Genomic DNA, 144,179 nt, shown 5'->3' on the forward strand with positions numbered 1-144,179 from the left:
GATGTTGGTTGGAACCCAAGCTGGAAGAGTAGAAATCGAACAGACTTGATGGTTGTAATTCTTCCTTCTACTTACTAAAGTTGTTTACACCTTTTCCCATATTCTTATCTTTATGTATGATGATTATATGTGTAAATGCTTTCGATACGGTTTTCTTACAGTAGATAGATCTCTTGCTTTGATTGGTTTTTGTACTCTATTTATGATTGCAGGTACTTGTCGATCGGATTAAGTTCGAGAAGGAGTGATAGGAGCCATAAAAATGAGACAAAGGGAAAGCAAAAGATAACAAGTAGGTCCCTTGTCTTATTTATCTTCTATAGAAAAAGGTTAAGTGCTTTAAATTTTTTGTTCTAGGTGTAGCTACCCACCTAGGGAAATTGTATTTATCTGTAGATGCAAAATTCCACATAACAAGATGGGAGTAGGGAAATTTTGGGAGATGGATAGGGGTTTTAAGGATCCTTAGGAATTTAAATGAAGGGAAATTAATGAGGGATATGAGCTAGGAAATTAAACACAGTCCTAGCTAGGGAAACTACCCAATTTGATAGATTAGGGCTAGGGTTTGTAGGGAGTTGAATTGGAATGAAGCGAAATGGTTTGTTAGTGAATGGGGATGATGAGTTGCATGAAAATAGAGGTATATGGATAGTGATTTTAGGGTTTCAAAGCTCCAAATGATCATTTGCAAGCTCAAAACATGAAACTCATAGAAAACTCTAGAGGACCAAAGTCACAATCATTTTGTTTTTTAAAAGAAAGAGGGGATGCAAAGGAGTGTACTTACCTATTATGAAGCTTAGAGGATTAAAAAAATGGATTTAGAGGCTTGAAAACTCGAATTTGAGTGATTTTTTGTAATTTTTGGAGACCTTGTCCCATGCTCAGCATAGTTCATCAGTGTGCATCACCACCTCTAGAAACGCAACGCCTTGTCTATAAGCGCATTGGCAAGCAAAATTTTCAAATTTGGTTGAAAAAACCCGTGTTTTCTCACCTAAGGAGGAATTAACTCGATGATAAGGTAAGATAAGAATGTAAATGGAATGTGTATGAATCTCTTTGGGCTTTTATAGACATAACATAATACTCTTTTGATCAATAATGGGCCCCACATGTCTTTTTTAAATATGACTTTCATTCCTTTGACCTTGACAGCCTTGGGAATTTGTAACTTGGACTTTGTTTCTTCTTTTGAACAATGTACCTTCTTTTTGGAACTTTTAAACTGTAGCTATGAAGTACTTGTTACATATAGAAACATGAAATTACATTTGAAATCAGAATTTATTGAAAATACTTGCTTATCACAACTCATCCCATGCCGGATTATGCATGAAATGAAAGTGTTGGTGACCTTGAAAGCCTAATGAACTAATGGAGACACTGAACTGAATGAAATCATGATGGTGATGACTGACATGATGATGATAGTCTCTTAATGATGATACACTTAGCTGAGTGATGAAATTGACCGGCATGTGAAATTCTTGAGAGAGTAGAAATAACCCTAGACTGTTATAGACATTTTTGTGCCTTACAACATGAAGCATGAAATGTCCATAATCTAAGGGATCCAAAGTCCCTAAACATGTTGTTCCTACCCCTAGAGGAACAAGGTCAGCAAACCACAGCACTAAATATCAGTTCTCCACCTGAAAACACTCAAAAACAAGCAAATTCTGGATCATGTCAACTGCTCCACTGAGCATCTGCGCTGAATGTCAAGTGCTCCACTCTGTACCTGCGTTGAATGTCAACTCCAACAAAGGCTACCTGCGCTGAGCGATATTTGACATGTGGAAGTCTCATTCCTCAATGTGTCAGTGCCCAGGAAGCTTCCAAAGTGACACTTGGATCAAGGAATTCGCCTAGTGATGAGTAAGAGGTTCTTAATCTCCAAGTGGAAGCAAGGATCTCCAAGTGGACTCAAGGACTGAAGAATAACTGAAGTGGGAGAGGACACTAGTCAGCTCTCAAGCTGACTCATCCTTTCTCCAAAACTCCTATATATAGAGCTCTCTCATGAGGTCTAAGAGGGCTGGAATATTGTGAATGTAAGGAAGTGCTGTTGGTTTGAGTTTAGAGCTATTGGGTGATTGCTTTGAAGGAGGTGAAGAGGAGATTTCTTTCTGCTGGGAGGTGTTGCTGGATTGGGCCTCTTATGGTTGTAACACTTCCTGAATTTTACTTCTTCCATTAATAAAGCATTTGAGGTTCTTCTATATGCATGTGTCTCAATGGTGTATTGTTATACTTGTGTATTTGATTTATTCTAATCCTTGAATCAATTATGAATATATGCTTCTTGTAGTTTCCCTCTCTTGCCCTTTTGCAGGATCTTTGTGTAGCTGGGCCAGTGAAAGAGCAAGGAACTGGGAGCAAGCAGCAAGGAGAGAAGATTGGATCAATCATTAGCGAAAGACATCGGTTAGTGGATCCCTTTCTCCCCTATTTTACTTTCATAAAGAAGAAATCTTAGATAGCTTTGCTTCGGTTGTTGCTGAGGTACTATCACCCTTAGAGTGGGATAGGGTCATTCCGTATTGGATACTTTTCCCTACAACAAATTGGCGACTCCGCTGGGGATCGTATCTTGTTGGTTGCTTGTGTTTTTTGCTATTCATTTCCTAAACACAGGGAGTACCGAATCGAACTGCATTTGGATCTTTCAAATGCAAAGTAGAGGGCAGCTACTCTAGCTCAGTTTCTGGGCATGTTTATGATTTGAAGAGCTGATCCACAAGGACTCTGAACAGCTCTTAGTGATAGCTTTTCATCCTCCTAATTACCCTTTAGTGTGTACTTGATTGATAGCTTCTGATTTGGCCAAAAACTGTGAATTTTTGAGCAATCTGTGACCCGGAAACCAAGAGAAACGCAAGTTTCTCTCTTCAGTGCAGGCACTGTGAAGGCAGTCTGCATTTCAGCGCAGTTCCCGAAGGGGCTACCTGCGTTGAATGTCAAACTGACAGTGTACTACCTGCGCTGAACCAGTCTTGCCTTGTGCTACTGGGGTTCCCTGCTGTTTCTTGCCCTGTTTTCATCCTTGTTTTTGCAGCCTGTTATCAGTCAATGTACCTATCTGAAACCAACTTTCCTTGCCACTATTCCGCCTCGGTTGTATAAAGAAACTGTGATTGTTCTTTGTGTATTTCTTACATCATTTACAGTTTCCCATAACGAAAAGCGAACTAGTCTTGCTGTGGCCTCTTAGATCTAGACCTGTGATAAGTGTCGTATTGATCTTAAGAGTTAGTTTGTTTGCTGTTCATAGCTGATTGAGCTTTTGCTTTCGTCATATGGTTTGAATTTATGTATTTCTAGTGTTGAAACAAGTAAATCTTAAGGTGTCTTTTGATTTTGGACAAGCTTGTTTGCTTTCACTTGAAATTGAATTCAAAATTATACAGCAGCTTTCTTTTTGTAATACATCAACATTAAGAAAGAGAAAAGAAATACCTGCATTGTGCATGTGCATTTTGACAGTTTTCATGTTGATTTAGGAGAAAGTGCATTAGTGTGTGCTCTATGATCTATGTGAAAAGATGATGTCTTTCTTTTCCCTCAGTAGTTAAGATTTTCAAAGTTGAAAGATTGAAAAGTTTTCTTATCATCTTAGACTGCATTTAGGAAGTTGTATTATACATCTCGTGGTGATCCATAAAGGCAAACTGCTAAACCAGATCAACTTAAAATGAATTGAATTTACATAACAACGCTTTGAAACATAACGCAAACACATAGAGGTCTAAGCTAGAGACGTGTTCCGGCGTCGTTAAACGTGATATCTTAGCGTTGAGTGGTTGGGTGATTCCTCCACGGTGAAGCGATAAGTATCAATATGGACTTGTGCTCCCACGTACCGTCGCGTATATATTGGGAGACCCCTATAGGAAAAAAGCCTTTATCCTTAGGAATCCGTGTCGGCCGCCCTACTAATCGCGATGCAGTGAACACAGCATTCACGAAGATCGACCACCCGTACCATAAAACGTATTCTGTGGTTTCGCGAAAGGTTTGGCACACCCTCTGCCTAGATCTCCAGAGCAGTTTCTTTTGGCCTTTTTCAAACTCTATAACTGAAAAAGTCCATCCGAGCATTTGTCACTTCGGGCTCGTTAAAACATCGAAGGAGACTAGAGTCATCTTTAGCTTTTTCTCGACTCTTAAAAAGTGAAAAAGCAATTTGTGTCTAAAGCGTCGTTATAAAATTTATTTTAAACGGAACATAATCACCTCCTATTCCTGCGTTGATCTATAGGTTGAGAACATGGAACGCCCCAACCAAGGGATTCCCCATGATGGAAATCCTAGTCCTTTCTCCTCTTGGGGAGAAGTTGGTGCACCCCATATGGCCACATTGTCGCTTCCAGGACTGACAATTGGCCTGCCAATTTGGCTATTCTCAACCAATGTAGTTCAGAACACCATGGTTCCTGAACAGTCGAGTCAATAGTTAGATCAGTCTAGAGCTGCCCACCAGCCTTCTACTTCCTATAACTCTTCCTCCAATCCCTCGTCTTCGCAAGGTAGAGCCGGCAAAAGCCAAGCTCCCATGGAGAAGAAGGAGAAAAAGAAGAGAGAGAAGAAGAAGAAGGAGCCTAAGGCGACTGGGGGCAAGCAAAAGACATCTGACAAAAATCCACACACAGCACAGACCGGGCCTAAATCGCCATGTGTCATATGTAGAGGAGACCACTTCCATAGAGATTGTCCCTGTATTCCCCGGATACTAAGGGACTGGTCCCCTCGTTTGCACAATTCGGGAGCATCAACCTCTGATAGCCATGTTGAATGCTTACCGTCAACCAGCGAAAGTGAAGGTTCAAGACAAAGAGGGTGAGTAAGATTCCCCTGCAGACTGTGTGAAGGCGATCACGCCATCCACCGTTGTCCCTTCTTAGACGAAGCGAAGATAGTTTTGGAAGATCGTTCGGTTTCACCGTTAAGACTTCCTCCTGGATACAAAAAACTCGTGCCAAGTCCTTCGTTGGTTGAAAATACAGCTGGCCCGCTCAAGTGGTCGACTGAAGCGTCAGTCACTGAAAATGAACCTACTGAATCCAGACCGGACGAAAGTCCAAAGGTCGAAACGGCAGTTGACCCGGTTCTCCCTTCAGAAGTTTCATCTTCAAATGACACCGTCACTGAAGACTCATCTTCAAATGACACCCTCACTGAAGAGAATAAGGATGACACCATCCAGATTCTTTTCATCAACACAGACTCTGATGAGCATCAGGGCAATGCGCCCATTCCTTTATCGCAGGAAGGAACATCGTCAGGGTCATATCCGGCCGTATATTCGGTTCCACCACCAAGCAACCTGGTTGTATCCTTTGATTGGAATCAACTGGGCAGACCCCGGTTGCCAGCCAATATACCATTCAAAATCATAGTCCAAATCTACAGAATGGTAATGGCTGGCACTATCATTGATGAAGGGGCATCTGTGAGTATCCTTTCCTCTATTGCTTGGAAAGCACTGGGTTCCCCGGCGCTTTTGCCTGAGATAAGAAATCTCTCAGGTTTTGATAAAGGAACCAGTCGACCATTAGGGATCCTCCCCAATGTGCCTGTTACATTGAAAGGGAAGACCGTTCAAATGAACGTGATGGTCGTTCAAGGACCCTTGGATTATAACCTACTCCTTGGACGAGACTATATATATTGCATGGGAGCAATAGTCTCCTCACTCTTTAGAGTAATGTGTTTTCCACACGAAGAAAGAATAGTCAAACTCGTAGACCAACTTTCATTTCCGGGATCACGCATCACAAATAGTCAAATACCGACCCTGAATGGTCTATTCAATCAAGAAATGTCTCCACCCCCAGTCCTTCTTCCCGATGAGTGCGAGTGATTCGGAAAAATAGGACTGGAACCCAGGGGGCATGCATCCTGGTCTGCTTTAGGCAGAGAAAACCTCGGGAATAAGGTAGAATTTCCGCGGGAGAATATGACTAGTCCGTACCCCGTCTGAAGAGGAGAGAGGGTTGTTCTAGATTCTTTTGTCAAGGTTATGTGAGTGGAATAATCTTCTTTTCATTCACCATTGTCTATTTAGGTAGACGTCGTCGAAGAAATGTTTTCGTTTGAAGAAGTTAACAAAACAATCTTTGGGTAACCAGAAAGAGGTAAGCCTCACCCGTTAAAACAAATGTTTTAGCGGATAAGTAGGGGCAACCTTGAAATTGTACTTTATACCTGGGGGCATGCAATCTTTTGGAGTGCAAGTAAGGGACGACTATTTATTTTTTTAAATTTTTAGGTCCTCCCTTTAAACCTGTAGGTCTAACCCTTTAAACTCGTAGGATTAGCCGTTTCCGAACTTGCATAAAGAAAGGATATGGAGCATAGCTTCATGAGATAAAGCTCCATAAAAAATAGCTATCTCACAGGAGACATTCTTATCTTATGACTGGTATATCGAGCAGTTTTAGCACATAGTTCATGCTCGTTAAAAAATAAACGCAAGATCCGAGCAGTTTTAGCACATAGTTCATGCTCGTTAAAAAATAAACATAAGATTGTGAGCAGGCTTTCCCTTAGAGTTCAAGCTCATCCAGAAAAAATGAACCGGTAAATAACCATTGTGATCGTAAATTCATCAGCCATAAAAAGCCTTGGTCGTGTTTGCACCTGTCACCTCCACCGTCATTTGGCCGATCGTTCACCTCCATATGATTGTTTACCCATTTTGAGGAACAGCTGCGAAGAGTGATTTCACCTAGCCATCCTCGTGACACTGCCGTGATTGGAAAATTCCAACCTGTACCTGGAATCAGTTGCTATCCCTGTTCATCACTCGTTCCTCAAAAGACGAGTCTTCTTTGAGCTCTTTTCATCTGACTCGTAAAATATGAAAAGTTCGCCGAGTTTTGGCCTTCCAGCTCTTTAAACGACCGGAAGAGCTATCCCTCCTCTAGATTTTAATCTTTTTGGACCTGAGGGATTATTGCACAAAAAGATTGAGCGCTTGTTTTGTTCGGCTCGTTAAAAGTACCGAAAACTCATCCCTTCTGTATTGTTTTATACTTTTTCAGACTTAAGGGATTAGATGACGAAAAAGGAATTTTGGAGTTAACTTTTTGTACCTTTTCAGACTCTCTAAAAAATAAAAGGACCGAGTTTTCCTTGTCGTTAGACTCGTTAAAATGATTAAATAGCGACAAACTTGTCTTTAGACGAGAACGAGTTTCCCTATCGCTAGGCTCGTTAAAACATAGCGATGGGCTTGCCCGAAGGGCAGGTTATAGAACAAGCATATGTTATCCTCCTTAAGCTTGACAAAAATAAAGAGGTACTGGTCAGAAATGACTGGGGAAAAATTGGGAGAACCTCAAAGCTTTAATGGTAGCAAGTCGCTCTTGAACATGACACTTTTCCTCTGTACCACATCGGGTTGGGTTGTTTCATTCACCGGTCTCATCACCATGGTCTTCGCCAAACCATCCACATTTGGGGTAATGCTACCGATCCATCGCATCAGCGTCGTTATATGTTCAAGAGATGTCGTTCAGAAAGAGTCAACCGTGTCCCATCCACTACCATACATTATCCTTCATCCATTCATGACCGCCACCCTGAATCATATGTCACAGATTGTTTTCACCTCCACTAAAATCATTAGCTCCGTTCCGTGTCACTAATGTGGGATTCATTAAGGCCCTCCTTTGACGGATCGCTTCTTGTCGACTTCAGTTCATTATCCAAGAAGTTGATCTAGGAACAACCCCTTCAGTACTTTGAAGCTTGCATGCCTCAATGGCAAGTTTCTCACTTCCGGCGACAGGTATACATCAATGACCTTCGACCAGAAGATTTTGCGTGATGTTCGACGCCAAGTCCTTTATTCACATCACGTGAATTGTACTGCAGTACCTTGAGGGTCATTATCATTATCGGTGATTCCTCTCGCGCTTGTTAACGGTTTACATCATTGACCGGTAATCAAGCGATGTCTTTCCATGTTCGACTTCAGTGCAGTTCTCACATGGATCGACTTGTACTTAGAGTGAAGATCGAACGAGTTTGAAGACCCCGGATCTAGTTTCATCCATCCGGGCTGCGATATATATTCAGGAGATATAAAGACATTTGTCGTGTACATCATTGCAGTAGATGATCATCCTACTCAAAGGATGATAATTTCAGCAGAGAATTATCAGTCTACCATCAGACGATCGTCTGTTCTATGTACCAAAATGAATTTATAAAGCTGAGCATGGGAATGCCCGCCTCAGTTAGATCATGAAAGCAGAATGAAAAATAATGTATTGTATTGTATCTTATTACAGGTCACCTCTCAGCGATTGAATGAACTTCGGATCCTCCTGATAAAGCATTTCACCCGATAAACGACCTCATACTTTAGGGGGCAACTGTTATAGACATTTTTGTGCCTTACAACATGAAGCATGAAATGTCCATAATCTAAGGGATCCAAAGTCCCTAAACATGTTGTTCCTACCCCTAGAGGAACAAGGTCAGCAAACCACAGCACTAAATATCAGTTCTCCACCTGAAAACACTCAAAAACAAGCAAATTCTGGATCATGTCAACTGCTCCACTGAGCATCTGCGCTGAATGTCAAGTGCTCCACTCTGTACCTGCGTTGAATGTCAACTCCAACAAAGGCTACCTGCGCTGAGCGAGATTTGACAAGTGGAAGTCTCATTCCTCAATGTGTCAGTGCCCAGGAAGCTTCCAAAGTGACACTTGGATCAAGGAATTCGCCTAGTGATGAGTAAGAGGTTCTTAATCTCCAAGTGGAAGCAAGGATCTCCAAGTGGACTCAAGGACTGAAGAATAACTGAAGTGGGAGAGGACACTAGTTAGCTCTCAAGCTGACTCATCCTTTCTCCAAAACTCCTATATATAGAGCTCTCTCATGAGGTCTAAGAGGGCTGGAATATTGTGAATGTAAGGAAGTGCTGTTGGTTTGAGTTTAGAGCTATTGGGTGATTGCTTTGAAGGAGGTGAAGAGGAGATTTCTTTCTGCTGGGAGGTGTTGCTGGATTGGGCCTCTTATGGTTGTAACACTTCCTGAACTTTACTTCTTCCATTAATAAAGCATTTGAGGTTCTTCTATATGCATGTGTCTCAATGGTGTATTGTTATACTTGTGTATTTGATTTATTCTAATCCTTGAATCAATTATGAATGTATGCTTCTTGTAGTTTCCCTCTCTTGCCCTTTTGCAGGATCTTTGTGTAGCTGGGCCAGTGAAAGAGCAAGGAGCTGGGAGCAAGCAGCAAGGAGAGAAGATTGGATCAATCATTAGCGAAAGACATCGGTTAGTGGATCCCTTTCTCCCCTATTTTACTTTCATAAAGAAGAAATCTTAGATAGCTTTGCTTCGGTTGTTGCTGAGGTACTATCACCCTTAGAGTGGGATAGGGTCATTCCGTATTGGATACTTTTCCCTACAACATAGACACACTAACCAATGACCAAATTTTATTTTGAAAACCTAGTGACATGAAAAAATTTGACTTTGAGACCCCTAACAAACTTGGTAAAAGCATATTTGATCACTAGTGATAGGCAGAACTAACTGACACTAACATGTAATACCTGAAAAATGAGGATGAATTTAACTTTCAATTGACAACTTATTGTTTAAAAACGTAACAAGAAAGTATCAATTTGATTTTGCCTTGATAAAATTGAGAAAATGCAAATTTCCACATCCACAAACAACTTGGATGTAGTTAACTTGTGTGACATGGCTTGTGTCACTCAGTAAATTCGAGTTAGAGGTATTGGATTTCAGTTAAGCATGTTTGATTGCTAATTTGTAGCAATCAAGGTTAGTTATTTCAAGTTGTTTTCAGTTAAACTGGTTTTAACAGTTGGAGGAACTAGTGGAAGGTTAGTTGTGTAGTGGGACAACAGTCTATCACATTGATAATCCATTTAATTGTTCAAACAACCCAAAAAATCTAGTGCATCTAGATAATTTGAGTTCCTCAGTTGTGGTGGAGATTCCAAGGGAGTGTAACATTAGTTGTAGACTATTCTGGAGTGTACATGTGTTGCATGCAGCCAGATAATTGACCTTGGGAATTGCACAGTCAATTGGAGGAAAATTCCTAAATAATAGGGGCCTAATTCCTCAGGAATTGAGTAAGGAAATAAGGGCTCAAGCTGAGGCAAAATTTGACTAAGTTTCGGTTAGAGCTTCTCATTGAGCAGAGAGGTAGGTTATTCACTTGCAGGTTGAGCTCATACAAAGCTAGCAATTGTAATACATCTCTAGTCATCTGATTAATGCAAACATGAATAAGGGGTTTTTAGCAACTACTTTCCCCAGAAAAATATTGTGCATATGTGTTATTTCTTATTGCATGTGTGCGATTTGTGTTCTAAATTGTGAATTGAATTTTGTAGATCAATAGAGTAGCATTGTGTCTCTTGATTTTAGATCAAAATTCTTGAGAAATTGTAATTCTACACCATAATTATACATGGTATTAGAGCTGGATTCACATTAGAACAAAAACTTCGAAGTTGTTTCTTAGGAGGTTCAAATTTGTAGCTTCAGTGTAGCAGGATTCCTCCAAGATCAAGAAAATGACCTTCAACGGGTTGAGATTAGAGTATGCCTTGGAAGGAAACTCTAATTTCATTGCATGGAAGGATCATGTGGAGGCGGTGCTTGATGACAATGGATTTCTAGAATATATGAAGAAAATCCTTGCAAAACCATAAACATCTGATGCACAGATTATAGCCCAATGGAAGAAATATGTGGCCAAGGTGAGGAGAATAATCTTGGAGGGAGTGTGAGACCACATTGTCTTAAATATCCATGGAAAAGAAACTCCGTTCACAATGTGGAAGGCACTAGTATAGATGTTTGAGAATAACAATGATCATACAAAAATGGCCCTCAAAGACAAACTTTGAAAAATTAAAATGGAGAAGAATGATAATATTTTGCAATATCTCACAAAATTTACACGATATTGGGATGAGCTTGGAGGGGTTAGTGTGACTGCTACAGAAGAGCACCTAGTGAGCCTAGCTCTTATAGGCCTTCCTAAAAGTTGGCATAGCTACCAGGGCTTAGTGAATGGAAGGGAAAATTTATTGGAAAGGTTGTGGTATGACTTGGTACAAGAAGAGTATAGGAGAAACAATCGACATGGAACATCATCCAAAGTAGAGAATGAAGAAAATTTTGCATTGGTTGGAAAGGTAAATAAGGGAAAAGGGAAGAAGTCTCAAACCAAACTAGAATATAACCAAGGGGACAAGAAGAAAGACTTGTCTAAAATAAAATGCTTCAATTGTCATGAATTTGGAAACTATCCTATGAAGTGTCCACTTAAAAAGGATAACAAGAAGAACTCAAGAGGAGCAATAGGTGAAGCCTTGGCTTCACAGTTCGAGCATGAATCACCCTTATCACATACATGGCTAGCACGGTGATAGGGATTGGGTAGTACTTGGACTCCAGTGCCTCATTCCACATGATAGGATATAGAGAGTTTTTTATTGACATGGAGGAGAAAGATATCCATATGCATATTGAGCTTGGGGATGACAGAAGGTATAGTGTGACCAAGATTGGTACAATAACATTTAAGAGGGATTTGGGATCTCCTATTTTCCTCAAAGATGTCATTCTTTTTCGAGGCCTAAAGAGTAATCTCATCTCTATTGCAGTTTTGGAAGATTGTGGTTATGATGTGATATTCAACAAATGGAAAACATTCCCAAGACACATAGCCACTGTACAAGTGAAACAAATCCAGGTTTGTGTGAAGAACCTGTATAAAATTGATGTGGAAGATTGTGTGACATTGAGTAGTAAGGCAGAGAAAGTGTAGAGCCGTGATGTCAGTGAACTTTGACACATGAGATTGGGTCATTTGCATCATGGTGCCCTAAAAATTATGGAGAAAATAACCAATGGTCTCCCTAAAGGATCACTTGAGCAGTAAGATGTCTGCAAAGGTTGTACCTCGGGGAAGTATGTAAAATCCACATTCCATGATGGAGACAGAAAAGCACATGAAGTCTTGGAAAGAGTCCATTATGATGTATGTGGACCTTTCTATACAACCTCCACTGCCAGACATAAGTACTATGTTATATTTGTTAATGATTTCTCAAGGAAGTTTTGGATCTTATTCATGTGGAAGAAGGATGAGACATTCTCAAAGTTTGTGGAGTTCAAGGCGATATTTGAGAAAGAGACTAGTAAGAAGGTGAAGGCTCTTAGGACTGAAAATGGAGGTGAGCTTGTTTCGAATGACTTCAAGGATTTCTATGTGAAATAAGGCATTCGAAGAGGGCTAACAACACTCCACAACCCATAGAAGAATGGGGTAGCTGAGAGAAAGAACCAGAGCATTGTTGAAGTTGCAAGAGCTATGCTACATGACCAAGGCCTACCACTACATTTGTGGGCAGAGGCACGTAACACAATAATATACTTGCAGAATTAGAGTCTTCATTGGATTCTTGGTATGATTACACTAGAGGAGGATTTCTTAAGGAGAAATTCAAATGTGTCTCAGTTCAGAATTTTTGGAGCCTCTGTTTACTACCATTTCTCCAAAATTTCAAGGAAGAAGCTTGAGCCAACAACAAAGTTGGGATTTTTTTTGGGTTACATCAAAACCACACATAATTACCATGCGTACTTACCTTCCCTCAGAATGAAAATTATGTGAAGGGATGTAAAGTTTGATGAGGAGAAAGAAATGCAGTGCTCTCTTGAGAGGGAGCTTAAGATCCCACCGGAATAAGAGCTTTTAGTTCCAAAGGAGGATCATGAAGAGGAAACTCAAGGATTTGTGGAGCAATCACAAATGGAGGATCATAGAGGAGGTAGAGTGGAGATATTTGATCAAGCAAAACCATCTAGAGAAGGAAGAAAAAGAACCAGGGAAGCTGATAGATTGGTGCAGGATGCGAGGGAGAACGTGGGAGCTCCTTCAATTTTTCACAAGGAAAGGAGGTCACCTGAGAGGTACACTAGCTACATGGTTCTAGTGACTGAGCTTGTAGAGATTGAGCCATCCTCTTTCAAGGAAACAATAGAGAAACATTTTTGGGTCGTTGGAAAAATACAAATTCATCATGAAGAACAATGTTTAGGAAGTGGTCCCAAGACCAAGAGATAAATAAATTGTGGGTTTGAGATGGATCTTCAAGGTTAATCATGCAACAAATGAAAGAATAGAGAACTATAAAGCCAGATTTGTGGCCAAAGGATTCTCTCAAGTTGAGGGAATTGATTGTGAGGAAACCTTTGCTCCTATAGCAAGGTATTCATCCATTAGATCAATTCTTGCACTAGCTGCACAAATGGGGTGGAGGATCCACTAGATGGATGTAAAAACAACATTCCTCAATTGGGTTATTGAGGAGGAGGTGTACATCGAGCAAGAAAAAGGTTTTGAGATATTTTATTGGGAGCTAATGTGTGATGACTCAAGTGAGCATTGCCCAGTTTCAAACAAGCACTTCATGCTTGGTACATCAAGATCGATAGTTATCTATCTAGTTCATCAACTCCTACAAGGAGGACCTTGCAAGGGAATTTTAAATGAAGGACATGGGTCTCATGCACTACTTCCTTGGGTTGGAAGTATGGCAAGGTGATGGGGAATTATTTCTATCTCAAGGAAGGTATGCCAATGAGATACTGTAGTTATTCTGGATGGAGAGTTGTAAGCCCATGGAGACACCTCTAGCAATTATCTAGAGTAAGGAGACTGCCACTTCAAGTGAAGAGGTGGATGCTACCATTTATCGGCAGTTAGTTGGTTCACTGATGTATCTTGTGAACACATGACGAGATATGTGCTATGCAGTCAACCAACTGAGCCAAGATATGGTTAGGATGACCAAATTGTATTGGAAGGCAACGAAGCATGTTTTTTGGTACCTCAGACGCACTACCCTATATGGATTATGGTACATACAAATAGAGAGAGTGAAGCTGTGCAACTTCACATATGCAGATTGGGAAGGGAGTCCATCCATCTGAAAGTGAAAATTAGGTGGAATTTTCGGTGTTGGGTCCACAACAGTTTCTTGGTATAGAAACAAGCAAAGATATGTGGCCCTCAACTTGGTAGAGGTAGAATACATGGCTGCAAGTCAAGCAACATGTGAGACAATTTGGATGAGAAATATATTTGTGGGACTATCTAGTCAGATGATGGATCCAAAGGTGATCTATTGTGATAATCAAAGTTGCATTAATCTCTCTAAGAATATGGCATTTCATGATCAATCCAAGCATATAAATATTCAATATCATCATTTATGGCTTTGTGTGTAGAGGCAGATAATGTTGCTACATTACATTCTAATGAAGGAACAAGATGCTGACATTTTGACAAAGGCCTTGTCAAGAGGGAATTTCAAGTTCCATAGGTGTAGGATAGGGTGATTGATAATCCCATTCTTTCTGAGAGGGAGTGATGAAAAATGTAGCAAGAAAGTATCAATTTGATTTTGCCTTGATCAAAATGAGAAAATTCGAATTACTGCATCAACAGACAACTTGTATGCAATTAACTTGTGTGACATGGCCTGTGTCACTCATTTTACTCAATAAATTCGAGTTAGATGGCTTGGAGTTCATTTAAGCATGTGTGATTGATAATTTGTAGCAATTAAGGTCAGTTATTTCAAGTTGTTTTTAGTTAAACTAGTTGTAATAGTGGAGGAACTAGTGGATGACAATTGTGTAGTGGGACAACAGTCTAACTCAGTAATCATCCAGTTAACCAATCAAGCAACCCAAAATAGCTAGTGCATATAGAGAATTCGATTTCCCCAGTTGTGGTGGATATTCCAAGGTAATGTAACATTATGTGTATACTATTCTGGAGTGTACAAGTGTTTCATGCAACAAGATGATCAACCTTGGGAAATGTGCAGTCAATTGGAGCAAAATTTCTAGATAATAGGGCCTAATTCCTTAGGAATTGAGCAAGGAAATAGGGGCTCAATCTAAGGCAAATTTTGACTAAGTTTGGTTTGGAGCTTCTCATTGAACATAGCAATAGGTTATTGACTTGCAGGTTGAGCTCAAATTGAGCTACCAATTGTAATACATCTCTATTCATTTGATTAATGCAAGCAAACATAAGGGGTTTTTAACAGTTGTTTTCCCTTGGAAAAATATTGTTCATGTGTGTTATTTCTTATTGGATGTGTGTGATTGATGTTATAAAATGTGAATTGAATTTTTTTGATCAGTAGAGTAGGATTGTGTCTCTTGATTTTATATCAAACTTCTTAAGCAGATGAAAATTTACAACATAATTTTACAACTAGTAGAATGATGAATAATAACCTAATATCAAAACAATAAAACAATATTCCTTAAGATAAACCAACTAGCTAACATCATCTTAAAACATACAAGTAAGAAGAAACTAGAAACCAGTTGCAAATTGGTTCATGATCAGTTTCTAGCATAACATGGATTAAGGAAAGCATACCCAAAGAAAATGTATGTCATAGCCATGAATTAGTTCATCAACATAAATCCAACATGAAATAACACATGCAAACTTAATTGGAGTATCAGTTAGCTGGTACAACCAACAAAGGAATTCATGGGAATATATGCCAAAATGAAGAAATCCTCATTGATAATGCTACCAATTCAATACACGTGCCACAATCCCATCAAAAGCCAATAGTGGTATGTGAGCATTTCATATCATCCCCAAGGCTAAACCCAAGTCTCACCACATCTTGCCCTACTATCTTCCATGATCTAAGTGCCTCTAGCTCCTTAAGAAGAAAACAACTATCTAATGCTATCCCTAGCTCATGTGCTAAATTCCACTTAGAAATGATGCGTGAGGGTATATTTATAGAAGTGAGGTGACCTTTGACATACCCTAACCTTTCAGATGCCCTCATGACTCATCAAATCCCCAATGACTCTTTCACTCTTAATGACTTTTATAATCATATGATATTAATATTTGATATTTTATGACAAGATAATATTCAAAATAATACAAGAGGAAATGCCACAAGCTTTGTGGTGGCAACTTGTAGGAGGGATGTTGCACTTTGCAAGACCCTTTGATTCTTTACCCATATCCCAAGGTATGCTTGGTTTTGTTTATAATATCCAATCATTATTGTTGATAAATATCACACATTCTTGCAATAACTAACACATTAGTTACGATACTTGAAGCAACCCGCTTAGCCAATTATTTATAACAAACATGGAAACCAAAAATATATAATTTTGTTGTCTTCCAGTGCTTCCAAATATCAACATTGTGTAAGCCCACATGCTCAATGAAATGAGATTTCCTTATTGTAATAATATCAAATAGAAACATATATCACTGGAATCCTACCTGAGAGTACTCTTTGATCTGAGTTTTTCTTTTGAAATGAGAGTTTTCAATTTTATTTTCCTAAAGGAGGATGCACTACTAGCCAAAGGAATATGTTCCCAAAAATAAACTTGAGTATGGGATTGAAAGCCTGAAATATTTTTCAACCCTATTCATGATACCTTTAATCCTTATTATTTATCATTCAGGAAGCATGCACTTTTGTTTCCTCATGCAAGTCCTTTTCATTGAATTCCATTGTGTGGAAATGGGCTATTTGAGGTGTAGAGCCCATGATAGCTACCCCATACATTTCATAACAAGTTTTGCAAGATATTCTACAAGTCTTACATTTTCTAAGTCTTGAATAGTCACTAAGCCTGGTTCCATTGTTCTCTATTTTGTCAGGCTTATAGTTGTCCTTAAAGCAGGAACATATTACACTATGTGGTCCACATTGGGAAACATATGTCTATCAATGCCATTTGGTAGTTTTCTCATAACTCAATAATGATGACTCATTAGTATCAACAAGAACAATTAAAATTCTCGTTCTGAGAAGTTCTTGAAGATATGATCTAAGTATATCATAACAAGCTTGGAGTGTAGGAGGTACAATATATTCTTTAATATCTGCTCTATTAATAAATGCAATATCATTAGTTGTTTTTATATTTGTTGTTAGAATGATGATATTGGAGTAGAATTTTAGTCTATACAACCAAGTTAACAAATAATTAACAACCCTTATAGAATTAGAAGGCTCGGAGCCAGATAATGTTGTTTATCTTGCAAAATCCAGACTTTCGATCTCATCAATGAAAAATAGTAACCAAATTATTCTCTTCTTCCATCATTTCATGAATTTTCTAGAAAACCTTTGTCACTAGTTTAACACACTCAGAAAACCATTAATCTTAGCCAATTTTGACGGATAATATCTTGTATTTAGTCGAATTGAAAGTTTATGTGCTAATGATTTCCACAAAGAGGTATTCTCTATACTAGGAGGACCATGCAAGAGAATGACATGGTTCCATGATATTAAACATGGATTTACCCTTTTCTATGAGAAAAGAAAAGCACTTTCATAATATGTGAACATCTATTGTTTTACACTAGAGTCATAAATTAAGCTTCCACATAGCCCTTGAAATTATTCTGCAGGAAGAAGGCATTCTTGGAAACTAGAAATTGCTTCTTCGCCTTCTATTTTCTCACCAAGTCCCTCTTCTCTAAGATGATAAACATACATTATGTGTAATCTTCCAAAAAAAAAGTATTTCTTTGTTGACCATCCTTCCAATTGTGTCACATATATGAATGTTGTAGACATTCTCCAAAAGAAAAGGTTCATATTTTCTAGTTACTTGGTGATTTTAGAAGATCTAAAATGGCAAGGAAATAAAGGAGCCTCTTTCATGACACACATATGCCCAATTTCTCTATTAAAAACAACATATATAGTTCTGAATACACCCTTACCAAGAATATTTTATTTTTTCCATCGACATGGGGCTTCACTCTTTATAAAACTGAAAAGAATAGTTATTAAAATCACTACAATCAATAGTGCTAAAGATGTTGGAAGCTCTAACAGGTCAATCTCCAATATGCATGATTTGAGTCTTTCAAAACAAATTCTAAGAATCCTATTATGGATTACGACTTTTCCACCAAAGTTTTCCACCAACCAATTTGGAGGCATAACACATTAATAAACATGATATTCCCCTCATGATTTGAATGAGCCTAATTTCATCTCTGACCTATTAATGTGCACTAATATTTTTCTTTGAAACAAGTTATGGCAAAGATGTGGAGATCTATCATTGGGTTCCATTTTTCCTTTTGGTCAAAGCACTATTTTTCACATCCAAAGGCAGCTGCTGCACACACTCAATAAAATTAAAGAACCTTCAATATTATGATCTTCAATTGCAATGCAAACACCATTGGTGAAACCCATCATTCTTAGGTTAATCCTTATTTAAATTCATTTGATCTTACATTATAACACATAATTTCCTTTGGTTGCCCAAACCATAGCTAATGAAAATGAAAGAGCTAGATACTTATTTATATATATGTGTTCTCCACTATTGGTGTGATGACGAAGGAGCATGTCCAAATTCAAACCCAAATGCACTGTAAGTCACATTTTCAGGATCTATTCTCACTAGAGATTGTAAGTGTGATTTGTGACATGAAGACCAAAAATATCCCATGCTAATTGAAAATTTAAACCCTAGTCAAATCATAGGTTCAAGTTATAGTCTAAGTCACAATTTGAAGTTCTAGTGTTAATGAAAGATGAGAGTGCAATTTGTGACTTGTTAAGGGGAGATGCAACTCTGGTTGCAAATTAGATTCCCAAATTCACTAAAGACAATAGTTACGACCTGTGAATTAAAAACAAAATCCTATATCCAGTCAAATTTATGAATCACAACAACATTGGAGCATGTAAATGAAGTTTGTGACTTAAGGAAAGGATGAGGCTCAATGAAATTTCCAATGGCATATCTAGAACACAATAAATTAGAGTGCAAATTATATGCATAATTTGTGGTTTAGGGAAAATCTCTTCACAAATGGCAAGTCGACTCAAAGGTATGGCACTCAAATCCTATGTTCACATTCACCTTATATAATGACCAATATGAATCAAGGCCAAATATGATTTCACCATATATATATATATATATATATATATATATATATATATATCAATCAAGAGCGATTCTATAATTTAATATAGTAAACCATTGAAATTCAACCCATGGACATACACTGTTTCTAGAAAATGAACAATTTCATGTAATAAAGTCATATGAATTTGCTCAATAAACTTATGCGATTCCTCAATGCATAGTCGAGATATGAAATGGAACTTTAGCCAATGGATTATGGATTAAATTTAGGATAGAAACTATGGAAAAATATATAATGAGTGAGGGTTTGGGGAAATAAATGTTAGGTCTGATAATTGAGTAAGGGTTCAGGTGGTTTATGCAAAGGATATAATGAAGAGAGAGTGTGTATGTCAAGGCTCGACATAGAGAGGATTAAGTGGAGGTGGCTTTTAGGATATAAATGTTCATGAAGAGGGTAGATCAAACTATAATATACCCAACAAGTAAGACAAAATGTAATGATGGTGTGTGATGGGGTTGCAGTGAAAAAATGTGACTTGGATTTGTCACATGCGATGGAGGTAGTCTTAGTCTCAAATCACAATTTTAGATGGCAATTACAAGTCAATATGAACTAGAAATGTGATTTGTTACTAAAGAGGATAAGCTTCTCAGAGTAAATTGTAAATCAAACTTACATAAGCTTTGAAGACTAGCACTACAAGTTGTGATTACGACTTGTGAAAAAGGCAGGAAAACACAAGTTTTAAATTTTTAATGCTTGACTTGCTACAATGTGATGGAACCATAGTTAGGTCAAAGGAGAGGTTAAATCTTAGGAAATCATAGGAAAAGGAGTCTGAGGAATATTTTGAGTGGAGGGGAGTCCAAACTCATTATCACTTGTGAACTCAAGTATGAATGAAGCCAAATTGATCCTTACAACAATATACTGACATTGAACCACATATGGTTTATGATGCATCTTATATACCTATCAACCTAATAGAACCTGCTTCCCAATAAGAGTTATTTCTAATGTTAACAAGCCTCGTATTCTAATTGTAGCCTTGTTCAAAACCCTAGACATACAAAAGGCAAACATAAGTATAGCTCTAGCACCTTCTTTAAAAAACTAATTCCATTAACCTATATAAAGACAAATGGAGAGGCAGTATTGTAACATCCTTTGTAAGATGAATGAATGAAAAATGTCATAAAATATAATGTCAAGGATGAAGCAAGACATGAAATCTTAGTCCACTAGCCTCATGAACATATTAAGCACTTGTGCAATTGTAGCCTTGATGATAACTAAGTTATTAAAGATTTCTTGACTATTTCAAACCACATGGATACTCATTAAGAGCTTGAAAAGCATAGGGGGGCCAAAAATTTAGATATATAAACTAATTTTTTTGGGTGTTGTTGTAGTGGCTACAACATAGCCATATAGTTGGATGTTTCTTATGTTGGAAATAATACTGAAAGGGGGGGGGGGTGTGGGGGTGAATCAGTATTAGTCAAGTCAATAACCTTTTTCTTTTCATACTCAAATTTATATATGCTGCTTCAATGAAGGTATCCTGCGTGTACATGTAACTATGTTTAAGGAAACAAGCATATATCCATCAAACTAATGACTCAGTTAATTCATCATATGTTGATCTTTAATCTGTGCATCAATACTTTATTAAACATTAAACAATAACCATGTGCAGTTAATAATAGAATGATCCATCACACATAACCAACACGCATGAACACCAAGATTTAAGGTGGAAACCCAATGTGGGTGAAAACCACCTGCTGTTGTCATCTATGTCTTCTTTTAATAAGAAAATTTGTTTACAACATTGTACTGGTGCAGACTCACATTAGTACACAAGCTTCTACCTGTAGAAGGTTACTACCTTCTCTCGTTCTCTAGCTTCTACTGGAAAGGAGATACAACCCCCTAGCTCTTGTACTAGCTGATATGCTTACTAGTACGTAGGCGCCGACCTACAAAAGGCTACAACCTTCTCTCTTCCTCTAGGGACCACGTTTCATAAATTTTCAGACTGGATGCTCCTCGTACACAAAAATACACATGAAGGCCTCATTTCATCTAATTTTCATACTGGACCCATTATCAACATTGAAGCTCAAAATCAATCACCATTGTACTACAACCATCAAATACATCTGCATTAACCAATTATTGAAACTCAATCATAAAACTCTGAATCACCCATAACTGAATCACTGAAATCCCATTGCCACTGAAGCAAATCACAATCAATCAATCTGAACATTCAATATACTATCATCAAACTACAATCACCAAAACACAGAGCAGAACCCAAAATTCTGCAACAACAGTTAGATCCACCTGTAACTTCAAATATCATATTACATAATGTATACACTACTTAGATGTGTTAAACTAGCATGTATACGTGCTTTTATCAAAGCCAACCAACGTATATTTCTGTAAATATTGATTCATAATTTAGCAGCTATTCCAGACTTATGTCATACCCATATCATAACACTTACAGAACAACACATGCGTCAGTATTCAGATATAGACTATACATGATCAAACCATATAATGATAATTCATGTCTAGCCTTAAGATCCTGATCCATCATTAGATCTTATCCCTCATCAACCACTAAGGTTCATCCTTGGTTCAGATCAAACAAAGCACCATAAGTCAATAACCTGCATACTGGATCTCACACTTCATCAGATATTCAATTCTTGTTCACTAGGCCTAATGATCTTCTCCTCCTTATATATATTTTAGGCCTTTCTCAATTACAATGGACCAAAACCACTTAGGACCAATACCTTCGACCAAATACCTAGGGTCAATACCTCCGACCATATACCATGGACCAATACCATGGATCAAAATACCATGGACCAAATACCTTGGACCAAAAACTTAGTTTTCCAAGATATATGTGCTTTTCCTTCTGTGAAAGTGCGTGTGTACGTTATACGTTCCTTTTGTTCTGTTAACTTGTGTGTATATGTAGCTTGGTCAAGGTGAACCTGCGTATACCTCTCTTTCTTCATTCTTTGTAGTCTAAATTGTAATTCTTTGTTGTTGTCATGTTGTACTGTGATCTTTCATTTGAGCGAGCTACCTTCTGAACTGATTCCTTAAAACTACCCTGCATTTCATCACATCTGTAAACACAACTGTCATGCATTCTGTCACATCTGATATCTCTTTTGCAGATTCATGTGGTTACCATATACAATTGAGTTGTTCTGCTACAAGTGGGTTTCCATCAAGTACAACACAGGCATCATAATGCCAACATCTTATTCTTATTGATTCTAGTGTAGTGCATGGTTGGTTAACAAGTGGACTTAGGTGGAAGAACATATCAACTAGTGCCATTGTTTGAATTTCTAGTTGCTCAAAATGCAATACATATGTCTTCCCTACAACTTTTATATAGTTCCAATGATTCAAAATGGGTTGTTATATTATTTTTCATTTATCTTCATACTTTTTAGGAGGGAAATTTGGAGAAATTGGCATGTACGGTCCCTTTTACTAGAAAATTGTAGTTTGGAGATTTTGGGTTAGGAACCTTCTAGAGATACTTTTAAGGATCACACAACACTTTTTTGGGTCAAAATTTTATAAGCATAGCTCATAAATCTTGATGTTGTTCTACAAACTAAGACATTTCCAATGATGTGAAATTTGCCTCAATTGAATCTTGTTATCCAAAGTTATGCATCCCATGAATTAATCAAGCTTGTCGTGCACCATGATATCGAGTGCATGCCATGTTAGGCCCCATTACTCATGTGTTGGGATAATACATGTGGACTTTCAAGAATATTATAGAAGGTTAAAACCATAACACTAGTTTAGTGTTTGGGCATGCAAAAACAATAATCCTAGATGGTTATCATCATATGTTAAATATAGAGCCACTAGGAAGAGAGGGCATTCCATGTTTTAGTATTGAACTTGTTCCTTAGTTTAAAAAAACATATAGAATTGGAATTTGAGAGCCTAATAGAGAAGGAGGAAAATTTTGTAGCAACCATTCAGACCACGTTGTCAAAGAAAACTCCAGAGTGAGTGTTCCTTTCCTCTTATTTGGATTTCATAATTGAAGAAAAGAGAGCAGAGCATTAACCTCACCTTCTAGCTTGGTTTTCTCCTATTTTGGGTTTTCTAGGATATATGTTGTGTTCCTTTATGTAAATGGTGTGTTCATTTTCTTATTATTTCATTTTCATATTTAGTTAATAAATTTGAGTAGTAAGCCTATTATAATAAATCTAAGATCAATGTAAATAAACTTTTTGTTGTAGCGACTGCAACACCCTCCAAAATTTTGGCCTGCATCCAATTTCAGAGCCTCCCTTGGATTTTTACTTGATGTTTGCAAGCACTTAGGCTCACCCCATGAGCTCGTTTTGAGTCTTTGTGCCCTCCTTGATTGAATGTTCAACAACCATCTTTTTTCATGTTGGTCACAACTTCATGCTTGTAGCTACGTTTTGGTCATGCACAAGGCTCCACTTTGTGTGTACAAGTTGTATTCGCTAGGTAAACATTCGTCACACTCACACACGAAGTTGTATGTACTGTCACACAAGCATCATCAACATCGTTCAATGGTCTATCACAAGTGTCATGCTTGTTACTCATACCGTTAGTTATTCATGTTGAGTATATGTTGTCTTGATGGTTTGAGGCATCTTGTCATCAAGTCATGTTGAGTGTGTGCTCACAAGGTCACGTATGCACAAATTTACTTTCTCACACACTTAGTCATTTTTCTGAATTTTTGACGATCGGATCACCCTCTAATAGCCAGACCTCCACCTAGAATCGACTCGACCGAATGTCACCCAAAACAACGCAGAAGTGTCCAATAATCCATTTCAATCTACACTACCTGCAAGTTAATCAACTAATCTTGAACACTTGTAATGCATGTTGCTTTAACCTGTGTTAAACAATTGAACTCTTTCAATTGATCTAATACATATATATTGATGAAAATATGTTGTATAAGTTGTTAATGTTGTCCTACCCACATGGGTTGCCTCACCAGACACCAGAAAGAACCTTTCCCATAAACTTGTTATATGATCATCACACTTGCACGTACTGCCCCGCTGGGTGTTGTACATGCTATCTCCTCTTGTGTGTTGAGACTGTAGCATCCATGTGGACTACTCCTTTGGAAGTTGTGCATGTCCTGTTGTGTTTTGTGTATCTGATAGAGTTAGGATTGCTTCTGTTTCAACTAGAGACTCACCTCCACCCTCTCCCTCTACGGTGAAAGAACCTTGACACAAGTAACACTGGCAGTCAGGAGGCACACGAACCTCGAAGACAAAGAAGACCACTCTCATGTGCTGACAAGTAAGAGCTAAGGCAAAAATTTAAGATAATGGCAATTGGGCCATCATACCGAATGGGACTCCTACACCAAATGGTGTGAGGTCTAGTTTGGACTTCATACTAGGGAGATCCCCTAAATGTTGGTGGGTCCAGCACCATCAAAATTTCTAGCGCTAGAAGGAGGGCTGCAAGTTGTTTATGGCTGAATGTCCTCTCACACCCACTCATCAACCATCTAATCAAGGTAGTAACTAGCACTCCCTCTCACTTATGTGTGACTCTGAAGTTCGTTACTCCTCACCCACCAAACGTGAACAGGAAATTTCGTATCAACACCTTCGCTTCATCTGTCCTATCACCTATCAGTTTGCGAAAGCAATCAGACTGATCCTAGGAATACAACATCTTCCACATGTATCAAGATAGCCCAAAACCACTCCCACAAGGGTTGTTGTATCATTGGTGGAAGAAGTAGTTCTTGCCACACTTGAAGGTCTAGCAGAAGTGATTAAGAATGTAGAGGAACCTCCGGTCTTCCAACAGGGAGAATGAGACACCCTCGTGATCTTGGTCTCAGACTCTGGTACAGGAGGCAGAGGGGAAGGCAGTGGAGGAGGAAGAGGCAGAGAAGAACCATTAGACTTAGAGATGGAACCGTCATATTTTGAAGAAGAGGAAGAGGATGAAGAAGAAGAAGACATGGCTAACCAAAATCTAGAATGGTTGACCCAGGGACCATTGGCTCTCTCGGGTGCTTTGCATAATATGCTGAAGCAGTCGGAGATAATGATTAAAAAGTTCGACCCTGACAGTAGAGTGAAGGCAGAAGATCACTTGGACAACTTCTACCTACAACTACAGACCCTTGACATATGATACGATGAAGCTGCATGTAGACTGTTCCCATGTACCTTGGATGGTTGCAAAACAACATGGTATCATATTCTTCTCGTAAACTCCATACATAACTAGGGTATGTTCAAACATATGTTTCTGGAAAAGTTTGCTGACGACAAAACCCCAGCCATGTTACTCAAAGACTTGAGAAGCCTGATGATGGAGGGGAAATAAAAAGTAAAAAATTTCAATCAGAGGTTTCTGCACATATTGAATAAGTTTGCAGCGGACATGAAACCTCATGACTCCATCATTGTTGACTACTACACATACGCACTGCCGACCAACATTGCATAGTTCGTCAAATGAGCTGCGAAACGAACACTGTTAGAAAATTGCGAAGAGGCAACTATTGTTGAAAAGGACCTACACACGATTGGAGTCATCAAGGATGATGAACCAACGAAGGACTCCAGAGATGTGAGCAAGAGGTCCTAGGCTGCAATGAGCAAGGGTAAGGATAAGGAAACAAGTGATATTGACACCCTTACTCATTTAGTCAAAAAAATGACAACAGAAGTGTCTGAGATCAAACAACGAACAATTGACACATCTGTGAGTAGTCGACCATCGAGACAAAGAAAAGGAAGCATGTCATCAGGTAACAACCACTTCCCAACTAAAACTGCACAAAGTTTAGTGTTCATGCTCGAACAGTGCATGAACAACAAATTTTGTTCATTTCATGAAGATGATCACTCGGAAGGGTCTTGTTCGGACTGGAAGCGAGTTGCAGGCTCAGTGTGCAACCGCGCACTCAACGTAACAAGAAGTGCTCAGGGACAACTGAGAGATACAGACAATGACGAAGATGTTGCACTTCATGAGGCATCAAGCTCTGGGCATGTGGTGAACATGTATCATTGCTTGCAAGCAGTGCAAAAGACAAACACTGAGAAGCAGCACCAAAATCAAAATGATCGTTAAAATCTCATAAGTAAGGGGGCTCCCACTACACTTGGGGAACTGAAACAAAATCTCTAACTACTAAGGAAGGTTGATCCACCAATCGTCCAAAAGTAGAAAACACAAAGCAATCTAGAGAAGACATCGGCGGATAAGAGTATGTCCATGAGTAGTAAACTACATAAAACTCTACCAAACAACACAAATATCATTGTTACCCCACACATCTTCGTGAGTCTATCCCCTCTCGATTAAAACATTATGGAAGTCATGAAGAAACTCGCAAAAACATCAGTTTGTTCGAGTTGGCTAAGATCTAGAATCAGTGATACACCCTGCTACGTGCACTAGGGCATACATCAATGGATAACGCAACCTCTACAAGAAAGGGAGCAAGAAAACCTCCAGGATCACTTTCAACTATGATAAGCACACTTCGGATGGAAGAAGCAAACTCTATTTGCCCTCCATTCCTGCTTTCATTTGAGATCTTTAACTGTAATGTTCACAACTGTTTGGTTGATTTGAGAATGGTAGCCAATGTCATGCTACTCTCCATTGCCAAAAGGATAAATGCAAAATGGAGAAAGACATCCACGCATATCATCCAACTTGATCAGACATCCATACCAACAATTGGTGAACTTCAGGAAGTGATCATTTGACTCTCTCATGACGGCCAAGTTCACCAGTGTATAAACATTGTTGTTGTGGACATACCAAAAGCGTATGTCTTACTACTTAGTAGAGACTGGTCCAACAAGCTAAATGGATACTTTTATATAGACTTCTCGCACATGTGGCTTCTGTATAAGGGAAAAACAATCAAATCCGGGTGTTATCCGAGAGATACATCAGGCATAATGTCACTCACATCAATGGCGAGAATGAATCGTTGGCCTTCGCAGAGCTCATGTTCAACAACTGCCTCTTGGGAACAATGATGGCATGTTATCCTGCATGACCAACTCCAACCCCACCAGACATGCAGTTGAGTCTCCTTCCTTGCCCAATTGATGGAAATGAAACTTGTATAGTACATTGTAACATTAGTAGCAGTAGTGCAAGCACGCCAAACGGTCCATGTGATGACGAGTTGTGGACCATGTAATTTGATAGATCAAAGACACAGGATGGCTCAGGAGCTAGGTGCATCTTGATTAACCCATAAAATAGGAAAAATTTGATTTCACGCCACTTGGAGTTCGAGTGCACAAACAAAATTGCTGAATACAAAGCACTCATGTTGGGCTTGTAAAAAGCCATGAGCCTCAACGTGGTCATGCTCAAAGTGGTAGGTGATTCAAATATAGTGGCACAACATGTATGTAACACCATTCACTATTTATCACCTCATCTCAAAAGTTACCAGCAAGAGGTTATGGCAATTGATCTCTAACTTCCAAGCATTTAATATCATTGTTGTACCAAGAACGCATAATGCAGCTGGCAATTCTTTGGAAAACATAGCTTCTAGAATGTCATTGATTAGGGATAGATTTACTGTTAAAACTTTGTATAGACCATCTATCCCAAATAACATATCTAATTTACACATGTTTGATGATGATCAACAGATACTGCATTTCATGGCCAACGCTAATATATTAAAGGATGCAGTGATAGGAAAAGATGATCACGAGTGATCTTTGCAAGCTGGGGCAGAGATTGAGAAAGGGCACCTTATCCCCAAAGGTGCGGTATCTTTGGAAAAAATATATGAATTGCAAGAATACTTCCAAGGGACAAGGAACAACAAAACTAACAACTCTACCATTTTGCATGAACTAATTAACTTTGGGATAGAACAAGATCTTAAGTTCATCAATCTCGATACGTGTTTCACACAGCACGAGCAGCAAGACTTTTTCCACTTGTTTAAACAATACCATGATGTGTTCGTGTGGACATATGATGATATGAAAAATTATGACACGTGAATAATCCAAAACATCATTCCGATCAAGGAAGGGGTCAAGTGATATCAGTAGAAGCTGAGGAAAGTACATCCGTCACTTGAACCCCTCATACAGAAAGATCTCACCAAGTTGTTGGATGCATGGATCATATACAAAGTTCGTCATTCTACATGGGTTTCAAACCTTGTTTCTATATGTAAGAAGTCTGGGGAAATCCACATGTGTGTTGATTTCTGGAACTTGAACCATGCCTTGGACAAAGACAACTACCCCATGCCATCTATGGAGCACATTTTTCAAACAACATCTAGGGCATAGATGTTTTCCTTACTTGACGGATTTTTAGGATATATTCAGGTTCTGGTAGTGGAACCTCATAGAATCAAAACTACCTTTTGTACCAAGTGGGGTACGTTTGCATACAGATGAATGCCATTTGGGCTCGTGAATGCAGGCACAACCTTTCAGTACACCATGTACATTGCCTTCCACAAACTCATCATATAGAGCATAGTGGTGTACCTCGATGATGTGACTATGTTTTCAGGAAAACGAGAAGACCACATATGCCATCTAAAGAAAATTTTTGAGGGATGTCGGAAATATGGGATTTCCTTGAATCCCAAAAATAGCATATTTGCAGTGTCTAAGGGGAACCTCCTTGGGCACATCATTGCCAAAAGTGGGATCAAGGTTTATTTCGATTGAGTCCAAACTATTACATAGATCCCTCACCCAGCCAACAAGAAAGAAATGTAGTCCTTCTTGGCAAAGATAAACTTCCTTCGGAATTTCTTCTCGGATTATGCGTAGATAGTAAAACCAATCCAAGATGTGATCAAGATGGATGTAGTCTACAACTGGGGCAAGAGGGAAAAGTATGCATTCATCCGTATCAAGAAGCCTGTTGTAGAAGCACCTGCACTCTACAGCCCAGATTTCAACAAAGGATTCCTGCTATACACCTTCACCTTTGACAACTCGCTCGCTGCAGTACTCACTCAGAAGGATGAACTGAACGACGAACATCCCATCTCCTTCATGAGCGCAAGCATGTAGGGACCCAAACTCAACTGCCCCACCATCGACAAACAAGAATATGTAATATGCAAGGTGATGAAATACTTCATACCCTACTTGCTAAAGAACCATTGCATAGTGTATGTGCCTCACCCAGCAGTATACTCACTGCTCGTACAATAAGAGTTGGGTGAATGATGTGCGAACTGGATGACTGGCTTGCAAGAGTATTATCTTGTTATCAAGTAAAATTCACATTGTCAAGGGTCATGGTCTCTACAAAATCGAAACTAAGGCAGTACACACACAGGAGGAAGAAGCTGAGCTCGTCGGTTAGGAGCAGGAAATTGAAATGTGTTATGTAGTGCAAGAACTACCCACTGCAAGAAGAAACTCTTGGTACGAATATGTGCACCAATAACTTGAGCATGGCACAATAACCTCTCACTTTTCCATGAGATATAATAGGGCACTGCGCCTCAAATCTTTAGCCTATCAATTGGTGCACATAGTGGTTTATAGAAAGCACAGTAACAAAATATTTCTCAGGTGCCTAGAGGCACATGAATCAAAGAAGGTTTTGTAATATTTACATGATGGACCCATTAGGGGTCATTTTACAGGAAATACCACTACATACAAAGTTATGCAAGCTCGAATATGTTACCCAGAATATGTTGGCTTTTAATAGAGGAACCAATCAACCATTAGGGATCTTCCCTTAGTTGCCTTTTACTTTGGGAGGAAAAGTTGTTTATCTCAATGTGATGGTAGTCCTAGACCCTTGAGATTATAGTTTACTTCTTGGGCGCAACTATGTTTATGACATGGGAGCTATTCTTTCAACACTCTTTCGAGTGATGTGTTTCTTGCATGAAGGCATAATTGTCACTGTTGACCAACCTTCATTTCCTAGTCCAAATATGGTTTCCAGTTAACCATCTCCCCTAAATGGTCCTTTTGTCCCAATGGTATCTTCCCCACCACGGGTCAATTATGTGGCAACCCATTCCATGCCTACATCAACTGATGATCAATTCTGTGATGTTGTACATTATGTATTAGGGACATTGGAACCAGATCTTGGATTCCTTGTTATGGATCCCTTCCAGAGCATTGTTCTCCCATCTGATGAGAACCTCTTGGAAGTCATGACATCTTATGGATCGTGATCAAGGATATGAGGATAGTTCCTAGTCTTGTGTAAACCTCTTTAAAAAATGAAACAAAGAATATGAGGATAATTCTTTGTCTTGTGTCAACCTCGTTAAAAAATGAAATAAGGAATATGAGGATAGTTATTTTACTGTGTCAACCTCATTAAAAAATGAAACAAATAATATGAGGATAATTCTTTGTCTTGTGTCAAGCTCGTTAAAAATGAAACAAAGAATATGAGGATATTTCCTGGTCTTGTGACAACCTCGTTAAAAAATTTAACAAAGGGTATGAGCATAGTTCCTTGTCTTGTGTTAATCTCGTTAAAAAATGAAACAAGGCCCCCTGGAGCAAAGTTCCAATTCGAGTCTTTGATTAGATCTCGTAAAATCCCAATCGAGTCTTTCTTATGATCTCATAAATGAACATTCATTCCATCCACCTCATAGCCACGAGTAGTCTACTTAGGTGAATGCAATGAAGCTTGGGGGGCATGCACCTAGAATCGAGTCATCATGCTGGGGGCATGTAAACCAATCTCAAGCATAATTTCTCATTTCAAGCTTGTGTAAAAATGAAATTGAATCGAAGCATAGTTTTTTGTTTCAAGCTTGTGTAAACATGAAACTGAATCCAAGCATAGTTCCCTATGGTTCAAACTTATGTAAAATGAACCCATCTCCATTTTTAACCCTCATGATTTCCATTCTATCAGCCTCTTTTGTTAGATGAGCCTTGGTTTTTCTCCTTCCATTGTCACTATCTACTTGGCTGATCATAAGCTTTCACTTGATTGTTTTACCCTTTTGAGGAACAGTTGCAATGAGTGGTCTTATTAGCCAACCTATTCACATAAATCAACATGTTTTGAGAAGTTCCAACATCACCGGAACCAGTTTCTATCCTAGACACCACTCGTTCTTCTAAATGGAGTCCTCTTTAAGCTCTTTTCAGACTCTCAAAATATGAAAATATTGCCAAGCACTTGTCCTTTTTAGCTCGTTAACAGATTGAAAATGACATCTACTCAGTATAAGTTTAACCCTTTTGAAGACTAAGATAGATTATTTACGAAAAAGGAATACGTTGATCGAACATGGTCAATAGGTTCTCTCTTATACTGTTTTATGCTCTTTCGGACTTGAGAGGCAAATATATGAAAAAGAACTTGTGGAGTTTTATTTTTGTCCCTTTTCAAACTCTCTAAACATGAAAAGGACTGAGTTATCATTGTCATTAGACTCGTTCAAACATCAAATAGTGACAAACTTGTCCATCATGACAAGACTGAGTTTCACCTTTGCTAGACTCATTAAAACATCACATAGCGATGGATTCACTCGAAGGGTGGAATTATACAACAAGCATATGTTATCCTCCTCAAGATTGATAAAATTAAAGAGGTACTGATCAGCAATGACCAGGGAAAATGGGTAAAGGGGTAAACCACTTTATGGCAGTAGGTCACTCTTGGACATGATACTTTCACTTCATCACTGTGACTATTTGGGTTGGGTTACCTTCTTGATGGTCATCATACCTTGGTCTATCATACCATCCATTACTTTGGTTTTGGGTCAATGCTGCCAATCCATTCAGTGTCGCCGACATGTTCAAGAGAAGTCACTCAATTTAAATTCATCCTTTGAAATACTCGTAAACCTTCATTTTCATGACCACCATTCCTGAACCGTGTGTCATCAGTTACATTACGTCTCCAAAATCGTTACACTTATTTCTTGTAGTTGATGTGGGATACATCAAGGCCCTCCTGCGATGAGTCACTTCTTGTCGACATCAACACATTATCCAAGAAGTTGACTTAAAAACACCCTTCCAGTACCTTGAGGCTTGCATACATCAATGGCAAGTTTCTCACTTCCAGCAATAGGTTGACATCACCGGCCTTCAACTAAAAGTGTTGTATGGTGTTCGACATCAAAACATCCATTCACACCATGCATAATGAACTACAGTACCTTGAGGATCATTATCATTATCAGTGATTTCTCTCGCATCTATTAATGCCTTACAGCAGTGGTTGGTAATCAAACGGTGTCTTCCCATGTTCAACTTTAGATCACATATTCACATGGTTAGACTCATACTTGATCAAATGATTGAACAAGATAGAAGACCCCGGATCTAGTTTCATCCATCCGGGTTGCGATTTCAGGAAATGTACCAAACCATCCATACAATGGCTTTACATTGATGGTCATCCGATCATGGGTCTATATCTGTAGATGACTATCTATGTACTTGTAACGAAAGTTTATATGTTGAGCATGGGTATGCCTTCCCTTAATAATTCATGAGAAAAAATCAAAATATCATGATATTATGTATTGTAATCGATGCAGGTCACCATCCACTTTGGAACCTCATCACATCGTAAAGCATATTACTCGACATTAACATTTTCGACTTCATGCTTTAGGGGGTAGTAGTTACAGATCCATTTGGGCACATCACTCCCATCATTCATATCAGTACTTTTAGGGCTCATCAAACCCTAATTCAGTTACTACATGCCCTAGACAAGTCACCACTTTAAATGCCTCCTTCCCTGAGAGTTTCTTGGCCTGAAGCCCTCCAAAAATGCCTCATTGAGGGAACAACGCAACCTTGGTCAGGGGTAAGTGCACTTCAATGCAAGTAGGCCCATGTCACGGTTTTTTCCAGAGCACTTAGGCTCCCTTTGATCTACGTTGGGCGAGATTGATTGAAATTATCATAGGGTTCTAGGAATATTCTTATCATTGGAGCCATCTAGAAGATTCCCATACTTATAATCTCCTATGACCTCAAAAATCGATAGGGAATGAGTTAAGTAACCTCCTATCCTCTCATCCCTTCCTCCATGGAAACTAACTCTAAGTTTGGAAGGTCATTCAATACCCTCATTTATGACCAAACCACCATCATTTTCCTATAAATTGAGCACTCATCTAAGTGATCAGGGGTTGGAATTTGAGAATTTGTAAGGAGATACTGTTGGTGTGAGGTTTGATATTGTAAGCAAGTATTGTTATGCTGCCAGAGTGTTGTGCTTTTGATGTGATGTTGGTTGGAACCCAAGCTGGAAGAGTGGAAATCGAATAGACTTCATGGTTGTAATTCTTCCTTCTACTTACTAAAGCTGTTTACACCTTTTCCCATATTCTTGTCTTTATGTATGATTATTATATGTGTAAATGATTTCGATACGATTTTCTTACAGTAGATAGATCTCTTGCTTTGATTGGTTTTTGTACTCTATTCATGATTGCAGGTACTTGTCGATCGGATTAAGTTCGAGAAGGAGTGATGGGAGCCATAAAAAGGAGACGAAGGGAAAGCGAAAGATAACAAGTAGGTCCCTTGTCTTATTTATCTTCTATAGGAAAAGGTTAAGTGCTTTAAATTTTTTGTTCTAGGTGTAGCTACCCACCTAGGGAAATTGTATTTATCTGTAGATGCAAAATTCCACATAACAAGATGGGAGTAGGGAAATTTTGGGAGATGGACAGGGGTTTTAAGAATCCTTAGGAATTTAAATGAAAGGAAATTAATGAGGGATATGAGCTAGGAAATTTAAACACAGTCCTAGCTAGGGAAACTGCCCAATTTGATAGATTAGGGCTAGGGTTTGTAGGGAGCTGAATTGGAATGAAGGGAAATGGTTTGTTAGTGAATGGGGATGATGAGTTGCATGAAAATAGAGGTATATGGATAGTGATTTTAGGATTTCAAAGCTCCAAATGATTATTTGCAAGCTCAAAACATGAAACTCATAGAAACCTCTAGAGGACCAAAGTCACAATCATTTTGTTTTTTAAAAGAAATAGGGGATGCAAAGGAGTGTACTTACCTATTATGAAGCTTAGAGGATAAAAAAAATGGATTTAGTGGCTTGAAAACTCGAATTTGAGTGATTTTTTGTAATTTTTGGAGACCTTGTCCCATGCTCAGCACAGTTCATCAGTGCGCATCACCACCTCTAGAAACGCAGCGCCTTGTCTATAAGTGCATTGGCAAGCAAAATTTTCAAATTTGGTTGAAAAAACCTGTGTTTTCTCACCTAAGGAGGAATTAACTTGATGACAAGGTAAGATAAGAATGTAAATGGAATGTGTATGAATCTCTTTGGGCTTTTATAGACATCACATAATACTCTTTTGATCGATAATGGGCCCCACATGTCTTTTTAAATATGACTTTCATTCCTTTGACCCTGACAGCCTTGGGCATTTGTAACTTGGACTTTGTTTCTTCTTTTGAACAATGTACCTTCTTTTTGGAACTTTTAAACTGTAGCTATGAAATACTTATTACATATAGAAACATGAAATTACATTTGAAATAAGAATTTATTGAAAAGACTTGCTTATCACAACTCATCCTATGCCGTATTTTATGCATGAAATGAAAGTGTTGGTGACCTTGAAAGCCTAATGACCTAATGGAGACACTGAACTGAATGAAATCATGATGGTGATGACTGACATGATGATGATAGTCTCTTAATGATGATACACTTAGCTGAGTGATGAAAGTGACCGGCATGTGAAATTCTTGAGAGAGTAGAAATAACCCTAGACACACTAACCAATGACCAAATTTTATTTTGAAAACCTAGTGACATGATAAAATTTGACTTTGAGACCCCTAAGAAAACATGGTAAAATCATATTTGATCACTGATGACAGGCAGAACTGACTGACACTAACATGTAATACCTGAAGAATGAGGATGAAATTAACTCTCAATTGACAACTTATTGTTTAAAAACGTAACAAGAAAGTATCAATTTGATTTTGCCTTGATAAAATTGAGAAAATGCAAATTTCCACATCAACAAACAACTTGGATGTAGTTAAATTGTGTGACATGGCTTGTGTGACTCAGTAAATTCAAGTTAGAGGTATTGGATTTCAGTTAAGCATGTTTGATTGCTAATTTGTAGCAATCAAGGTTAGTTATTTCAAGTTGTTTTCAGTTAAACTGGTTTTAACAGTTGAAGGAACTAGTGGAAGGTTAGTTGTGTAGTGGGACAACAGTCTATCACATTGATAATCCATTTAATTGTTCAAACAACCCAAAAAATATAGTGCATCTAGATAATTTGAGTTCCTCAGTTGTGGTGGAGATTCCAAGGGAGTGTAACATTAGTTGTAGACTATTCTGGAGTGTACATGTGTTGCATGCAGCCAGATAATTGACCTTCGGAATCGCACAGTCAATTGGAGGAAAATTCCTAAATAATAGGGGCCTAATTCCTCAGGAATTGAGTAAGGAAATAAGGGCTCAAGCTGAGGCAAAATTTGACTAAGTTTGGGTCAGAGCTTCTCATTGAGCAGAGAGGTAGGTTATTCACTTGCAGGTTGAGCTCATACAAAGCTAGCAATTGTAATACATCTCTAGTCATCTGATTAATGCAAACATGAATAAGGGGTTTTTAGCAGCTACTTTCCCCAGAAAAATATTGTGCATATGTGTTATTTCTTATTACTTGTGTGCGATTTGTGTTCTAAATTGTGAATTGAATTCTATAGATCAATAGAGTAGCATTGTGTCTCTTGATTTTAGATCAAAATTCTTGAGAAATTTTAAGTCTACACCATAATTCTACATGGTATCAGAGTTGGATTCACATTAGAACAAAAATTTCGAAGTTTTTTCTTAGGAGGTTCAAATTTGTAGCTTCAATATAGCAGGATTCCGCCAAGATCAAGAAAATGACCTTCAACGGGTTGAGATTAGAGTATGCCTTGGAAGGAAACTCTAATTTCATTGCATGGAGGGAGTGTGAGACCACATTGTCTTAAATATCCATGGAAAAGAAACTCCTTTCACAATGTGGAAGGCACTAGTATAGATGTTTGAGAATAACAATGATCATACAAAAATGGCCCTCAAAGACAAACTTTGAAAAATTAAAATGGAGAAGAATGATAATATTTTGCAATATCTCACAAAATTTACACGATATTGGGATGATCTTGGAGGGGTTAGTGTGACTGCTATAGAAGAGCACCTAGTGAGCCTAGCTCTTATAGGCCTTCCTAAAAGTTGGCATAGCTACCAGGGCTTAGTGAATGGAAGGGAAAATTTACTGGAAAGGTTGTGGTATGACTTGGTACAAGAAGAGTATAGGAGAAACAATCAACATGGAACATCATCCAAAGTAGAGAATGAAGAAAATTTTGCATTGGTTGGAAAGGTAAATAAGGGAAAAGCGAAGAAGTCTCAAACCAAACTAGAATCTAGCCAAGGGGACAAGAAGAAAGACTTGTCTAAAATAAAATGGTTCAATTGTCATGAATTTGGAAACTATCCTATGAAGTTTCCACTTAAAAAGTATAACAAGAAGAACTCAGGAGGAGCAACAGGTGAAGCCTTGGCTTCATAGTTCGAGCATGAATCACCCTCATCACATACATGGCTAGCATGGTGATAGGGATTGGGTAGTACTTGGACTCCAGTGCCTCATTCCACATGATAGGATATAGAGAGTTTTTTATTGACATGGAGGAGAAAGATATCCATATGCATATTGAGCTTGGGGATGACAAAAGGTATAGTGTGACCAAGATTGGTACAATAACCTTTAAGAGGGAGTTGGGATCTCCTCTTTTCCTCAAAGATGTCATTCTTTTTCGAGGCCTAAAGAATAATCTCATCTCTATTGCAGTTTTGGAAGATTGTGGTTATGATGTGATCTTCAACAAAGGGAAAACATTCCCAAGATACATAGCCACTGGACAAGTGAAACAAATCCGGGTTTGTGTGAAGAATCTGTATAAAATTGATGTGGAAGATTGTGTGACATTAAGTAGTAAGGCAGAGAAAGTCTAGAGCCGTGATGTCAATGAACTTTGACACATGAGATTGGGTCATTTGCATCATGGTGCCTTGAAAATTATGGAGAAAATAACCAATGGTCTCCCTAAAGGATCACTTGAGCAGTAAGATGTCTGCAAAGGTTGTACCTCGGGGAGGTATGTAAAAGCCACATTCCATGATCGAGACAGAAAAGCACATGAAGTCTTGGAAAGAGTCCATTATGATGTATGTGGACCTTTCTATACAACCTCCACTGCCAGACATAAGTACTATGTTATATTTTTTAATGATTTCTCAAGGAAGTTTTGGATCTTATTCATGTGGAAGAAGGATGAGACATTCTCAAAGTTTGTGGATTTCAAGGCGATATTTGAGAAAGAGACTAGTAAGAACGTGAAGGCTCTTAGGACTGACAATGGAGGTGAGCATGTTTCAAATGACTTCAAGGATTTCTATGTGAAAAAAGGCATTTGAAGAGGGCTAACAACACTCCACAACCCACAGAAGGATGGGGTAGCTGAGAGAAAGAATCAGAGCATTGTTGGAGTTGCAAGAGCTATGCTACATGACCAAGGCCTACCACTACATTTGTGGGCAGAGGCACGTAACACAATAATCTACTTGCAGAACTAGAGTCTTCATTGGATTCTTGGTATGATTACACTAGAGGAGGATTTCTTAAGGACAAAGTCAAATGTGTCTCAGTTCAGAATTTTTGGAGCCTCTGTTTACTACCATTTCTCCAAATATTCAAGGAAGAAGCTTGAGCCAACAACAAAGTTGGGATTTGTTTTTGGTTACATCAAAACCACACATAATTACCATGTGTACTTACCTTCCCTTAGAATGAAAATTATGTGAAGGGATGTAAAGTTTGATGAGGAGAAAGAAATGCAGTGCAGTCTTGAGAGGGAGCTTAAGATCCCACCAAAATAAGAGATTTTAGTTCCAAAGGAGGATCATGAAGAGGAAACTCAAGGATTTGTGGAGCAACCACAAATGGAGGATCATAGAGGAGGTAGAGTGGAGATATTTGATCAAGCAGAACCATCCAAAGAAGGAAGAAAAAGAACCAGGGAAGCTGATAGATTGGTGCAGGATGTGAGGGAGAATGTGGGAGCTCCTTCAATTTTTCACAAGGAAAGGAGGTCACCTGAGAGGTAAACTGGCTACATGGTTCTAATGACTGATCTTGTAGAGATTGAGCCATCCTCTTTCTAGGAAGCAATAGAGAAACATTTTTGGGTTGATGCCACGTTGGAAAAATACAAATTCATCATGAAGAACAATGTTTAGGAAGTGGTCCCAAGACCAAGAGATAAATAAATTGTGGGTTTGAGATGGATCTTTAAGGTTAATCATGCAACAAATGAAAGAATAGAGAATTATAAAGCCAGATTTGTGGCCAAAGGATTCTCTCAAGTTGAGGGAATTGATTGTGAAGAAACCTTTGCTCCTATAGCAAGGTATTCATCCATTAGATCAATTCTTGCACTAGCTACACAGATGGGGTGGAGGATCCTCTAGATGGATGTAAAAACAACATTCCTCAATTGGGTTATTGAGGAGGAGGTGTACATCGAGCAAGAAAAAGGTTTTGAGATATTTTATTGGGAGCTAATGTGTGATGACTCAAGCGAGCCTTGTCTAGTTTCAAACAAGCACTTCATGTTTGGTACATCAAGATCCATAGCTATCTGTCTAGTTGATCAAATATTGCAAGGAGGACCTTGCAAGGGAATTTTAAATGAAGGACATGGGTCTCATGCACTACTTCCTTGGGTTGGAAGTATGGCAAGGTGATGGGGAATTGTTTCTATCTCAAGGAAGGTATGCCAATGAGATACTGTAGTTATTCTGGATGGAGAGTTGTAAGCCCATAGAGACACCTCTAGCAATTATCTAGAATAAGGAGACTGCCACTTCAAGTGAAGAGGTGGATGCTACCATTTATCGACAGTTAGTGGGTTCACTGATGTATCTTGTGAACACATGACGAGATATGTGCTATGTAGTCAACCAACTGAGCCAAGATATGGTTAGGATGACCAAATTGTATTGGAAGGCAACGAAGCATGTTTTTTGGTACCTCATATGCACTACCCTGTATGGATTATGGTACATACAAATAGAGGAAGTGAAGCTGTGCAACTTCACATATGCAGATTGGGAAGGGAGTCCATCCATCTAAAAGTGTAAATTAGGTGGAATTTTCAGTGTTGGGTCCACAACAGTTTCTTGGTATAGAAACAAGCAAAGATATGTGGCCCTCAACTTGGTAGAGGTAGAATACATGGCTGCAAGTCAAGCAACATGTGAGACGATTTGGATAAGAAATATACTTGTGGGACTATCTAGTCAGATGATGGATCCAAAGGTGATGTATTGTGATAATCAAAGTTGCATTAATCTCTCTGAGAATATGACATTTCATGATCAATCCAAGCATATAAATATTCAATATCATCATTTATGGGTTTGTGTGTAGAGGCAGATAATGTTGCTACATTACATTCTAATGAAGGAACAAGATGCTAACATTTTGACAAAGGCCTTGTCAAGAGGGAATTTCAAGTTCCATAGGTGTAGGATAGGGGTGATTGATAATCCCCTTCTTTCTGAGAGGGAGTGATGAAAAATGTAGCAAGAAAGTATCAATTTGATTTTGCCTTGATCAAAATGAGAAAATTCGAATTACCCCATCAACAGACAACTTGGATGCAATTAACTTGTGTGACATGGATTGTGTCACTCATTTTACTCAGTAAATTCGAGTTAGATGGCTTGGAGTTCAGTTAAGAATGTGTGATTGATAATTTGTAGCAATTAAGGTCAGTTATTTCAAGTTGTTTTTAGTTAAACTAGTTGTAATAGTTGGAGGAACTAGTGGATGTCAATTGTGTAGTGGGACAACAGTCTAACTCAGTAATCATCCAGTTAACCAATCAATCAACCCAAAATAGCTAGTGCATATAGAGAATTCGAGTTCCCCAGTTGTGGTGGATATTCCAAGGTAATGTAACATTATGTGTAGACTATTCTGGAGTGTACAAGTGTTGCATGCAACCAGATGATCAACCTTGGGAAATGTGCAGTCAATTGGAGCAAAATTCCTAGATAATAGGGCCTAATTCCTTAGGAATTGAGCAAGGAAATAGGGGCTCAATCTAAGGCAAATTTTGACTAAGTTTGGTTTGGAGCTTCTCGTTGAACATAGCAATAGGTTATTGACTTGCAGGTTGAGCTCAAATTGAGCTACCAATTGTAATACATCTCTATTCATTTGATTAATGCAAGCAAACATAAGGGGTTTTTAACAGTTTTTTTCCCTTGGAAAAATATTGTGCATGTGTGTTATTTCTTATTGGATGTGTGTGATTGATGTTATAAAATGTGAATTGAATTTTGTTGATCAGTAGAGTAGGATTATGTCTCTTGATTTTATATCAAACTTCTTAAGCAGTTGAAAATTTACAGCATAATTTTACAACTAGTAGAATGATGAATAATAACCTAATATCAAAACAATAAAACAATATTCCTTAAGATAAACCAACTAGCTAACATCATCTTAAAACATACAAGCAAGAAGATACTAGAAACCAGTTGCAAATTGGTTCATGATCAGTTTCTAGCATAACATGGATTAAGGAAAGCATACTCAAAGAAAATGTATGTCATAGCCATGAATTAGTTCATCAACATAAATCCAACATGAAATAACACATGCAAACTTAATTGGAGTATCAGTTAGCTGGTACAACCAACAAAGGAATTCATGGGAATATATGCCAAAATGAAGAACTCCTCATTGATAATGCTACCAATTCAATACACGTGCCACAATCCTATCAAAACCCAATAGTGGTATGTGAGCATTTCATATCATCCCCAAGGCTAAACCCAAGTCTCACCACATCTTGCCCTACTATCTTCCATGATCTAAGTGCCTCTAGCTCCTTAAGAACAAAACAACTATCTAATGCTATCCCTAGCTCATGTGCTAAATTCCACTTAGAAATGATGCGTGAGGGTATATTTATAGAAGTGAGGTGACCTTTGACATACCCTGACCTTTCAAATGCCCTCATGACTCATCAAATCCCCAATGACTCTTTTACTCTTAATGACTTTTATAATCATATGATATTAATATTTGATATTTTATGACAAGATAATATTCAAAATAATACAAGAGGAAATGCCACAAGCTTTGTGGTGGCAACTTGTAGGAGGGATGTTGCACTTTGCAAGACCCTTTGATTCTTTACCCATATCCCAATGTATGCTTGGTTTTGTTTATAATATCCAATCATTATTGTTGATAAATATCACACATTCTTGCAATAACTAACACATTAGTTACGATACTTGAAGCAACCCGCTTAGCCAATTAGTTATAACAAACATGGAAACCAAAAATATATCATTTTGTTGTCTTCCAGGGCTTCCAAATATCAACAATGTGTAAGCCCACATGCCCAATGAAATGAGATTTCCTTATTGTAATAATATCAAATAGAAACATATATCACTGGAATCCTACCTGAGAGTACTCTGTGATCTGAGTTTTTCTTTTGAAATGAGAGTTTTCAGTTTTATTTTCCTAAAGGAGGATGCACTACTAGCCAAAGGAATTTTTTCCCCAAAATAAACTTGAGTATGGGATTGAAAGCCTGAAATATTTTTCAACCCTATTCATGATACCTTTAATCCTTATTATTTATCATTCAGGAAGCATGCACTTTTGTTTCCTCATGCAAGTCCTTTTCATTGAATTCCATTGTGTGGAAATGGGCTATTTGAGGTGTAGAGCCCATGATAGCTACCCCATACATTTCATAACAAGTTTTGCAAGATATTCTACAAGTCTTACATTTTCTAAGTCTTGAATAGTCACTAAGTCTGGTTCCATTGTTCTCTATTTTGTCAGGCTTATAGTTGTCCTTAAAGCAGGAACATCTTACACTATGTGGTCCACATTGGGAAACATATGTCTATCAATGCCATTTGGTAGTTTTCTCATAACTCAATAATGATGACTCATTAGTATCAACAAGAATAATTAAAATTCTCGTTCTGAGAAGTTCTTGAAGATATGATCTAAGTATATCATAACAAGCTTGGAGTGTAGGAGGTACAATATATTCTTTAATATCTGCTCTATCAATAAATGCAATATCAATAGTTGTTTTTATATTTGTTGTTAGAATGATGATATTGGAGTAGAATTTTAGTCTATACAACCGAGTTAACAAAGAATTAACAACCCTTATAGAATTAGAAGGCTCTGAGCCAGATAATGTTGTTTATCTTGCAAAATCCAGACTTTCCATCTCATCAATGAAAAATAGTAACCAAATTATTCTCTTCTTCCATCATTCATGAATTTTCTAGAAAACCTTTGTCACTAGTTTAACACTCTCAGAAAACCATTAATCTTAGCCAATTTTGATGGAGAATATCTTGTATTCAGTCGAATTGAAAGTTTATGTGCTAATGATTTCCACAAAGAGGTATTCTCTATACCAGGAGGACCATGCAAGAGAATGACATGGTTCCATGATATTAAACATGGATTTACCCTTTTCTATGAGAAAAGAAAATCACTTTCATAATATGTGAACAACTATTGTTTTACACCAGAGTCATAAATTAAGCTTCCACATAGCCCTTGAAATTATTCTACAAGAAGAAGGCATTCTTGGAAACTAGAAATTGCTTCTTCGCCTTCTATTTTCTCACTAGGTCCCTCTTCTCTAAGATGATAAACATACATTTTTGGTGTAATCTTCCAAAAAAAAGTATTTCTTTATTGACCATCCTTCCAACTGTGTCACATATATGAATGTTGTATACATTCTCCAAAAGAAAAGGTTCATATTTTCTAGTTACTTGGTGATTTTAGAAGATCTAAAATGGCTAGGAAATAAAGGAGCCTCTTTCATGACACACATATGCCCAGTTTCTCTATTAAAAATAACATATATAGTTCCGAATACACCCTTACCAAGAATATTTTATTTTTTCCATCGACCTGGGGCTTCACTCTTTATAAAACTGAAAATAATAGTTATTAAAATCACTACAATCAATAGTGCTAAAGATGTTGGAAGCTCTAACAGGTCAATCTCCAATATGCATGATTTGAGTCTTTCAAAACAAATTCTAAGAATCCTATTATGGATTACGACTTTTTCCACCAAAGTTTTCCACCAACCAATTTGGAGGCATAACACATTAATAAACATGATATTCCCCTCATGATTTGAATGAGCCTAATTTCATATCTGACCTATTAATGTGCACTAATATTTTTCTTTGACACAAGTTATGGCAAAGATGTGGAGATCTATCATTGGGTTCCATTTTTCCTTTTGGTCAAAGCACTTTTTTTCACATCCAAAGGCAGCTGCTACACACGCTAAATAAAATTAAAGAACCTTCCATATTATGATCTTCAATTGCAATGCAAACACCATTGGTGAAACCCGTAATTCTTAGGTTAATCCTTATTTAAATTCATTTGATCTTACATTATAACACATAATTTCCTTTGGTTGCCCAAACCATAGCTAATGAAAATGAAAGAGCTAGATACTTATTTATATATATGTGTTATCCACTATTGGTGTGATGAGGAAGTAGCATGTCCAAATTCAAACCCAAATGCACTATAAGTCACATTTTCAGGATCTATTCTCACTAGAGATTGTAAGTGTGATTTGTGACATGAAGACCAAAAATCTCCCATGCTAATTGAAAATTTAAACCCTAGTCAAATCATAGGCTCAAGTTATAGTCTAAGTCACAATTTGAAGTTCTAGTGTTAATGAAAGATGAGAGTGAAATTTGTGACTTGTTAAGGGGAGATGCAACTCTGGTTGCAAATTAGATTCCCAAATTCACTAAAGACAATAGTTACGACCTGTGAATTAAAAACAAAATCCTATATCCAATCAAATTTATGAATCACAACAACATTGGAGCATGTAAATGAAGTTTGTGACTTAAGGAAAGGATGAGGCTCAATGAAATTTCCAATGGCATATCTATAACACAATGAATTAAAGTGAAAATTATATGCATAATTTGTGGTTTAGGGAAAATCTCTTCACAAATGGCAAGTCGACTCAAAGGTATGGCACTCAAATCCTATGTTCACATTCACCTTATATAATGACCAATATGAATCAAGGCCAAAAATAATTTCACCATATATATATATATATATATATATATATATATATATATATATATATATATATATATATATATATATATATATATATATATATATATATATATATATATATATATATATATATATATATATATATATATATATATATAATCTCAATCAAGAGGGATTCTATAATTTAATATAGTAAACCATTGAAATTCAACCCATGGACATACACTGTTTCTAGAAAATGAAAAATTTCATTTAATAAAGTCATATGAATTTGCTCAATAAACTTATGCGATTCCTCAATGCATAGTCGAGATATGAAATGGAACTTTAGCCAATGGATTATGGATTAAATTTAGGATAGAAACTATGGCAAAATATATAATGAGTGAGAGTTTGGGGAAATAAATGCTAGGTCTGATAATTGAGTAAGGGTTCAAGTGGTTTATGCAAAGGATATAATGAAGAGAGAGTGTGTATGTCAAGGCTCGACATAGAGAGGATTAAGTGGAGGTGGCTTTTAGGATATAAATGTTCATGAAGAGGGTAGATCAAACTATCATATACCCAACAAGTAAGACAAAATGTAATGATGGTGTGTGATGGGGTTGCAGTGAAAAAATGTGACTTGGATTTGTCACATGCGATGGAGGTAGTCTTAGTCTCAAATCACAATTTTAGATGGCAATTACAAGTCAATATGAACTAGAAATGTGATTTGTGACTAAAGAGGATAAGCTTCTCAGAGTAAATTGTAAATCAAACTTACATAAGCTTTGAAGACTAGCACTACAAGTTGTGATTACGACTTGTGAAAAAGGCAGGAAAACACAAGTTTTAAATTTTTAACGCTTTGCTTGCTACGATGTGATGGAACCATAGTTAGGTCAAAGGAGAGGTTAAATCTTAGGAAATTATAGGAAAAGGAGTCTGAGGAATATTTTGAGTGGAGGGGAGTCTAAACTCATTATCACTTGTGAACTCAAGTATGAATGAAGCCAAATTGATCCTTACAACAATATACTGACATTGAACCACATATGGCTTATGATGCATCTTATAAACCTATCAACCTAATAGAACCTGCTTCCCAATAAGAGTTATTTCTAATGTTAACAAGCCTCGTATTCTAATTGTAGCCTTGTTCAAAACCCTAGACATACAAAAGGCAAACATAAGTATAGCTCTAGCACCTTCTTAAAAAAACTAATTCCATTAACCTATATAAAGACAAATGGAGAGGCAGTATTGTAACATCCTTTGTAAGATGAATGAATGAAAAATCTCATAACTATAATGTCAAGGATGAAGCAAGACATGAAATCTTAGGCCATTGGCCTCATGAACATATTAAGCACTTGTGCAATTGTAGCCTTGATGATAACTAAGTTATTAAAGATTTCTTGACTATTTCAAACCACATGGATCCTCATTAAGAGCTTGAAAAGCATAGGGGGGCCCAAAATTTAGATATATAAACTAATTTTTTTGGGTGTTGTTGTAGTGGCTACAACATAGCCATATAGTTGGATGTTTCTTATGTTGGAAATAATACTGAGAGGAGGGGGGGTGAATCAGTATTATTCAAGTCAAGAACCTTTTTCTTTTCATACTCAAATTTATATATGCACCTTTAATGAAGGTATCCTGCATGTACACGTAACTATGTTTAAGGAAACAAGCATATATCCATCAAACTAATGATTTAGTTAATTCATCATATGTTGATCTTTAATCTGTGCATCAATACTTTATTAAACATTAAACAGTCACCATGTGTAGTTAATAATAGAATGATCCATCACACATAAGCAACAGACATGAACACCAAGATTTAAGGTGGAAACCCAATGTGGGTGAAAACCACCTGCTGCTGTCATCTCTGTCTTCTTTTAGTAAGAAAATTTGTTTACAACATTGTACTGGTGCAGACTCATATTAGTACGGAGGCTTCTACCTGTAGAAGGTTACTACCTTCTCTCATTCTCTAGCTTCTACTGGAAAGGAGATGCAACCCCCTAGCTCCTGTACTAGCTGATATGCTTACTAGTACGTAGGCGCTGACCTACAAAAGGCTACAACCTTCTCTCTTCCTCTAGGGACCACGTTTCATAAATTTTCAGACTGGATGCTCCTGGTACACAAAAATACACATGAAGGCCTCATTTCATCTAATTTTCATACTGGACCCATTATCAACATTGAAGCTCAAAATCAATCACCACTATATTACAACCATCAAATACATCTGCATTAACCAATTATTGAAACTCAATCATAAAACTCTGAATCACCCATAACTGAATCACTGAAATCCCATTACCACTGAAGCAAATCACAATCAATCAATCTGAACATTCAATATACTATCATCAAACTACAATCACCAAAACACAGAGCAGAACCCAAAATTCTGCAACAATAGTCAGATCCACCTGTAACTTCAAATATCATATTACATAATGTATACACTACTTAGATGTGTTAAACTAGCGTGTATACGTGCTTTTATCAAAGCCAACCAACGTATATTTCTGTAAATATTGATTCATAATTTAGCATCTATTCCAGACTTCTGTAATACCCATATCATAACACTTACAAAAAAACACATGCGTTAGTATTCAGATCTAGACTATACATGATTAAACCATATAATGATAATTCATGTCTAGCCTTAAGATCCCGATCCATCATTATATCTTATCCCTCATCAACCGCTAAGGTTCATCCTTAGTTCAGATCAAACAAAGCACCATAAGTCAATAACCTGCATACTGGATCTCACACTTCATCAGATATTCAATTCTTGTTCACTAGGCCTAATGATCTTCTCCTCCTTATATATATTTTAGGCCTTTCTCAATTACAATGGACCAAAACCACTTAGGACCAATACCTTGGACCAAATACCAAGGGTTAATACCTCCGACCATATACCATGGACCAATACCATGGATCAAAATACCATGGACCAAATACCTTGGACTAAAAACTTAGTTTTCCAAGATATATGCGCTTTTCCTTCTGTGAAAGTGCGTGTGTACGTTATACGCTCCTTTTTTTTTGTTAACCTGTGTGTATATGCAGCTTGGTCAAGGTGAACCTGCGTATACCTCTCTTTCTTCATTCTTTGTAGTCTGAACTGTAATTCTTTGTTGTTGTCATGTTGTACTGTGATCTTTCATCTGAGTGAGTTTTCTTCTGAACTAATTCCTTAACACTGCCCTGCATTTCATCACATCTGTAAACACAACTGTCATGCATTCTGTCACATCTGATATCTCTTATGCAGATTCATCTGGTTACCATATACAAGTGAGTTGTTCTGCTACAAGTGGGTTTCCATCAAGTACAACACAGGCATCATAATGCCAACATCTTATTCTTATTGATTCTAGTGTAGTGCATGGTTGGTTAACAAGTGGACTTAGGTGGAGGAACATATCAACTAGTGCCATTGTTTGAATTTCTAGTTGCTCAAAATGCAATATCTATGTCTTCCCTACAACATTTATATAGTTCCAATGATTCAAAATGGGTTGTTATATTATTTTTCATTTATCTTCATACTTTTTAGGAGGGAAATTTGGAGAAATTGGCATGTATGCTCCCTTTTACTAGAAAATTGTAGTTTGGAGATTTGGGGTTTGGAACCTTCTAGAGGTACAATTTTATAAGCGTAGCTCATAAATCTTGATGTTGTATTTATCTTCATACTTTTTAGGAGGGAAATTTGGAGAAATTGGCATGTACTGTCCCTTTTACTAGAAAATTGTAGTTTGGAGATTTGGGGTTTGGAACCTTCTAGAGATACTTTTAAGGATCACACAACTCTTTTTTGGGTCAAAATTTTATAAGCGTAGCTCATAAATATTGATGTTGTTCTACAAACTAAGACATTTCCAATGATGTGAAAATTGCCTCAATTAAAGCTTGTTATCCAAAGTTATGTATCCCATGAATTAATCAAGCTTGCCGTGCACCATGATATCAAGTGCATGCCATGTTAGTCCCCATTACTCATGTGTTGGGATAATACATGTGGAGTTTCAAGAATATTATAGAAGGTTAAAACCATAACACTAGTTTAGTGTTTGGGCATGCAAAAACAATAATCCTAGATGGTTATCATCATATGTTAAATATAGAGCCACTAGGAAGAGAGGGCGTTCCATGTTTTAGTATTGAACTTGTTCTTTAGTTTAAAAAAACATATAGCAGTGGAATTTGAGAGCCTAATAGAGAAGGAGGAAAATTTTGTAGCAACCATTCAGACCACATTGTCAAAGAAAACTCCAGAGTGAGTGTTCCTTTCCTTTTATTTGGATTTCATAATTGAAGAAAAGAGAGCAGAGCATTAACCTCACCTTCTAGCTTGGTTTTCTCCTATTTTGGGTTTTCTAGGATATATGTTGTGTTCCTTTGTGTAAATGGTGTGTTCATTTTCTTATTATTTCATTTTCATATTTAGTTAATAAATTTGAGTAGTAAGCCTATTATAATAAATCTAAGATCAATGTAAATAAACTTTTTGTTGTAGCGACTGCAACACCAAAATTTTGGCCTGCATTCAATTTCAGAGACTCCCTTGGATTTTTACTTGATGTTTGCAAGCACCCAGGCTCACCCCATGAGCTCGTTTTGAGTCTGTGTGCCCTCCTTGACTGAATGTTCAACAACCATATTTTTTCATGTTGGTCACAGCTTCATGCTTGTAGCTATGTTCTAGTCATGCACAAGGCTCCGCTTTGTGTGTACAAGTTGTATTCGCTAGGTAAACATCCGTCACACTCACACACGAAGTTGTATGTACTGTCGCACAAGCATCATCACGATCGTTCAATGGTCTATCACAAGTGTCACGCTTGTTACTCGTACAGTTAGTTATTCATGTTGAGTATATGTTGTCTTGATGGTTTGAGGCATCTTGTCATCAAGTCATGTTGAGTGTGTGCTCACAAGGTCACGTATGCACAAATTTACTTTCTCACACACTTAGTCATTTTTCTGAATTTCTGACGACCGGATCACCCTCTAATAGCCAGACCTCCACCTAGAATCGACTCGACCGAATGTCACCCAAAACAACGCAGAAGTGTCCAATAAGCCATTTCAATCTACACTACCTGCAAGCTAATCAACTAATCTTGAACACTTGTAATGCATGTTGCTTTAACCTGAGTTTAACAATTGAACTCTTTTAGTTGATCTAATACATATATATTGATGAAAATGTGTTGTATAAGTTGTTAATGTTGTCCTACCCACATGGGTTGCCTCATCGGACACCAGAAAGAGCCTTTCCCATAAACTTGTTATAATGATCATCACACTTGCACGTACTGCCCCACTGGGTGTTGTACATGCTATCTCCTCTTGTGTGTTGAGACTGTCGCATCCATGTGGACTACTCCTTTGGAAGTTGTGCATGTCTTGTTGTGTTGTGTGTATCTGATAGAGTTAGGATTGCTTCTGTTTCAACTAGAGACTCACCTCCACCCTCCCGCTCTACGGTGAAAGAACCTTGACACAAGTAACACTAGCAATTAGGAGGCACACGAACCTCGAAGACAAAGAATACCATTCTCATGTGCTGATAAGCAAGAGCTAAGGAAAAAATTTAAGATAATGGCAACTGGGCCATCATACCGAATGGGACTCCTACACCAAATGGTGTGAGGTCTAGTTTGGCTTCATACTAGGGAGATCCCCTAAATGTTGGTGGGTCCAGCACCATCAAAATTTCTGGCGCTAGAAGGAGGGCTGCAAGTTGTTTATGGTTGAATTTCCTCTCACACCCACTCATCAACCATCTAATCAAGGTAGTAACTAGCACTCCCTCTCACCTACGTGTGACTCTGAAGTTCGTTACTCCTCACCTCCCAAACGTGAACAGGAACTTTCGTATCAACACCTTCGCTTCATCTGTCCCATCACCTATCAATTTGCGAAAGCAATCAGACTGATCCTAGGAATACAACATCTTCCACATGCATCAAGATAGCCCAAAACCACTCCCACAAGGGTTGTTGTATCATCGGTGGAAGAAGTAGTTCTTGCCACACTTGAAGGTCTAGCAGAAGTGATTAAGAATGTAGAGGAACCTCCAGTCTTCCAACAGGGAGAACGAGACACCCTCGTGATCTTGGTCTCAGACTCTGGTACAGGAGGTAGAGGGGAAGGCAGTGGAGGAGGAAGAGGCAGAGAAGAACCATTAGACTCAGAGATGGAACCGTCATATTTTGAATAAGAGGAAGAGGATGAAGAAGAAGAAGACATGGCTAACCAAAATCTAGAATGGTTGACTCAGGGACCATTAGCTCTCCCGGGTGCTTTGCATAATATGCTGAAGCAGTCAGAGATAATGATTAAAAAGTTCGACCCTGACAGCAGAGTGAAGGCAGAAGATCACTTGGACAACTTCTACCTAGAACTACAGACCCTTGACGTATGATATGATGAAGTTGCATATAGATTGTTCCCATGTACCTTGGATGGTTTCACAACAACATGGTATCATTTTCTTCCTGTCAACTCCATACATAACTAGGGTATGTTCAAACATATGTTTCTGGAAAAGTTTGCTGACGACAAGACCCTAGCCATGTTACTCAAAGACTTGGGAAGCCTGAAGATGGAGGGGAAAGAAAAAGTAAAAAATTTCAATCAGAGGTTTCTGCGCATATTGAATAAGTTTGTAGTGGACATGAAACCTCATGAATCCATCATTGTTGACTACTACACATACGCACTGCCGACCAACATTGCGCAGTTCGTCAAACGAGTTGCGAAACGAACACTATTAGAAAATTGCGAAGAGGCAACTATTGTTGAAAAGGACCTACACACGATTGGAGTCATCAAGGATGATGAACCAATGAAGGACTCCAGAGATGCGAGCAGGAGGTCCTAGGCTGCAATGAGCAAGGGTAAGGACAAGGAAACAAGTGATATTGAAGCCCTTACTCATTTAGTCAAAAAATTGACAACAGAAGTGTCTGAGCTCAAACAACGAATAATTGAAACATGTGTGAGTAGTCGACCATCGAGACAAAGAAAGGAAGCGTGTCATCAGGTAACAACCACTTCCCAACTAAAACTGCACAAAGTTCAGTGTTCCAACTCGAACATTGCATGAACAACAAATTTTGTTCATTTCATGAAGATGATCACTCGGAAGGGTCTTGTTCGGACTGGAAGCGAGTTGCAGGCTCAGTGTGCAACCGTGCACTCAACGTAACAAGAAGTGCTCGGGGACAACTGAGAGATACAGGCAAGGACGAAGATGTTGCGCTTCATGAGGCATCAAGCTCTGGGCATGTGGTGAACATGTATCATTTCTTGCAAGCAGCGCAAAAGACAAACACTGAGAAGCAGCACCAAAATCAAAATGATCGTTAAAATCTCATAAGTAAGGGGGCTCCCCCTACACTTGGGGAAGTGAAATAAAATCTCTAACTACTAAGGAAGGTTGATCCACCAACCGTCCAAAAGTAGAAAACACAAAGAAATCTAGAGAAGACATCGGCGGATAAGAGTATGTCCATGAGTAGTAAACTACATAACACTCTACCAAACAATGCAAATATCATTGTTACCCCGCACATCTTCGTGAGTCTATCCCCTCTTGATTAAAACATTATGGAAGTCATGAAGAAAACTCACAAAAGCATCAGTTTGTTCGAGTTGGCTAAGATCCAGAATCAGTGATACACCCTGCTACGTGCACTGGGGCACACATCAATGGATAACGCAACCTCTACAAGAAAGGGAGCAAGCAAACCTCCCGGATCACTTTCGACTATGATAAGCACACTTCGGATCGAAGAAGCAAACTCTATTTTCCCTCCATTCCTGCTTTCATTTGAGATATTTAACTATAATGTTCACAACTCTTTGGTTGATTTTGGAATGGTAGCCAATGTCATGCTACTCTCCATTTCCAAAAGGATAAATGCACAATGGAGAAAGACATCCACGCATATCATGCAACTTGATCAGACATCCATACCAACAATTGGTGAACTTCAAGATGTGATCATTCGACTCTCTCATTATGGCCAAGTTCACCAGTGTATAAACATTGTTGTTATGGACATACCAAAAGCGTATGGCTTACTACTTAGCAGAGACTGGTCCAACAAGCTAAATGGATACTTTTCTATAGACTTCTCGCAGATGTGGATTCTGTATAAGGGAAAAAAATCAAATCCAGGTGTTATCCGAGAGATACATCAGGCATAATGTCACTCCCATCAATGGCGAGAATGAATCGTTGGCCTTCGCAGAGCTCATGTTCAACAACTGCCTCTTGGGAACAATGATGGCATTTTATCCTGCATGACCAACTCCAACCCCACCAGACATGCAGTTGAGTCTCCTTCCTTGCCCAATTGATGGAAATGAAACTTGTATAGTACATTGTAACATTAGTAGCAGTAGTGCAAGCACGCCAAACGGTCCATGTGATGACGAGTTGTGGACCATGTAATTTGATAGATCAAAGACACAGGATGGCTCAGGAGCTAGGTGCATCTTGATTAACCCATAAAATAGGAAAAATTTGATTTCACACCACTTGGAGTTCGAGTGCACAAACAAAATTGCTGAATACAAAGCACTCATGTTGGGCTTGTAAAAATCCATGAGCCTCAACATGGTCATGCTCAAAGTGGTAGGTGATTCGAATATAGTGGCACATGTATGTAACACCATTCGCTATTTATCACCTCATCTCAAAATTTACCAGCAAGAGGTATGGTAATTGATCTCTAACTTCCAAGCATTTAATATCATTGTTGTACCAAGAACGCATAATGCAGCTGGCAATTCTTTGGAAAACATAGCTTCTAGAATGTCATTGCTTAGGGATAGATTTACTGTTAAAATTTTGTATAGACCATCTATCCCAGATAACATATCTAATTTACACGTGTTTGATGATGATCAACAGATACTGCATTTCATGGCCAATGCTAATATATTCAAGGATGCAGTGATAGGCAAAGATGATCACGAGTGATCTTTGCAAGCTGGGGTAGAGATTGAGAAAGGGCACCTCATCCCCAAAGGTGCAGTATCTTTGGAAAAAATATATGAATTACAAGAACACTTCCAATGGCCAAGGAACAACAAAACCGACAACTCTACCATTTTGCATGAACTGATTAACTTTGGGATAGAAAAGATCTTAAGTTCGTCAATCTCGATACGTGTTTCATGCAACACGAGCAGCAAGACTTTTTCCACTTGTTCAAACAGTACCATGATGTGTTCATGTGGACATATGATGATATGAAAAATTATGACACGTAAATAATCCAAAACATCATTCTGATCAAAGAAGGGGTCAAGCGATATCAGTAGAAGCTGAGGAAAGTACATCCGTCACTTGAACCGCTCATACAGAATGATCTCACCAAGTTGTTGGATGCATGGATCATACACAAAGTTCATCATTCTACATGGGTTTCAAACCTTGTTCCTATATGTAAGAAGTCTGGGGAAATCAACATGTGTGTTGATTTTTGGAACTTGAACCATGCCTTGGACAAAGACAACTACCCCATGCCATCTATGGAACACATTGTTCAAACAACATCTAGGGCATAGATGTTTTCCTTACTTGACAGATTTTTAGGATATATTTAGGTTCTGGTAGTGGAACCTCATAGAATCAAAACTACTTTTCGTACCAAGTGGGGTATGTTTGCATACAGATGAATGCCATTTGGGCTCGTGAATGCAGGCACAACCTTTCAACGCACCATGTACATTGCCTTCCACAAACTCATCAAATAGAGCATAGTGGTGTACCTCGATGATGTGACTGTGCTTTCAGGAAAACGAGAAGACCACATACGCCATCTAAAGAAAATTTTTGAGGGATGTCGGAAATATGGGATTTCCTTGAATCCCAAAAATAGCATATTTGCAGTGTCTAAGGGGAACCTCCTTGGGCACATCATTGCCAAAAGCGGGATCAAGGTTGATTTCAATTGAGTCCAAACTATTACATAGATCCCTCACCCAGTCAACAAGAAAGAAATGTAGTCCTTCTTAGCAAAGATAAACTTCCTTCGGAATTTCTTCTTGGATTATGTGTAGATAGTAAAACCAATCCAAAATGTGATCAAGATGGATGTAGTCTACAACTGGGGCAAGAGGGAAAAGTATGCATTCATCCGTATCAAGAAGCCTGTTGTAGAAGCACCTGCACTCTACAGTCTAGATTTCAACAAAGAACTCCTGCTATACACCTTCACCTTCGACAACTCGCTCGCTGCAGTACTCACTCAGAAGGATGAACTGAACGACGAACGTCCCATCTCCTTCATGAGCACAAGCATGTAGGGACCCAAACTCAACTGCCCCACCATCGACAAACAAGAATATGTAATATACAAGGTGATGAAATACTTCATACCCTACTTGCTAAAGAACCATTGCATAATGTATGTACCTCACCCAGCAGTCTACTCACTGCTCGTACAATAAGAGTTGTGTGAATGATGTGCAAACTAGATGACAGGCTTGCAAGAGTATTATCTTGTTATCAAGCCAGTTCACATTGTCAAGGGTCATGGTCTCTACAAAATCGCAACTAAGGCAGTACACACACAGGAGGAAGAAGCAGAGCTCGTCGGTTAGGAGCAGGAAATTGAAATGTATGATGTAGTGCAAGAACCACCCACTGCAAGCAGAAACTCTTGGTACGAATATGTGCACCAATAACCTGAGCATGACACCATAACCTCTCACTTTTCCATGAGATATAATAGGGCACTGTGCCTCAAATCTTTAGCCTGTCAATTGGTGCACATAGTGGTTTATGGAAAGCACAGTAACAAAATATTTCTCAGGTGCCTAGAGGCACATGAATCAGAGAAGGTTTTGTAATATTTGCATGATGAACCCATTAGGGGTCATTTTACAGGAATACCACTACATACAAAGTTATTCAAGCCAATTTATATTGGCCCACATTATTCAAGGATGCACATGCTTACGACCGCAAGTGCTCGGTCTGTCAGCAATGCGTTGGCAGAACACGAAGGTTAGTAGCCCCACTGCACCCTGTTGTAATAACTGAACAAGTCCAACAATGGGGCTTGGACATCATCATGGAATTATTCCCACATTTGTTGAAATAATACCACTACATTTTGACAACAACTGATTACTTCACACGGTGGACATAAATAGTTCCTCTCAAGCAAGTGAACGACCAGGAATTCATTAGCTTCCTCTAGCAAAAAATCATCTCACGCTTTGGCGTTCCAATATTACTTGTGTTGGACAATGCAACATAGTTTTTATCTTTAAAAATTTATGATTTTGCATTGCAAAATGGTGTTGTGCTGAAACATTCATCTATCTACTACCTGCAGGGAAACGGTCTCGTAGAATCCACGAACAAAAACCTTATCCATATAATAAAAAAGACTGTTTACTCTAAGCAACGCAATTGGCATTCTCCCTTGACAAATGCTTTATGGGCTGACCATGTAACACCAAAACCCTCTTTGAACACCTCACCATACTTCCTGGTCTAAGGTAAAGAAGCCATCGTATCGCCCAACATTTACTTGACTGCGCTTTAGTTGTATCAAGAATCCCAAAGAAAGCCTTGCATGCTAGTTTAGCATAGGATGGATACACTTCACAAACTACAGGAAGAAAGGATGAAAGAAAAAGAAAAGTTTACACTCCACCAAAACCATATTAAGAGATGGTTTGATAAGAAGTCTGTAGGGAAATATAACTTCGATGTTGGTGACTTAGTCTTGAAATGGGACAAACCCCATGAAGATAAAGGCAAGCATTCAAAGTTCCAGTCCCTGTGGATTGGTCTGTACACAGTCCACGAGAAGCTTGAACCTTACACATACCATTTGCAATCACTTGATAGGAGGATTGAAAATATTCCTGTCAACAGTCAAGATCTCAAACATTATTTTCAGTAGGTTGGGCCACGCCTGTGCCATGTACATAAGTCTGTCTACTACTTATTGTTTTTTTTTTCAATTTTCTTACTATCTCTGTTTCGTGTTGTTTTTTTGTTTAGCATCCTACTAGTTTTGGTCTTTTGTAAATAAGTGCTGCCCTTTACTGAGTTCTAGATTTTGAATGAGTATGTGGCTGAGATATAAAGAGCCTTGTGACACTGCAACACTTGGCCTATCTTGTGTCCGTATTCTTTGTGCTTGGTTATAACCTTTGAACAATCAAGTCTTGATGGAAAATAAAAATTGTATGCAAGGGAAGCTTGGGTAAAACCATGAACCCGTGTCCACACTGGAAAGCCCCATGCCTATACTCAGCCTTCTACTCCGTGTGATCAATCTAATCCAACTAGTAGAAATTGAGAAGGGGGAAATCTAAATGAGCAAACCTATGTCATAGGTCTTACATGAAGGAACAACCTCTTCTGCTCTCAATAACTTGGGATTCCTCTTCCGCCCCAAAAATAAATAAGTACCTATGCACAGTCCTCTTAAAAAGTACAAGGGAGAAAGAAGAGAAAGGCTTCCTACACAGAGAGGTGAAGCATGCAACTCCACATGGGTAATGACCAGGCTCACTGGGAGTGGAGAAATGCGTGTGTTCTTGCGTGACTCTGTCGGGGTACTATCCAGGCTTGCTAGCAGTGGAGCAAAACCAAAGATGAAAACTTATACTCTGAAATTTTTTAACTCGCGAGCCAAATTACCCTTCCTGGTTTCGAAACACTGTGATCAAGGTGAAACTTTTGTTGTGTTTTGACTAAGTTGCCGAAAGGTGAACCATGTCTGTCCATGGGATAAGTGTGGAAGCCAAATTAATCTGCACAACGGTTCAATATTCCTTGAAGGACCAAGGCCCTGTGCTATAAATGGACCAGAATAGAGAATTTGGAATTCAACTAGTGTGTCACCAAGCATTGTAGTGGCTGTAACACCCTCTAAAATTTTGGCCTGCATCCAATTTCGGAGCCTCCCTTGGATTTTTACTTGATGTTTGCAAGCACTTGGGCTCACCCCTGTAGAAATTTTGAATAATTTAACACATATTCAACAGAGATTATCCTGATCATGTACTATTGTGGAATACATACACAATACATAAGCTCCTCTACGTTGATCATCAATATAGCAGCATCAATAAAAATAAAACATCAAGAGCATTCACACATTAACACAGTATGTAACCCGGGGAAAGCATCTTGCTAAAAACCCCACACTATCTGTATATTAATGATTGAGAAAATGTAACATTACAAAGTATAATGCTTATCACAAGCAATCCAGTACTAGCTCCACCTGTTACACACAATATAGCTCAGATCTGATCTCCAAATCTATTCCACTGCTTGCCTGCCTCTCCAGCTCAATACCTGCTCAAGAACTGATGAGAATGGTTTACCAAACTCGTATTTCACCTGCAAAGAATCACTCACACTGTGTTGGACATGAGTATAGGCTACAATTCTTGATATTGGCCAATTCATTGGCATACTCAATCCCTCTGATTGTGCAAATCATCATGCACAACTATAGTCACAACTGATAGCAATCTGATCCTCTAACACCTGTCCCTGCTGAACTGAACATGCACTGACATGCAACTGAGTTAACTGATGTATTCTATAGTTTCATTATGAGTTAATAAATTGTGAATTAATTAATAACTAATTCACCCAACTCATCTCTAGTCTATTTTCCAGTTAGACTAAATACAACCAGTTTAACAAAGCTAAACTGAACACAACCCCATCAACTGCACCTCCAGTCCACTAAACTCAACTCACTTGAGTTCTAACTGAAGTCCTGCATGAAAATATTAGTCATCCCATAGGTAACCACGTATTTCCCTCTGGGATATGCATGTACCACATCCGTAGCTCATCCTAAAGTGCTCTAAGAGAATAAGATCAAGTTTATAGTCCAAATATTATTATCAGACAATAATATTTGACTTTTCTATTTTTGACAGCCAGTTTAAAAATAGACTTTGATCACTCATACTATGATCACTCACACTGTGGTCACCCACACTGTGGTCACTCATACTATGGTCACCCACACTGTGATCATCCCTGCTGGGATCAAAAATAGAACTTGTGCCATAATTTGCCTACGGGCCCACTTAGTGAAGGCGACTCTTTTCACTAAGCTCCATCATCTTGTTGCAATCTCAACACTCCCTCTCGACAAGATATGGATTATCAGCAACCCCTATCCTGCCTCGGTGGCACTCGAATTTTCTCCTGGTGAGAGCCTTCATCAGAATATCAACATCCTGATCCTCCGTTGGAATGTATGAAAGCAACATGATACTCCACTGCACACAATCTCTGATATGATGGTACCTGATGTCAATATGCTTAGATCTATCATGAAATACAGGATTAGCCGAGAGTTTAATGCAACTCTGGTTATCACAGTAAATCATAGTGGGATCCAAATGAGAACCGAACAAACCAACCGAGGTCTTCCTCATCCATATAGCCTTGCATGCAGCCAAACTTGCTACCATATATTCGGCCTTCGCTGAACTAAGTGCCACAGATCTCTGCTTCCTGCTATACCAAGAAACTGTTGTCGATCCAATACTGAAGACCCCTCCTGATGTGCTCTTCCTCTCTGTTGGGCTCCCTGCTCAATCTGCATCCGTGAAGCCACATAGCTTCACCTCATCCTCCTGTCTGTACCATAAACCATATCCCGATGTGCCTCTCAAGTAGCACAATACATGCTTGCCCGCGTTCCAGAAGAGCTTGGTAGGCTTAACCATAGCTTGTGAAAGCTGGTTAACTGCACAGCATATATTAGGTCGTGTATTGACCAAATACATCAGCGACCCCACCAACTGTCGATAAACAGTGGCATCCACTTCTTCTCCCGAAGTGGCATCCACTTCTTCTCCCGAAGTGGCATCCACTTCTTCTCCCGAAGTGGCATCCTCCTTCCTCCAACCTCCAGGAAGAGGAGTATCAACAGGCTTGCAGCCATGCATGTTGAACTTCTCCAGTATCTCCCGAGCATACTTGCCCTGAGAAACAAATAGTCCACCACTGCGCTGCCATATTTCCAATCCTAGGAAATAGTGAAGGAGGCCCAAATCCTTCATCTCAAACTCTGTAGCAAGATCCTTCTTGCATGACAGTATCAACAGCTCATCACCCGTTAGAGTCAAATCATCAACATACAATACAATGATAAGCAACTTACCCTCCACCACAATCTGGTATAGGTTAGGATCCGCCTTGCTCTTGTAGAATCCAAGTCCTGTGAAATAGTTGTTTATCCGTGTGTACCAAGCACGTGGTGCTTGCTTCAACCCATACAACGCTCTCTTGAGCCTGCACACATGCGACTCGCTTCTGAAGACCTCAAAGCCTTCGGATTGCTCAATGTACACCTCCTCCTCAATGACTCCGTTGAGGAACGTAATCTTCACATCCATCTGATGAATGTGCCATCCCATCTGCGCTGAGAGAGCAAGAATCGTCCGTATGGAAGAATACCTTGCGACAGGTGCAAAGGTCTCCTCATAACCGATCCCCTCTATCTGTGAAAAGCCTCGGGCAACAAATCTTGCCTTGTACTCCTCCACACTCCCGTCAGCTGCCTGCTTAACTTTGTAGATCCATCTCGAACCCACCACTGATTTCCCTTCCGGTCTAGGAACAATCTCCCATGCATTGTTTCTGACAATAGAATCATAATCTTCCACCATGGCGTCTACCCATGCGGGATCCTCCACAGCTTCCTCGAAAGAGGATGGCTCAGTCACAACACACTTGCTCATAAGAGCCATGTATCCAGTGTACCGATCAGGTGACTGTCTCTGCCTGCGTTGGGCTGTAGGTGGTCCTACAACTTTCTCTGCATCTTGAGACAGTCGCTTAGCTTCTATCAAGCGCTTTCGCCCTTTGATGGCTGGCACTGCATGAGTGGTCTCTTCCACTCCATGAACCTCATTCTATGGTTGATCCACGTCCTGAAGCTCATCCTTAGGAACTAATAGCTCCTCATCTGCATGCAAGTGTAGCTCCCTCTCAAGCGAACACTTCATGGCTTTCTCCTCCTGAAATTTTATATCCTGTCGCACGACAGTTTTACCACTGTCTGGCAAATACACACGATAGTTGTGGGGCGTATCAGTGTACCCCACAAATATCCCAACCTCTACGGTCGGCTCCAACTTCTTCCTGGCATCCTTCATCACATGCATGTAAACGTTAGCACCAAAAATCCTCAAATGAGAAAGATCAGGCTTCTTACCAGAATAAGCCTCCTCGGGTGTACTCATGCCAAGTATCCTATGAGGACAACGGTTCTGCACATAAACTGCTGTATTGCATGCTTCCGCCCACAAGTGAAGGGGTAGGCCCTGATCATGCAACATTGCCCGTGCAGCACCCACAATCGTTCTATTCTTCCGCTCAGCTACCCCATTCTGCTGTGGGTTATGGGGAGCTATGAGCTCTCTTCGAATCCCTTCTGCCTTGCAGAAATCCTTGAACTCATCCTAGATGTATTCACCACCATTATCGCTCCTAAGAGCCTTCACCTTCTTCCCCGACTCCTTCTCGACCAGTGCTTTGAATTCACAAAACTTTGAATATGTCTCGCTCTTCTTCTACATGAAGAAGATCCAGCACTTACGAGAGAAATCATCAACAAAAATCACATAATACATGTGTTTTGCTGTCGAAGCAACTGAGAAAGGTCCACACACGTCTGTGTGAATTCTCTCAAGGATCATCGTGGCATGACTATCCTTCTCGTGAAAGGTTTCTTTCACAAACTTCCCCAAAGTACACCCCTTGCACTGATCTGACTGCGCAAGTGTGCGTTTAGGAAGCCTTGTAGTGATCTGCTGCAGTATCTTCAAGGCTCCATGGTGAAGGTGACCCAATCTCCTGTGCCACAACTCGCCATCATCCCGGCTCACCAATCCTTCTGCCTTGCCCGCCATTTTTGCGCATCCATCTACATGCAAATGATAAAGGTTCCTCACTCGAGCCCCTATCTTCCAGGTCTCACCAGTTGTCTTGCTGCGCATGAAAGCCTTTCCCTCGCTAAAAAAAACATCATACCCCTTGTCTTCTAACATCGCCACTGAGATAAGATTCTTCTTCAATCCTGGAACATGCATGACTTCCTTCAATACGAAGGGTTTACCAGACTCCCTCTCAAAGGAAATGGTACCGATACCGGTCGCACTGTATCTACCATCATCGCCCATCTCGATGTGCACTCCAAGATCTTTGTCCTCCAGATTAGAGAACAAATCTCTATCTCCCGTCATGTGAAAAGACGCACCACTGTCCAAGAACCACACTGATCCCATCACACTTGAAACCAAGCAAGCAATCAATGAAAAATCAAGCTCAAACTGTGAGGCTAGAGCCTCTCCTGCTGAAGATCCAGCAGCTTGCTTGTTCTTCTTCTTCTGCAGACAATTAGTGGCATAGTGTTTGTGCTAGTGACAGTGAAAACACTTCACCTTGGACATATCCTGCTTCTTGCCTTTCGCACCGGAATGAGAAGCTTTCTTGTTCTTCCCCTTCTTTGCTTTGGCAGCCAAAGTGCAATTCTCTTCATCAGATACCTTTGATGAAGATCCATTCTCACCTTTATTGTTTCTGAGTTTATCCTTGAGCGCCAAGTCGCTCTTGCTTTGGAATAACATTTGCAATCCGTTGAAAGACATTTCAACAACACTGCTGCAAATTCGATTTCCACCAGCTCCAACTCAACCACCTCCAATCTAAGATTCGTGAGAACACAATATTTCTCGTACAGAGATTGACTGTATGGGCATTCACCGGATATCTCACCTTCCAAAGGAAGGATGAATCCAGAGGCTACCTAGCCCGATTACAGACTCTGCCTGAAGAAATAGAATGTAAACACTTCCTGAATAGTAGATCTGATGATCAACAGCTCCGATACCATGTAGAAATTTTGAATAATTTAACACATATTCAACAGAGATTATCCTGATCATGTACTATTGCGGAATACATACACAATACATAAGCTCCTCTACGTTGATCATCAATATAGCAGCATCAATAAAAATAAAACATCAAGAGCATTCACACATTAACACAGTATGTAACCCGGGGAAAGCATCTCGCTAAAAACCCCACACTATCTGTATATTAATGATTGAGAACATGTAACATTACAAAGTACAATGCTTATCACAAGCAATCCAGTACCAGCTCCACCTGTTACACACAATACAACTCAGATCTGATCTCCAAATCTATTCCACTGCTTGCCTGCCTCTCCAGCTCAATACCTGCTCAAGAACTGATGAGAATGGTTTACCAAACTCGTATTTCACCTGCAAAGAATCACTCACACTGTGTTGGACGTGAGCACAGGCTACAATTCTTGATATTGGCCAATTCATTGGCATACTCAATCCCTCTGATTGTGAAAATCATCATGCACAACTATAGTCACAACTGATAGCAATCTGATCCTCTAACACCTGTCCCTGCTGAACTGAACATGCACTAACATGCAACTGAGTTAACTGATGTATTCTATAGTTGCACTATGAGTTAATAACTTGTGAATTAATTAATAACTAATTCACCCAACTCATCTCTAGTCTATTTGCCAGTTCGACTAAATACAACCAGTTTAACAAAGCTAAATTGAACACAACCCCATCAACTGCACCTCCAGTCCACTAAACTCAACTCACTTGAGTTCTAACTGAAGTCCTGCATGCAAATATTAGTCATCCCATAGGTAACCACATATTTCCCTCTGGGATCTGCATGTACCACATCCGTAGCTCATCCTAAAGTGCTCCAAGAGAATAAGATCAAGTTTATAGTCCAAATATTATTATCAGACAATAATGTTTGACTTTTCTATTTTTGACAGCCAGTCTAAAAATAGACTTTGATCACTCATACTGTGATCACTCAGACTGTGGTCACCCACACTATGATCACTCATACTGTGGTCACCCACACTATGATCATCCTTGCTAGGATCAAAAATAGAACTTGCGCCATAATTTGCCTACGGGCCCACTTAGTGAAGGCGACTCTTTTCACTAAGCTCCATCATCTTGTTGCAATCTCAACACTCCCTCTCGACAAGATATGGATTATCAGAAACCCCTATCCTGCCTCGGTGGTACTCGAATTTTCCCCTGGTGAGAGCCTTCGTCAGAATATCAGCATCTTGATCCTCCGTTGGAATGTATGAAAGCAACATGATCCTCCGCTGCACACAATCTCTGATATGATGGTACCTGATGTCAATATGCTTAGATCTATCATGAAATACAGGATTAGCCGAGAGTTTAATGCAACTTTGGTTATCACAGTAAATCACAGTAGGATCCAAATGAGAACTGAACAAACCAACCAGGATCTTCCTCATCCATATAGCCTCGCATGCAGCCAAACTTGTTGCCATATACTCGGCCTCCGCTGAACTGAGTGCCACGGATCTCTGCTTCCTGTTGTACCAAGAAACTGCTGTTGATCCAATACTGAAGACCCCTCCTGATGTGCTCTTTCTGTCCGTTGGGCTCCTTGCCCAATCTGCATTCATGAAGCCACATAGCTTCACCTCATCCTCCTATCTGTACCATAAACCATATCCCAATTTGCCTCTCAAGTAGCGCAATACATGCTTGCCCGCCTTCCAGAAGAGCTTGGTAGGCTTAACCATAGCTTGTGAAAGCTGGTTAACTGCATAGCATATATCAGGTCATGTATTGACCAAATACATCAGCGACCCCACCAACTGTCGATAAACAGTGGCATCCACTTCTTCTCCCGAAGTGGCATCCTCCTTCCTCCAACCTCCAGGAAGAGGAGTATCAACAGGCTTGCAGCCATGCATGTTGAACTTCTCCAGTATCTCCCGAGCATACTTGCCCTGAGAAACAAATAGTCCACCACTGCGCTGCCATATTTCCAATCCTAGGAAATAGTGAAGGAGGCCCAAATCCTTCATCTCAAACTCTGTAGTAAGATCCTTCTTGCGTGACAGTATCAACAGCTCATCACCTGTTAGAGTCAAATCATCAACATATAGTACAATGATAAGCAACTTACCCTCCACCACAATCTGGTATAGGTTAGGATCCGCCTCGCTCTTGGAGAATCCAAGTCCTCTGAAATAGCTGTCTATCCGTGTGTACCAAGCACGTGGTGCTTGCTTCAACCCATACAACGCTCTCTTGAGTCTACACACATGCGACTCGCTGCTGAAGACCTCAAAGCCTTCGGATTGCTCAATGTACACCTCCTCCTCAATGACTCTATTGAGGAACGCAATCTTCACATCCATCTGATGAATGTGCCATCCCATCTGCGCTGAGAGAGCAAGAATCGTCCGTATGGAAGAATACCTTGCGACAGGTGCAAAGGTCTCCTCATAATCCATCCCCTCTATCTGTGAAAAGCCTCGGGCAACAAATCTTGCCTTGTACTTCTCCACACTCTCGTCAGCTGCCTGCTTAACTTTGTAGATCCATCTCAAACCCACCACTGATTTCCCTTCCGGTCTAGGAAAAATCTCCCATGCACTGTTTCTGACAATAGAATAATACTCTTCCACCATGGCATCTACCCATGCGAGATCCTCCACAGCTTCCTCGAAAGAGGATGGCTCAGTCACAACACACTTGCTCATAAGAGCCATGTATCCAGTGTACCGATTAGGTGACTGTCTTTGCCTGTGTTGGGCTGTAGGTGGTCCTACAACTTTCTCTGCATCTTGAGCCAGTCACTTAGCTTCTGTCAAGCGCTTTCGCCCTCTAATGGTTGGCGCTGCATGAGTGGTCTCTTCCACTCCATGAACCTCGTCCTGTGGCTGATCCACGTCCTGAAGCTCATCCTTAGGAACTAATAGCTCCTCATCTGCATGCAAGTGTAGCTCCCTCTCAAGTGAACACTTCATGGCTTTCTCCTCCTGAAATTTTATATCCCGTCGCACGACAGTTTTACCACTGTCTGGAAAATACACACGATAGTTGTGGGGTGTATCAGTGTACCCCACAAATATCCCAACCTCTGCGGTCAGCTCCAACTTCTTCCTGGCATCCTTCGTCACATGCATGTAAACGTTAGCACCAAAAATCCTCAAATGAGAAAGATCGGGCTTCTTACCAGAATAAGCCTCCTCGGGTGTACTCATGCCAAGTTTCCTATGAGGACAACGGTTCTGCACATAAACTGTTGTATTGCATGCTTATGCCCACAAGTGAAGGGGTAGGCCCTGATCATGCAACATTGCCTGTGCAGCACCCACAATCGTTTTGTTCTTCCGCTCAGCTACCCCATTCTGCTGTGGGTTATGGGGAGCTATGAGCTCTCTTCGAATCCCTTCTGCCTTGCAGAAATCCTTGAACTTGTCCGAGATGTATTCACCACCATTATCGCTCCTAAGAGCCTTCACCTTCTTCCCCGACTCCTTCTCGACCAGTGCTTTGAATTCACAGAAATTTGAATATGTCTCGCTCTTCTTCTGCATAAAGAAGATCCAGCACTTACAAGAGAAATCATCAACAAAAATCACATAATACCTGTGTTTTGTTGTCGAAGCAATTGAGAAAGGTCCACACACGTCTGTGTGAATTCTCTCAAGGATCATCGTGGCGCGACTATCCTTCTCGTGAATGGTGGCTTTCACAAACTTCCGCAAAGTACACCCCTTGCACTGATCTGACTGCGCAAGTGTGCCTTTAGGAAGCCCTGTAGTGATCTGCTGCAGTATCTTCAAGGCTCCATGGTGAAGGTGACCCAATCTCCTGTGCCACAACTCGCCATCATCCCGGCTCACCAATCATTCTGCCTTGCCCACCATTGTTGTGCATCCATCTACATGCAAATAATAAAGGTTCCTCACTCGAATCCCTATCTTCCTGGTCTCACCAGTTGTCTTGCTGCGCAGGAAAGCCTTTCCCTCGCTGAAAACAACATCATACCCCTTGTCTTCTAACATTGCCACTGAGATAAGATTCTTCTTCAATCCTGGAACATGCATGACTTCCTTCAATACGAAGGGTTTACCAGACTCCCTCTCAAAGGAAATGGTACCGATACCGGTCGCACTGTATCTACCATCATCGCCCATCTCGATGTGCACTCCAAGATCTTTGTCCTCCAGATCAGAGAACTGTTAGAAAATTATATATTACGGAGCAATGGAACACATAAAATATTGCAGAAATATAAACACAGAAAACGCACAAAACAAGAGAGACACAAATATACGTGGTTCACCCAGTTTGGGCTACGTCCACCCCAAACAGCCAGTCCTTCCTTTCTATTATCCAGCAAAATGAAGAGACACAACCTACAGCAAATCCGCTATAATATCCTCTGTTTTCTCTCACAGTCTCACCTCTCTGTTTCTCGCTCACACTGAATACACATCTATCACACAGCCTCAAATACAATACCCTCATACAAAGAGAGGGGTTGCCTTCTAGGGAAAAAAACCCTAAACAAACATAAGTTCTACCGTCAGATCATCCGCCTAATGAACGGCCCAGATTGACTAGAAATTACTATACTTTTACAAGGAAATTTTACATTTATTTTTGGCTTCGGGGGCGCTGCCCCTGAGCCCCCGCCGGGGGACCGCTGGCCCCCAGACCCCCCAGCCGGGGGGGATGGGCCCCCCCGGACCCCCGCGGGGGGGACAAGTCCCCCCCCGCACCCCCCCGCGTGGAGGGGTGTACAAAACATCCTGGGGTATACATCCGGCTGAAACAAAGACCTCTGAACAATCATGCTCCACACACAACAATCTCCCACTTGGAGAATGATTGTAGCAACTCCACCGCTGCTTCATGTGCTAGACAATGGCTCCTCTTTGGACCTGGCTGTTTCTCATCTTCATCGTCATCCTTGAAGACCAATTGAAACTGAGCATGTTCTCAGTTTCTCCCTGGTTACAACTTTTGTTAGCATATCTGCAGGATTCTAGCTAGTGTGTATCTTTTCCAGCTTCAACTCTCCATCTTCCAACACTGATCGTATGAAATGATACTTGAGCTGTATGTGTTTAGTCCTGGAATGAAATGCTGAGTTCTTTGCAAGATGAATGGCACTTTGGCTATCACTACATAACGTGCCCATATCATGCTTCTTACCCAACTCACCCATAAACCTTTGTAACCAAATCATTTCTTTACTAGCCTCTGTAGCAGCAACATACTCTGCTTCTGTTGTTGAAAGTGCAACAACACTTTGGATTTTTGAAACCCAACTGACAGCTGTTCCTCCAATAGTAAATACATATCCTGTAGTGCTCCTCCTGTTATCTCTGTCACCTACCATATCTGCATCAACATATCCTTGTAGGGAGATGTTTGAACCACCAAAGCATAATGCTTGATTTGTGGTACCTTTCAAATATCTGAGAATCCATTTCACTGCCATCCAATGTTCCTTTCCTGGATTGTTCATGTACCTGCTTACAACTCCCACTGCATGTGCAATATCAGGTCTTGTGCAGACCATTGCATACATTAAGCTTCCAACTGCTGATGCATATGGAACTTTAGACATATAATCCATGTCTTCTTGGGTCTTTGGGCACATTTCCTTGCTAAGTTTGAAATGGCTAGAAAAAGGTGTACTAACTGGTTTTGCATTGTGCATGTTAAATCTTTTCAACACCTTTTGTATGTACTCATTCTGAGACAATGTTAATTTACGATTTTTCCTGTCTCTAGTTATTCTCATACCAAGGATTTGTTTTGCAGCTCCCAAATCCTTCATTGCAAATGAATTTGCCAATTTTCTTTTGAGCACATTTATTTCCTGCATGTTAGACCCTGCAACAAGCATGTCATCTACATACAATAACAATATAATATAGCTACCATCATTTTGCTTTTTCAAATAAACACAATGATCAGAGTGACATCTAGTATAACCTTGTTTAGACATAAACTTGTCAAATTTTAGATACCACTACCTTGGAGACTGTTTTAAGCCATACAAGCTCTTCTTCAACCTGCACATTAGTTTCTCCTTCCCTTTCACCTCATATCCTTGTGGCTGCTGCATATATATCTCTTCCTCCAAATCCCCATGGAGAAAGGCTGTCTTTACATCTAATTGCTCAAGATGCAAATCCTCAGCTGCTACAAGACTTAAAATAGTTCTAATTGAAATCATTTTAACAACAGGAGAAAATATTTCATCAAAATCAATACCTTTCTTCTGTGCAAACCCCTTCACCACAAGTCTAGCTTTATGCCTCTGTTTTCCTCCATCTTCTTCCTTCAGCCTGTAAACCCATTTATTCTGCAATGCTGTTTTACCTGCAGGCAACCTGACTAAGTCCCAAGTCTGGTTATGTGCTAAGGAGTCCATCTCTTCTTTCATGGCTTGCTCCCACTTCTTCCTGGTTTCTACCTGCACTGCTTCTTCATAACATTCGGGTTCACCAGAATCAGTCAACAATAAATAATATAATGAAGGAGAGTATCGTTCAGGGGGTCTACTTATCCTGGTAGATCTTCTAACACCACTTTCAGGTGTTTGGGGTGCCTGTTGCTGTTGTGGTGGTTGCTGTTGTTGATTATTATTATTTTCAGACACCTTTACCTTTTCAGTGATGTCATCAAGAATTGCGTATTCCTTGTTTTCGTTTTCTTTCTTCTTTTCCTGCAACTGATTCTTATACAAGACCTTTTCATTGAATATTACATCTCTGCTCCTAATTATTTTGTGATTTTCATAATCATATAAGCGATAACCAAAATCATTAACACCATATCCAATAAAGGTACCTTTCTTTGAATTTGCCTCAAGCTTTGTTCTATTTTCTTTATCAATATGGACAAAGGCCTCACAACCAAAAAGCTTTAAAAAAGAGTAGTTTACCTTTTTACCCGTCCATGCTTCCTCCGGAACACCACCATCCAAGGAACTTGAAGGTCCTCTGTTTATTAGATAAACAGCAGTATCTACAGCATCTGCCCAAAACTGTAAAGGCAATCCTGCATGCAATCTCATGCAACTTGCACGCTCCATGATTGTTCTGTTCATCCTTTCTGACACACCATTTTCTTGTGGTGTTCTTGGAACTGTCTTCTCTCTGCGAATTCTATGCTCTGAACAGTACCTATCAAACTCTTTGCTGCAATATTCACCTCCATTGTCTGATCTAAGACACTTCAATTTCTTTCCTGTCTCAATCTCAACCAAAGCTTTCCATTTCTTGAAAGTATCAAATACATCAGATTTATTCTTAATACAATAAATCCAAGTTTTTCTAGTTGCATCATCAATAAAGGTAACATAATAACGAGAGCCACCAAGAGATGATACCTGAGCAGGTCCCCATACATCTGTATGCACAAGCTCTAATTTTTCATTCTTCTTTTCTTTCCCAACTCTGAGAAATCTGACTCTCTTCTGTTTTCCATAAATGCAATTCTCACAGAAGTCCAAATCCACATTCTTCAAACCTGGCAACAAATTCCTTGAGTGAAGAATCTTCATCCCCTTTTCACTCATGTGTCCGAGCCTATGATGCCATAATGCTGCATCTGCTCCTTTGGAAGTTAAAGCATTAACAGAGTTAGAAATACCATTGCATAAATACAATGTACCAACCTTTTCACCTTTTGCTATTACCAGGGCTCCTTTGGTGACCTTCTAGGCTTTATCTGTGAAAGTTGTCACACAACCTTCACCGCCTAACTGCCCTGTTGAAATCAGCTTTTTCTTTAGATCTGGAACATGCCTTACCTCCTTTAATAGCCATTGGTTTCCATTTTGCTGTTTTACAAGAACCTTACCCATTCCAACGATTTTACAGGGTTTATCATCACCCAGACGAACTTGTCCAAAATCTCCTTGAACATAGTCATGAAAGTATTTCTTATCAAGTGTGGCATGGAATGAAGCCCCTGAATCTACCACCCAGGAATCAGTAATATTTTCGAAAGAAAGAATCAAAGCATCTTGTAACACCTCACCTGTCACATTTGCTTCATGATTGTTTTCTTGTTGTGCATCTCCTTCTTTTCCCTTTCGAGATCTACAGTCTTTCTTTAGGTGTCCTTTCTTTCCACATTTCCAGCACACTATTCCCGATCTGGACTTGGATCTGCCTTTCCTTGATTTACTGCGATATCTTGAGCTCTTTCCTCTTTCCATTTTTCTTCCTCTAGACTCTGTACTCAAAGCATTTCCCGATGTCTCACCGGAGCTTTTCCGTCGCATTTCCTTGCTAAAGATAGCACCGACAACATCATCAAACTTTAAAGTACTAGATCCAGAAATGGAGTTACTAATGGCCATTACCAAACCATTCCAACTTTCTGGTAATGAGCACAAGAATAACAGAGCTCTAACTTCATCATCAAAGTTTACCCCTACAGAACTTAACTGACTTGTAACTGTATTAAAATCATTTAAATGGTTTGCAACAGATCCACCTTCCGACATATTCATATTAAATAACCGTTTCATAAGAAATACCTTGTTTGAGGCCGATGGTTTTTCATATAGTTTCGACAACGCCTGCATCAAACCCTCTGTCATGGTTTCCTTCGAAATGTTGAAGGCGACTGACGCAGCAAGGCACAACCGTATTGTTCCGAGTGCCTCTCTATCGAGAAGGTTCCATTCTTCATCTTTCATACCCGTCGGCATCTTTATTTTTCCGCCCAATGGTAGGTATAGATCTTTCTGATACAGATAATCTTCCATCTGCATCTTCCACAGCGAGAAGTTTTGGCCATTAAATTTCTCGACCCTAAACTTACCATCTTCCGCCATTGCTCCCACTCGAACCAGGAACCCTTCTTTCCTGCGAGTTTATCAGCCAAATAGACCTTCGGCTCTGATACCAGTTGTTAGAAAATTATATATTACAGAGCAATGGAACACATAAAATATTGTAGAAATATAAACACAGAAAACGCACAAAACAAGAGAGACACAAATATACGTGGTTCACCCAGTTTGGGCTACGTCCACCCCGAACAGCCAGTCCTTCCTTTCTATTATCCAGCAAAATGAAGAGACACAACCTACAACAAATCCGTTGTAATATCCTCTGTTTTCTCTCACAGTCTCACCTCTCTGTTTCTCGCTCACACTGAATACACATCTATCACACAGCCTCAAATACAATACCCTCATACAAAGAGAGGGGTTGCCTTCTAGGGCAAAAAACCCTAAACAAACATAAGTTCTACCGTCAAATCATCCGCCTAATGAATGGCCCAGATTGACTAGAAATTACTATACTTTTACAAGGCAATTTTAGATTTATTTTTGGCTTCGGGGGCGCTGCCCCCGAGCCCCCGCCGGGGGACCGCTGGCCCTCGGACCCCCGCGGGGGGGAAAAGTCCCCCCCACGTGGAGGGGTGTACAAAACATCCTGGGGTATACATCCGGCTAAAACAAAGACCTCTGAACAATCATGCTCCACACACAACAAGAACAAATCTCTATCTCCCGTCATGTGAAAAGACGCACCACTGTCCAAGAACCACACTGATCCCATCACACTTGAAACTAAGAAAGAAATCAATGAAAAATCAAGCTCAAACTATGAGGCTAGAGCCTCTCCTACTGAAGATCCAGCAGCCTGCTTGTTCTTCTTCTTCTGTGGACAATTAGTGGCATAGTGTCCGTGCTGGTGACAGTGAAAACACTTCACCTTGGACATATCCTGCTTCTTGCCTTTCACACCGGAATGAGAAGATTTCTTGTTCTTCCCCTTCTTTGCTTTGGTAGCCAAAGTGCAATTCTCTTCATCAGATACCTTTGATGAAGATCCATTCTCACCTTTATTTTTTCTGAGTTTATCCTTGAGCGCCAGGTCGCACTTGCTTTGGAATAACATTTGCAATCCGTTGAAAGACATTTCAACAACACCGCTGCAAATTGAATTTCCACCAGCTCCAACTCAACCGCCTTGGATCTAAGATTCGTGAGAACACAATATTTCTTGTACAGAGATTGACTGTATGGTCATTCACCGGATATCTCACCTTCCAAAGGAAGGATGAATCCAGAGGCTACCTGGCCCGATTACAGACTCTGCCTGAAGAAATAGAATGTAAACACTTCCTGAATAGTAGATCTGATGATCAGCAGCTCCGATACCATGTAGAAATTTTGAATAATTTAACAATATTCAACAGAGATTATCCTGATCATGTACTATTGCGGAATACATACACAATACATAAGCTCCTCTACATTGATCATCAATATAGCAGCATCAATAACAATAAAACATCAAGAGCATTCACACATTAACACAGTATGTAACCCGGGGAAAGCATCTCGCTAAAAACACCACACTATATGTATATTAATGATTGAGAACATGTAACATTACAAAGTACAATGCTTATCACAAGCAATCCAGTACCAGCTCCACCTGTTACACACAATACAGCTCAGATCTGATCTCCAAATCTATTCCACTGCTTGCCTGCCTCTCCAGCTCAATACCTGCTCAAGAACTGATGAGAATGGTTTACCAAACTCGTATTTCACCTGCAAAGAATCACTCACACTGTGTTGGACGTGAGCACAAGCTACAATTCTTGATATTGGCCAATTCATTGGCATACTCAATCCCTCTGATTGTGCAAATCATCATGCACAACTATAGTCACAACTGATAGCAATTTGATCCTCTAACACCTGTCCCTGCTGAACTGAACATGCACTGACATGCAACTGAGTTAACTGATGTATTCTATAGTTGCATTATGAGTTAATAACTTGTGAATTAATTAATAACTAATTCACCCAACTCATCTCTAGTCTATTTGCCAGTTAGACTAAATACAACCAGTTTAACAAAGCTAAACTGAACACAACTCCATCAACTGCACCTCCAGTCCACTAAACTCAACTCACTTGAGTTCTAACTAAAGTTCTGCATGCAAATATTAGTCATCCCATAGGTAACCACGTATTTCCCTCTGGGATCTGCATGTACCACATCCGTAGCTCATCCTGAAGTGCTCCAAGAGAATAAAATCAAGTTTATAGTCCAAATATTATTATGAGACAATAATATTTGACTTTTCTATTTTTGACAACCAGTCTAAAAATAGACTTTGATCACTCATACTGTGATCACTCACACTGTGGTCACCCACACTGTGATCACTCATACTGTGATCACCCACACTGTGATCATCCCTACTGGGATCAAAAATAGAACTTGCGCCATAATTTTCCTGCGGGCCCACTTAGTGAAGGCGACTCTTTTCACTAAGCTCCATCATCTTGTTGCAATCTCAACAACCCCGTGAGCTCTTATTGAGTCTTTGCACCCTCCTTGCTTGACCATTCAATGAACATATTTTTTCATGTTGGTCACAACGTCATGCTTGTATCCATTTTCTAGTCACGCACAAGGTCTCTGTGTGTGTACAAGTTGTATTTGTTAGGTAAACATCCATCACACTCACACATTAATTTGTATGTACTGTCACACAAGTGTCGTCATGGTCGTTCAATGATCTATCACAAGCGTCGCGCTTGTTGCTCGCACTGTCCATCAGTCATGTTGAGTATATGTTGTCTTGATGGTTTGATGCATCTTGTTTTCGAGTCATGTTGAGTATGTGTTCACAAGGTCGTGTATGCACAAATTTACTTGCTCACACACTTAGTCATTTTCCTGAAATTATGATGATCGGATCACCCTCTAACAAACGAACCTCCACCGAGAATCGATTCGAATGACTCTCACCAAGAATAGTGCAGAAGTGTCCAACAAGCCATTTTAATTTGCATTACTCGCAAGCTAATCAACCAACCTTACTGTTGGTCAACTGAAGAGTTTGACTAGGCAGTGATCCCAGGATTGTTCCCCTCGAAATTTTCGTAAAATATGTAGACCTTGCCTGCTCTACTGACTGAGTAAATTGCGCAGACAGGATGGACAAACACCTAGATTCCGTCTCTGTCCCCCTCAAAAAATTGTGTATTTTTTCCAGTCAGCCACCCAATCAATTGGCTCGCTACTCACCTGGAAAACTGTGCAGACTTCATGAGCAATCCCTCATCTACCCAGCAAACCACTCAGCTCAGAAACTGTGTAGAGGTGTTCAACAGGTTACCCTCCTAGCAATTGCGTAGTTTTTTTCACCAGCAATCTTGCAGCCCACTCCTAGCTCCCTAAAAGGAGTGCACATTTTTTCCCAGCAAGCCTCCCGCAGCCCACAACCAGCTCCCTTGAGGAATTGCACAGTTTTTTCTGCTAAGCTCCTCTACATCTCTCACTGCTTCCCTCCTGAAATTGCACAGATATGCCCTCCAGCCGAGCTAGATCCCACAGACAGTCACTACCAATCCGGATTGTCCATCTCAGTCTCCCAATGACTTTTGCGCAATTTTCACTAGTAGTGCTCGGAGCCCACATACCAATTTGAAAATTGCCTTGCACAGTTTCATAGCCTTGTCCTCTCTCCTAGTCACCTACATTTGAAAGCAAATGGCAATGCATCATGGTAGACTAGGATGTTTATCGATTTGATGTCATCTCATCATGAGTGATTGCATATATAGGTACATGGATAAGACATGACATGGAGATAGATGGGATGAAAAAGGAGAGCACATGCAAGGAGATGTGTTGGTGAATGAACAAAGGATGTATGCAAGGAGAATTTTTCATGAATGGATGATGCATGCAAGGATAATTTTTCGCGAACGAATGAACATGTGAAGCATGCCAAAGTACAAGCAAGCGAGTGATGTGCACATGCAACATCAAGAGAACACCAACACCTTCAAAGAATCCACACACCTTTCCATGCAGAGGTGAAGCTGTGATACCCCAAGAGCACATCCATCACTCAGCAGCACTACAACTCAACATGGACACCACCAGCAACATGAACATACCAGCAATGTCATGTCGAGTTGTGTCATAAGTCATGTCGACCACATTACTACTATGGGCCATACTTTGTAAATCGATGTAATGTAACGTGGAAGTCCAAGAGACCCACATGTCATACGAAGAGTCATGTAAAGTTGAAGAGTCAAATTTCTCAAATAGTCATGAGGGAAGTCGAACAGTCACAAGGGATAGTTTTACCCTTGGCTATAAATACCCCCTCATTTGTACATGTAAAGGAATTTTCACCTTGGCTCCTCCCACATAGCCTTGATAGTCTGTAGTATTTTCTTTGAGGAATGAGCAGTGGCTCAAACTATTTGTAAGACTAATCTTGAACACTTGTAATGCATGTTACTTTAACCTGTGTTAAACAATTGAACTCTTTCAGTTTCTCTAATACATATAAATTGATGAAAATGTGTTGTATAAGTTGTTAACACTTTCCTGACTGCATGGGTTGCCTCACCGAACATCAGACAAAACCTTTCGCATAAACTTGTTATAATGATAATCGCACTTGTGTTGACTGCCTCGCTGGGTGTTGTACGTGCTATCTCCTCTTGTGTGTTGAGACTTTTGCATTTGTGTGTACTACTCCTCTGGAAGCTGTGCATATCTTGTTGTGTTGTGTGTCTCTGACAGAGTTGGGATTACTTCCCTTTCAACTAGAGACTCACCTCCACCCTATCCCTCTGCGGTGAAAGAAGCTTGACACAAGTAACACTAGCAATCACCAGGCACGTGAACCTCGAAGACAAAGCATACCACTCTCATGTGCTAACAAGCAAGAGCTAAGGCAAACATTTAAGATAATGGCAATTGGGCCATCATACCGGGGAGATCCCCTAAATGTTGGCGGGTCCAATACCATCAACACTTTCATAATAAAATATTTCAACATATTACACGGTCTATTGTGGTGACTTATTCTAGTGGAATATCCATGGTAGTTTATATATTATGTTGGTATCATAAATTTTTCGTTAGGATATTTGTGAAAAGTTTTAGGATCTAGGAATTGGCTCAAGAATCTAGTTGTAAACCCCATCCATGGTGAAGGAGTCCACCCATAACAATCGTTAGGATGTAGTAAAAGAAATATTTGTGATGTTGGAATAGCAAGTTGTTGGTATCTCTTGCAACATGGCCTTGTTCATATCAAATCTATTGAAGAATTTTATACCTTTCAAGGAGGTCGGTGGATAGGATGAAAAATTGGGAGATAGTGAAACCTTGAAAATGTGTTTAAAAAAGATCCCAAGACAAAGAAACCAAGTTCTAGTGCAATCACTCCCTCACAAACTCTATTTAAAATGGAAGAGAAAGTGAAAATCAATCCATACCAAGGTGAGATTAGTGTTTGGATTGCAATAGTTAGAAGTGTATTTTAGTGTCCAAAATATATATGACCAACTTAAAATTTCATTTTCTTAAGTGAAATTAGAGATCCATGCACTAAATTTGTGGGAAAGCCACACAAAGACACTCAAGCTAGAGTGTGATTCACTAGTAACTAAGTAGGAGGTTTTAAAAACTCTCTATCGTGTCTAAATGCCACCCTCTTAGGTATGTAGTGGACCAATGGATCTATTGAGATCACTTTAGATAAAGGTAAGGGGAAAATGTGAAAGAGTACACCACCAAATTCAAGAACATGGTGATCATGTTGGGCATCTCTCCCAAGAATATAGATGTACTCCTTAGGTATTTAGGGTTCTACACAATAATTAACAAAAAGCAAGTGCTTCTCTTCAAACCAAGGACCATTGATGAGGCATAGATGCAAGAAAAATACCCGAAGAGCATAAGCGATAAGAAATGAAAACCAAGTGGGTCCAAACAAAAGGACCTCCAAGATGCTTCTAAGAAGCAGAAGTAGATGTAGAAAGGAAAAATAAGAAAACAATAGCCACTACACATCAACTCAAGGATCCAAATTACCATTGCAACCATTGTAATATTGATGGTCACATTGAAGATAAGCATTGGAAGCTATGTCCATAGATAAATCTAAAGAACCATAAGAACGATGCCAAGAAGAAGAATATCTAGTCGTAGATTCAAGCATATTAGTAAAGAGCATATTATATGTGGGTGGGAAGAATGTTTACACCTTAGTGTGAAATGAGGTGAATCTGAGTAGCCTTCATCACAAGGAAGATAGGGATATTAATAAACTCTTCTACATTAGATCCTAGTAAAAAATACCAAGGTGGATGCTCTATTTGAATCCAATTCAGATGCCAACCTCATAGCATTTAATTTGGTTAACAAACTTGCTTTTGAATTTCATGATCAACCTAGCCCATATCCACTAAGATAGGAAAACAAGGATGCAAAGCTCAAGATCACAAAACAATGTTATATAAAATTCATTATAAGTGTATATTTGAATGATGAAGTGAAGCAATATGTAATATCTCATTGACATGTGTGGTATAATGTTTGGAAGCCACTATATGTATATGAGAGATGCAATTTTCATGTATAGAGAAAATCAATACTGCATGGTCAAGGATGAGAAGTTTTACATCATGAATGTACATAAAGGTAAATCCAAGATATCTCTCGTAAGTGCTAACCAAGCTAAAAATTCGATTAGTTTTGGTAAGGAATATGTATTACTTTTCTCAAAAGAGAATCAAAAGGGTAATGATTTTGTAAGATGAAAACCATCCTTAGAGGCATGCAATAAAGGGTAGAAACAATAGTTGGCACAGTTGTTTTATGTGTATATATGAGTTTTTAAGACCCTAAAGGGTTACCATCTAAGAAGGAAGTGTAGCATGAAATATAATTATTTCCTTACTCCCCATTACCAAATATTGTGCTATAGGGATAATCTATTATGGAAGCAAATGTAATCAATAAAAAATTGTAGTAGTGGATTGAGTAGGAATTAATTCATCCAATAACCTCACCTTGTGGGTCACTAATAATCATAGTACCAAGATGAATGGGACTTGGTGAATGTGTATTAGCTACAGATCTTTGAACAATCACATTCAAGAATCAATACCCTTTTCCTAGGATCAATGATTTGTTAGATTACTTGCAGCATTCTAAGTACTTCACCAAGTTGAATATCAAATTTGGATACCACCTAGTATGCATTAGAGAAGAAGATTCGAAGATGGCCTTCAAGACAAGGAAAGGTCTATATGAGTTATTGGCTATGCCCTTTTGTTTATGTAATGCATTGGTTTCATTTATGTAATTGATGAATGTTGTGTTGCATCCTTTTTTAGATTAATTTATAATAATGTCTTTTGATGAAATATTAGTTTATAACTCTACATAAAAAGAGCACCTCTCACGTATAATGCAAGAATTATAACTCTAAAAAACATTAGTTGTTGGAACCTTAAGAAATGTGATTTTCTTGGTAGTCATTTGTGTATTTTGGCTATGTGATTAGTGGGGGGGAACTTAAGATAGATCCCACGAATATGGAGGCCACCCTCAAGTGGAAAATTCATACTAATCCCACCAAAGTTAAGATCGTCATTAGGGTAGTGTAGTACCTATAGAAGTTCATATCATCTATTTAATTGGTAGTTGTGCTACTCTAGCCATAATAGCTAGTGGTAAGAGTTTCTAGTGGGCAAAGAGTTAGCAAAACGGTTTTGATGATCTAAAAAGGAAGATCAATCAAGCTCCATTTCTTGCAATAACTAACTTGTATAAGCCTTTTGAACTAGATACTGATGCAAGTGGATATGCTATGGGGGTGGCATTGATGCAAGGAGGTAAGCCAATAAATTATCATTTTGAAATTTTTCATGTGCAAGTCCGAAAATACACTACATATGATAAGGAACGTTATATCTTGGTTCAAGCTATTAAAAAATTAAATCACTATTTGATGGGAAATGAAACCATTATTAACATTGACCAGTAGCCACCAGAATATCTATAAGCCTAGAGTAAGCTTCAACAAACAAGTGGAATGGGTTTCTGAAACAATTTCGTCTAGTCATAAGATATAAGAAGGTTTCACTAATAAATTGGTAGATATTCTTTCAATGCCACCAACATCCAAGATGAAAACTTCGAGAAATTTCATGCACCTAGAGCCTTTTATCCATTATGCATACAATGAATAATACACAAAACATGAAGACTTTACGGAAGTGTTTTAGCAGATATATTGCCAAATTCGCATGAAGAAGGTGATGATACGACTAAATATAATACTTATAATGGATTTCTCTATAATATATACAAGCGTTATGTTCTTAAAGGTGAAATATTATAGCTTATTAGAGATGCTTACATCTCCATGGTTGAAATATATTTTGGTGTTGGGAAGATAGTTTCCAAGTTACAAAAGTATGTGTATTGGCCTACTATACAAGAAGATGTTGCTTGATATATTAAGGGATTCATATTTTATTGTATTAGCAAGCTCACTAATAGAAAATTATTCCACCCTTTAAATGTACACACTTGATCTTGCGAAAGCATTTCCATGTTTTCCAACAACTAGGAAAGGACATGAGTATCTATTTGTGGTAGTTAATGTGTTCATCAAGATATGCATTTTTATGCCTTGTAAAAATACCATCAAAGGGAAAAAAGTAGTAAAAATTTTCTTTTGAATCAATTTGCATGCACTTTGGGATACCATATAACATCATATTAGATAAGGATACTATATTTGTTAGTGGCTTTTGGATTGTACTTTGGGAATGGAAACATCAATTTGAAGAGATCTACACCATTCCATCTATAGAAATATGGGTAGATAAAAAGTAGTCAACATGACATTGGTTCATCTTTTAAAGGCTTGAAATTAGAAGCATCCAAAGATCTAGGATTAAAATATTATCTATATTTAACACTACTATAAAAATATAGTTCATATTTCTACTAATAAGTCCCATTTCAAAACTTTCTTTGAGTAATTATCATCTTCACCCTTAGATGTTTTATATGGATGATAGGGAGGAATGAAAGAATACATCATAGGAGAAGCATTGAAAATGGAGATTTTTTTTTGAAAATATTAGGAAAATCCATTAGCAAGTACAAGAGACATTGAAGAAAGCCACAAGAATGGTATAAGACATGACATTATCAACACAAAACTAAGAAAATATTCAAGGTGGGAGATAGTTGTAGTTTAACAAAGAAAGGCTTCAAGATATTAGTAAGACGATCAAGGCTCTGTGGTATCATGTTTCTCAAGTATTGAAAAATGTGGGTGGTAATGTCCATAGGCTTAATATATCCCCATTTTTATAGCACCATTTACCACTCTTGGTAGATTTGATGCTCTGGTTATGGCCTAGGGAAACCCTTCCTTTCCAGATTTGGTCCAAATTCTAAAAAAAGTGTTTTGAATCCCATACGCTATTTTTTCTTGTATAAAAGGTGTATACATGTGGGTCAGTCTACACCCAACCTATGTATATGTGTTAAAACACTAAAAAATATATAATCCCCTTAAAGTCAGGTGGATTTTACAGTTTTACTTGTTACTCACCTACTGTATCCCATGGCCCAACTGTTTCCCAACTGAAAAAACTAATTTGGAGAATTATAAATAAACCTCCATGGGAAGGATTAAGGGGAGAAGAGATGAGATATTGATATTATATTTGATTACATCCCTAATCAAGTCTAAAGAAATACTTGTGCCTCTTGCACTCCCAAGTTATAGGAAACCTTTGTTTCCTGCTTTGAGATGTCCTTCATCCCTTTTATGACATCCTTGTGTATATCGATGGAGGAAGATTGTTGAGGCCTGGGCAGGACAGATCTGGAGGACGGTTCCGTTTGGAGCTGGAGGAAGACTCAAGTTGTAGTTTTCCACATTTCATTAAGCTTACATCAATAAAGAAATGTTGTTCTATTCCTGATATTTATTGTGTTTATGCATTAATCTATGTTGTGATTTACATATGAAATCTTATGTTAATGCTCATTTGCTCATATGATTATATGATTTAACACCTATATCACAAACATGATTTCTATTACTACTGTTGTATATTCTTTTCTTGGATAAGTTGCAGGTTCTAAAGGCATTGGAAGGAGCAAAGGGTTTGAAACATATATGATCAATCTTGAACGTAGGACCTCCGAGTAATACCTCTTCTTCCTACTTCAATAGTTTAAGCATTTAGATTGTTTGTTTGCATGTTTCTTTATGTTGTGTGCCTTCCGCTCTATTGGGGTTTTCAACCTAAGACCCTACAGTGTTTCCACCCAAAACAAAATTGGTGACTCCACTGGGGAGAACATTCTTGTTTTTCCTGACTGGGTTGTTTCTTCTTGATCAGGGTATGTTTGACTGGTTACTTGCTTTTGCAGTGTCTGTGACTTCTTTTGCTTCCTAGGCATCAAATATGATCTTTTGGATCAGGTGTGATTTTTTATTTTTCTTAATTGAGCTTTTTATACACATTTTTTTAGGGATACAGTAGCGTATACATTCTTGTTTCCTCAAATATACTCGTGTATACGTGAGTTTCATGTGTTTGAAATGCATGTACATGCCTATGTTCCTTTACAAAATCGCGTATACCTAATTTTGAATTAATTTTTCAAAATATTTTGCCCAGTTAAGTCTGTTTCCTGGTGACTTTTGTTATTTTCTGGTCATTCACTGTCATTAAAGCTCTTCTTTCTTGCAAGTTTTCAATTTCAAATCTTCTTCTCGGTGAAAAACCTAGTTGACCTAGGATTTCTTTTTGAGTAAGGTTTCAGTTTGCATTTTGGGTTCAAGGCTTCTGTCAGAAGTTCTTGGTTGTTCTGCCTTTCCAGAACAAGAAATTGGTTTCAGTTTCGTTTATAACCCAACTTTCAAATTTCTTTGCTTTTCTTTCCTTTTTGGTTGACCTATTTTGTTTTTCATTGTTTTTTAGTGTCTCTTTGGTAATTTTGAGAGTCTTTCTTGACATTATATTGGTTTCCTAAAGTCTTTTATACTGCTATTTAGACCAACTAATGCAAGTTTGTAGTCCTTTCTCGTTTCAAGTTTCATTTTGTTGATAAGTTTCATAACTTGCAAAGTTTAGGGACTCTTTATGCTTGTTTCTTGATATTTGAATTTTACTAGTATTTTGTGACCTCAAAAATTTCTTTGGGTTTTTAAAAGAAAAAGACAAGAAAACATAGCTTTTGCCTTTGTTTTTCTTTTCATTTTTTTCTTTTTTGTTTCTTTCGTTTTGTTTTTGAGCAATTGTGAACTTTTTCGATTGGTTTTGCTTAGTTTCAAGGGGAGTTTGTCTTTGGATTTGTGCCCTCTTTGTAGTAAAGTTCGCCTATTGATCTTGTGAAGGAACAAATTTGCTTCTTGTATGAGCATCCATGCACCATCATTATAGTTTGAATTAAGATAGTTTGCAATGTAGGCATTTTATTCTTTTTGTTAGATTTTGAGTGTGTGGAGTGTCTTTTCTGGAAAAATAAAAAATTGCTTGTACAATTTTATTTGTAGAACTTTATAGAAATCCATTTTCATCGAAGAAAAATAGCTTCATTTTCATATAGCTAAGTTTCTATTGATTTATTTTGCGTCAAAACACCATAAGTTTCACTCTAGTTATTTTTCTTGTGACCTAAAGAACAACCCTTTAAAATCAAGCGCTTAATTAAAAAGAACTAGAAATTTTTTGGTTTGTAATTAATTACACAAACAAGTCTAACTCTTTAGGGCCTTGGAATAGGTGAGTGGAGAGTTAACTCTCCAAGGCCACTCAAATTGTAAACATAGATGTTGAATAATGAGTGAAATCCAGTGTTGTTAGAAAGATCGGGAAAGCTCCGTGATTGGGAGTCAAGCATGAGGGAGAGTGAAGACAAGGAAGGGAGATATCCCCTCTCCTACTTGTTGGATCCCACCCCGAGACTGTTCCGCTCGGCTTTTGATACAAACTGGTGCCCTTATGTTAGGGTCCTGTTAGCGCTTGAAATTTCACCTCAGGCTGAGAAAGGTAAACCTCAAAGCAACATCAAACCACTTAGCCTCGTAGCTAGCCCTACGGGGCAGGAGAGGGCTCTCTCCGGTCTATCTCGATAAAGATCTTCAATGGGCGAGATAACCAATAGGGTAACACTAATTTTAGGCTAGTAAACTGATCAAAAGGGTTGATTTGGGATTTTTAGGGTTTTTGGTGGAAAATTGGGGAAATGGCAATTTTAGGTGCGGGGATTAGACACAGTTTTCGCAGGGGGTTCTTTGGGGCGAGGTAGGAAACAGTATTGATGCCTTTAATAGAGATGGATGGATGAGAATGACCGGTGAGGAGTTAAAGAGAGCAAGCAATAACCTTGAATTCCCTTTAAACAGTCGAAAACATTGATATTAAGCAAACTTAAAAGAAGAGCATGACAGTCATGAGTTCTACTTTAACACTTCATTTTCCTAATGTGCAGAAGGAAAAGTAAGGAAATGATTCACATTACACACTTACAAGTACAAAGAGAAACACACCATCAATACATGTGACCACAAGAATCCCAAAAAGGACTGCAAAACCCTGGTCTTCCTTTGCCAAAAATTGCAGAGATACAGTGAGTAATACAATAAGAGCTTCTCCCTCCAGAGTCCAACCATGAAAATGAGCAAGAGAGTACATAATATAGATCATCTAACATCTTTCCCTGCCTCTAGGGGTCTAGCTCACTATCCTAGGAGCTGTTTCAACCAATTCTAAACTAAGCACTGAAAACTAGGCAGTCAAAACAACTTGCCTCTATAAGCTAGGAAACCAATTCATTCATTAAATGTTTGCTATTTCATGAATGAATCTTCTAGAAGAGATAAATAAGTGTCAAAATATCATAAAATTACATCATTTACAACAAGGAGGATAAAAATCAACTCCAAAAAGTCAAACACAGTCAAAACTGTGTTTTGCTGAGCTGTAGGCTGAAATCCTGAGCAATTTTCCTGACGGGTCGCGCGCCTTTGAGAGCACTTTTGGGGAACTTTCAGGTGTCCAAATGAGGCAAGAGTAGGCTTGTTGGCAAGGTCTATGAGTCTACTTTCCAACCCAATTGGAATTTCTGAATTTGGTTGTCATTTGCCCCTCCAAAATTGCAATCTCCCAAGACTGCTTTCTGTGTGTCAAAAATGTGGCAGAAAGTCATTTTTTGCTTGTTTTTTGACTTTCAGGAGGCCCAAAACTTCATAAAATCTCTTGGCAATGGGTGAGCATGTGTAACTTTTCATGCCAAATCCATAAATGCTGAGTTTTTTGAAAATAGAGTTGCCAAGTGAAAGGGTCGCGCGGGGGGTGAGACCCGTCAAGCGGAAAAACCTGTTTTTTGCCTTAAAAACCAAAAATCACCCAAAATGCTCAAAATTTCTTGGAATTTGTGCTGGGGCTGAGCTATTTAGTGCCATGCTCCTTCACGGAAGCCTCAGCCAAGATGTGGAGGGGATCGGGCCTTTTTCTCCGTTTTTGTGCTTTGACCAATCGCCTTTGGAGCACTTTCATCTTTGCCTTGCACACGTGCATCCGTGCCCAATAATGATTCTTCATGTTTCTCAGCAATTTCTTATCTTGGTTGGCCTTAGCCAATAGCCTCTCTAAATGAGCATTGAGCTGGATAAGCATAGCCTCTCGCTCAACTGGCACTAAATCACCGGGTCTTCTTCGATTCAAGTTGCGGTCACTACGAATCCTCCACAACTCATCAAGAGTTTGCTCATCCTCCAACTGCTTGTTGCGCTATTCTAGATATGAGATTGTCCATTGTGCCCCTTCTAATCTCTTCTGCAATGCATCATTTTCAGCTCTAAGGTGCTGAATGATCTCCTTTGACTCTAGGCTAGGAGAACTGACATCAAGATCAACAAGCTCTATATCCGGAACACCTGATGGCCCCTCATCAATCCTGGGCTGTTTTCCCCTCTCTGATACCTGTGCTGCTGTCGGAGACGAGGCCCCTTCCACCTGGTGTGGAGATAACACTCGTGGTGCTGATGAAGAAGGCAAGACCCCTTCCACCTGGTGTGGAGAAAATACTCGCCTAGCTGTTGCAAATAAGGCCCTGTGGCCTCTCTGATAAGTGACCAATGGAGAAGAGCTAACATGGCTAGTCCCGAGGATATCATGCTACTGTGATGGTCCTCCCTCCTCATGAACAATCTCCGGATGTGGTGGTGGTGCTGTAAAGAACTCACGAGAGATGAACTCCTCCCATGTGATGCCCTGTTGAGCCAACTGATGTCTGACCACAAGCTGAATCAAACCGTAATGATAGAGGCTCCTATACTGCTGTGTTGGGCTCTTCCTCTGCATCAAGGGCACCATCCTCTCAATGTTCTAGCACATGAAAACAGGGATGTTCATCATCCGTACCCGTGTGAAATGCATCATCAGGCGAATATGGTACGAATATACCTGTGAAAATCTGCCCTCACAGGTGAAAAAGAGCATGATCAGCCTCATCATGGGAGCATACTCACTCCTCAAAAATCTGAAAGGAAATACACCCGTCAAGTGTTTCATGAATGCAGGTCTAATGAAAGGCTCATACTGAACACTGTCCAACATCTTGCGCTTATTCCACACCTCTCCGACATTAGGTATCCCTGTGGCTTGAGCAATCATCTCGGGTGTCAATGTAAAATCCACCCCGGCAAGGTTCACATGTCCATCATGCAAATGCAAAACAAATAAGCGAGCCAACTCCCTATGATGCTGAATCCGAGAGATCCTCTCGCAAAACTCATAGCAAGACATATAATGAAAGCATGATACTGCCATTGGACAAGCCTGCAAATCGGTCAAAGAGGTGGGCTCCTCTCTCCTATGATGACCGCCTTTTCCACCCTTGTGAGGCCTCCTCTGTACCTCAAACTCTGAATCTGACGCATGGTCATCACTTTGCTCATAATTGGTTTCGGTTTCTGACATTGTTTTAGGAGCAAAGTGGCTGAAATATACTGTTGTTTCTGCTTTGCAAACTGCTGATTAAAATGTTGTTTCAAGGGGACAAGGAGCACGAGGGAAATGTTAGGGAAGGGATATTTTAAAGGGAAACTGGGAATAATGATGAAACAGGGAGTTTAGGGAAAGGATTATTGCATATACATTATTTTCCAAATTTATTTACAATAATGATATGGGAGGAAGGGCTAGGGTTTAATTTTTCTTTTGATTTCTTGGGAAGAAGGGTAGGGTTTAGGGCTCTTTAACAAATTTGGAAGGGAAATTTACATAAAATGATAAGGAAAATGTAATGGGAGGTGGAAAAAAATGAGAACAATGGGATACCTCAAAACAGCATAATAAACCCTAGCAATTTTTACAACTTCAAGCCAAAGCATAATAGAGACTTCTACTTGCAAATGGAGAACTTTACAAATATAATCATGACCTTCTTGAACTGTAACAAGCAATAATTTTTTATGATGGAGGGCCTACCTTGCATAATTTAGCAATTTGTGGCTCCTTGGCAAATTTGCTGGCGGTTTTGCAGAGAGAGCGCTGATGGGTCGCGCGCCTCACCCAACGGGTCGCGCGCCTCTGACGGGTCGCGTGCGTTGTAAATTAACACTGGCGGAGGGTGCCCGACGGGTCGCGCGCCTCTGACGGGTCGCGCGCCTTCCCAACTCACAAACTTCACTCAAACTCTCTTGCAATCAGTTGCTCTATCACTTGGATGCATAATGAGGCTTGATAGAGGGAGATTAGGGCTTTTATAGCCTTGTTTGAATTAATTTCATATCATAACCCACTTTATAATGTTTTTCCATGACACTTTATAAACTTGACCTTTTGGTTTCCTTTTGTCCTGAAACTGATTGATTTGATGCTTTTCTTTGATAATTTTTGCAGGGATAGGCTCTGAGGGATCTTGGCAAGAGAGCCAGGGTTATATGCTGTCCTTTGAATCATTTTGAATTTTTACAATTTTTACAAAATTTTGAGAAATGACCTTGGCTTTAAAAAACAGGGTTTTTAAATCCAAGGTGAAAATTAACTGTACAAGATGAAATTTTTCGAAGAAACACTTTGAAAATCATCCCTCTGGCTTGCTGGGCACTTATTGACCTTCAGAGACATGACCTTGAAGACAAATTTGACCTCAACCCTAGACCTAAAAATTTTGACCTAAAGAAAAAGACAAGTAACCTTGAACAGTTTAATGACTGAAACAACTTGATCCAGTAGTGCCAAGAGGGGAATAAAGACACCAGCTCCTCCATCAGGGTTATGGCATGCCTAATGGAATGCAATAAGATGACACTGATGAGACACCTACTTATGCAAATGCAAAGAGTTTTGATCGCTGATGGAGGGCTACTAGACCGACTCTAACAGGTCCAACCCTAACCCATTTATTTATGCAATAGGGTCGAGTCATAGTTATAGTTAGTTAAAGATTCAATAAAGCCCACATTAATAATTGTAAGTGGTTGACCCACATTTAAGAAAGGGACCACAGTTAGTTGCAAACAGGCCATGATATTAGATAGATGGTATTGAGAGAACCATGGTAATGACCCATGGTATTATATGTATGAATACTATATAAAGGATAGAGACTCCCCATTGAAAAATATCGAGTCGTATTTTGTAATCGAGCTCTGCTCTACTGGAGGTTGCCCCCTTGAAGAGGCAAGTGAACATTGCTTTCATCTTTGAATAATAAAATACGTGTTGTTTTTCTCATTTTGTTATGTGTTATGGGTTGTATTTCCTCACATATTTGGTATTCTGGAATTTCTCGTAGGTCAAGAGCATAACAAGTTGTATAAGAGAACTTTCTAGGGCCGGTGGTACCTCCATTTTTGGCAGATATTTTTTTTAGGTTAGAGACATGTTCCGACGTCTTTAAACCATGGGATCTGTTGTTGAATGCATAAACCTACGGATTTAGGGAGGCATGCACACAGGAAATACAAGAGGTGGTCACACTTGTTGGACTCCCTTGTAACCCCTGTGGTACCCCTTTGAGTAGTAGCACATTAGATAGAACCACGCATGGACTACCTTCCATGTATCCTCTAGGTATATTGGAAGCCCCCTATGCTCAACTGAAACCTTGCCTTAGATAAACCGTCAGTTGTCTTGCCACTACAATACACTGAGAACAACACTCGGGGAGATTACTCATGCGTACGATAGGGTAGTCGGGTAGTAAGACAAAGGGTACAGTTGATCCTCCTTAGTTAGTGCCCTGAAAGATTGGGCCGAGTATTATTGTTGGACCCTTATGTATATTGTGATTTGTAGCACTTGACACTCATTTGAGATCATAGTTCCCTCGACTCTTTGAAGATCGCCCATTATCTTATTTGCAAGATTAGGTCTAACAGTTGGGGTTCTGTCACCATCACAACAATCAGATCCAACAGTTGAGGTTCTACCACCATAGTACCATTCAGATCTAGCAGTTGGGGTTTTGTCGCCACTGTAGTCCAACTCACATTTAGCAGTAGGGGTTTCATAGGAAAATCTTACCATTTGTGCAGTGAGACTTGTGGCTCTTATAGTCTGGGCCTGATTTTTGCAGGACATTGGGTGGGATCAAGTTTTCTAGAGTTTGACCACTACAGTATTGATTAGCAGGGAGTAAAACTCTATTCAAAGTAAAAAATAAAAAAACAAAATACTTAGGCCTTCCCAGGACGCTTACAAGAGAGTTATCCCATAAGATTCTGGATGACGAGTTGATCACAGTGGTACCATTCACTTGTCAGCTTCAATTTTCGGGCGGTCCCAAATTTTTTCAAAGTGACGACAAGAGACCAAGATCTATGTATGGTAGAAACTAGAGCTCAAGTCATGGCCAACGAGAAGATCGAGTGCCTTGAAAAAAAGTTGGATTCTTTCCATACCCTAGCGGAATATATGCAACAATTCACGACACAATTCAAAATGAGCAAGTCGGGGTTGCATCCAAAGGCACATGGTATTAATGAAGACCTTGAAGGAGAATTTAGCCATCATATTCACTTCCATGGAAATCACCAACATTCCCACCCTCGCCCACCCAAGCTGGACATGTATAAATTTGATGGCTCTAATTCGGCAGTATGGGTAACACAAATGGGAAAATATCTCATTCTGAATGATATATGAGATGATCAAACTAAACTATGTGTGGGATCCCTTTACTTAGACCAAGAGAGATGGAAATGGTGGTAGTGGCATCAGAAATGCTATCTAGGGAACATAACTTGGCAGGTGTTCTCAAAATATCTTTGTGATTACTTTGATAGAGAATCTAATTTTTTGGGTTGTCTTACTAAGCTTTGATAGATAGGCACAGTAAAAGACTACATTACAGCCTTTGAGACATTGGCCATCCGCACAGAAGGTCTAGGAGATGAATTGTACTTGGAATGTTTTATAAGTGGTCTCAAAGAAGCCATCCAAGCCCATGTATGGATGCACCACCCACCTACATGGATGGACACTTGCACAAAGGCTATCGAAGTGGAACATGCAATAGCGGCCCAATCGCCTCGTCCAAACTTCATAGCCAAGGGAAACCCCACCTAGGCTCAAGGCCCTACCCAAACACTTAAGGTTCGAAAGGTGTCTCCGGTAGAAATGGATGAAAGAAGAAAACAAGGATTGTGCTACTATTGTGATGACAAATACTCCCCCGGGCACAAATCCAAGGAAACCTAAAGAGCTTCCACTCTCTAGAGGGGAACATGATCATAGCATCACTTTGGTCCCTAGGGCACAATCACCGAATTTTCACCCATATCGGTATCCTTTTGCCCAAAAGAATGAAATTGAAAATATCATCAAGGACCTCCTTGAAGCCAGTGTTATTCATCCTAGCATCAATCCTTATTCATCACCAGTGGTCATGGTGCTAAATAAAGATGGGGAATGGTGCATGTTGGGAACAGGCCCCCTGGGGGTCAATTTTGCAGTTACAAACCCAAGTTTTGGGGCAGAAGGCCCGAGTTTTGTATAAAGAATGTAAGTCTCATTTTTTGGTCGCGAACCACGAAGATATATAAAGTCAAAAAAGGGTTTTCTGCCCTTAGTCTAAATAGGATGAGTTGGTTTTGGAGATCTGATTGTATAAAAAGGAGAGTCTTAAAGAGTCTAAGGTAGTTCAGTAGTCATGAGTCATTGATATAATAGGTTTGTGAGAGCTAAGAGTGAGAGTCTTAGCGGAGGAAGACGCTTTGCAGTTGAGTGCGCAGAGGCCTAGGTTATAAGTCCATAGCTGAGTGCGTGGACCCCTGCAGCTGTGTGTGCAACGCGGTTAGAGTCTGTATTGAAAATATGAGTCATCAATAAAGAGATGTGTTCTGAACTAACTATGTACTTTCCATCTATGTAAGCATTATTTTACTATTGTTATAAATGTTGTGATTATGCTACATTGAGTGTTGAGTTTAAGATATAATGTTAAGCTGATGCGTGAAAATATATGTTTCCATTTCTTACACGAACACAAGTAAATAATATATGTTTATGCAAGGATAATCTTAATTGTATGGTAAAGTTGGCTAATACCTAAGACAATTTGGGGAACAAGTCAGTAACCTAGTTATAGAGGCGCGCAAGTGCCTGAATCATCGCCTAAGGTTGCGTGAAGGGAAATTAGATACCTTTGCGAAGGTTCTAAATGATGGAAGAAGAAGTACATCGATAAGCCCTAAAGGCTTATTGATCTACGTGAAGACAGGAGTGAGGGTATAAGATCGACATCACGACTATCTCGGGGTGTAGAAACTTGGCTCCTACACCCCCCCATAATGTTTCGGGTGAGACTTTAGTCCACGCTCTGTGGATTGATGCCAAAAGGGCCAGTAGTGTAGGGATTTTCTTGGCTACTTAACGCTGAACTTGGGTTAGGGCCCATCAATCCAACAAATGGTTCCATTGCTGGGACCGGGATCTGCATAATGAGATGTGTGATGTCGTATCATTGTAATCCAACTAAGAAAGAGATCGAGAACTGGTTGAATAGAAAGATCCATGAATTCGCGATGCAATAAAAAAAGAATTTGTGATTGATGAAATAATAGTGGTTGGATAGATATCTGTACACAAAAATACACGAAATCATCTTCTATTCATTCCCAATTGAGTGATATGAGTGGATTGCGAAGTTGGTAGATGCCAAGGATGGTGGAGCTTGACAATATGATTGTTTGGACACTGGAGTTAGTAAGGAGATTGGAAGCCTCTAAAGATAAGATCACACACGTTGTTGACCATTGGCTTGATTGCATCATAGAAGGATTTGTGATAGAGTTCGCGGTCAATACCTTTGTCAGTTACAGTGAAGCAGAGTGCTGCTTCTTTAAAGGACCAGGAGGTAATTATTTGAAGTCACTAAATACTTGGATTAAGATGCTCTTGTGTGAAAAGCAGGTCATTTGTTTGTCTTGATGTTTGGAGCTATGCGAAGTGAAAAGTATTTCAAGGACAGAGGAATAAAAGGTCCTGAGTATAACCCACTGATTGAGCCTCCTTTGAGTGACGACGAAGGAGCATCACAGTCTTCTCCATTGAGCGCTATTCAGCTAATAAAACAAGGGTTCCTGCAAATACCTACACCAACCCCGTCCTCGTCCCATCCATCCACACCACCTCCATCCTCACCTCCACCGTTCACCCCATCACCCACACCACTGCCACCTCTACCAATGTTCAACATGGCAAACTCTGTAAAGCAACCTGTATTCAAGGGCATAGGAAATGAAGATCTGGACCAGTTTTGATTCGTCGCGAAGGCTGTATGGGAAGCTCAAGGTATCATGGACACCCAAATGAAGAAAGCCATGTTGGTTAGTGCTTTGCAGGACTGTGCACTAACATGGTACATTAAGTACAGTACTGATAATCCAACGTCCTTGTTGTCAAATATCCAGGCTACACTGAATAGAGAATTTAGTAGACCTAAGTGTCAAGCGTAGTCGATTGTGGGATTCAAGGAGATCATGATGAAGCCTGGGGAGATGCCTTGGGATTTGGACCAAATATTGAAGTGTAAGATCCGTGAAGCCAACGTGAAACAAACTAATGGGAAGCACTGCAAATGGTTTGTGGCCTCGCTCCTGCCCCACCTCACCCACACCTAAGGGTTGTGCTATCACAACAGAAGATTGGGACCCAAGTAGAAGCTCTGGAAATCACGATGAGGCTGCATGAGACACCAATGTAGGATGCTAATTTGGGGGTTCATCAGATTCATGCATAGTTGCAAAACCTTTGTCTCGAAATGCAAAGCAAAAGAAGGACATAACAACTCGGCCAAAGGCAAAGAAGTTTGGTGCCTAAAATGCAAGGGTTAGGGGCATGACAAGGATCACTGTCCATTCTTTGCGAACTATGTTACAGCAGGGGGACCAATGCCTCTACGACTGGAGACTACGGTAGGGCCAAGTGCAAGACTCACGCTATGGTGCACTATATGCCAGGAAGGTGGGAAACATGCGATCGACAATTTCCATTTGCTATATAAATTCGTATTGACACAACAACATCTCTTCTGCAATTTCTATCAATTAGTAGGTCATGACAAGTGCAATTTCCGTAGTTACGAATTAATGATGGATACGAAACTTGCATACAGGGTGTAGGCAGAAATGCGGCCTCTGGACCAAGGCATTGGGGGAATGCGAGGTGAGTATTAGGGGCGTGGATGAGGCCGAGGTGGAGGAGGTCCTGCTAGAGGCTAACGACAACTTATTTGTTACAATTGTGGAGGACTAGGACACTACGCAAGGGATTGTATGAATCCTATTGGACTGTCATGCTGCTACTATACTCAGTTTGACCATGCAACTGAGGATTACCCTATATTGTTGGCTAAGTTTCATGAGAAGGGGTTGCAGCCTCCATAGCTGACGTAGAACCTCTAGATGATGAGGGTTGAGCCTCAGGAGGAAGACCCTAAGGTAAAAATTATGTTGCAAAGCGGAACTACGACAGGGGAGGATAAAGACAAGTAGCCTGCAGAAGGCAAATGGGTCCGCAAAGAACCAGAAAAGGAGATTTGGTTTGATTTGGAGTGCACAAAAGAAACATTTATGGAAGCAAAGAAAATATTCAATGAGGCCTCCACCTCAAGAAGTCAGGAGAAAGCATTTAAAGAAATGGACCCATCCATGATTACCACATTCTTGGAGACCTGCATGAAACTACTCTGTGATAGAAAGGCTGTGAAGGGCCAGCAGGAACTGATCAATTGGTGCACTGGAAAGGATGGCGCTATTAGTGAACCACACATAGTCAAAAATCTTAGCAAGCGTAAGGCAAGGACTGGGCGTGAGATGAGACTCACCGCACAAATAGGAGAATATGAAATGGACCAAGTTATCCTGGATCTGGGATCCAACGTGAATTTTTTGCCAAAGCAAACATGGGAAAGAATGGGGAGACCTACACTTTAGTGGTCTCTGATCCAGTTAAGGATGGCGAATCAATAGAAAATTATCTCGATGGGGAGGTTGCAAGGGGTAACAATTGACATCAAGGGCACAAGCGCATTGGCGATTTTGAAGTAATAGAGATTGTGGATGATATAAATCCCTACTTTGCACTCCTTGGAATCGATTGGGCCACTGGCATGAATGGGGTAATCAACCTGAAGAAGAGAAAGATGATATTTGAAAATAAGTCACTCCACGTAGTGGTGCTGCTGGATCTTGCAGAAGGGCTGCACTATACAGAACCAGTCCATGATTGTGAAAGTGATGATGATTTGGACCATATTTACAAGATAACAGTGCGAGACTAGGATTGGGTAAATCTGACAACAGGAAGATGTATTGCATGGACTACAAGAGCTCCTGCATGTTAGATTCAAATGAAGAATTAGAGCACTGGCAGAACTAGCTGCATGAAGTATCTATGCTGTGTTGTAATATGATGGCCAAGTCATTCCGCTGCATGTCATCAAAAGTCAGGGATCTGCCTCACTATGATGGGCTAACTGATGTTGATCGATTTTTGGATGCATTTGAGAGAGAAATGCTGGAGAAACATCGTTTCCAGACCTTGGACTAGGTACTGTGCGCTACACCCGCAAGATGGTGGGGTACGCACAAGGATAATTTCGATGATTGGTGCAACTATAGGAGGATGATGAGAATATTTTTTTGGTAGCCAAAAGTGCGGATGAAAGACAAGTATGACAGAAGGGATGATCTGCGTGATCACCTGGCCAAATGGACTAAGGCTTATGGAGTAGAGCCACAACTTGAATGGGTGCATCTGTTTTTTCATACACTAGATGTCATACCAATGAATTGGTACTTTGAAACAGAGTTCTTCCATGGCACTAAAGAATGGGACATCTTGCGCCAGGGGTTTATAATGATGTTCAGCTTTGAGGATGGGTTTGACTGTATTGACACGATGCTACAGGAGGTTAAAGCAATGATCTGTAGGATACCACAAGATCCTTTGGACCTGGTTCAACCTAATTGGACTACCCAGCTGAATCACACACTGAAATGCTATAACATGATCACTGAAGAAGAAGACAAGGATCTTAGAAATATTAATATTCCAGAAACTGAGGGTCACCGTGAGGTTGAAGTTTCGCAGATAGAGGATCTAGACATAACTGCACTAATGAAAACTACGTAGGCAACATTTTCACAGAGGCAGAACCAAAATTTGCAAATATTGGGGACTATTAGGATGATGCGATAGTAGACAAGGTCTCTGAGCTCCTCCGCGAATATTAGGATTTGTTCCCCATGAAGCTTTCTGATTTAAAAGGGATAATAGGAGACCTGGGTGTCATGAAGATCACCCTGAAACTAGACATGAAACCTGTAAAACAAAGACCTTACCGCCTTAATCCAAAGTATAAGGAAAGGGTTCACACTGAGTTAGATAAGATGCTCGCGGCAGGAATTATTGAACCAGTGGAAGAATCTGATTGGGTAAGCTCAATAGTGGTTCAGGAAAAGAAACAGAAAGAAGAAATAAGGATATGCGTGGATCTCTAGAAGTTAAATGACGCTTGCGTGCATGATCCTTTCCCGACCCCGTTCACTGACGAGGTCTTGGATAATGTAGGTAGCCAAGAAGCATACTCTTTCACTGATGGGTTCTCTAGGTACCATCAGATCAAAATCACGGCTGAGGATAGAAGTAAGATGACCTTCGTGACTGAATGGGGATGTTTTCAGTCCACCGTAATGCCTTTTGGGCTAAATAATGCACCAACAATCTTTTCAGACATAGTCATTGCGACATTCAAAGAATTCATTCATAATTTTCTAGAGGTATACTTTGATGATTGGACAGTGTTTGGACTGGTCAAGACCCATGTGGCAAGTCTGCACTTGATGCTAGATACATTTCGGAGATACTAGATCATGCTCAATCTGAAGAAGTGTCTATTTTGTGTCTCTTTCGAGATCCTGCTGGGTCATGTGGTATGCAGACAAGGATTGATGGTAGACCCCATGAAGATTGTTGTGATAATCAACTTGGAGGCACCAAGGAATGTGAAACAGTTGCGTGAAACTCTAGGTCATACTGGATACTATAAGAAGTTCATCAAGAGCTATGCCCAAATCACCGCGCCTATGGAGAAATTGTTGAAAAAAGGATGCTACGTTCTGTTGGAACGATGAATGCCAAAAGAGCTTGGACGTGCTAAAAGAGAAAATGGTCACCGCGCCAATCCTAGTCTTCTCGGACTGGAAGAAGGAATTTCATGTGCACGTTGACGCATCATGTATTGTGCTGGGGGCTGTGATGACATAGGTTGGCGAGGGAGAATTGGACCATCCTACAACATTCATAAGCTGGAAGCTATCCAAGGCTGAGAAGAACTATTCCACCACAGAGTGCGAATGACTAGCCATGGTGTATGCGCTCCAAACTTTCAGGCACTATTTGCTGGATGGGCATTTTAAGATGTATATGGATCATTCTGCGTTGAAATACTTGGTCAATAAGCCTGTGTTTGAAACGAAGATCTGAAAATGGTTGTTGTCGTTCCAAGAATACGAATTTGAAGTTATTGTGAAGCTAGGACAACTGAACACGGGACATGATCATCTGTCATGCATTGAAACAGGAGAGGAACCTACTAATTTGGAGGAGGGGTTGCCTGACGCGCAACTCTCTACAGTGCACATCATAGACAGTCACTTTGAAGATATCATACATTTCCTGACAACGGGAACTTCTCCAAAAGGGTATACAAGCCAGCAGAATAAGGAGTTAGTGGTGCGCGTGACATACTTCTTCGTCATTGCAAGGCACTTGTACAAAATGGGGTCAAACAAAATATCGTGACGTTATGTATCTGACTTTGAATGAAGCAGAATTCTCGCAGAGGCTCATGGAGGAGCTGCAGGGGGACATTATGCAGGAAAAGAAACAACACAAAAGGTTCTATGTGCTAGGTTGTGGTGTCCAACCCTGCATAAGGATGCGAAAGAATATTGTAGGGAATTTGACGCATGTCAAAGGACTGGCAGGCCATCACAGAGGGATGAACTAACTTTGATGTCATAGGTGACATTACAACCATTCGAGAAATGGGTGATTGACTTTGTGGGTCCAATTCAACCTCAAAGAAAGAAGACAGGTGCATGGTACATCATCACCACGACTGAGTACTTGACCAGGTGGGCATAAGCGTAGCCTGTGAAGGACTGTATAGGTGTGACAATAACAAAGTTTATTTTTGAATATGTGTTGAAAAGATTTGGCTGTCCAAAGATCTTGATGAGCGATCGCGGTACACACTTTCTTAACGAAACAATCAGCTCATTGATAGAAGAATTTTAGGTGTATCATTAGAAAAGTACACCTTATCATCCACAGGCCAATGGGATGGTGGAAGCATTCAATAAGATACTGGAGAGCGCACTGATGAAGGTCTACAATGCTCAGAGAAATGACTAGGATGTGCATGTACCCGCGGTGCTATGGGCCTACAGAACGACTTGCAAGAAGCTGACTGGGAAAATTCCTTTCAAACTCGTGTATGGTGTAGAAGTTGTGATGCCAATGGAATATATTGTACCTAGTTTGCGCATATCGACACTCATAGGAGTGGTGGACACGGAGCCCTGGAAGAGAGGCTTGCGCAGCTAGCAGAGCTTGAGGAGGACCGGTTTCTAGCTGGATTTCATCAACAAGTTCAAAAGGAGCACGAAAAGGCATGGCACAATTAGCACATCAAACTGCGCACCTTCAAGGTAAATGATTTGGTCTTGTTATATGACAATAAATTTGATAAATTTCTAGGGAAATTTCAGATGCACTAGCTAGGGCCATATGTCATCAAGGAGATTACCAATGTTGGAGCACTTCAGCTGGTTAAATTGGATGGAGAACTCTTCCTAGGGAAGGTGAATGGTAGCTGATTGAAGCCATACATCATTGATCCAGCTAGGTGACTATATGAGGGAAGCATAGTCCTAGTGCTCCAGGTAGCTAAAAGGAGGTACAGGACTATAAACTACACTACCCAGGTTGGAGAGCTGCGCGAGGAGAGAACTGTGCGGAATGAGGGAATGTCACATAGTCCACAACAACGCGTAGAGAGTTGCGCTACCAAGGGAGAAACCGCACAGAGTAGCCAGAAAGTGACTGTTAAAGTCACTGTTCATGATTTGACGATGAAAAAATGGCCAAATGGAGCGGGGGGTGGCATTTAAGTAAGAATTTATGGGAAACAATAAGATTTGAATTCAAAATGACCTATAAATTACATATGGCCACACATTAGAAAACACTTTGGATATTGAGAAATTGTGAGTTGTACTATGTCCTATTCATGAACCACACATTTTTTGAAGAGCTACTTGATTTCTCAGTGTTTAATTGATTTCCAGAAACTGTCTGCAAAATCATCTGTGACATTAGTCTAAAAGCAACAGCCATGGATGTTGAAGCCATGACAACTGAGGGAGCTTTTCCGGAGGTCGCTATGATAGCAGAAGGAGTTTCCCCAAAGGTTGTGCCTACAAAGATCCCAATTGAAGTACCAAAGTCTCCACGGTCGCCTAGAACAAGGCCTACCCTGACCAAGGAGGGTCCCAAGAATAAGAAGGGCAAGCAAGCTGTGACACCACAATCGGTGTGTACATCTCCCAGAGAACACCCACAGAAGGATAAGCACACTGCACAGGAAAATGGCAAGACGATTAACCTAGAGGAAAAATAAGATGAGATTGAGGATATCCCAATGGATGATGAGGATGTTGGGGTGGAAATGGAGGATTTTGAAATTGAGGGGTCTAACCCCATCACTAAGCTTCCTGAGTATGTTCCTCTACACAGGGGAAAGACCAAGGTGCCCAAAGACATTGATGAGAGTAAGGTCACCCTACACACACCCCTCTTACCGGACCAAATTGTGTTTGAAGGACCACGCTTGGGGTGTGTCCCCCTTATGAAATTAGAAGACTAGGATTTAGCAGACATAGAGTGGTTCCCTCATTTAGAAACGGACCAACTTATGCACCGGGTCCTCCACAAAAATACTGGAGTGACCGCATTGGAACCGCAAAAGTGGCTGAGAGGCGTGGATAAGGCAAGATTTCTCAACCTGCTATGGGTGCCACATTACAACTGTGCCCATCACAATGGTGGTAATTAAGCAGCGGTTGTGCTTGGTACACAATGGGTGTTTGTGGCTGGAGGATCCAATACTCATCACTGATATGCTAATCCATAGGATTGCATAGCTGCCATACACAGGGGAAAATTTGGCCATGGAATTTGGCAGAAAGGCTGGCGAGCATGTCCTCGCGGAGGCCATGAAGGAAAAGTTCAAGTTATTAAAGAAGTCGTGTGGATACACCATTTCGAGCATTTGTGACCCTACGGTTAAAGTGGCAACGCAACTTGGCAGGAAATGTCATGCGGAAGTGTCATACAGATGAAGTGCCAGCACCCATCATAGATTTGGTGGCCCAATGCACAGAGGGAGTTCAATTTAATTGGGTGTGCTACCTCTGTGGAGAGTTCCTCATGAACTATTGCGAGGCACGGGATCTCAGTAAGCAATTCCACTATGCATGGCTCTTGTTGTCCATAGTGTTGGTAGCATGGGAGCTACCCAAAGATAGTCAATTTCGTCCAGTCGTGTCGGACCTACCAGAGGGATCAAAGTACGCTTCACTGTGGGTGACTAAGGACCCTCAGAGGATAAAAGACAACAAGATCTTTTTGATCTTGATGGAGATGAACGTGCATATGGCCATCAACCACAAGTCGCGGTTGTCACCTACCAATTTTGACAGATTGTAGGAGTATGTGGAATTCAAGGTTGACTTCCACCACGCCTCAATATAGGCATGAAAGGACCTTGAGTAGAAGTGACATGACTTTCCCTATTTGGCAACAGATGATGCGATCGACGTAGTTCTTAATTATTGGCTGGCAGAGTGGCGCACTACCTCAGAATTGGCTATGGGATCAAGGAAGTCTGCCGCATAACACAAGAAGGAAGAGGACAAGTTGAAGCTGGAACAACTGGTTGTGAAAAGGAAAAAGGAGGTTGACGACAAGGGTAAGGAAGAGCGCGTTGCCGTGCAATAGTCAGGTGGGCAGGCAGGAGAAGAGGAGTGCGGCTCTAACGGAGGTTAGAAGTCACCTTCACTAGAGATAGAGGAAGAAGAGGATGAACAAAAAGAACAGGGAGGAGTGGACCCATAGACGACTCCGTTCTGTATCAAGTACACTAGAGGACTAAAAAAGGTAGGGCTGCAAATGAAGTCCAAGGCTAGCAAGATGTCTCTGGATCCAATCACCCTGACAGAGGGGGATTTGAATGATATAAGGGATGCAATGCGGGATGCCACCATGGAAATGTTGCAATAGTTCAAGCAGTAGCAACAATAGGTGTTGGGGGCTATTCAAACGGGTCTGCAGGAGCTGCAGATTCATGCATCATAGACTTAGACTAGTGTGGCATCCACCAGATTAGCCTTTGGAACCTCAGATGCTGTAGGGATGCTACGTGCAAGGGACCCCTGAGCCATAGTGCTACGACATGGAGCATTGATGATGGCGATAGAAGCTAACAGGCATGTTGTCAGCGCCCTCAAGGGAGTGGGACTTAACTTGGCCACGCTTCCTAGTGAAGCGATTCACATTCTGTAGGATGGTGTGATTGATGAAATTTGAGCCCGCAAACAACGTGCTTTACAGGTGATCAACGAGCAAAAGGTCAACAAAGATTAGTTGGTTGTGAAAAGAGACTCCACTATTCAGCTTGTGATAATCCTGCTAGATAAGAATCAGCGAATAATCAAGGTTGTGGATGAGGCATGCCAAATTGTCCCAGAGCTGGCCATTCCCAAGGCTAAGCCAGTAGATGTATGGGTTTGGAAACTCACTGCAGGAGTGCATGATGCACGCATAGAGTTAGAAAAGGTTCAGCTAGAGCTAAACCTAAAAATTGCAAAATTGCAGTTGAGGGCCTAGCCTTTGACTTCGTCGGAAGTCAGGGAGCAGTGTGTGACTGTTGTGATAGATGCAATTGTAGTAGTAGAGAGTACAGTGATAGACTTCACGACCCTTTTTGTGTAGTCGCTCGAGGTACTCACCAGCCTGCAAGAAGACCCCAATGTGTAGAGGCTGGAGATAGAAGCGCAGGAACTACAGTAGCGCTACAATGAGGTTAAAGTGACAGCGCACACTGTCGCCATCATGCAGAGACTAACGAAGCTAGAGGAGGCCAAGGCATTGAAAGAACAGGTAGACACAACTCATCACAAGGAAGTCATGTTGAAGGCTCACTTGAAGTGTTGGTTGGATGAGGCCTACATGATCATGACCACCATTGAAAGCAAGTTGGATAGTATACAAGAGACTCAACAGAAGCTATAGCCTGATAATGCAGGGCTAGTGACAGAGCAGTTGGTCGAAGAGATGAAGGAGGCAGCAACACAGTGCACTGCCGAAGTAGCAGTTGTCCAAGTCGAGTTGGGAGGTCTTCGTGACAATATCTCCATGCCAACTGAGTGACTCGAGGGTGAGTCAACATGTTTGTGTTGGGGGCTTGTTTGGAACAGGTCTCCTAGGGGTCAATTTTGGGGTTACAAACCCAAGTTTTGGGGCAGAAGGCCCGAATTTTGTATAAAGAATGTAAAGTCTTTACATTTTGTGGTCACGGAGCATGTAGATATCTAAAGTCAAAAACTGTTTTCCACCTTTATTCTAGATAGGTTGAGTCGGTTTTGCAGATCTGCCCTTGGTCCGCTGACCATGGAATTGTATAAAAAGGAGAGTCTTAAAGAGTCTAAGGCAGTTCAATAGTCATGAGTCATTGATGTAATAGGTTTGTGAGAGCTAAGAGCAAGAGTCTTAGCGGAGGAAGAGGATCTGCATCTAAGTGCATAGAGGCCTAGGGTAGAAGTCCGTAGCTGAGTGCACGGACCCCTGCAGCTGTGTGCGCAGGGAAGTTAGAGTCTGTAGTGAAAATATGAATCATCAAAAGAGACGTTGTCTGAAATTACTATGTACTTTCCATCTGTGTAAGCGTTATTTTACTACTGTTATAAATGTTGTGATTACGCTAAGTTTTAGATATAATGTTAATTTGATGCGCAAAAATATATGTTTCCACCTGTAACATGAACACAAGTAATAATATATGTTTACATGAGGATAATCTTAATTGTATGGTAAAATTGGCTAATGCCTAAGACAATTTGGGGAAAAAGTCAATAACCTAGTTACAGAGGCACATAAGTGCCTGAATCATCGTCTAGGGTTGCATGAAGGGCAATCGGATACCTTCGTGAAGGTTCTGAAAGATGGAAGAAGAAGTACATCGATAATCCCTAAAGGCTTATCGATCTATGTGAAGATAGGAGTGAGGGTATAAGATCGACATCACGACTATCTCAGGGTGCAGAAACTTGGTTCCTTCATCCCCCCATACTGCTTTGGGTGAGACTTCAGTCTACATTCCATGGATTGATGCTGAAAGGGCTAGTAGTATAGGGAATTGCTTGGATGCTTAATGCTGAACCTGGGTCAGGGCCCATCAAGCCAAAAATGCATGTGTCCAAACTTCAGGGCCCTCAACAAGCCCACTATCAAAGACAAATTCCTTATCCTAGTTGTTTATTATCTTCTTGATGAACTACATGGTGCTCAATTCTTTACTAAGCTAGATCTTTGCTCTGGCTACCACGAAATACGCATGAAAGAAGTAGACATTCCCAAGACTGTTTTCCGAACTCATGAAGGCCATTATGAGTTTTTGGTCATGCCAATTGGTCTTTGTAATTCCCCATCCACTTTTCAAATCCTTATGAATCACCTGCTCAAACCATATCTCCAAAAAATTGTCCTCGCTTTCTTTTATGACATTCTCATCTACAACCTAACCTGGGAAAAACATCTTCAGCATGTAGACCTATTCTTGCAGATGCTCCAGAATCACAAATTATTTGTAAAATTGTCCAAGTGCTCTTTTGGCATTGAAGAATTCGAGTATTTGGGCCACATTGTGGGTCATGAAGGTGTCTAGGTGGATCCCAAAAAGATACAGGCAATGCGAGATTGGCCCCAACCAAAAACCTTGAAGTTTTTGAGGGGATTCTTGGGTCTCACCGGTTACTATCGCAAATTTTTCTGCAATTATGGTCACATTGCTAGACCCCTCACTAACCTTCTTAAGAAAAATTCATTTCTTTGGACTGATGCAACACAACAGGTGTTTATGGCTCTCAAATAGGCCATGTGTTCCATTCCTGTATTGGCACTACCAAACTTCACCAAATCTTTTGTGATTGAATGTGATGCTTCTGGTACTGGTATTGGTGTTGTCTTAATGCAGGAAGGTCAATCCTTGGCTTTCACCAGTCCACAACTGAGTGGGTAACATGTGGTAGAATCTACCTATGAAAAGGAGATTGTTACACAAAAATATCGTCACCATGACTATTTGCAGTCAGTATGGGTCTATCATCACTTGTACTGTCCTCCTAAGCAAGTCTCAGACCTTAGCTCTTCAAGTCAAGCTTTGAAAAAGAGAGAAAGACATTGAAAATCAATAAAGCTCTGGTTCCCGCACTTTCTCTCACTGTTGCCTGTGGTCCCGCACCCCCTGTTCACAATACCTGCGGACCTGCCCGCTCTGTCCCTAAAGGAGTGGGTGTGGACCCCTATGAAAGTTAAAAAGGCGCAAGTTTATTCTAAAATACTCACTTTGGGTTAATTCTAGATGATTCTAGAAGGAATTTTGACGTGGATTGTTCACTCTTAGGTGGTTCATGCATCCCAAAAGAGAAGGAGCTAATCCCTTGATGAGAGGAGTTATCCATATGAAGGAGGGCTTTATCCCTTTGAAGGAGGACCTAGTAACTTCCCTCCATTGCACTATAAATTAAGGCATTGGGCTGGTTGCTAGGAGGTTGGAAGCTGAACATTTTTGAGGGTAAATGCTGGTGGAATTAAGACTTCCTAGTTAAGCTTGAGAGGAGAGATCACATACCTTTTTGGCTTCATTGGGAAGAGAGTGAAACTTGTCAAAGTAGAGGAGACTTCTTGTTGGACCTTGGGAGGAGCTTGTATAGCATCAAGGCACAGGTTGTAAAGTTCTTCTTTGATTTGAATTAATAAAATCAGATTCATTTTTCTCAACAGATTGTCTTATGTCATTTGTTTCATGAATTCCTTGATCATCATGATAAGTATGCTTTATGATTTTGGCTTTTCAAGTGCTATTTAATTTGTTTGCTTGTTTGTGTTTGCAGATTCACTACAAGGGAGCTCATTTGGATCAAAGGAGCGAGGCTTCCACAAACTTGCATTGGACCCAAGGTAGGCAAAACACTTGTTCGCCTTTGTTTATATATTTCATATTTAGAGAAAGATAGTTTTTGATTGGCTTGCTTGTCACTAGATATCGTTAGATTCTAGGAAGGTCAATCTTGTCCGCAAGATCGACTCATTCCGTGTGACAAAATGGCGACTCCACTGGGGACTTGATTTCTTTATTTGCTTTACTTTGACTTGAGAAACTGTGTTTTTCTTTCTGTTTTTGGCTTGTTGTGTGTAGAATTGGGTAGATTTAGTTGATCTATGATTATTTTTTGTTTTTCATAACTTTGGGAGAGGACCGCACCCTCGTCTTGGAACACAATGCGGACCTATCTGCACTTTTGCTTTTAGCATAGAGCAGTACCGCACCTGTGTGAACGGTGGGCCTACGGACCCTGCTAAAATTTCGAAAAATTTAAGATTTTCTCTTTTAGTCAGTTTAGTTTTTGTTTAGATGTTTTTATCCCCTGCCCAGACCTGCATATGACTTGTTAAGAACTTTTCTTAGGTTAATTCCATTAGTGTTAGGGTTTTAGGTGAAATTCCTAGAAGTTTTGGTTACCAGGCTTGGTTTTCATTTTGGTCTTGTAGTAGCTCAGAGCTTAGAAGCTGTAGAAGCCTCAAATCACCTTGGTTTTTACTGGCCTTCTTATGAGTCTGACCATTTGCAAAATAAACCTTTGTTGAGGAATCCACCTTGTGTTTTCTCTTTGCGAAACTTCGAAAAGACTTGTGTTAAAAGTTTGGATTTCGTTTTTAGAAAAGAAAACAAAAATGGGTTGTTTTTTGACTGATTTGTGATTCTGGACAAATTAGTCCTTAGTTTGCTTATAGCTAAGTAAAACATCCTTGAAAAAGACATCTTGTAAGCTTTGACTTCAAATAGTTTTTTATAGTTTATAGATCTCAAGATTAGTTATTTCCATAGTTTTGAGTGTTTTATAAAAAATAAAAAATCTCTTTTGGAAAAAGTTTGTTTTTGTAGTATTTGAGTGTTTGAAAGAAAAGGGAAATTTTTGTGAAAATAACTAGTTGTCTCGTTTTGAGTGCATTGGAAAAGACAAAAAGCTCTTCTTTTAATTTGTTGGTTAAGAAAGATTTGTGTTTACAAGTATTTGCATTCTCAAACACTTTCCTAGCTAGAAGTTCATTGAAGGGAAAAGATTGCTTAATCATCTTAAGTGCATTTTTTAGTGATTTCAAGAAGAGTCTTCACACCACAAGTTTCATCTCCGCACCTCTTGACTTAAACAAAAACCAATAAAAATAACGCTTAAAGTAAAATCTATCTAGTAATATTTTTATTTCTAGGGCTCTATTACACCAACATAGCTTAGGCTAGTGTCTTGGAGTAGGGAGTAATTAACTCTCCAAGACAGTAAAACAAACAAGTAGCTGTATCTTGCGGTAGGAGAAAATCCAACTGTTGCATCTATGCTCTAGGAAAGCTCCTCTTAAAGGAGAAGCACAAGATCGTGTCCGAACCAGTGTGGGAATCAATCCTTCCTCATTGGGAACGACGCCAGATATTCACGTATTAAAAATGGTAAACCTCGGATTAACCATTGTCGAGGAGCCTGGGGTCACTTATTGGTAAACCTTGGATTATGTCAAGGAGCCTTCAAGGGGATTGAGCTTGTTACTCTACCCTTGCATGCGTATCGGATCGTAGACTGTTCCCCCAGGTATATTTGTTTCCGTTGGTAACCACAGTGACCATATTCTATAGGATTCTTCCTAAGGTGACAGTGGTGGGAAGATCCCACTGTACCTGGAGCAGATGTCGGCTAGACTCACTTGGATTTTCTGGGGGGTTCTCTTCACTCGAGATGGTTTAGTGGAGGAACTTGTGCCAGTATATTCATTAAGTAGGTTGCTGGGGTAACTATTCCAACTGCCATTTCTGTATTGAACTCTGCGATGTTGGATTTCATCACCAACTAGTGTTTTCAGTATGGAAAGTTATTGTTTGTGTGTGGTTTGATCTCCTAGATTCTTTAGGCGTGTGATTCAAATTTGTTTGGTTTTTTAGAGCCTTTAGGTGGTTTTCATTGAGATTTTACTTTGTTTGCATGTGAAGTAGTTAAAATATTTAATCGTGGCTGAATTACTGAGGAAGTCCCATAGACTTCGGGGCCAACCTCCTGAGTTTTCACCGAGCCAGCCTGAAGGGTTGAGAGCCCTCGTAACTCCTAGAGACAGTAGAGTTGGGTCACCTGATGAAGGAGAGTCTTATTTGGTGGTACATCCTGATTTTCAAGCTTTAGTAGCAGATTATAATCCACAATCTGTGTCTGTTTCCAAAATTACTGGTAGCTTTTCGTCTACTAGCGATATAGGTGAGGAACCTGAAATATCTGAACCTGAAAGTGAATTTGCTGCTACTCCAACATCGGGGTTTACCTCTCCAACTTCTAGTGGTCTTGGTTCACCCAGGGTAGAAAGAATAATTACCCAAAATCTTCCTTCTGGACTTATAGCTATTGAAGAACTTGCTACTCCGGAAGAAGAAGTAGGCATCCCTATCCCTGAAAATCAACTTGTTATAGAACTTAGGGAGCGTGAATCAATCTTTTATAGTCCACCTAGGAGCAGTGCTTGGTATCTTTCATTGACTAACTTTTTGGAAAACCCGGGACTAATTTTTTCACCACCTCGTATTCCTTATCACCCAACACCTAGAGGTTACTATCCTCCGTTAAATATGTCAAGACAGTTGTCCATGTTTTCTCAATCTCCAGAATCCTTTTTGTACCGCGGTCCTTCTGTTCCCTCTGGGTATCAGTCACTTACTGGTACTTTTTCGGGAGCATCTCCTCAACCCATTGAACAAGGGTTATTAACTGGAAACAATGGTACTAAGCCGTTGAGTGTAGAAGATATTCTCATGATGTCAGGTACTATTCCTAATCCTCAACCTCAAGGTGGTCAGTTACCGCCTGGGGGGCAACCTCAAAATCCTCAATTATTGCCTGGGGGGCAACCTCAAGGTACCCAATTTGCACCTGGGGGTCAACCTCAAGGACAATACATACCTACGGGACAGTACATTCCTCAAGGTCAACCCCAGACTCAATATGTACCTCAAGGTCAACCCCAGTATCAATATGTACGTCAAGGTCAACCCCAGTATCAATACGTGCCTCAGGGTTATCAACCCCAAGGTCAGTACTCGAACCAAGGTTTCCAACCACCTTTTGGTCAATCATATGTTCAAGGAACTGGAAATGTACCTCTGAATTATCAACCCTACCCTCAACCTAGTTATGGTCCTCAATATTCTCAACCTATTATGGGTCCGTACCCCGAAATGAACTTAGTGTGGGATCCATTGCAAACTCAACAGGTCTTGCAACCAAATGTACAGTTGTCATCTCAAACTGGACAACCCTTAGTTTCTAGTTCACCCCAGAAACCTGTCCAATATACTATTCAAACTTCTGTACCTTTGGTAGTTTCTCAGCCTGGGCCTAGTACGCCTCATACTCCGCCTCAAATGGCTGCTGCAACTACTGCAACATCTGTTCAATATACCCCACCTACTTCTGGAGTATCGACAGCTCTGGTTTCTACTATTCCTGTATCAACTCCTCAGACATCTTTACCTCAGTCTGGATCCACAATTCAAACTTCGGTTCAGATGCCTGTAGGACAACCTGGTTCAAGTACGGTTGTCACAAGTGAACCTCAATTTACTTATCAACTGTACCAGGAACAGTACCAATTCGGTCCTGTTGTGCAACAGCCAGTCTATCAGTATCAACCGTACCCTAGGTATACATATCAACAACCTTAGCAACCCCAGTATGGTCTGGTTAATCCTGGTTTTCCAGGAGGATATAATATCCCAAATGCAATTCCAATTCCTAGTTATCTTGGATATCCTCCTCTTGGGGCTGGTCTCATGACCCAGAGTTTTAGGGACCCTAATCGTCAGTTACCGTTTATCGCAACTTTGGACTTGCCTGACTTATCGCGCCTAACAAACGATCCCATTAACTATCTTCCATTTTGGCTGCCAATGCCAAATAAGTTGCCTAGTGATATTCCTAAGTTTGAAGGAAAATCAGGAGAGGACCTGTCGAACCATGTGATGACTTATCACCTCTGGTGTGCATCTAACTCCATTTCAGATGATTCAATCCGTTTAAGGCTTTTCCAGCGCACTCTAATTGGTCTTGCGGCCAAGTGGTACATTGAGTTACCACGAGCCACTTTTTATAATTTTAGTCAGTTAGCTACTTCATTTTTAACTCATTTTCAGTTGCCAGTTAGATATGAAAATGGCACGGAATTACTAACTTCATTAAAGCAGTCAACGTCCACTTACATTTCAGATCACATTCATGAATGGAGATGTCGACGGCGTTTAGTGAAGGTTTTTATTCTGGATCAGATCTTAGCTGAATGGTTTATAAAATCTTTATTGCCAAAGATCACTAAGGATGTAGCTAAGGCCAGAGTCGTTACTGAGGAGCAAGTAATTTCTCAAGCACAGTACCTTGACTTAGTTTATACTCAGTCAGGTATGTTACATGAGAAAATCCCCGATCTTCCTAAGCAAAATCAAATCGTTGCAGCTCCTTCAGGGTCTCATGCCGCTAATGGTATGATTGGTACGGTTAATACCAAAAGTAAGAAGAAGTCTTCCAAGAATTCTTCTCCTATCATAACCTTGCCAAATTCCCCGACAAGAGATTCTTCCGCGGAAATTTCCGCCGATATTCATGTTGTAGAGTCATCTACAACCAAATCAAAATCCGATGGTAAGAAGAAAGGGAAGAAGAAAAATAAAATGGATAAAAATTCGAAAGAGAAACCAGAAAAAGTGGAATCAAATGATGAGAAACGCAAACCTCGTTATCCTTGTCTCATTTGTGACGAAGAGCATTTTACAAGAGACTGCCCTCATCGTGCAGAGGTTGCGAAAATTATCAAAGGTTCCTAAACGCCTGCTGTTTTGAAGGATCCTTTTCCAAGTCAAGACAGTAAGATGATAGGTTCTTCCTCAAATGCCAATGAAGAACCCATACTGATGATGTCCCATGTTAGGATTGCGACTCGATCGCATGATTATGGTAGTAAAAGTCCCGTTGATGGTAAAGAAGCAGAATCTTCTCATTCTAACCCATCAACCTCAGCTCCCGGTTCCGATCCACTACAGATCGAGAAACCTAACCCAGACTTAGTAATCAAACCGCCTGCCAAGGGTATACTTCGAAAGTCAGCTTTCAATCCACATGCGAGAGCGGCTCAGAACTATAACATTGTTGAAGATTTAGCTGTTTCACCTTCAGTAATGTCGGATTTGGAAGTGCTGCAATCATGTCCAACACAACGTAAATTACTATTGTCGGCTATAGGAGCTGTTGACGTTCAGGACTCGAACCTTATAATTGTCGATCTAGAAAATAGTACACCACGCTTACCTCATCAAATGGCTTTCCAGATCCCAGTGTTAGTAAAAAATAGGTCTATTTACAGGACTGTGATTGGTGAGGGAGCCTTAACGTGTATTATGTCGATACAGTGTTGGAGATTGCTTGGTTCTCCTTCGCTAAATCAATCCTCGACGATTCTAAAGGCCTTTGATGGCCGTGGGTGTTTGGTGTTGCCTCATAATGGAAATATCGTAACTATAGACCCGCTGACTTACTTTTCATCTGACCCAGCCTCTTTTGAAGGTATTCAGCATGTCGGTAAAATGACTATCCTGTATAAGGATGTTGGAGTAGGACTAGTTAAAGATGTCTGGTTACTAGGAACTTTTCCTTTTCCTCCTATCAACGCATCGTCTTCTACTACAGCCATTCATATGATTTCGTCAGACACCATTGTTTATGATGATCCTTGGTGTTGAGTCTTGAAAATGTCATTCATTTCCATTACACTTTCACTATTATGTCCATTATATCACCTCCATTTCACCTCCATTTCACTACTATGTCACCACATTTATCCCACTTTCATTATCATTGGGCCACCTTTATGTTTTTCCAATCTTTATTATTTTTAAGCCTTTTAAGTGAATTTGTGGTTAAACATTAGAAAATAATGTGCATATGCTTATACCTAACAAATGGGTTGAGATTGTTGACATGTGTAGGTTGAAAGGAGGCTTCTAGAAGACCCTTATGTGGCACTCTAAGGCCAAATTCGAATTTGGTTGGAAAGAATCATGGGATCATGAGGATATGTGTCACATCTCCTAATTGTATTGTAACTCTAAAAAGACATGTGTCTTATCAGTTCCTATTTTGATTAGGACTCTAGAGGTAGAGGGAGAGATTCATGGACTATCATTAATGAGATGGCTCTCATCTTTTTGTATAAATAGGAGATCTCTCTCCTTCATTTGTTAGTCTTTTTTAGTCCCTAGTTCTTAAGTTGTAGTTCTTCCTTGATGGCTTTTGAAAGCTTTGGAGAACTTTGTTGTACTTTGTACTTTTGAAGAAATTGAATAAAGCTTTGATGTTCTCAACATGGAAGGAGATGTGAAGTAGATGTCATGGAGCATATTAGGATGTAAGGTAGAGTAGATTTCATTTTGTAAATATTGCTTTGTAGAATGTAAGGTAGATTAGATTTTTCATTCATGCAATTTTAATTCATGCAAGTGTGTTTAATTTTGCTTTGATTTCATAGGTGGTAGAGGGCCCCTGCCTTGTATAGTTGTCACTTTAATTTCTTGCATTTCTTTTTCTTATTTCATGTATATTAATGTACAGATGTCTTTTTAAATTGCTGCATTTTATTTTTTTTTTTTTTTTTTTAAAACATGTATATTAGTGTACATAAATTGCTTTCAAGTTGATTGTAGATTAGTGATGCACATAGCCTTTTAATGAACTAATGACGTGATAGAATCGTCTTGTCCTTTTGCTGAAGCAGCAAGGATACTGGGTCACATAGTCATTCTCTCATTATTTGATTATTGCATTTTATTTCGATTGAACTAGTTGTATATTTACACTTTTGTTTAAATACTAACTCCATCAATAACATGTTTTAAGTTCTTTTGAAGTGCTAAGTTTTGGAAATTACCATTAGGGACAAAGGCCTTGTCTTGAAATCTTTATCCATACTTGTCCTTTAAAAGTATTCTTAAGACCTTAGAATAGGACTTCCATTTGCATTAAACACTTTAGAAAACCAACAAGAACAAAACCCCAAAAACAACATAAACTATAAAACAACGAAGTAAGAGAAAGGTTAACTAAGCACATATAGTGCACCACACTTCACCAGTTTACGATACCCGGATTGATAATTTATGTAGAGCAATTTAAGACATTAAATTGACTAGACATTTTGGTGCTGTTGCCGGGGAAGTGTAATTAGGAGACCTTATTTCTTACATCTGAAAAAAAAGTTAATAATTCTTGAGTATGCTCTCCTCTTGCACTTTGTGTGATCTAGAGGATCAGAAAAAGGATTGTTAAGTAAAAAAAAAAAAGAAAAATAATAATTCTTGAGTATGCTCTCCTCCTGCACTTTGTGTGATCTGGAGGATCAGAAAAAGAATTGTTAAAAAAAAAATAGGAGACAAAATAAACTTCATCACTTCAATTGATTCAAAAAAAAAAAGAAAAAAAAAAGGAGACAAAATAAACTTCATTTCATTTCCATTTTCACTCCATGCCATCCATTTCATCAATAAAAGTTATTTCCCCATGATCATTTCCATTAAGATTGCCTAACTATCTCTATTTAGCTAAGTGGTTGTTGTGCCAAGTTTCCGCAGCTGACCCTGGTTTTCGTAGCTGTCACTCAGTTTCCGCAGCCACCACTCTGTTTTTCAAATTTACAGTCAAGATGTTAGTGCAATAAAATGAAAATGCAGGGATGACTAAGCAATATAAAAATTCAAAAAAAAAAAAAAAATGATATCATTGCCCCAGTGCTTCATCCCTGTTATCGTATCTGTGTCATACACTTGACAATAAAAGAAATGGCAGGCAAAAGTTTTTTTTTTTTTTTTCTCTCTTGTAATTTCCATGTAACCTGTAGCCTTTTCAGGCCAAGAGCGTTTAACTTCATCCAAAGGACCACATGCGTGCATTAGATAATCTCTCCAATATTGAAGCTTGGTGAAAGCCAAACTCGCTGATTTGTGACCTCAGAATAGTTGCATGCTGGTTTTTCCAGAAGATTCTCATAATTTTCATAAACTTCTTATTGCACGTAATGGTCCATTATTTGGAAAAGGCTGTCTTCCTTACAGAAACGTTAGATTTCTTCGAATACCCTTCTTCTTTTTGGACCATCTCGGTTTTGAAAGCCACCATCGGAATATTTTTAGAGAAACAAGAGACCATATGATCCAGGTGGATATTGGTGGCCACCTGCCAAGTCCACCTGGACCATTGTCTTTCTCAGCATTTTCAGTTTCCTTAATTGTAGCACAACTTACTATTTTTAGCAGTTTTTCGGGTCCTGAACTTCCGGAGCCGTTTTGAGGCCCTAAACGACGTTTTTTGGGGAATCCGGGGGCAACACGAGTCCATGGAATGGACTGGTGTTGCCCGTTCCAACAATGATAGTGCTCGGATAGATCTTTCTAATGAGCTATTGTACGCGTCAAACGGAGATCATATGCCAAAGTTATGACCCCGGGAAGTTGATGTACCAACTTACCCCCAAACGGGGCTCACAGTTTGGCGTTTCATCTCCTAGGGTTAGGTTTTGGAATGTTAAGGGTTTTTCCATTGTTTCTCAACAATAAATAGGCCTTCGAGCCTCATTGTAACATAGTTCAGAGGCATGTAGCCATCACATCTCTTCTCAGAGATAAGCTACCATCGCCCTAGCTAGTTTATTTCCATTTCTGTTTGTAAGCATATTTCAGTATTTTCCATTAATGAAATGAAGTATTATTTCCGCTGCATCTTTGTGTATATGGTTATCTCTGTAATTTGTTGCGTTCCTGTTTAAATCCGGATCAGTGGTATCAGAGCGGTCTGCTTTTTCTCTGTTTTTCTTTGCATGTCCCCAACAAGGTCGGGATATAAGGAGTTAGGGCTTGAACTGGTTGAACCTTTGCAAGACCAACCTCGCAAATCCCGACGGCCTCCCATGGCGGACGAGAAGAAAGATGAGGGGGCAGGAGATCCCATCAAAATCTTGCTCGAAGAAGCGCTCGAGCGACAACGGAACGCGATGATGGACAGCTTTGCGCAGATCCTTCAGCGGCTACCCAGAAGTGGCGCAACGGCTTCCAGCAGCTCCTCTGGAAACGCCACACCCTTTAAGGTACAAGTTAATTTTGAAATCCCCATATTCGAGGGTGAGATGGACGCCGATGCCGTAGATAAATGGTTAAATCTGCTAGAGGGTTATTTTTCTGTTCATGAATTTTCGAGTCGGGAAAAGATTGTTTTTGCTCTTCTCAAAGCAGCCCCCCACGTCAAGGACTGGTGGGAAACCTACTGCGAGCAGAAGGATGAAAGTACTGGCTCACTATTTTCAGCCGCACCCACCTGGGATTCGTTCCGGGATGTCATCAAGGAGCAGTACTACCCTGTTGGAAGCTATGAGGATGAATACATAAAGTGGACCACGCTGCGGCAGGGAAGGGACCAAGATGTGCCGGAGTTCACCAATCTTTTCCATACCCTTCGCACAAAGTTGGGTATCAAGGATTCAGAGCAACATTTGATACTCAAATATCGTGGCTGCCTGCACAAGTACATCCAGGAAGAAATACAGTTCCTAAACATCCCCTCGCTCGGCGCAGCATACCGGTATGCCGTCAAGGTCGAGCAGAAGTTTAAACAAAAGAAGCGAGACTTTGGATCTGCGAATCCAAAGCAGGGGAAAGGTGCCCCTAAACCACAGAACAAAGGACAAAGCCAAGGCGGGACAGCCCAAGACAACCAGCCGAAGCTATAAGCAAAGAGCAACGTCGCGAAGCCGAGAAAGGACACTGGAAAATGGTGCGAGTTCCATAAGAGCTCCACTCACAACACAAGTGAGTGTCGGGCCAAGCAGTCACTGGTGGCTGAGCTAAAGGTTTCAGAATCAGATGCATGTTCCGACTCTGAGTCAGAACCCGATAAGGGGTATGAAAAAGGGAAGCAGATCATTGATGCGGATCCCAGCGCCACTGTTGCTACCGCAAAGATCCAGAAAAATGAACCCGAAGATCCAGAGGAGGAGGAGCGTCTCTTCCACTCCCAGATGTGGGTAAAGGGCTCCCCGATACAGTTCATTGTTGATAGCGGGAGTCAAAAGAACCTCATTTCGGCAGAGGTCGTGAAGCGGTTGGGCTTACCGACCACAGCACATACACAACCATACACCATTGAGTCAAGTCACCAAGGGCGGGGCGAAAGCAAAATTCTTTTGGTCTGAATCTCAACAGAAGGCATTCAGGGAGTTGAAGGATCGCCTCTGCACGGCACCAGTGCTCGCGTTACCAGATTTACAACAACTATTTGAGGTCGAGACAGATGCCTCTGACTATGCTATTGGGGCAGTCCTTACTCAACATGGACATCCAGTGGCATATCACAGTGAAACACTTTCAGACACAGTCCGGAAGTACCCCACTTATGATAAAGAGATGTATTCCATTGTACAGGCCTGCCGACAATGGAAGCATTACATTTTGGGGAAGGAAACGGTCATCCACACAGACCACCGACCTCTGCAGTTCATACAGACCCAAGGGAAATTGTAGAATGATCGCCATCAGAAGTGGTCTACATACCTGCAACAGTTTCACTTGAATATCAAGTATAAAAAGGGCAGCACCAATAATGTTGCAGATTGCCTCAGTCGACCACCGATCATGGTGCTAACCACCGTGCTCAACTCTTGCGGGCATGAGACTTCTGATTGGCCACTTCTCTACAAAAGCGACCCAGAATTCGGCCACACATACCAGACACTCTTGGAGGGTCGGCAGGTTGCAGATTTTCACCTCCAAGATGCCCTATTATGCCACCTCGGTCACCTTTGTGTTCCTTCAAGCGAGCGTGCCAAGATGATTTGGGAAGCACACTACAGTCGGGCTGCTGGGCATTTCGGGGTCGAGAAAACAGTGGCAGTACTGCAAAACTATTTCTATTGGCCGAATCTTCGACAGGATGTTGGGAAGTACATCCGATCATGTACTGCCTGTGCCATTGCCAAACCGACCATTAAGAAGCAAGGCCTCTATACCCCGTTGCCTACCCCTAGTCGACCTTGGGAATCCATCTCCATGGATTACATGTCAGGCCTTCCTTCCACTAAGCATGGAAATGACTGTGTTTTTGTGGTCGTCGACAGGTTCTCAAAGATGGCCATTATCATGGCCTGCAAGAAGAATATCACAGCAGAAGCCACTGCTAAACTCTTCTTTGAACGAGTGTGGGTGCACTTTGGGATCCCACAGTCTATCATCTCAGATCGGGACAGTCGGTTTCTCAGCACCTTTTGGTCTAGTCTCTGGTCAATGCTGGACACCAAACTCACGAAGTCCACAGCCTTCCATCCTCAAACTGATGGCCAGACAGAGGTTGTCAATAGGATGATTGTGCACATTCTGCGCATGTATAACTCAAAGCATCCACGCACATGGGACGAGAGCCTCCCCTACGTTCAGCACAGCTACAACCGAGCTCTTCACAGCTCCACTGGCCATAGCCCTTTTCAGGTGGGTTTGGGATTCCAGCCACTATGCCCCATTGATGTGGCCATGCCACTTGCAGCTACTCACATGAATTCAGCTCATGTCCAGTCCGAAACAGATAAGGCCACCAGCTTCATTGAGCGCATCCAACATATTCGCCAGCAGGTCCATGACATTCTTGAGAAATCAAATGCCAAGTACAAGCAGCGACATGATCAACATCGGGTGCCACACAAGTTTCAGGTGGGCGACAAAGTCTGGTTGCATTTGCAAAAGGAACGCCTTACTGGAGCCTATCGGAAATTGAGACCACTCCGATATGGTCCTTACACCATTACTAAGGCTATGGGAGACAATGCATTTGAGCTCAGCATTCCCCCATTCCTTGGCCTGCACCCAATATTCAATGTGGACCGCCTTCGGCCATACTTTCCACCATTGCTAGACACATCCGACATTGCAGAACAGCTCAAACCCACAGAATTAAATCCAGATTGCATGGAACAAGCTGCAACTGATCGGATCATGGACACACAGATCAAGAACATTCTCCAACAGAATATCCAACTGTATCGAGTTGTCAAAGCGGGCCAACTCCTTCAGCAGGGCAAGTGGCTCACCAGGGAACAAGTTCAGCAGAAGTTTCCTCATCTCATGGAGGAGCTCAACGCAATGGGGACCATTGCTTCCTAAGGGGGGAGGAATGATCCAGGTGGATATTGGTGGCCACCTGCCAAGTCCACCTGGACCATTGTCTTTCTCAGCATTTTCAGTTTCCTTAATTGTAGCACAACTTACTATTTTTAGCAGTTTTTCGGGTCCTGAACTTCCGGAGCCGTTTTGAGGCCCTAAACGACGTTTTTTGGGGAATCCGGAGGCAACACGAGTCCATGGAATGGACTGGTGTTGCTTGTTCCAACAATGATAGTGCTCGGATAGATCTTTCTAATGAGCTATTGTACGCGTCAAACGGAGATCATATGCCAAAGTTACGACCCCGGGAAGTTGATGTACCAACTTACCCCCAAACGGGGCCCACAGTTTGGCGTTTCATCTCCTAGGGTTAGGTTTTGGAATGTTAAGGGTTTTTCCATTGTTTCTCAACAATAAATAGGCCTTCGAGCCTCATTGTAACACAGTTCAGAGGCATGTAGCCATCACATCTCTTCTCAGAGATAAGCTACCATCGCCCTAGCTAGTTTATTTCCATTTCTGTTTGTAAGCATATTTCAGTATTTTCCATTAATGAAATGAAGTATTATTTCCGCTGCATCTTTGTGTATATGGTTATCTCTGTAATTTGTTGCATTCCTGTTTAAATCCGGATCACCATAGACGTCTGTGGGCTTTCTCTGGGAAGCAAGCCAACTCTGCCCACCCAATTTGATCTATCTTTCTCTCCTGTTACTAGTTAGATTGGAGCCGACACAAGGAATTGGTTGATGCAGCCAGATTGAGATGTCGATAATGCTGCATGGCGTGAGGTTTAGCAAATAAAACCACCATTTCAAAGGCCGAATGCAACAATTCAAAACAGTAAAAAAATGATAACTCAGAAAAACGTAAACACAGAAAAACGTCATATTTTAAATGTTCGATTTGACCAAACAGAGATGAATTTAGAAAAACTAAAACATGGGTTTTTTTTCCAGGTGGGTTAATTAGATAACCCAGAAACCGTTTGAAGAAATTTGTGGCGGTCTGGGAGAAATATTCGGTTCTTTGGAGCCTCTTTTTTGCCGCCGCGTGAAGAAATTGAGTTATTAACTGACAGTTTGATGTATTCCGCGTGCCTGAAGAAGGAGAATTCCAATTTGATTATGTGCTGGACTCTTTGCCACCACGTCCTCTGCCCATATGCCACCCGTTGCAATTCATTAAAACCAGCAGTTTCAATCCCAGACGGCGCTCCATTACATGAACTGGTTGGATACGGCTCTTCACAGCCGATTGATAGACGTGGCGTGAACCAAGTGACCAGTTTCATTACGGCTCTTCTCCACCGCATAACTCCCGCTACCTATTATAGACTGTGGTTTGACCATTGCAGGATTTTACTATGTGTGTTTTTCTCGTAGTGATAGTTCAGTAAATGTTTTTTTACTACGATCCAAACAGCAGTCCATTTCAAAAGTTGGAGCTGAAGGCAACAAATGAAGGCCGTGCTGGTTACAGTTTTGCTTCATATGAGTTTCAGTGAAAAGATGTCTAATAGAAAACATGGCTGTCAATTATATTTGGTTAATTAATCCAGTACATTTTCAGCCACTGTTCTTCCATAAACCTTACAACATAACCCAGCTGTCTTACCTCTGTTAAATCCTCACAGGCAGACAAATTTTAAATAGAGTAAAGATGGGTCGATTACTAAAGGTAGAACCAGAAGGGCCAAATGGTTATAGACTGTTTTTTCATCAATAAAACTATTTTGCTCTGCAGACAATAAAAAAAAAATTCAAAATTGATGATCAAACTGTTTTAGCCACTTTCCGCAGCCAGCCCAAACTTTCCGCAGCTGTTTTGTTAAACTCTAGGTTGCAGGTGTCATCAAGCAAAACAAGTCACATGGGTAGCTGGGGGAATGTTAGTACATGGATGGTGTCCTATTCATTTAGTCAAAATTGATGAAAAAGACCCCGGTCAAAAGGAAGTCAAATTGTGTGTTATCACAAAGTCGCCACACTGAGTCGCCACACTGAGTCACTGCATGTCAAGAAAAAATAATAATTTTGAATCAATGAAATGAATAAGTTATTTGCTCACTTTTCTGAAGGTATTGATTAATTTTGGACTGATGATGAAAGATAAATGGCTAACTTTGTATTCAAGATTTTTAGCTACAGAACCGTGCACATTCCGCAGCTAAAGTCCAATTCCGCAGCCAGAAAAAAACCTCATTGTTCAAATCAGCCTAACTTTTTCATACAAAATCAGATTTTGATGATTTAAGTACCATTGGAAAGATCTCAACAAGATCTACACAATGAGAAATCCATCATTTGAGTTTGAAATGGCAAATAATGAAATAAATTGCTGAAAAGAAGCAACATCAACTTGAGGCACTAATTCCAAAGCAGGTATAAATTCTTTTGATTTTTCCTTTGAGAACTTGTTTCATTAATACAAATTCTTAGTTTTGTGTGTAAATATCATAACTAGAGAGATTGATCACCTCTCTCCTTTGATAATCTTACATTCCATTGCAGAAGAAGTATTAGTTTTTTTGCAGGTTCCAGGAGGAAGGACAAATGACTACAAGAGAATGGTGTCTCTCTAAGAGACCAATTTGTTTCATAAGAGGATGATCAGCAACAAAGAGGAAATATGCTGATGCAAATTCAGATCCAAACACTTGAAAAACTTTCAGATACTATTGTCTCCATCACATCCATCCATCACATCCATACTTCATAATAAACCATTCACCTTATTCCACTCCATACTTTCCACTTACATTCACATACACTTTCCATCTCTTTTTGTCCATTCATAACCCACAAATAAAAGCAAGAGGCTCATTCATATGCTTATTGCCCATTACCATTTCTACTCTCCATTGCCATCTTCCATTTTCATCTTCCATTTCTTGTCATTTTCATTCCGCAAATAAGCCCTGCTTCAATGCAAATTATTGAGTCCATAGTCCTTTGAGTCTAAGTTCTTTGTAAAAACACCTTGAGGCTTGCATGCCTTAATGGCAAGTCCTCATGCTGACAAACAATGGGAATACATTAATGTCTCTTGTTCGTTAGATCTTCTAGGTGACTCGACATCAGCAAATTCATTCGTACCTAGCAAGATGTGTTTGGGCATCTTGACTCTCATTGTCATCAACGGTGAGAGTCCTCGTGTTGACTAGTGGCATCCATTAATGGCCACTAAGCCAATAATTTCCTACTATGTTCGACATCAGAACATATTTTCACATAGTAGGAATTGTGCCAATGAGTTTTGAAGACATGAAGACTATTATTTTCAGCATTTTGGAGCAGATTCAACAAGTTTTAGTAGAAGCAATAAAAAGTCATCTTATCTCTCTATCCATGACTCCTCTTGTTCAGCCACTTGAAGAAGAATATGATCAGAAATTTTCAGCCACTACACATACAATTCATCCATTCCAAAGGGTAAGTGAAGGTACGGCATTTTCTAACTTTTGACCATAGAATTCCATAAAAAGCTAGAATGATAATTGTTGGAAAAACATTTCTCTTCCTCATTTCATAAAATTGCCAATACCAGTTGGGGGGGGGAATACATTCATATTCATATCTTGCCATGTCCATATCATATTCAGGAGCTCACATACTTCCAACATATATTAATTATTACATTGCTACTATGAGCATACAATGGCTTTTGAAAAAGTTCTTAAAGGATAAATTGGATACAAACAAAATCATGGTTGTCACACAAGAACCAACCATCATGCAATCCAATAAAGATATACTTTGCAACAATAATCAAAATATCATTATGCAAAGTTCAAAGATCAAAATAGAAGGCAACAAAAAAAAAAAAAAAAAAATGGTTGTAACACAAGAACCAACCATGTTGCAATTCAAGTGAAACACTTTGCAGAAACATGAAGTTATCAAATGATATCATGCAAAGTTAAGCCAAAGCTCAAGGATCAAAAGAGTTAATGTAATATATATTGCATGAGGACATGCAATAGCTTCAGTTGGGGGGTATGTTGAGTCTTGAAAATGTCATTCATTTCCATTACACTTTCACTATTATGTCCATTATATCACCTCCATTTGACCTCCATTTCACTACTATGTCACCACATTTATCCCACTTTCATTATCATTGGGCCACCTTTATGTTTTTCCAATCTTTATTATTTCTAAGCCTTTTAAGTGAATTTGTGGTTAAACATTAGAAATAAATGTGCATATGCTTATACCTAACAAATGGGTTGAGATTGTTGACATGTGTAGGTTGAAAGGAGGCTTCTAGAAGACCCTTATGTGGCACTCTAAGGCCAAATTCGAATTTGGTTGGAAAGAATCATGGGATCATGAGGATATGTGTCACATCTCCTAATTGTATTGTAACTCTAAAAAGACATGTGTCTTATCAGTTCCTATTTTGATTAGGACTCTAGAGGTAGAGGGAGAGATTCATGGACTATCATTAATGAGATGGCTCTCATCTTTTTGTATAAATAGGAGATCTCTCTCTTTCATTTGTTAGTCCTTTTTAGTCCCTAGTTCTTAAGTTGTAGTTCTTCCTTGATGGCTTTTGAAAGCTTTGGAGAACTTTGTTGTACTTTGTACTTTTGAAGAAATTGAATAAAGCTTTGATGTTCTCAACATGGAAGGAGATGTGAAGTAGATGTCATGGAGCATATTAGGATGTAAGGTAGAGTAGATTTCATTTTGTAAATATTGCTTTGTAGAATGTAAGGTAGATTAGATTTTTCATTCATGCAATTTTAATTCATGCAAGTGTGTTTAATTTTTCTTTGATTTCATAGGTGGTAGAGGGCCCCTGCCTTGTATAGTTGTCACTTTAATTTCTTGCATTTCTTTTTCTTATTTCATGTATATTAATGTACATATGTATTTTTAAATTGCTACATTTTATTTTTTTTTATTTTTTTTTAAAAACATGTATATTAGTGTACATAAATTGCTTTCAAGTTGATTGTAGATTAGTGATGCACATAGCCTTTTAATGAACTAATGACGTGATAGAATCGTCTTGTCATTTTGCTGAAGCAGCAAGGATACTGGGTCACATAGTCATTCTCTCATTATTTGATTATTGCATTTTATTTCGATTGAACTAGTTGTATATTTACACTTTTGTTTAAATACTAACTCCATCAATAACATGTTTTAAGTTCTTTTGAAGTGCTAAGTTTTGGAAATTACCATTAGGGACAAAGGCCTTGTCTTGAAATCTTTATCCATACTTGTCCTTTAAAAGTATTCTTAAGACCTTAGAATAGGACTTCCATTTGCATTAAACACTTTAGAAAACCAACAAGAATAAAACCCCAAAAACAACATAAACTATAAAACAACGAAGTAAGAGAAAGGTTAACTAAGCACATATAGTGCACCACACTTCACCAGTTTACGATACCCGGATTGATAATTTATGTAAAGCAATTTAAGACATTAAATTGACTAGACACTTGGATCGTACCCTCTGAATCTGAGATAGTCTCATTTGGTGATGTTATGTCTTTGAGTCCATATGAAATTGCGTGTCAAGCCGTGCAGTGATTTTTCGACCCATCTTCAACCAAAATTGACTTAATGAATGTGGTCCATGAGGAATCACTTTTCACATCAAACTCGGATTCAACAACGTTTTTCGAACTTGTTCACACTGATGAGCAAATTCGTGAAATCCTATGTGTCGATGATTTACCATGGGAAGATCTTCATCATAGATCTTCATTTTTACCCGAGAATGATCGTTTTGAAAATGATTTTTCATCAATTTTTACGACTAAATATGTCAAGGAACCTCAGAATCCAATGAAAAATCTTGATTCAGAGTTAAATTTGGGAAACATTTCTCGAACTATTCCTATTGATATTTCGGTTAAGCCTAGAATTGTTGAAAACATTCATATAGGTGCCTCGTGTACGGAAGACGAAATTCAAATATATAAGGCCCTATTTCAAGAATTCCGCGATGTGTTTGCCTGGTCATATGAGGAAATGCCAGGAATTGACCCCGCAATTGTTGTTCATGAAATCAAAACTTACCCGGACGCTAAACCCGTCCGGTAACGTTTGCGTCAGATTCACCCAAGAAAAGTTGCTGCTATTAAAGCAAAAGTTGAACAATTACTCAAAGCAGGTTTCATTTATCCAATTCCGTTAATGGATTGGGTATCGAATATTGTTCCGGTTAACAAAAAGCAAGGAAAAATAAGAATATGTATTGATTATAGGGACATTAATCGAGCCTGTCCAAAGGACAATTACCCAACTCCCTATATCGATCAAATCATTGATGATTGTGCCGGTAGTGAAATATTCTCCTTCATGGATCATTTTTCCGGATATAATCAAATCAATATTCTACCTGTCGATCAACCAAAAACAACTTTCATTTGTCCATGGGGGACATTTTCTTATTGCAAATTACCTTTTGGGCTCAAGAATGCCAGTGCAACTTTTCAAAGGGCCATGTCTTATGCGTTTCACGACATCAAGCACATTATGCAACCCTATCTCGATGATTTGCCTGCTCATTCATTACATCGAGCTGATCATCTCATCCATTTACGAGAAATATTTATGAGGTGTAGGCATTATCGGATTAGGTTGAATCCACACAAGTGTGTTTTCTGTATAGAAACGGGTCGGTTACTGGGGTTTATTGTTTCGAAAGCTGGCATTCACGTCGATCCCTCGAAGGTTGAAGCTATTGTCAATTTCCTCCTCCTTCGAGGCTTCGCCAACTCCAAAGTTTGCAGGGGAAAGCAAACTTTTTACGACGATTCATTCCTAACTACGCCGAGACTACAAAGGGTTTTACTCGGTTGTTGAAGCAGAATACTCCATTCTATTGGGATGAGATAGCTCAAAAATCTTTTGATGCACTAAAACACATGTTGACCCATGCACCGTTATTGCATCCTCCCAACTACAACCAGGACTACTTCTTGTATCTCGCCACCTCCCATTCCACCATCGGAATGGTGTTAGTTCAGGAAGATGAAATCGGTACTGAACATGTGATATATTACCTTAGTCGAACTTTAAATCCAACTGAGCTAAAATACTCACATGTAGAGAAATTGGCATTGGCGGCTGTTCAAGCTGTCCAACGTTTTCGTCATTACATTTTACTACGTAAAACTACAGTAATTTCTTATTGCAACCCTATGATCTATATTTTGACCAAGCAATTACTAGGGGGAAAGTACTCCAAATGGATTGTCATCCTACAGGAGTTTGACTTGGAATTTGAAAAGTCTAAGTCGAAGAAATATTTAGTTTTTGCGGAGTTAATGTGTGACTTCCCGCGTGCTGACACGGAAACTATGGCGGAGGAGCCCATTGCGGATGAATCCTTGTTTCTAATCAGTACTTTAGATCCATGGTATGGGGATATCATCGTTTATCTCCAGACCCAATCCTTTCGGCTAGAAATATCAAGGTCAGAACGTCGCAAAATACGATTCCAATCCCAACAATTCAGAATTATTGGAGATACTCTTTATCGTCGTGGGGCGGACTCTGTTTTTTGACGTTGTTTAACTCACGAGGAAGCTGAAAGGGTTCTAAATGACTGTCACTCTGGAGCGTGTGGCAGTCATATGTCTGGGTATGCCACAGCCCAAAAGATATTGCGCGCTGGCTACTTCTGGCCGTCTTTGTTTAAAGATTGTATTAACGCGGTCTGAAAATACCACAACTACCAAATTTTTGATCGAAAGATGCGCGCTCCACCTGCTCCTCTCCACCCTATAATTGTTGTCTGTCTGTTTGCAAAATGGGGTATCGATTTTATTACATGTAACCCTCACTCGGTCGGGGGGCATGCGTATATCATCCTTGCGGTAGATTATTTTACCAAGTGGGCCGAAGCGATGCCTACATTTGAGGCAGATGGCAAAACAGATGTGATTTTCATGTTCAATCATATAATTGCTAGGTTTGGTGTTCCACAAGCGATTATCACTGATCATGGGTGTCATTTTCGAAACGTTATGATGACTGAACTTACAGGCCAGCTTGGCTTGCGTCACGATAGTTCAACTCCTTATTATCCACAAGCTAATGGTCTGGTTGAAGCCATCAACAAAGTTCTAGTCATCATGATCTGACGAATCATTGGGATTCACAGGTCAAATTGGCATAACATGCTATTTTCAGCGCTTTGGGCGTATCGAACCTCAGTAAAAATGTCAACAGGGTTCACTCCTTTCCAACTAGTTTATGGTCTGGAAGTTGTGTTACCCATTGAATGCGAAATCCCATCATTGCAAATGGCCATCGAGTTACTTCCAACCACTTACGAAGAGGAAAAACGTTTTTTATACTTGGCTCAGCTAGATGAGAATCGACGTGATTCTGCATTGGCGATCGAAACTCATGCAAAACGTATTAAAGCTCAGTATGATCGAAATGTGAGCCCTCGAAATTTTTCGGAAGGAGACCTAGTCTTATTGTACGATCAAGCTAATGATAAATTAGGCACTGGAAAATTCGTTCTTATGTGGCATGGTCCCTATGTTGTCAAGCGAAAGCTAGCAAAAGGGGCCTATGAATTGGTAGACTTTGACGGGGACTCTTTAGGTAAACCCAGAAATGGTCTTTACCTAAAGAGGTATTATGCTTAAAATATGGGTGTGGAGATTTTTAGTTAGGTTAGTTTTCTTTCTAGCTGGTGTGTTTTAGTTTAAAAAGTGTGCTTATCTTAGAGAGTGTTTTTCATCATTATTCCTGCTTATCTTGGTTTTACTCTTGATATTGCAAATGTCGAAGCCTCTCCAAACATACATTCATTTTGCTGATGGTGCTTGTCGTAATACACGGAACATTTCTTCCGCAGCTTGGGTTATCTATTCGCCCTCTGACGAGTTGGTATCTATGCATGGGGTAAGCCTTAGTCAAACAGTGAACAACATTGTCGAGTATAGTGCAGTGATTGAGTTATTATCTGAATCTATTTCATTTGGATTTCGGAGTCTGATAGTGAGGTTAGATTCTGAACTCGTTGTATTACAGCTTAATAGAGTATATGCCATTAAAAATCCAGTGTTATTGAGATTATTTTTTAGAGTGCGTCTCTTGGAACGTGAATTTGATTATATTGAATATCAGCATATTCCAAGATCTTTAAATACATTAGCAGATGCAATTGCTTCTCGAATGTTAAGTAGACATTTCCAATAATCATACATGTAAATTTAAAAGCATTCCATAACATGTTTTACAAGATAAGCCGGTAATAGTGATATAGTTAATATAGGAGTGTGTCAAAATATACATCGTCCTCAATCATAGGTTGAAAAACACCTTATGATCGGCAAAAATGATATACAAAAAGCAAAAATGTCATATGTATGTCTACAATAGGCGATCATCCTATCACTGGTGATGATCTCGATAAGAAACCACTGTACGGGCCACCTTAGAAAGGAACCTCCTAAAAGGTCCTAGGACCCCAATCACATAGCGTTGTAGTCGACGAGGAATGTCATCTATGTCGGTCTCTGGAATGTCTCCTATCAAACGCTCTAGATGGCTCTCCAATTCGGCCAAGGTCTCTGCTGATTCATCCTGTGGGGCTGGTGCCACTGCAGCTAGTTGTTTCCTCTCGTAAGGCCGGAGAGTGGCTGGTCGCTGTGGACCCACATCTGCATTTGAAACTTTTACTATCAGTTTTGGGACGAGTAAAAAAAAAAAATTTAAAATAGGAAAATTTTGAAAATGATTTTCCCTGAGTCATCCCATTGCTCTCCTAGTGGAAGAGCCATGTCTGGGTCACCACGAAAATCTACCCCAGTGTAAGGGAAGTCTTGAATAGAAAAAACCTAGTTTTCCAACCAATGGAAATACTCAGGTTTGAATCGGACGACCTCTGTCCCCTCATCAGGATGACGGGCCATAACTGCAACCCATCACATCAATTTGGGCTCTCGAGGAAGTCCAGCTCCAACAGTAAGGTGCTACAGGACCAACATTGGGACCCTCTCCAGACCAAAGCTCACAACTAAAGCACCATATCCAAAGGTCTTCAGTTGTCTGTTCTTGGCTCTAGTCAATTGGCCTTTTACATTAGCCAACACAACATTGCACCAGTTGAAGATGGTGCCTCGAAAGCAGTCAACTACCATCCGCATCTGGGATCCAATGGCGATATGTAGTGCGGCGCTCCCACAGAGCCTAGTAACAATAAACGAAATCACCATGAGTTCAGGATGAGATATGGTTTTGATGCCTATCCCTTTGTCTCTAGTCTGGTTGTTACAGAACTCTAGCCGAAGGCTATCGACAGACTGGCCACCTGGCCTAGTCCCAAATAGAGTCAAGTCTTCACCTCTCTTAGGAAAACCAATAAAAAATTATATGTCTGCCAGCTCCATTTCGAGCTGGTGACCACAAATGAAGAAGCACTGGTCCTGTATGCTCCACCTGTCTACCATCCACTGCAAGAAGTCCACTTGGGCCCTCATGCCAGGTATGGCCCAGAATTTGTACAAGCCGCATGCCTTCAATGCATCGATCGAAGGTTGGTGATTTAACGCGGCAAGATCTATGTCCTCATGCTCCCATTCTCGCCAATCAAGCATGATGTATACTCTACATCCAACAAAAAGGCGAATTAGAATGCAAAAAATTGAATTGTTTGGGTGAATTTTGAGAAATTTAGGGTTAAAAACCCTTGTTGTGGGGACCGCACCCTCTCTATTAGAGACAGTGCGTGGGTCCGCACCTTGCCTTCACGGCAGGTGCAGACCCCTGACTTTTTCCCCATTGAGAAAAAGTCGGGGTCCGCGGGCTGCCTGTGTTATGCCTGCGGCCCCCACGCGCGGGTTTCTATCCTAAAAATCCTCTAAAAAATGAAATGAAACCCTAAAAAACAAATTAAAATGGATGAAATTGAAGAGTAGGATGATGTGGATTACCTGGAGGAGATGGCACTCGATTCCGATGGACGGATTTTCCACAATCTTCACTGGAAGCTTCTGACCAAAAGCTCTATTTTCTCACCCAAATCTCAAACGGTAAAAATGAATTGACGAAAGCCCTTTTTATAAGTTTTTTGAATAAATGAATTGTAAATTTGTTTATGTTTCACTTTAGAAAGGTAACTTTTGTAGCATTTTTATCCATTTTAAACAGGTATGAGTAATGTTTGAAGTTTTTGTTCAGGATAATGGATTTTTCAGGCGAAATCGGTCATTTTCGACGAAAAAACATTAGTCACTTTTAAGCTCTTTTCTGACTCCTAAAACATGAAAAGATCGCCGAGTTTTTCTTTTTAAACTCGTTAAAACGGAACTAAAAAGACAGTCCACTTACAGCTCTTTTTCTGACCGTAAAAACATGAAAAGATTGCCGGATTTTTGTCGTTTCAAATTCGATATTGGTTATAAAACGGCGTGTCATTGATCACTTTTTTACTTTCTTGGATCAAGAGGCACTAATTACGAAAAGTACTCCTTGGTCATAATGATCAAGCGGTTCTCTCAAGTATTATTTTATACTTTTCCGGGCTTGGGAGACACAAATTTACGAAAAAGGTCAACCCTGGAGTCTTCTTAAGTTTTTTCAGACTCTCTAAAATTGAAAAACGCCGAGTTTCTCCTATACTGGACTCGTTAAAATTTAACAGTAAAGGACCTGTTCAATTACAAATAGGAATGGACCACTCCTTCTTAGGGTTCAAATTTAAACTAAGTTGGACTCATCCAAAGGATGAGCTTATAATCAAGCAAATGTTATCCTCCTCAAAAAGAGGTACTTGCCAGAAATGGTGGGGGAAAAGAAAGAAAAATGAGTCTGTTTGTCATACTTTGTAACCACTCTTGAACATGACACTTTCATTCACCTGGGTTGGGAAATCCTTTGCCTAACAGTTGATCAAACCACATTGAAAGTCTTCAGCCGGCTTCTGGGTATTAACTTTGGGTCAATTGTCACCAAACCATCTGCTGTGTCGTTATGTGTTCAAGAGGTCAGTGCCAATAAGCCATTCATCTACAAAATATCTGTCATCCATCTTGACCATCCCTGAGTCAGTCCTTGCAACTAAATTCCTTCAACTTGATCTATGATTTCGTGTTGTGGGCTTGCCTACGACGGATCACTTTCTATCGACTTCAACTCATTATCTAGAAAGATGATCTAGAAATCATCAGTACCTTGGGATCTGCATGCCTCAATGGCAGGTTTCTCGCCTTCGACGATAGGTTGCATCATTGACCTTCGATCAAAGGACTCCGTGACATGTTCGACATCAACACATCTATTCACATCTCATGGATTGTACTGAGTACTTTGAGAGCCATTGACATTACTGGTGGTTTCTCTCACACTTGTTAACAGTTTACATCATTGACTGGTAATCAAGTGGTTTCTACCATGTTCGACTTCAACACATTCATTCGCATGGATAGAATCGTACTGTTTCAGGAAGTAGAAATGAAGACCCTAGATCTAGTTTCTACCATCCAGGCTGCGAGTAATTTTGTATTCATTATATTGTGGACTATTCATAAACAGATGGCTACGTCCATACTGTGTCTACATGTGTCTATACTTGTGATGTATTACAAGATCATTCTTATATCAGAGTAGTAGTTAGTTTTCTAGTCAGTTTTGATCTGAGTATGGGAATGCCTACCTCAGCGATGATATGATCTCATATATATATTTTGCATTGAATGTATTTACAGGTTCCAACCAGGCTCTCCACAAGATGATCCTCGAAATGATAAAGTACTTCACTCTTCCTAAATGATAAATGAAAATCCTCATCTACTACAAACTTCGCACTTTAGGGGGCAATCTGTTACACAAAAATATCGTCACCATGACTATTTGTAGTCAGTATGGGTCTATCATCACTTGTACTATCCTCCTAAGAAAGTCTCAGACCTCAGCTCTTCAAGTCAAGCTTTGAAAATGAGAGAAAGACATTGAAAATCAATAAAGCTCTGGTTTCGCACTTTCTCTCACTGTTGCCTGCGGTCCCGCACCCCCTGTTCACAATACCTGCGGACCTGCCTGCTCTGTCCCTAAAGGAGTGGGTGCGTACCCCTGTGAAAGTCAAAAAGGTGCAAGTTTATTCTAAAAACTCACTTTGGGTTAATTATAGATGATTCTAGAAGGAATTTTGACGTGGATTGTTCGCTCTTAGGTGGTTCATGCATCCCAAAAGAGAAGGAGCTAATCCCTTGATGAGAGGAGCTATCCCTTTGAAGGAGGGCTTTATCCCTTTGAAGGAGGACCTAGTAACTTCCCTCCATTGCACTATAAATTAAGGCATTGTGCTGGTTGCTAGGGAGGTTGGAAGTTGAACATTTTTGAGGGTAAATGCTGGTGGAATTAAGACTTCCTAGTTAAGCTTGAGAGGAGAGATCACATACCTTTTTGGCTTCATTGGGAAGAGAGCGAAACTTGTCAAAGTAGAGGAGACTTCTTGTTGGACCCTGGGAGGAGCTTGTACAACATCAAGGCACAGGTTGTAAAGTTCTTCTTTGATTTGAATTAATACAATCAGATTCATTTTTCTCAACAAATTGTCTTATGTCATTTGTTTCATGAATTCCTTGATCATCATGATAAGTATGCTTTATGATTTTGGCTTTTCAAGTGCTATTTAATTTGTTTTCTTGTTTGTGTTTGCAGATTCACTACAAGGGAGCTCATTTGGATCAAAGGAGCGAGGCTTCCACAAACTTGCATTGGACCCAAGGTAGGCCTAAAACACTTGTTTGCCTTTGTTTATATATTGCATATTTAGAGAAAGATAGTTTTTGATTGGCTTGCTTGTCACTAGATATCGTTAGATTCTAGGAAGGTCAATCTTGTCCGCAAGATCGACTCATTCCGTGTGACAGAGATGATGGCCATCTTACATGCAATAGATACCTGGTGACTATACTTATTGGGGTGGTGTTTCCAAATCTGTACAGACCATCAAAGCCTCAAATATTTTTTGGAGCAACGTCTATCCTCGCCCCAGAAAAATAAATGGCTAGCCAAAATGTTGGGATATGATTATGAGATAATTTACAAGAAATGGCTTGGCAATGTAGTAGTAGATGCTTTATCACACCAATTTGAGGATGAAAGCACCCTGCTATCAATCTCTTTTCCCATACCCAATTGGATTGAAGAAGCTCGCAAGGAATGGTTTTCACACCCCTCTCTCTCCCAACTCATCAATAACTTGAGAGCAAATTCTTATTCCTCAGTTGGCTACTCTTGGAAGGATGAGATTCTTAGCTACAAGGATAAAGTAGTTATATCACCAACATCCACCCTCAAAACACACATTTTGGCAGAGATACACTCATCTCCCACTACAGGCCATGTAGGCTTTCAGAAGACTTATGCTCGCACACGTTCTTTCTTTTGGACAGGCATGAAAACTGGAATTCTTAGTTTTGTAGCTAAATGTGAGGTATCAATGCCACAAAGGAGAAACAGTTAAGCTACCATGCCCGTTACAACCATTACCAATGCCTGCCTCTGTCTGGATGGATGTTTCTATGGATTTCATTACTGGTCTCCTGAAGTCAGGTAACAAATCAGTCATCATGGTGGTTATGGATAGACTTTCTAAATATGCTCATTTTTGCACTCTACCCCACCCATTTACCATGCCCACTTCCATTGCGTATGATTGTGATCCGACTTTCACTATTAACTTTTGGCAAGAACTTTTCAATCTACAAGGCATCAAACTCCAACTAAGTACTTCCTATCATCCCCAAACTGATGGTCAAAATGAAGCAGTCAACAAATGTTTGGAGACATTCCTAAGGTGCTTCACTTCATAAAATAAACAGCAATGGGTACAGTGGCTACCTTTAGCTGAATGGTGGTATAATACTAACTATCATGCAGCCACCAAGATTACTCCATATGAAGTAGCGTATGGCCAACTCCCACCTTCACCTATTTCTTATATCCCAGGATGCTCTAAGGTGTAAGCAGTGGATCAACTCCTATAGAACCATGCAGCCATGATAGCCTGTCTCAAAGATAATATCCATCAAGCTCATAATTGAATGAAGAAATAGGCAGACCAACATTGTTTAGAGTGCACATTTCAAGAATCGGATCAGGTATTCCTACGGCTGAAACCATATAAGCAAACATTGCTCAAAGAAAAGGGCTACCAAAAATTAGCTCCAAAATTCTACGGACCTTATCAAATACTTCAACACATTGGAGCATTCGCCTACAAGCTAGCCTTGCCACCAACTTCAAAAATCCATCTAGTCTTCCATGTATCATGCCTCAAGAAAGAAAGTGGTGGGGAACAATTGTAGAATTCAAACCAGTCTACCTGAATTGGATGAAGAAGGTTCATTCTGGCTCCAACCTGAATAAGTCCTCGATATGTGAGAACAAAATCTGCATGGTTGCACGATCAAGGAAGTCCTCGTCAAGTAGAAAGACAACTCTCCTAAAGATGCGACTTGGGAACCAGCCACTATTCTTCAGAAGTTTCCACAGCTTCAAACTTGAGGACAAGGTTGCTTTTGATGGGGGAGGGCATGTTAGGGTCCAACCCTAACCCCTTTATTTATGTAATAGGCTCAAGTCATAGTTATAGTTAGTTAAAGAGTCAATAAATCCTGTATTAATAATTGTAAGTGGTTGACCCACATTTAAGAAAGGGACCACAATTAGTTTCAAATGGGCCATGGTATTAGATAGATGGTATTAAGAGAACCATGGTAATGACCCATGGTATTGTATGTATGAATCCTATATAAAGGATAGAGACTCCCCATTGAAAAATATCTAGTCTTATTTTGTAATCAAGCTTTGCTTTGTTGGAGGTTTCCCCCTCAAAGAGGCAAGTGCACATTGCTTTCATCTCTGAATAATAAAATACTCGCTGTTTTTCTCATTTTTTTCAGTGTTCTGGGTTTTATTTCTTTGCATATTTTGTATTCTAGAATTTCTCGCAAGTTAAGAGCATAACACCTTAGTTTCTATTCCTAGGGATCACATAGGTGGCTACAGAGGGGAATCCCATGGCACTTGAGGCAGACGTTGCATCACATTCATTAGTACTTCTGGAGGGTACCCTTGCAAAGCTTGGGTGCTTGCATCGGTAAATAATTTTGTCTAGACGTCAACGTAACTATATTTATCACCTTGCTGGTAGGTCTGGGCCATCATTATCCCTGAATATCTTTAGAAGGTCCCTTACTTCACTTTCTTGTATTTTGGTGTCCAGTCCTCATCACTCGGAGTGGAAATAATTGGAAGTTGCTTGATTGGTTGCATCTTTAGGGACTTTATAGTCGAGTGCTCTTTGCTATTTGTATTTAGTTGGCTTTAGGTGGATTTATCTTGTCACTTTTGGACCTTAGATTCTGAGTGAATGACCTACCACTCCATTGATCTTGAAAGGCTTTTGATCTTTCTTTTGAAAGTTGTGGAGTTGCCTCCTTAAGGGCAAAGGTTTTGATTGTGCATCTCTCTTCCTTGGAAAGTCATTTGTACATTCCCGCAATGCGAATAAGTTAGATATGGTTAATATTCATGTGGAGACCAACCAAGGTACCCTTCCAAAAGGGGATCCTTGTGATTTTCCTTTATTTGGAAACATTTGTACCCCCTTGATGAACAATTTGAATATTCCTAGATTGAATGTTGAACTACTAGACTAGTTGTCGTCCACTCCAAATATTCATGATGTTATTTGAGCTTCTCAGATGAATGCTTTATTTCAAGGGCATCAAATGGTTGTTAATTGTTCATCTTCTTTAAAAGAGAAATCTAGGATTCCTTTTTCTCCTCCCTCTTGTAATAAGAGATCTAAAAAGAAGAGAAAGAGGAAGACGAAGAAGAAGAATAGTTCTATCCAATCATCACCAACCTCTACAAGTCATGTTGGAGATGATCTTTCAGACACAAAAATCACATTGGGGGTTTAAGCCTAGTCACTGCAAGTCATACTAGCAATGAATCATCATCAACCTCTGCTAGTCATGTTGGAGATGAGATTTCAACCACTGCAAGTCACATTGGGGGCATGAGTCTAGTCACTTCGAGTCATATAGCAATGCATCACCAACCCCTTCAAGTCATGTTGGCGATGAGATTTTAGACACTGCTAGTCACACTGGGGGCATGAGTCTAGTCACTATGATTCATACTCGCAATGAGTCACCTACCTCTGTGAGTCATATTTATGTTGACTTGCCTGCTTCTATGAGTAGGGATGGGGCCACAAGTCCTATCTCTCTTGGGAAAGAGTCACTAACCTCTGTGAGTCATGTTAGGGACTCTCCACAAACCATTGGTAGTCATGTTGGTGGAATGGATGTTGATTAGAAACCTAAGAGTAGAAGTTTTAAACCTAAGTTACCTTGTAAGATATGTAAGGGAGACCATCTTACTCATTTGTGCCCTAGTATTCCAGAGGTACAAAGGATATGGTCTGAGTTTGAAGGTTCTTCTACTCCTGAATCTGTTGTGGTTTCTCAACAGTCTCATCAACCATTCTTTCATAAAGTGGTCAAGCTAGTGTAATCTCTGGCTGATTACACTCCTCTTTTGTGGGGTGAAGTGCCTAACAACAGAGTCTTTTTTATTTCTAGTACAAAGTCTTCTAGTCTAGGGGACATTCCAGTCTCTCTGAATGTACCCCCTCCAAGTTCTAGGAGTGTCTCCTTTGATTGGGATAATCTTGTCGAGCCTCGTCTTCCTTCGGCTGCACCTTTCCAAATAAATGTTAGAGTTAATTCCATAAACGTCTATCGATATATGGTGGATGAAGGATCCTTTGCAAGTATTATATCCTCCTTGACTTGGAAATCTTTGGGTTCTCCAAAGTTGTTGACAACTGATAGTCAGTTGTTAGCCTATGATAGAAGACCTGGTGAATCTATGGGTGTTCTTCCTCAATTGCCTATTACTTTAGGTGGGAAGATTGTTTTTATCGATATGATGGTGGTTGATCGCCCTTTAGACTTTAATATGCTAGTTGGGCATGATTTTGTCTATGCTATGAAAGTTTTGGTGTCTTCACTCTTTCGAGTGATGTGTTTTCCTCATAACGAAAATATTTTCACTATTGATTAGCTTGCATCTGATAATTACCACCCTAATTTGAATTTACTATAGGATACCCCTTCGTTTATTCCAAGTGTTCAAGTAGACTCTACCCCACCATGGGTGAACTATGTGGCATTGAATCCTCAATGTTCAATTTCTTTTGAGAAGGATCCTTTGAGCTATTATTTTCCTTCTTGGGACTTGGTCCTAGCAGTTGACCGAGTGATTCCTCCTATGGGGACATGGGACCCCTTAATTCCCTCTTTTGATCCTTCTAGTTCTCATGATTTCTTGGAGTTTGATTTGCCTTCACAGGAGGAACTTTTTGAAGCCATGAGTTTTAACTACCAAAGGAGTCCTTAGCTTGAGCCCTGCAAGGGGTTTGTCCAGAAGAACTATTATGCGTAAGACGCAAGGCTGCGTGGTTCCCTATACCATATTGTACATATAAGGTACACATTTTCAAGATTTGTATTCTATAACACAAGATTTTTTCTAAAGTTTATATATGGGATGTATTCACTTCTTGTCTAGTGTTCCTAATTATGTCTACAAAACTTGAAAGACTTCTCCTTTGGACATTTTTATGGTTAATCTACTCTGACAGGTATTGGTTTTCAAAATTGCCATATAGGTTAGGTTTTCCACTTGCATTGTGCATTTATCAGTTTCTTTTCCCATTTTGGCCTTAGGATCGACCCCACCAAGTTATGACGTGGAAGCTTCTCATTGTTTAGAATTGTCATAACTTGTGTGGTAGCGTCTACCTTATCATGGGCACCCTAGATAGTACCTTATTGTCACTTGGCACCCATGTTGAACCTTTTTTCTTAGGCTCGGGATTCCTCTTTAGTCCTGCCATGACTTGTGCGTTAAAGCTTCATTCTCTTACTTCTTCTCTATTTTTTGTGGCTTTATGCCCTAGAGGCTCCTTTGTGTTGATTTGTACTTCTACATTGCATGTTGATCATTTGTACCTTTTGGCCTTAAGCCAGCTTGACTTGGACTCGTGTTTAAGCCACCTTTTGACCATTTATTTTGTGAAATAAACCTTGCCATCACTTAGCCTCTACAACTTGACACCCTCTTACCCGTGGTAAGAACATTCCTTTGAGTGTCATTGACCAGTTTTGTCACCTTGCATTGAGCATAGGAACGTTCCCCTCCAAGGAACTAGTACATTCGCATTTGCACACTTATTCTTTCCACTGTATTATAGGCATTCTTTTATTATTTTTCAGGCTTCATAAATATGAAAAAGACAAAAAAAACTATATATTCCAAAAAGAGTGGGAACGGGACATTATTTCCATGATTGATGACAGCTAGAGTTAGTTATGTTTCCCTTGAACAAAGCACTCAAAATTAAGTCTTTCCTACATTGGGATGGGCTTTAGTTTGACTTAGGAGAGTCTTAACCTTGTTATTGAGTTAGTAATCATCCAATTGGTTATCTATTCCAATCATATGGAGAGTTTGTTTATGCCTCTTGCATGACAAACTTATACAAAGTGATCATATGCTACCATATAGTCACATTTGAGTTGTGCTCTTCTTTAAGGGAAGTAAACCTGAGTCAACCTTTCTACGGTGTCCCTTGACCTATTTTTCAACTGACCATCCCTAGTTGTTAGAGTAATGTTCATTATCACATCAGCTATTTGGTCCTTTTCTCATGCTAGTTTGAGAAGGTCTCCACTGACTTCTTGCTGGAAGTTCTTGCTCTTATCGACTACGACAAATTGCTCTAAGTGTATATGTAGAGTTGCACCCTAACCCTATTTTCATTATTGATAGGTCATCTTATGCTCAACATCAATCAGTATCATGGGTCTTTGACTGAGTGGTTTCCCTTGTGTTTGACGTCAACTTTCATTATCATGCATTGAGATTCTTGTAGTACCTTGGTTTCCATTTGACCCTATTAGTAGATTCCTCACCTCTGTGTCAGCTTTCATTATTGTTTGATTAAGAGGGTTTGTGTCGTGCTCTAGCCACATCTTGTATATCCTAGAAACGTGCTTCGGTTGGGTTACTACATCTTTATTCATCCAATTCCTTCCACATTATTGGCCTACGGGTTACACTCGCATTGGATTCATGAAGGATGCCTTAATGCCTTCCTTCCAACAGATCTTTTTCCATTGACTTCAACTCATTACTCTAGGAACAAGGTCTAGAGTCCATCTGGCAATACCTTAGGGTTTTCATTCATCAGTGGCAGACTCCTTCACTATCGACACTGGGAAAACATCATTTTCTCATGATTGATAGATTCTACCAAGTGTTCGACTTCATATTATTTATTCGCACTTATTAGATTGTATTGAGTACCTTGGCTCTCATCATCATTATCAGTGAGTAGTCTCACATTTGTTAACAATATACATCAATGATCAGTAATCAAATGATTTCTCACATGGTCGACTTCAGATCATTTATTCCCATTGTGTAGAAATGTACCATGGCAGTCAGTGAATACCTTGGGCTTACATCAACATTTGTTGTTTCACTTGCTAGTCCCTCTTGTTTCTGCTAGTTGACACCATCCACCTTATATGTTGCAGTTCATTACAGTGACATCCTATATGTTGGCACCTGAGTTACGTGTAGTACCATTTGTTCCACCATTTGACTTGGTGCTTTTGGATCTGCTTTATGACTTCAATGATCAACTTTCTACTTCAACATCATTGATCAGTTCTTTATATGTGATATTTAGACATGTACTTCTATGGATAGGATCGGATGATCCACTATGTATTTTCAGTTCTTTTATACTTGTATGCATATTAGATCAGATTTTGTACATGACATGTGAACATGCTTTATTATCTCTGAGCATGGGTATGCCCGCCTCAGACAACAAATTTCTTTCTGATATATTTCAGTGGCTTGGCAGGTCGAATTCTAGTCAACTCCTCTCAGGTCTCGACATGATTCCTTTCATACACTTAATACACTTCAGCCATCATGTACCCCTTATGACCTCTATATTAAGGGGCATTTGTTATAGCACCATTTACCACTCTTGGTAGATTTGATGCTTTGGTTATGGCCTAGGGCAACCCTTCCTTTCTAGAATTGGTCCAAATTCTAAAAAATAGTGTTTTGAATTCCATATGCTATTTTTCCCTATATAAAAGGTGTATACCTTGGGTCAGTCTACGCCCAGCTAGCGTATATGTGTTTAAACACTAAAAAATATATAATATCCTTAAATTCATGCGAATTTTATGGATTTTACCTATTACTCATCTATTGTAGCCCATGGCCCAATTGTTTCCCAACTAAAAAAACTAATTTGGAGAAGTATAAATAAACCTCCATGGGAAGGTATAAGGGGAGAAGAGATGAGATATTAATATTATAGTTGATTACATCCCTGATCAAGTCTGAAGAAATCCGTGTGCCTCCTTCACTTCCAAGTTATAGGAAACCTTTGTTTCCTTCTTTGAGATGTCCTTAATCCCTTTTATGACATCCTTGTGTATACCGATGGAGGAAGATTGTTGAGGCCTAGGTAGGATGGATACAGAGGATGGTTCCTCTTGGAGCTAGAGGAAGACTCAAGTTATAGTTTTCCACATTTCATTTAGCTTACATCAATAAAGAAATGTTGTTATGTTCCTGATATTTATTGTGTTTATGAATTAATCTATGTTCTGATTTACATATGAAATCTTATGCTAATGCTCATTTGCTCATATGCTTATATGATTTAACACCTATATCATGAACATGCTTTCTATTACTATTGTTGTATATGCTTTGCTTGGATAATTTGCAAGTTCTAAAGGCATTGGAAGGAGTAGAGGGTTTGAACCCTGTGGGATCGACCTCAAGCATAGGACCTCCAAGTAATACCTCTTCTTCCTACTTCAATAGTTTAAGAATTTAGACTGTTTGTCTGCATGTTTCTTTATGTTGTATGCCCACTGCTCTGTTGGGTTTTTCAACCCAAGACCCTAGGGTGTTTCCACCTGCAACACCCATATATATACTTTTACATGATAGTGGATGTAGAAAATCTAAAAATATATGAGCCTTCCATGTTGGATTAGGAAACCGAGGAGAAAATTCTACATACAATAAAGGAACTAGCACTGGAAGCTCAAGTATATTTGATAGAAGGTACGATTATAAAGAAGAAGTCTAGAACTACAAGATAGGGTAGCATAATATTTCACACATTGACTTGAAAGGACAACTTTCACACAAGGAAAAATGGTGCTCCAAGGAGGAAGTAGAGGAAATATTCCCTCACCTCATTTGGAAAACCATTTATGGGATAATGATACTACCTATATGGGGAAGTATTATTCAAAATGGATCAATATATAGTTGTTTATGTATATTGTTACTTTATGGGAGGAAAATACAAAGTAATTGATTTGTAGGGTCCACTTTAGTCGTAGGTCCCAGTTTGGATATTTGGGATATGGAACCTTCCAAATACATATCTTGGCATCAAATGACACTTTTTGGATCAAAACATTACAATTTTAGGTCTTATCCCCTGAACATTGTTCTAAACACCATGGCCTTTCCAACGATTTGAAAATCACCTCACTTGGAGATTGTATGCAAAAGTTATGATTCCTATAAGTTGACCTACCTTGACGATCATCATGGTACTTAATGGATGCATCCAAGCCCCATTACTCACATATGTAGATAGCCATAAGTAGAATTTTAAGAATACTCGAGAAGGTCCAAAACCTAATGCTAAATGAGCATTGAGGTATGCAAAAACCCAACCCTAGCTGGCTATTAGATTATGTTAAAATTGAATTTATTCCATAGTCGAGTAGAGCATTTGGGAGTGGGATTTGAGAGAATAATAGAGGAGGATGAAGATTTTATAGTATCCATTTAGGCCATAGTTTCAAATTAAACTCCATAGTTAGTTCCCCTTTCCTTGTCAATGCATTTAATAATTAAAGAAAAGAGAGAAAAGCATAGGTGTGGTGAAGTAAAATTATAAGTGCGGACACGAATGAATTCCTCTAGACCTATAATGGGTCTAGCCACAACAGATACATTCTATGGAAGATTTCCTTAGGTTAGAATCAATCACAAGGGCTTGCCTCTTGGTTTCTTATCCTTCTTAATGATGTCCTTGCTTGCTCGCTCCAACAATCTCTCGCTTCCTTCTTCAAGCTCCTGAAACAAGTAAACGACAACAACACACAAACATAATAATAGACAAATTGAAATTCAACCAACTTAGTGAGTCAAGAACCATCAAGACATGAATATGTAATATTACAAAACATCTAGGAAATCAATCGATAGTTGCATATATTAATATCAAAGAGAGTTACAACCATTCATCTTGACGTCGCAGTCTTCCTCTGACAAGACTAGGTTCCCACACACTTCTGCTAGCACTTCATGATGGCTTCAAACAACAATAGTTTAAAGACTCTTCCCTTTAGGCTTCACTCCAAACCAAACACACTTCTCCCTTACACAACTAGATGGCTACAACTAGTAATATCTTGCTTGTCTAATTCTGATTTTCACACTAATCACTCTAACTAGCTTGTGCTTGGGAAGAAGGGAGGTTTATATAGGAAATATGGATGGGAGATGGATCCTCTTCTCATTGGAGAAGGACTTATCCCTTGAGGTAGTTCCATTATTATAGGGAAAAGGAGCCCAAACTTTCATCCTCGACCCCATCAGGCCAAATCATTTACCAGACTTCCGTTACAGAGCTTCTAGAGATGGAAGCTTCAACTCTAATTTAAAAAACTTTCCATAACAGGACCGGCATGATTGGAACACAACTTAGTCACACTGATCGGCACGGGGAATAGTGTTAATCTCTACACATCGACGTGGGGAATAGCGCTAATATCTACACATCAACGCAGGGGAGACAAAAGGCCATTAATGCTAGTCTTGTAAATTGGGAAAAACAGAAGTTTCAGGGGAAATGGTGCAAAAGGGAAATGATATGCTCATGAAGAGGGATATAATGGGAGTTTCTCCATGAAGGTAAAGCATGTGGGGTTCCCTGTGGAGGTCCTACAGGATCAAGGAACAATGACTATAGGGACAGTGACAAAATTTTGTGTAACAGATGCCCCCTAAAGCGTGAAGGCCGAACTGGAGTGAGGGGTGAAATGCGTTATAAATCAATGCGGGGAACCAGTCTGCCATTGGAAAACCTACAAACAAGTAAATATATATATACATAAATTGAGATCTCTGTCAAATGATACATGAATCAAGGCATGGGCGTAGCCATCTAGAGAATGATCATGTAAATGGATCCAAGTATCGACACAGCCATCCGTCAAAGAGGATCATAACGAAACCAAGGTATGGTCGCAACCATCCAATAATGAGAAGGATCACATATGATAACTCATGGTCTGGTCGCAACCAACCATCTAATAGAGACACATATATCATCATAACCATGTCACACCACTCCGCAACCTACACTTTAGTGATCTGAGTCTAGGGTATTACGCTCCAACACGACCCAATTAAAGTATAGATCCTAGCATGTGAATAGATGTGTTGACATAGAACATGCTAGAAAGTCACTTGATTACCAGTCAATGATTTAAATTGTTAACAAGCATGAGAGAAACCACCAATAATCACAATGGACCTCAAGGTACTATCAGCACAATTCACAGAATGTGAATACAGGAAGTGAAGTCAAACACCTATGAAATCACTCGATCTAAAGCCAATGATGTGAACTTGTCATCGAGTGTGAAGACCTTGCCATTAAGGCATGCAAGCTCTAAGATACTAAAAGGGAGTTTCTTGGTCAACTTCCTAGATAATGAGTTGAAGTCGACGGAAAACGACCATGTCAAAGGAGGGCCATAATGAATCCCACATCATCGACACAAGACAAGAGGATGAAAAATGATTTTGGATGATACAGAGAAACAGAGATAAGTGTAACTACAGAAGGATAACTCTTGAACATATTGGTGACACAACTGGAAGTTTGGAAACTTTTGGATCTATAGGATCGGTTGTCTTGGCGGCACAGCAGAGATCAGATGGAAGGCAAAAATGAACGGCCCAAACCCAGGAAGGTAAACGATGTAAAGGAGGATGTCCCAACCCGACACGAAGCAAAAAGTGTCATGTTCAAGAGTGAGATGATGAGACGACTCGATAGATTTCCAAATTTTTCCCCCACCATTTCTAGCGAGCACCCCAATTATTTTTTATCACAAGCTTGAAGGGGATAGCATGTGCTTGCACTATAAGTTCATCCTTTGGACAAATCCGACCTAGTAAGTTTAACGAGCCCTAGGAAGGAGAAGCTCATGTTCATCATGGTGATGAATCCAATGTCGTTTAATAGTTTAATGAGTCCGACAAAGGTGTAACTCGGTATATTTTTCATGTTTAGAGAGTTTGAAAAAGATACGTAAAAGAAAACTCCACATGGTCCCTTTTCGTACATTTGTGTCTCTCAAGTGTGAAAAGGTAGAAAACAATACTTGAGAGAATCGCTTGACCATTTCATTCAAGGAGTACCTTTTCGTAAATAGTGTCTCCCAGCCCAAAAAAGGGGTAAACTTATACTGGGCACATGACATTTCGCATCCATTAACAAGTTTGAAACGACAAGGGCTCGACCGTCTTTTCATTTTTAAAGGGTCGGAAAAGAGTTGAAAGCAGACCCCCCATTCTTATTCTCTTTAATGAGTCAAAAAGGGAAAAAAATACTCGGTGATCTTTTCATATGGGTTTAATGCATCGAGAAAAGAGCTGAAATATGACTCATCGCCATCGTCGAACGTCCATCACCTGTCGCTGCACAAGCAAGGCAAAGCATATTATCGAGTCCTTGAGGCACAATAGGTCAAAAATATTTACAAAACCTAATATTTTCATGAAAAAATGAATAAATAGGGGAAAAGTAAATATATTTTTACCATTTACCATTTTACCTTTGCAGTGAAGACTTTTACCCACTTTTGCACTAGTTTTTCCAGAGCGAATTGCAGGAGATCCGGGAGGCAAATCGACAAGTCATCGGTTCTAGGTAACAACTGAATCCCTAAGCTCCATTTTCATGCTATTTATTTATGCTTTTAACCATTTTTTTGGGTTTTTAGGGAGATTTTTGAGAAAAAAAGATTGCCCTCGGTTGTCATGATTTCCGGGCAAGGGATCGCGCTGGCCAAGGGTTATTTACACATCCATCCATGCTGAATGGTGTGACTATTTCTAAAATAGGTGCTCTGACACCGTGGATAGGGAAAAAACAAGTTTCCTCAAGAACTGGCCATTAAAATTTGATTTTTATGTACCAAAATTGATGATTGACTCAAATAAATGGCTATTGCGAGAGACAAATTGCTGAAAATGGTGGATTGGAAGGAAAGAGAACACGAGGATGTGGACACCCAGGAAATGAATGATCCAAATTGCTTGGAGGCTTTGAGGGCTTGCAAGCTTCTCAAATGTTTCCTTACACCAGGGATGCGAGCCCAGCCCGAATTGCTTTGGTATTTGATAAGCCTTTGGGACATCAATCGTGAGATTTTTTTCATTGGGGACCAGGAGCTAGAGTTGAAAAATTCAGACATTTACTTCATCACTAGGTTGTCTCACAGAGGTGAACCAATGAATTTGTATGGGTCATGTCTGGTCGAGGCAAGCATATCTTCCCTTGCCGCGCATTGTCCTGAGGCCTTGAAATCCAAAAGCGGGAAGATTAAGATTTCGAGTGTACAGGATTTGACACTGAGGGTGCTTCTGTTGACCATCAATAGAGTGGCAGGGTCCCAAGTGGAACATGATACTAATAAGTCGAAGTTCCTTTACACTATTGACTGCACAGCTCCTATGATCTTCAACTGGGCAAAGGCCATGAAGATGAATATCGAGCGCCAGTTGTCCAAGGTGAAGGCAGGAAATCTGAAGCAATTTGGCTTCGTATCAGTACTTGTGACATTTTTCCTGGAATGAGTGCCACTGTTCCAGTATCAGTTAATTGAGATTGATCCTCCTATGCCACGTGATCCGCGGATGGCCCGCTAGAGTCATTTGATGCCCAGGATCACTGGGGGTCAACAGATGTCCCACTGACCAGCATGCTTTTCATGGCTATGATGACAAAAAACGTCATCGAGGACTAGCCGTACAATGGCACTAATTTCCATAGATACCTGGATATGCCCTTACTAGATGGGGAGGACTTAGATGATGAAGGTAAAAACCAAACCATATTTTGATTTTGGTGTTTTTTAATTGTTTTTAGTATATGCATGATTATAGCATTTCTCTTGTGTATGGAGATGTTGGACCAGAGCGACCAACTAAGATGTCCATTATAGCCAGGTGGTATTCCCGTCCTATTGATGTTGTTTCCCTTTATCAAGAAGGGAGCAATAACAAGGAGGAGATTACGAGGAACCTCGAGGGGTTGACTCATGGCATCCTTGAGTATGCTTGGATAGGAGACATGTCTCAGCAGTACCAGAGGTACACAGTAGGAGTCTCAGATTGGATTTGTCGATTGTTGAGTCGCGTAGTATGATCTATCTTGTGCTATCATGACCACCATGCTGAGTAGTTCCTAGGTCCAATACTTACATATTTTTTTGAGGCCTGTGTGCCACGGATGTACAAGGCCTGCGAGCTGTCGATGTTATTGTGGACATACATATTATTTTTTTGGGGTTTTGATGTATCAAACATTCTCACATATGTATATATGTTATATTTTCTTGTCTATTATGGTACACATGGTTTGTCTTATCTTTTACATGTTTCACAAATGTCTATCCAACACGTAATTAGCTAATGCATCTGTTAATGTATTCATTCGTATAGGAATATGATGATATGTAATATAATAAAAATGTCTTTCCAATAGATGGATACGAAGATACATTTGTAATATTTGAGGGTCCCTGATGGAATATTGCCCAT

The 144,179-nt window shown here is 39.8% G+C and overlaps 2 pseudogenes; both read right to left on the reverse strand.

Moving 5' to 3' along the window:
- Positions 1-16,825: 16,825 nt before the first annotated feature.
- Positions 16,826-42,007, reverse strand: LOC149258820 (pachytene checkpoint protein 2 homolog pseudogene; annotated as a pseudogene).
- Positions 42,008-42,092: 85 nt separating this feature from the next.
- Positions 42,093-97,991, reverse strand: LOC149258821 (pachytene checkpoint protein 2 homolog pseudogene; annotated as a pseudogene).
- Between the last annotated feature and the right edge of the window lie 46,188 nt (positions 97,992-144,179).

Source organism: Pinus tabuliformis, chromosome 6, assembly GCF_031772625.1.
Source record: "Pinus tabuliformis cultivar Carrire ecotype Pingquan chromosome 6, CPIR1, whole genome shotgun sequence".
Taxonomy (NCBI): domain Eukaryota; kingdom Viridiplantae; phylum Streptophyta; class Pinopsida; order Pinales; family Pinaceae; genus Pinus; species Pinus tabuliformis.